This window comes from Lampetra fluviatilis, chromosome 51, assembly GCF_964198595.1.
Source record: "Lampetra fluviatilis chromosome 51, kcLamFluv1.1, whole genome shotgun sequence".
NCBI classification, from domain to species: Eukaryota; Metazoa; Chordata; class Hyperoartia; order Petromyzontiformes; family Petromyzontidae; genus Lampetra; species Lampetra fluviatilis.
The window spans coordinates 8321950-8445936 of record NC_136325.1 but is presented as its reverse complement, the minus strand read 5'-3'; the positions used below and the strand labels follow the sequence as shown (position 1 = coordinate 8445936).

Sequence of the window (123987 nt, the reverse complement as noted above, 5' to 3'; positions counted from 1 at the left end):
GGAGGCGAAACGTTAACCGAAAAACCGTTAACCAATGTCACTGTTAACCGAGAGGCGACTGTTCAGTCACTGGTGACCGGGCTGAGAACTCTATTTAATCATCGGTGGGGGGGGTGGGGGTCTGGATTACAACCCAGGGATGTCTGCGGTTCATGGGTGGCAAGGCGACGTTTAAAACAATTAGGTTTGATAAGGTTCAAATAAAAAAAACCTCTATCCCGAAGGCCCGGTTATGGTAAGGTTTTGAGGTTTATTATAAAAAGACGCCATTTTGTTTTTTGCAGGAAGTCTGACCCTACCAGTATGTGAAGTTTTGCCCGATTTTGACGCCCTCCTTGCCGAGTTTGCCAAGCTGCACGAAGTCGGTCATGCGAGCACTGAAGAGATCAACAACCTGATCAAGTTGGCAGCAAGTCGCTTTCAGTTCATGTACGGAAAGGCCCGTGGACCGGCGTGTCTGTTAGATCCTCGCGTCATTGGAGAGGCCTTGAGCCCGGCTAATCGAGAAGAGCTGGACAACATCTTACTGGAGGCACAGATCCGACGATGAGACGGCGGTTGATGACGAGAGTCGCTCTTTTATGCAGCTCGCCGAGTGCGTCATTTTGGCGAAGCAGTGGGGGAGGGTCTTGGCTCTGGGTGCTGTTTGCGTGAGCAGCTCCCCTTTTTGAGGGAAGGTCGCTGGGCAAGATGCCCGAGTGGCGCTTGAACAGCGTCGTCAGTGACCACCCATGACCACCGGCTTTCACGTGTAATACGTTCTACTCGAACCCCGTCAGGTGGTTAACAGCACCCTTGGTTGTGACCTCGAAAGGCCACGGGAGGCGTCACTCCCTGCTGCTCTGGGATGGCGGTGCGCGGTGCCACGCGGTGCGCTCCGGAGCCGTGGCCGCGTTGCGTCGACCTTGCAGGCTCCTGCCGAGCGCGCGGAATTCCTTGCCCCCTCTCCAATCCGCTTTCACGACGCGACATCTCAGGGTGGTGGGGGGCATAGCGCAAGGCAAGGGTCGTGACCTCATCTAAACTGCCTCCCCCCCCCCCGGTTACCGTGACCCCATTCGAAGCGTGCATCATCGAAGGTGTAAGAATAGACTTTAATCATCGGGATAAAGCAGAGTTTCGTTATACAATCCATTAATGAACTCTGCCCGGGTCCGTGTGTGAATTCGCCTGTGGACTTCCGTCTTAAACTTCCAGAGGGGAGCGGTGGCGCAGCGGTGAGCGCCCTGCGGCCACGAACCCGGCCACCCGAGTACGATTCCCTCTCATGGCCAACCGGCACCAGTGACGATTCTCTGAACCGGTTCTGGGCCCTCCCCTGAGTCGGCTCGGCCTCAATTGAGTACCTGGTACATTGTGTAAATATCGTCACCGGGGAGACAAAGGTGGCCGGGCGTGGTGCTGGCCACCCACCATCCTTGTGTGTCGTGTCGGCCTTCATAGGTGCTCGTTAACAGCACTTGCTCTAACAGTATGGTGAGGCTACACTGGGATCTTTGTCTTTGTTGACTCAAGTCGCCCTCTTCCCACCCGATTCAGTCCTTGTTATAACCCTTGAGCTACACCAATTTAAAACAATTTAAAACAGTCTGCCTCAGCAGCAGACCATGCTTTGCCACCTGATGATAGACGCTTGTGTTGCGCCCGAAACGTCGTGATTGATTTCATTTTCTACCTACGTGACTTTACCGAAAGAACCAAAGAGTATGGATTCCTGCAGTCACGAAAGCTTCAAATCAAGATTATTATTCTCTGTTAAAACTTTTAAATTTCGCAGCGAATATGTTCCCGGAGCTCTGCTGCTGGTGCTGTTCGACACGGCTGTGGGGTTGAACGCGCCAGCCTCGATTCTCACTGCCCCAATTCAAACGGAGTCATCGACGTCCCTCGCGTGCGAGGGCGGCCTCGTTGGTCATTGCATGGCAATAGATTACTGTGAGCAGCACAAAGCAGATGTACTCACCCCCGCCAAAGGAACGTGGAATTCCCCCCACTGGCTCAGGCTGTAAACGGGAGATGCAGCACTGCCTCAATGGTCGTTTGAGCAATGTTTGTATGTATGTGTAGTGACGGGCTAGAGAAGAGATGGAGTGATGTGGTACAGGAGGACGTGGAGCTGAGTGGACTTGCCGATGACTGGTACCAGCGGTGTCAAGATCGGCCTCTGTGGAGGAGGCTCGTGAAGGACGCTACTGGGCAGTTGGAGGCAGTCACCCTCCAGCAACAACGGAGGGCGGAGGAGCGACGCTCACAACAACGAGCGGAGCGCCGGGTGGCTAAAGCACAGCAAGTTGGTACAGTAGGGGGCACAGGTGGTGCATCAGCCAGTCATCTCGGTCAGTCGACCCGTGGCACCTGGGTCTGCCCCGTGACCTCCTGCCAGCGGGCGTTCGACATTTCGTGGCCTCAAGGTGCATTTGGCCTGGCACAAGCGTCGTGGTGACGTCACCGCCACTTGGTGGCGAATGGCGGTGCGCAGCGCTGGTTACTGGTAGAGAGCGGGATCGTGGGTGTAGTAGCCCGGTCTACCAGCAGAGCAGGTGAAGTGTGCCCTGAAGCGCGTAGCGTTGGTTGCTGGCAGTGAAGGGCATTTTAGGATACAGCAGCCGGTCTGCCAGGAGGCCACATGACAGGCACGGATGTAGGGTAATGGCGACAGAGGGGACACGTGGGGCGGAGCCCAGAACTTTCTGCTAGGTTCCATAAGGGGGCGTGGCCGAGGGCGGAGCCAGGCCAGGCTGGGGAGGATAAAAGGGAGGCCCCGACGCTGGGTCGGGGCTGTCAGCGGTTTTGGAATGGAACCCGTCGTCCTCACAAGTTTTCGTCTCTGTCCTCACCTCCTCGTCGGTGTTGGGTCAGGCAGCGTGCCGGCTGTCCTGACCCGTATACAGTTATCCCCTATACTGTGGAAAGTGTAGAATAAACGTGTATGCCTCCTACTATTAGCGTCTCTGAAGTGACTCGCTACATATGTATGTTGGACTTCTTTTGCACCGTACGTAGCCAACCGTGTTGATCAGAGGTGCAACCTTTACGGCACACGAAACACTAAACTATCTTTTATTTGACCAGGTAAGGCCCCCTGAGCTATGTAGCTCCTTTTCAGAAGCGACCTGGCCACAAATTATAACTATTCGCGTAGAAATGTATCGCCGTAGCCAAATACACGCATGACGTTGATTCTAAATGTGGGGGGTTGGGGGGGGCAAACCGGAGAACAATCCACGCTACCACGGGGAAAGAGTGGCACGCAAACTCCGAATATACGCCAAATGTTAGGGTCGGGATCGAACCCATGACCTTCCTCTATACCAGGCGAGGGAGAATAACATTTTGCCACCGTGGCGAGCCAGAACCAACCTCCCGTGGGCAACGGCTCGATGTCGCTGAAGTCTGCGTGTTGACGTTTGCCCATCGCACCGCAACGACAATTCCTCCCCGGTGGGTTGTTTTGTGGCTCCGTCGAGACATTCTGAACGCAAAGCGGAAGCGACTCACGAATGATGTTTAGGGCGCAATCTTCGCCTGTTAAGAGCCCTCCACCACCCAACGCAGCAGTCAGTGGGCGTATTAAGGCATCGTTCAACGGACTCGATGATAGTTACCGTTCCAAGCTCCGTCGCCGGTTCGGTGGAAGGGACAATTCTTTATGACCGAATTCGCCGGCGGGATATTTTTGTTTGGCAACATTTCTTACGTGGGCCCCCCAAGCCAAAAAAAAAAGAATGATGAACAATGCTGTCAAAGTTTAACACGTAGTCGGCTTTCGCGACCAATATCATCCATAATGCAGGGTTCTTTTGTTTGGGTTAGATCGCGTAAATATATGAATGTGTCGTTAAACCCGCTACCACTCGACACGACCAATTAGTAAGGTTTGCCACGTAAACAGAACGTGCCAATTCGTTGCTAGTACAGCACACCGGTGTGTTGGAGAGCAAATCCACAACATTTACAATCTAAGTACGACGTTTAGCCAGTAATTACAACCGGCATCATCAGGCGGCAGTCAGATTTGTGGAGAGACCCCTAGAGGGGTAGATGTGTAAGTTACAATGAGTGTCCATTACCGGTTGGGTTCTTTATATGGTAATACATCAATAAAACCCTGTACGTGTCAAGCAAGCGGAGATTGTCGGAGCAGGTCAGAGTGCAATAAAAACAACGGAGCCGTGGACAAACTTGGGAGTGGGAAAAAAGGCAAAGCACGCGCTGTTGAAATGCCACCTTTATAAAAAAAACAATGCACTTGGAAATATGGAAGCTCGTAAAAATGTGTGCTAAAAAAAATAACACACAGCGGGTTAGATCGAGTAAATTAAAACAAACACATCAGCGGCTCTCCCCCGTGTGTCCTTCTGGTCGTAGCGCTTGCGTTGCTCGCCCTAACTCGAAGTGTCCCCCCCGCCCCCCCGGCGTAACTCGAAGTGTCCCCCCCCCCCCGTACCCCCCTCCACCAATCGACGCCTCGTGGCTCCGACGGTCGGGCCAATCGCGCGCAGCTCAAACTGGATTCCTCTGGCTTTAAAGAAGTCTAGAGACGTCCGCCGACGTTTCGCGCCCGGGAGCTTCACTCCAGGAACCCGGATTTAAGTTCCTGAGGTGGGCTGCTCCCCGGCACGTGGAGGGGTGGGGTGGAAGGGGGGGGGGGGAAACGTCGGACATCGTGCCGGGCACGACAGACGCGTCGGAGAGCCGTTGCAGTGCAAACTGCAAAAAAATAAAAAAAACCTACAACGGTTAAAGTTAAACGAAATATCAGTCTAGAGTTATGAACTTAAGTCTCTGCAGTTTTGTTTTAAGGTAAATCTTACTTTTTGATTTAAATTAAATCATGACCGACTACGTTAACGCCAGAACTAATTAGAGCAAGAATAACAACATCGTCATCAGAATGTACTTGGTAAAAAAGAAAAAAGTTACGCATACATTTGATCTTTAGCGAAGTGGCCCAGCAGAGTCCCTTGTCGGGGAAAGACTTTCGTGTTGAAGATGTTCACGTGAAAAACACGGACACGGTCCAGCTGAACGTCATCGAGAGGTGACGACTCCCCCCACCCCACCATCACCATCTCATCAGCGTCCAAAACGACGTCTTCATCTTCTTCGCCGCCGTGGAAAAATTTGTACGCGCGCAAAAAAAAAGAGGCAATCGGACGCGATCGGAGTAACGTTCATGCTCAGAGGGGATGACTACAAAATAATAAACGGGGTTTGTTGAATGTTCGGAAGCCGCGCCAACATTAAACGCAACGGTCTCGGACCGTACAGCGCACGCGGTAAGGTTAGCGTCTAAATTACTCGACGATTTTTTAAATATCGTGACGACTCACAGCGAGCGGGGGGGGGGGGGGGTGTGCTGGGCTCCCCCCTCCCACGTGACGCGACGTGAGGGGGGGGGGTTAATTGCGGATGACGATCACCCAACACGGGAACCGATTGGCCACAGCGGGGAGCGTTAATTTCACTCCACGCGTCACGTCGCCACGGTCGGAAGCATTGTGACATCACGGCCGCCATTTACAGCGTTAGTGCCTTCGTTGGGGCCGCGGGTTCCGTATCGCCATTCTCGTTAGAGTTTGCGTGTCGCTTGAGCACGGACAAGAATTGAGGACAAAAAAAAATGCACGAAAGTTACAATTAGGATTGGTCCGTTGTTTGCATCCCCTTATTGGACGCTACGAGTAGCGGTGACATTTTTGGACTTTTAATAAATTCCAGCAAGGAACGTGGGCCTTTTGGCGCGAGGCCCGAACACGCGTGCTTTTTGCCCATGCTTTGTTTAATTTCTGGCCATGCTTTATCCGAGAACATGCCGAGGAGCGCCAATGCTCCTCCGCCGTGTAGCCTGAAAAGACTGTCAGTGCGAGTGCTGTTAATGAGCACCTACGAAGGCTGGAATGGCACACGAGGGGGGGGTGTGTGGGTGGCCAGCACCACGCCCGACCGCCTTTGTCTCCCTTAGTGACGATGTTTACACACCGCACCAGGTACTAGCGGAGGGCCCCAGGACCGGTTCAAATAATCGTCACTGGAGTTGGTAGCCACGAGCGAGACGCGAACCCGGGCCGCCGGGTTCGTAGCGCTACGGGCGCGCCAACCTGCTACGGCCCCGTGACGTGATTGTGGCATTGTGACGTCATCGCGTCAGTGGACCGGAGAGACGACGCCGCACCACTCCACGCCCGTAGGACTTTCCCACTCGTCCCGGCGTTGGCTGCGGTTTGCGTTGGGGTCTCTACGTGGACGGGCCCCCGTCAGGATCCGCTGCCTGCGGGGAGGCCACGGCACTAGTGGACGGGGAGGGCGGTGGGGGGGGGCGGGGGGGGGGCGGGGGGGGGGCGGGGGGGGGCGGGGGAGGCAGGGTTTGCTGCGGATAACAAAATGAAGGATTGCCAGTCAAGAGAGGCGGAATGTGTAGTTTGGTCGAGGAAGAAAGGCAGACTAACTGAACACGTGTCTCTCCGGCACTCATATTTGACCACAGGACGAGTTCTGCTGCTGCTGCTTAGTGGATAACGAGAAGGCACTAGACACTTGGGGAGGAATTTTGTTTGAGCACGGATCAGAAGTATGGAAGCGTGCCGCACCCCCCCCACCCCCCCCAGCCCCCCCCCCCCCCCGCGCTGCCTGTAGGCACATTTCATTTGGCTCCGACGTCTGACGTTTAGGCCGCAACATTCTCGGCGAATCGCAGCGATCTCGACCCGGCAGTTCGACTCTGGCCCCGACTTCCGGTCACCCGACGACGCTCCCCAAACCCCGCGGAGTGAAGCGCCCGGAACGTCGTATGCCGAAGGACGATGGCGGCGGTGGACGAACGCCGGGGGGGACGAACGTGAACACGGCGCTTACCGCCGACGCCGCCTGCGGGACTATCGGAGGCGCGACCGCCGAGAGCCTTAGGGGCCGTCCATAAATGACGTCACGCGATTTTGGACGATTTTTGACTCCCCCCCCCCCCCTCGTCACACAGCGTCACAAAAAGTCAGACCCCCCCTCAAATATGACGTCAAAAAGCTCTGCCCCCACCCCCCACCAAAACCATAAAACATGCTTCAAATCGCTTTAAACTATTGTCATTGGAGTGCGTATTTAATGTGGCGCTGCACTCTGATGTTGTAGGAGTGTTGTTATAACAATTAGTGTTGTTATAACAATTCTATATTTATTTAAAGTTGCGCATTTTTATATGACGTCTCATTTCTCAACCCCCCCCCCCTCGTCACACATCGTCACAAATGTCTGACCCCCCCCACCCCCCTAGGTCCGTGACGTCATTTATGGACGTCGCCTAACGCGAGCCGGGACCCGCCGAGGTCCGTGCCGACGGCGACGAGACATCCCCCGAGTCTCTGTTTGTTGGTTCAAGCGCCCGGGGGGCCCCGTCCTGGTTAATACCGCGATGCGGTGACTAACCGTGGATCCCCGCGCCCCGCGTCACAGTGGAACGTTGAAGATCACGTGACGTTGAGCCGAGGCGAGAGTCAAGCCACGCACGCTTCGGCCGTCGCGGCCCAAATGATCCCGTATTGCTCGCGAATTACTTTTATCAGAACAACGAACAGCAACGCCAATCACCTACTGGCGAGTCTAATGGACACTTTGTTCGTGTCACCTTGTGCCGCAATAGAGGCCAGCTAAACAACAAGATTAAACTACGGCTGGGCATTCATTCGAATGATTGAGTTGTGTGATGTGATGGCAAGCGCTGAGATTCTGCTTTAGGCATTCAAGTGTTGAATTTTTCTACCTTCCTGATAGCGATGGCTCACCATTACGTGGTCTGTAAAAACAAAGTGTTTAGCTACGGCAGCAAACCAAACGGTGCTCTTATGATTAGGAATAATATCTCCATGCCAAATTTTTCTTTTGTTTAACCGAGGAAAGCCTCGCAGAGCCTCAAGGGTCCTGCCAAGTTTTCCGCAGCAGGTGGGCGGGAAGGCGGAGTGGGGGGCTGGGGGGGGGGAGTTTTGCCATTGTGTGCGATTCCCCCAATCGAGGAATTATTTCCGCGCTGAAATGCTGCTTTGGCCAATGCCGGCGGGAAACCCATGCAGAACAGGGGTGGGGGTGGGGAAAGAGAACATGTCTGCCTGAGTCGGGAATCGAACGCAAGGGCTCTTCTTGCGAGCGTTACCCACTGCGTAAAGCCTGCCGCACCAAAACTAGAGCTACAGCAAATCACTCCTACCTCTCTGTTCCTTAAGATACCAGAAACCAAGCTGTGAGGAGCCATCCTCTCCCGGTTGCAGACGTCATCAACTCATCTCAACAGCTTTTGAAAGCAGGCATGGCCACCACTCGTCTCGCGATCCATTCGCTCTCACGGCGGCTCCAAATCAGGCGAAATCTGGCAAGCCATGATTGTGGTAATGATTACAAATGTCGTATGGAAAGACGGATGGCAAGTTTAAGTAAACACTGAAGTCGTAGTGAGATTGTAACTCTCGTAAGAGTTGTTGCTAGGAATGACATCATCCCTGCCACGATATCAGCCAATCACCTGCCAGGAAGACAACCCCCATGCAACATGGCCCCCATGTAGACTCCCATGCAACATGGCCGCCATGTAGACTCCCATGCAACATGGCCACCATGACATCATCCATCCGTACGTTTAGGCCAGTCTGTGGCTGAGGTAACGCATGTTGACGTTCTTAACGATGATGTTAGTGTTGTGATCGACTGCCATTATTACATGTCATTAACTGCGCTCAGTTACTGTCGGTTACGTTCAACATGCGAGTTGTCCTGACGATGACGACCCATACGATTTATCGTAACTTTAGGAATACAGCCAGGTATCGTAATTCTTATTTCGCTCATCGGCGAAATTAGAGTTACAGTTTTCATACATTCGAGCGAGCGTACAAAGCGGAACGCGCGGAAAGAATTTGTACGCATTGCGAGTGTACGTACACCACTGTGCTGCTAAAATGAAACATTGCTCGCGGTACATCAATAGGCAAGTGCGGATCAATGCATCCGACGTGTATAGGTCAATCTTCGAGTCCATGCTGCCTTAGTCAAGTGACAATACACAAATGTGTTTTAAGTGTAACTAATTGATCTAGAGCAGTGGTTCTCAACCTCTTTGGCAACTGAATTTTGTTTCCACCGAGTTTCTAGCCCCTCCCTCCGACCCCTTCCTTGTCCGACCCAACGTGGTTATCTGAGAAATATAAATGTAAGAAGAACGAACATCAACACTTTTTTTTACCAATTGTTCATTTAGTGAGCTATCCTAACTCGCTAAGTAAACTTGCAAGCGAAGACATTTTTTTTCTTCCAACGGATGCGCTTGCACGCTTGACGCGATTTGTTCGCGCTTGTAGGTCACTTATGGCCAACCACATCGTTTACGATCAATAAGTTTGCAAAGGTCTCGCATGTCGTTTCGAGGTTATTAAAATGTTATCGTCATTATTTTAGATTGGCATTTTCATGCGTGATTATTCACCAACGTCTCTCACGTACGGTGCGCCATTTCGCACATTTATAAATCAGCATCCCCGCCCTAGGACATTGCCACGTGGTACTCCTCCCCCCCAACTCGCCCCCGGTTGAGAACCACTCCTCTAGATGACTTAAGTCGGGGAGGGAGGGGGTGACAAGGGCAGAACTTGGTAAAAGTAGCTGGTGGTGGCGGTTCGGATCCATCCCAGCTCATTGCTGCGGGCAAAAGGAATCGCGACGGAGCAAACGTTTTTTTTCAACAAATTTGGAAAAATGCCACCAGGCCATTAACTCAACGGAGTGGCGGGTGAGGAAGGGTGGGGGGGGGCTTGCACGCACGTTGGACCATCGCCGATAAACCCACGGACTAAATTGTGTAACAAAAAAATGTAAACGATTGTTAAACGTAGGCTCGGTGTGCGAGCTCGGACGAGCCCTTCAACCAGTGGCTCGACAGCCGCGATTCAAACCCCGGGATGCGCGGCGTTTTTGCGTTTTTAGTATTCGCGAGAGGTCAGCCGCCCTTCCCGTCGCACGCACGTGACGGGAGGGGTGGGGTCTGTTCCCCAGAGGCACTTTCCTAGTATTGCATCCTACGGCGGCGCGCTCACAGCGAACAATGATAAGGTGCACGTTACGGTTACGTGTCAGCACGTGTTACGGAACGTAAAGAAAAACGGATAAAAAAATAAAAACGAGCGACAGGCGCATCCCAGTTCATCGCTGCGGGCGAAACGAACCGCGACGATCCTAACTTTTTTTTCTCTCCCAAAATTTGGAAAAATGCCACCGGTAAAATCCACGGTCGCCCGTCGCGCGGTTTGGAGGAACGCGCGTGGTCGGACTCGGTGCTCTCGGACTCGGCACGACAGGGCTCGGCACGCGGTCAAACTCGGCACACGAGCGACATCGTGCAGGGCTCATCGCGACCGCCACCGGGGCAGGCGCAGTCGTACGCTAAAGCCGCCCGCGGACGTTTCGGCAGGTGGCGCGAGTTGACCGGTGACGTGGTTTGGTGACGTTGGGCGCCCTCGTGGTGGGTGGAGAGGGGAGCGTGATGAGCGTCGAGTGTCCGAGCCTCGAGCGATGCCGAGAGATGGGCCCCAACCACCAAGGCTGCACCGCTACGGTCGTTGGTGCACATCGTTGCCCGTTATTATTTTCTTGTGGTTCGCTTTCATCATCCGTTCCCTCCTCCTCCCCATTTCTTCTTTTTCTTCAAGCTGCCCCTGCAGGACAGCTTGAGTACAGTACAGCGGCACGGACGATCGCGAGTCCCGGAGGCGGAGAGACAGATGGCCGTGTCTTCCAGTGGCCTCCGAGATGATTTGGCGGTGGCGGCGACCAAACTTCTCCGGAGAGCCTCGCCAAACTGCGGGGGACCAACTGCGCTCAGACCTCGCCACCGACAGCCCTGGAAGATTTCCCGTTGGTTTTACGGACGCGTCCGCTTACAGTTAGAAGCTTATAAAAAGGGTAAGGCCGCCGCCCGTATATCGGCCGCGTCGCTCCCGATGGAACGTCCGGAGCGCCGACTGGCGTGTGGGCGGTCGCCGCCGCACGCCCGCGTGGAAGACGGTGGTAGCAGCCGAGATGCTGGAAGCGTTGGGAAACCGAAGGAATAAAAATGTGAAAGTCTCAGAATTTCTGCCCACGTTTGTTTTTTCTTGTTGATAAGGGAGGGAGGGAAAACGGCCCGCTCATGTCCAGAGGTCAGTGGGCATCATTCCCTCCTTCGTGTTGAAGGCCGGGAGAAGGTTCTCCTCCTGCAGGAAGCCGAGGGGCATGGTGACGAGGAAGCCCTGCACCTTCTGCAGCTCCTCCCGGGCCTGCGCCGGGTCGGTCTGCATGAGCGGGTTCTGACCCCAGTTCTCCAGGTCCTTCAGGCTCAGCACGAAGTCCGACGGCAGGCACATGAACACCTTGCACGGGGAAGACGGTGGGGGCGGCGGCGGGGGGAGGGGAGGGTTGAGAGAGGGGGGGGGCGATGGCGTTACAGCGTTTACTTCGATCCTCTCCCTCAATGCGGGGGCCTCCCCCACACTCCGGTCCACGCGACGCCCCACCGCCACGCTCCGTCTTTCCGCATTTGACGATTTACTCCTCTCCATTGGAGTACAAAACAATCCCCTTCCACGCCGCGACGTGCCCGATTATTGTTTAACGCATCCCACTTCACACACGCACGCAACACGTGTACACTCACACACGCGTACAGGTGTATACGCGCGCACGGAACAGGTGTGCGCACACACGTACACTGGAATTGGCTGCGTTAATGCAGACTGCACGTGGGACGCATTTCACGGTCACCGGGCGTGCGTGGCGTTGAACCAGTGAATTTGAACGGGGAGTGGTACACATCCGTGGGTCCTACTCCGCGGGCCCTCCACTGCGGGCTCTCTTCCGCAGGCCCTCCGCTCACCTTCTCGTAGACGGTGGCGTTGATGGCGGCGGTGCTCATCCAAACCTCCTTGTAGAAGTGGTCGCTGATGGGGTCCGAGATGTCCACGTGGGGACTGTCCAAGAGGCCCAGCACCAACCTGCGGAGAGGGGCGCCCGTTTACAGAATAAGAATCTTTATTTATCCCGGAGAAATCCGATGAGCCATGAAGCTCTTTGCCAATGATGGCACCCCCTCCCCCCCCCCCCGCCGCGGAGGCTTCGTAGGTCGCGTGACGTGGACGGTATCAACGATAGATCGCGCGAAGTAAAACAAGTGTGTCGTGCACCCTCCTCCACCCGACATGGCCGATCACAAGAGTTGTCAAGTGACGAACAGACGCGACCACTTTGTTTCCGCTTTGGCGGCGGCAGCGGCAGCATCGGCGCGATGATCGAGAGGAGCTTTGCGCACATCGTTAGCGATTTGGAGTGCGGGCATTTCGCTGGCAGTTACAACGGGCAGCATCAGGCAGTTGCCAGAATTGTGAAAATGTCCTCCACACTTTGACCCTAAATAGGTGGCGTGATGTCATCGTTGTGGCCTGATGACATCACTGTGGCGTGATGTCATCATTGTGCACCCACAAGGAGTGGAAGTGATACCTAGAGTTGAATATAGTAACATAAATTATGTTAGTTTCTCGTACATTATTTGAGATATGTCAAAATAAGAGGTATCAAAAAAATTACAAACCAGAAACATGCTCCCAATCAATATAAAAATGCTCTAGGCCTGTGGGGGCGGGGATGGGGGTGGCGGCCACCGTCACGCGCACCGTTACGACGCTTGTCATTGGCTCTGTCCTCACGGAGTGCTGCCACCTTGACAAGGGGGCCGTGCGTGCCGTCCCCGCAGTCCCTTCACGGTCGGGGGGGGGGAGGCGATGCAGCGTCGCCCGTTACCGGAAGCAGCAGTTGCGCAGGTTGTAGGCGAAGCGGCCGGCTTGGTAGGGCTGCCCGTCCATGACCGACTCCTGGAATTCCGTGTCCTCCACCATCACTGCCATCTCACTGTCGCGCTTGCCCAGCATGCTGCGATCGTTGATGTTTGCCGATCCTTCAGGAGAGAACTTTTTAACACATGTGCACACGCATATACACGTGTGCTCGCGTGTGCACATGTGTGCTCGCGTAAACACGTACGCACGGAACATGTGTACACGCGTACACACATACAGAATAGGTGCACGCGCCCACATACTGTATCACACCGAGATCTCAATCTTAATTGGAATCGGCTGCACTAACGCAGACAGCACGTGGGACGCGTTTAACAGTCATCGGTCGAACGAGGCAATTCCTATTTGAATGGGGGGGGGGGGGGGGGGTTGTGGTGGTAGTTGGTGGTAGTGGTGGTGGTGGTTAGTTGATGGTAGTGGTAGTGGTGGTTGTGGGTCATTAAAGCAAGGACCACCCCCCACCGCAGATCTTTTAACAACAGAATGTTGGGGCAAGTGTGGTTAGTGAGGACTACTTGTGACCGAGTGAATGCATGGATAGGCAGATGAATGGTTGAACGACGGATGGATTTATGAATTGATAAATCTATTAATTAAATAAGCAATGATTTAATTAATTGATGGCTGGATTAAATAGTGAATTAATTAAACGATGAATGGATGAATTAACTAAATGTTGAATAGATGGATGGGTGTAATGATTGGAATAAAAGAGAGTGGATGAATTTACTAATAGGTTAATTAATCATTTTATGAACTGACTGATGCATTTATGGATTGATACATAAATGGACAGATGGATTTTATGAATGGAAAAACTATATATAGACAAATAGCTTAATGTATCAATAGGTGGAGGAGTTTCTGAATGAATGGATAGAGAGATGATTGGATGAATGATTGTATAAATGGAAAAAAGTAGGGCAAGATGAAAAACTTTATTTATGGTTGGAGGATTTTATGAATGGATAGTTGGATAAATGGATGTTATAAATGGGAAAAAGTATGGAGAGATGAATGACTTTATGAATGGATGGAGGAATTCATTAATGGATTGATACGTATACGGATTAATTCATAAACAGGGGGGGGGAGTAGGGAAAGACGAATTATTTATTTATGAATGGACAGCTGATGGTCTGTTATCTGGACGAAGGGGTGCAGCATTTACTACGGACAGACAGCTGAACGGACAGACGGATGGACTGAGCGTGCGGGACCTGGGGCGAGCGACGCGTGATGGCGATGGCGGGCGCTCACCGTGTGCGTGTGTGTGTTGAACTTCTTTTGCACCCTACATAGCCAACCGCGCAAAATCGTAGGCGCTCACCGATGATGACGGTGCGGTCGTCCACGATCATGAGCTTGCTGTGCACGTAGATGAGCTCCGTGACGAGCGTCCCGGCCAGCTCGGCGTGCGTGCGCAGGCCGCACACCGAGATGTAGTTCATCCACGAGTTGCCCACTGCGCGTAGCCGCCACACACGCACGCACACGCACGCACGCAGAGACGAAGCTTCTCCCACTGCCCCGTGGCGTAGTAACGACATTGGGGGGGGGGGGGCGATCGGTCAGGTGGGGCCCCCCCCTCCACCCCAATGTTTGATTCGTCCCTTCGCACGGTCGCACCCTAGGGGCGAAAATCCATCGCGGCTCCTTCTCTCGCCAGATCGCATCGTCGTCATGCTCGCCGTCTCGAACGTTTTGACGCCGTATGGGGGGGCGTAAAATACAGCCACTAAAGCAACCGTATTAGCAGTGAGAGTTACCTCTTTGCAATATGAAGTTACCGCTCTAATACTGGTAGGAACCTCCTGGTTACACCAGCCCACAGGGGATTATTGTGTCCGTCGTGCAGGGAGGGGCTGGGTGGGGAGGGAGGGGCTGGTGGGGCGGGGAGGGTGGGGAGGGGCTGGGTGGGGAGGGTGGGGCTGGGTGGGGGGTGGGAGGGGTGGGGCTGGGTGGGGAGGGGCTGGTCACCCCGTGGTGCCCTTATAAAACTCAACGTTTAACCTACTCACGCCGGCTTTTGCCTGCCCTCACCGTCGGCCATATTTGCGGAATACACCACGCCGCCGTTGACCCTGGCCATTGACCGAGCAACCCAACGTTCCTACCAGCTCCCTCCGCAGGAATGTGTAAACTAAAAATAAAAAGAGGGAACGTAAATGAAAACGTTTGACACCGTTTGTTGAAAACAAATCTCACGGTGATTATCAAGTGGGCCCCCCCCCAACTGGTAGCTTTGGCCATCGGGGTGGGGGGGGGGTCAATGCACCCCCTGCGGCCACGCTCGTTACGCTCACGGCTCTCCCCCCTACCACCCTCCCCTCCCCTGCCGCTCTCCCCACCCGTGCCGAGAGGGCGCGTGGGGTCACGGTTGGGTTTCCCCCGACCCCCCCCCCCAAACCGTGCGGCTCGGGGCCAAGCAGGGCCCGGGAGGGGGGGAGAGGGGGCATGGTCAGCTGGTACGCCGGTGGGGACGCGGGGCCACGCGGCGGCGTTGCCGCGTTGAGGTTTTGAAAGGTCACAAATCGCCCGAGAGCTGTGAGCGGTTAATGACCGGATGACGCCAACTCTTAGAGCTTTTGTGCTCTAAGAGTTCGCGTGAATACCAAAGCAGCTCTCTTTAGTCCATTATGCATTCACAAAAGGCAGTTAAACGGTTCAATGGGGTGAGTGGGCCTTGGGCAACACACATTGCAGGATCGTGAGAGAGGTGGCGGTGGTGGTGGTGGTGGCGGTGGTGGCGGTGGTGGCGGTGGTGGCGGCGGTGACGGTGGTGGTGGTGGCGGCTTGGGGAGGCCTTCATCCAGCAGTGGATCGACCATGGCCGACGATGGCGAGCGAGTGAGTTGTGGGTGCCACTTACTGTCCACCTTGAGCCGCTCGATGATGGAGTACTTTCCTCTGCACAGCGTCCTGAGAAGCAAGGAAATGCAGGAGGCCCGGTCAGCACCCTCTCTTCAGTCGCCAAATCAACGGGTTAGAGAAGCGCAGCCCCGCAATTCCCTGCTTCTGCCGCTGCTGGTGGAAGGGCCTCCGCGAGTGGGAGCTAGAGAGGAAGACCATCTTGGGAGGGTATTTTGACCTACTCTTCCACGCTGGTCGCAAGTCTCAGAAGACGGGGGAGTGACGATGCGTTCAGCGAGCGGATCGTCGTTTCCCATTCGTACGCCGTTGCACATCAAAAGGGGTTTCCCCACGTGACCCCGCAGCTGCTACGCTCACCAGGAGGAACCAGCCCGGCACTGCTCGGGTCTGGCACTGCGACAGTCGTGAAAACGCCCGCCGATAACAACACTTGCATTTCATATAGCGGCATGATTCATGCCAACCGCATCCCACAGCGGTGTAAATTGCTTATACAGAACTCTTCTTCTACTTACGAACATTCGACTTGCGAACTTTCATAGACATGAACAAACCTGGTCCGTTTGTCCAGCTGCCTGTTTGGACCGAGAGTCGTAAGTTCAACTGTAACACAATAGATGGCAGTGGTGGCATCTACATCTGCACAACGTGAAGAACCAGTGGCATCTACATCTGCAGAACGTGAAGAACCAGTGGCATCTACATCTGCAGAACGTGAAGAACCAGTGGCATCTACATCTACACAACATGAAGAACCAGTGGCATCAACAGAACGTGAAGAACCAGTGGCATCTACATCTACAGAACGTGAAGAACCAGTGGCATCTACATCTGCAAAACGTGAAGAACCAGTGACATCTACATCTGCAGAACGTGAAGAACCAGTGGCATCTACATCTGCAAAACGTGAAGAACCAGTGACATCTATATCTGCAGAACGTGAAGAACCAGTGGTATCTACATCTACAGAACGTGAAGAACCAGTGGCGTCTACATCTGCAGAACATGAAGAACCAGTGGCATCTACATCTGCAGAACGTGAAGAACCAGCGGCATCTACATCTACAGGAGTTTATACAACTTTTAGAGCGATTCCGCATGCTTAGTGTACACGCCGTTCAACGTGTTTGGAATCGACAGGAGTAAAGTTGGACTTACGAACAAATCGACTTACGAACAGTACCTCTGGAAACTAACTCGTTCGTAATTAGAGGAGTCCCCAAATACAAGGACCAAACCAATACACACGGTTGGCTTTGTATGGCGTGAAACAAGCCCCACACACACGCATGCACACACACGCGCACGCATATGCACACACACACACCAAACAAATGAAAACCCCTACTGCTACTACAACCGCTACTACCGAGAAAAATCAAAAGCAACGAATAAATAAATCAAGACAGGGCACCGAAACAAGGAGCACAAACAACGACAGCAAATTCTTCATATCCTTAGGTTTTTTCGGTGAAGTCACGTAGGTAAAAAATTAAAATTAATACAAGTAAAATAAAAATAAAATAAAAATCACGACGTTTCGGAGGCAACACAAGCTGTATCATGTGTGCTGTGACTTCCTTATGTTGCCTCCGAAACGTCGTGATTTTAATTTAATTTAAATTTTACTTTTAGTAATTTTAATTTTTTACCTACGTGACTTTACCGAAAAAACCTAAGAATATGAATACTTGCAGTCACGAAAGCTTCAAATCTAGAATTAACGACCGCAAAGTGATCGCAGCGATGGGACGAGCCTCAATCGTTCCGTTAGGTGGCGCTCGTGCCCTGCTTGGGAACCAAGAGGCAAGCCGTGCCCCTGCCGCACCAAGCACATTTATACTGGAGGAGGAATCCGGCGGTCCGCGAAGCTCTTCCATTCATTGTCTACCACATTCTGATAAGCCCCTCCCCCCCTCTCCTCCCCCCTTAATTTGTATTTAAGAACTTGCATCTTGGAATCCCTGCCTCACTTGATGCAGCAAATCTGGCTGTGACGGTCCCCACCTGATGACGGAGACTTGTGTTGCCTCCGAAACGTCGTGATTTTTTAGTTTTATTTTATTAATTTCAATTTAATTTTTTACCTACGTTACTTTACCGAAAGAACTAAGAGTATGACTCTCTGTCACCCATGTCCAGCCGGGGCCACGGGGGTTTCAGACCGTTACAGGAACGGCGCGGCACGGTTTCGGCTCCGGTCTTTATCGACGGTCGCCCCCCCCCCCGCCCCCCTTGCCCTCCCCCCACCTGACCTGTAGTTGAAGTGCAGCACGGCCTGGATGGCGCTGCCCCCTCCCGTCGAGATGTCGCCCTCGAAGCCGGGCAGCAACGGCACCACCACGTAGACGCGGAAGCGCCGGCCATCCCTGCGCACGCACGCACGCACGCACGCACACACGCACACACGCACACACGCACGCACGCACGGAGAGTCGGGTTGAGCGAGGAGGGATCGGTGGTGGTGGTGGCACTGGGACAATGCGGTGGTCACCATTCACTGGGGTCATCTTAAAAAAAAAATTAAACCGTAAAAACAACGTTTTTCACTATACATCCTTTATATGCGTGGCATCGGTTTGATTTTATTATTCATTTCTATTTTTCTTGAGTAAGAGTTTTATTTTTATCACATTGGTATTTTAAATTAAATATGAAATTTTTTTTTCCCTAAAAAGTGGAAAATTTTGAAAAAAAATTTTCACGCAAATAAATTGTCACGCACAACGAGTCTGTGTGCAAAATGTCAGCTCGATTGGATCACGGGAAGTGGGTTAAAAAACGACCGAAAGATTTGCACGGTCGTAAGCGCGCAAGCAAGCAAGTGAACTAAATATAAAGGATTTAAAATACAAAAACTACGAATTATTTTATTTTACCAGGTAAGGGTCCACTGAGCTACGACCCATCCATCGCAAATGACAGCGCCACCAAGTGACTCGACACGTGGAAATGTATAGTAGCATCCAAATACAATAAACGCACGACGTTGACTTTAAATGTGGAGGGGAAAAACCGGAGGACCCGGAGGAAAACCCACACGACCACGGGCAGAGCGCGACACGCAAACTCCAAATACACAGCAGGCGTCGGGGTCGAGATCGAACCCACAACCTCGTGTATACCAGGCGAGGTGGTTAACATCTCGTTACCGTGGCGCCCATCATCTACCATCAACGTCAACATCACCTCGACCATCCACATCGATATCATCACCCACCTCGAACATCCACATCACCAACATCACCAACATCACCATTTCTCACCGCCATCATCCGCATCAACATCACCATCACCTGCACCGTCCACAGTAACATCGCCACCACCTCCACCATCCACATCAACATCATCAACCTCCATCACCATCACCGAGAGAGGTCAGTCACCTGTGAGCCTCCAGGATTTTGTCGACGATGGCGTCTCCGATGCCGTTCCACACGATGCGGTTGTCCGTGCAGCTGATGAAGAACTGGTTCTGTGTTGCGGGGCCACGGAGGAGAATCAGAAAATCAGGCAAAAGCGCAGCCCTGCAACTGCTTGCCACGCCCCAACTGCTGGCGGCAGGGGCCGTCTAGAGGATATTTTGGCCTATTCACTTTAAGATGTTTTTTTGTTCATGTTTTTGTTTTCTGTTTGTTGCGGTTGCACCCGATTCAAGAGCCGAATGGCTCACAGGGCTACACCTAATACATGAACTTGAACTACTCTTCCGCGCCCCCAAGACACGTGGGGAGAGGTGGGCGCGTATCCCCGCACCTCACCCCAATGCAGAAAACCGCCCTCCCATCGGCTCCATTTCTCCCCGATCACAACTCCGCACGGGGAGTGGCGACTTCCACCTCTGCCGATCGGCCGACTGCGGCGAGTGCACCGATTTGCATGCCGCAGTTGCACCGCCTACACCTTGGGCGGGGGGGGGGGTGGGGGGGGTGGGTGTAGCGGGCGGGGGGTGGGGGGCAGAGAGCCGCACCTCGATGTAGATGTAGTGGCGGCTCCCGCGGATGGCCTCCACGTACGCCTTGTGAATGGACTCCTCGTGCTTCTTGATTCCCACCGACCAATCGGAGGCCGACCTCAGCACCTGTCGGCACGCGCAGCAGCGGCCGGTGAAGACTCGCGGTGCGCCCAGCCACAGAGACACCCCGTGGCTCGGAAGAGGCTCAATGGGGGACACGCGGAACCCCCTCGCCCCCCCCACCGCAGGCTCCACCGACGCAGTGGGACTGGGAGGGGCAGGGATGGATGGGGAGGGGAAGGGAGGGGTAGGGAGGGATGGGGGAGGGTTTGGGAGGAATGGGGGAGGGGCTGGGAGGGAAGGGGGAGGGGTAGGGAGGGATGGGGGAGGGGTAGGGAGGGATGGGGGAAGGTCCAGGGAGGGCTCAGGGAGGGGCAGGGAGGGGCAAGGAGGAGGGGGAGTGCCAGGGAAAGATGGAGAGGGATGGGGAGGGCCCAGGGAGGGATGGGGGAGAGTTTGGGAGGAATGGGGGAGGGGTTGGGAGGGGCAGGTAGGCGGGGGCCAGGGAGCGATGGAGAGGGAGGGCCCAGGGAGGGGCGAGGAGTGGAGGGGAGGGGCGGCCACACCTGCACGTTGGCGGCGACGCAGCCCGTGACGACGTAGGGAATGCGGTCGGCCATGGAGAGCGACTTGGGCAGTAGTAAGGGGAAGTGCTCGATGGACTTCTTCTTCTTGACCGTCTGCACGGGGGGCGAGAGACGGCGAGAGACGAGGTCCCACGTCGTCGCCAAACGACGCACGTGCCGCTCGCAAGCAAACGCAGAACTTGGCGATCGTCGTTGAGAGACCACCCCCCCTGCTCGTCGATCCACTGCTGGATGAAAGCTTCCCCGTAGGCCTTCGAACACCACCGCGTCGTTGACGGACGGAGAGAGAAGGAGAGAGGGAGGACTGCACGACGCCCGGGGGGGGGGCCCTCGACCTTTGCTCATTTCTTTGCGCCGAGTGAAACCCGCGGCTGTTGAGACCCCACCACGCTCTCTCTTTGTGTTGCGACGGGGGCCTTGTCGTCGTCACTCACCGGTTGGGTTCCACAGAGAGAGGGAGTGACGGCGGGACACCTGAAGTGCGCGGCAGCCACTTAAGCACGCAACCAGACGCGCGTAATAGTCGCTCACGACAAAAAGTGCTTGGCAGCGATGGCTAGACGGTGCTGGTGGCGGTGGCAGTCGTGGTGGTGACCGCGAATCATGAGTGCCACGAAACGTCGCGCGAGAGGAGGCGCCACGATAATGGACTCGCCCGTTTTTGGCGTTGCTTGTTTTTTGTTTCGCGAGCAAATCTATTGCTGACGAACTCACGCAGACGTCCAGTCACTATCACTACCACCGCCACCACCACGACCACCACCATCACCACCACCGCAGCCACCACCACCACCACTACCGCCACCACCAACCACCACTACCGCCACCGCCACCACCACCACCATCAACCACCACTACCGCCACCGCCACCACCACCACCATCACCACCATCATCAACCACCATTACCGCCACCACCATCAACCACCACCGCCACCACCACCACCGCCACCACCGCCGCCACTCACCATGGCGAAGTTCCACCGCTGGATGAAGTGTCTCGCAACGTCCCGGGCCGCGTGGCCGTGCACCACGGCGCCGATGTCGTGCCACGGCATGCGCGGCGTCGTGTAGCGGTCGATGAAGTCTGCGGCGGGCGGGGAACAGCGCCGACCGCGGTTTTAGTTTCGGCGAGAGCGGGCGAGGCCACGTCCCTTCCCCTCGCGGCTTGCGGCCGACTCCTCACATCTTGCCTCCCCTCCCCCCCTCCCGGGAAAATAATTCCGCAACCCCGAGCCTAAGAAGGCGGGCCGACAAAAATCCCCAACTACGTACGGTGAAAAGGAAGTTCAACATACATACCTACGGTTAACACGGTCGGCTACGTACGGTGAGAAAGAATTTCAACACACACACACACACATGCAGAACAACAAGAATGACAAGGCACATCCCTCGTCCTACAATGGAGGCTATGGCCCCTCAATAACAATTACTAATTCAGCTAGGAATACCGCATCGAGTCCGAAGACTCTTTTTCAGGAGGGTCCTGCAATGGGATGTTTGGCCAACACCAATTATATGTAGATTTTTTTTAAATTCAGCTACGGGAGGAAACCGGCAAAACCCAGAGGAGACCAGTGCAGTAAGGGGGGGGGGGGGGGGAGATGGAACACACAAACTCCACACTGAGAGGCGCCCCGGTCAGGAGTCGAACCCAGGGCCCTTCCTGCGTCACCGTCACGCGGGGCGGCCACGGTGGAGGAGGGGGGGGGGGGGGGCCTCACCATCGAAGGGCTTCTCCAGTTGCACCCAGTCCTTGAGCACGAAGTTGCAGTAGTCCTTGCCGTGCCAGAAGCGCGCCTCGCCAAACAGCTCCACGCTCGTCCTCTTCGTCGAGCCGTAGTCTACGCCGCACGCCGGGACACCACACACACACCGCATGGACACACACCGAGGACAAGCACATTGCACGGGCACACACCGAAGGGACAAGCACAGCATACACCGCACAGGCACACCAAACAGGGACACTGGGGACACGTTCACCATCGTCGTCGCCCGTTATCAGAAAACGCGTGGGCGACAACCCCCCCACCACCCCACGCACACTCAACCCCCACCACTCCCCTTCCCATCATGCCGACCAGAAGCTGAACACCAATTTCTTTTAGAACCGCTTGGTGTTGTGTCTTAGTGGTGTTGTGTCTTAGTGGTGTTGTGTCTTAGCGGTGTTGTGTCTTAGCGGTGTTGTGTCTTAGTGGTGTTGTGTCTTAGTGGTGTTGTGTCTTAGTGGTGTTGTGTCTTAGCGGTGTTGCGTCTTAGTGATGTTGTGTCTTAGTGGTGTTGTGTCTTAGTGGTGTTGTCCTTCCCCCGCACCTACAATGAGCCGCGGTTGGCTACGTACGGTGCGAAAGAGTTCAACGTGCGTACAACAGTGCGCACACAAGCGTGCGCGTTCCGCAGCGTTTGCCGGAGGGCCTCGTGGAAGGCCGACGCCGGCGTTGTGACCATCGCGACGCCGGCCATCGCCCGACAACCTCGGCGCCGTGCCGGGTGGGGGTGAGAAGGTGAAGCAGGAGAGGCGGGGGGGCGGCACTCACCCTCGCGGATGTGCATCTTGTGCATGCGCAGTGGATACTTGGGCTTGTCGAGCCACCGCTGCTTCAGCATGCTCCTCCAGCCTGCGTGGCGGACACAACAACAACGACGATGATGATGATGACGACGCAGTATGGAGTGCGCGCAATAAGGCGCGCTTAGAAACTAGGCGAGAGAGGTCGTGGGGCCTTCACAGAAGGTGACGGGGCCTCTAAGCGTCTCCGAGATGTCGGTGCGGATTGAATTCTGCGGTTGGAAGACGATGACGATGATGATGACGATGACGACGAAAACGACGATGGCTACGTTCCGGCAAGGGGGGGGGGGGGGGGCGATCTATGGGTGGAAGGTGGGGGGGATGAGGTTTTTTTTTTTTAAATCGCCAAATTCTGGGCACCAACCCTTTGGCCCAATTTGCCCAGTTTGCTTGACATCCTCGCCGGCTCATCTTGACGAGTGTTATGTACACTTGCTGTACATTTGAAGTGTGTCTGTCTCTCTCTCTCTCTCTCCACGTGATAGGGGTCCTCCGGGTTTTCCCCTCTACATGTAGCAACCGTGCGTCTCTATTATTCAGATTATGTGGCTCCTATAAATGTCCACGTGATGACAAGCCGCTTCCGTTGAGCTATCATTTGTGGCCAGGTCGCTTCGGAAAAATGAGCTAATAGCCCAGTGGTCCTTACCTGGTAAGATACAAAAAAAGTTTAGTTTTATTTTATTGGTATTACCTTTTGTACACTTTGCACTTTGTTGGCAACGGCCCCCAGCCACCACCCAAGAGTTAATGCCTCAGTGGGCTTAGTCTGGTAGGATGGAGATGGTTTAGTTAATGTGTTTGTGTTTGGGCGATTTGTTTACCTTTCTTGTACTGTGCACTCCTATCGTGTTTATGTTATCGTTTGTTTTTTCGATTTAAAGCCTTCGTGACTGCAGGGATTCATCTTCTTGGTTCTGCTTGCGTTGTGGCCGAAACGTCGTGAGAATTATTTCATTATGTTTTATTTTTATTATTTTATTACTTCCCTTCTACGTGACTTTACCGAAAGAACCAAGAAGATAATTGTTTGTTGTTGTAACGTTCTTACCCCGTACCCCTTACTGGACACCTGTCAACAAAGAGCTTAATAGCTCATCGGATTCCGGTGTGCGGCGCGACGTCTCTCACGGTGCACAATGCCGTCCATGACGTCGTTGCTGTTCTGCCGCGCCGTCCCCGCCGCATCCGCGTCCTCCTCGTCCACGCTGTCCGTGCGCCGCCGCGTCGCACGGTACCTCTGCTCCTCCCTCCCGCTCTCCGACGACGCCGTTTTCATCGCCTGCATCGCCCGCTTCCAGCCGGCCTTGCCGGGCCTCGCGGCCGCCTCCCCGGCCGCGTCCGCGTCCGCGTCCGCCTCTGCCGAGCCCGCCGGCCGCTCCGCGTCGGTGGAGGACTCGCGTAGGCCGGAGGCGCCGGCCTCCTGCGGGGCGGCCGCGGAGTCGACGACGTCCGGAGGAGCCTCCTCCTCCTGCTGCTGCTGCTGCTGCTCCACCGTCAGGCCCGGGTTGCTCTTCCCGTTGGCCTCCTCGGCCTGGCGGCGACACCGGCACCGGCATCAGTTTCATTGGCGTCAACCTCCGCGGTCGTCGTGTGTACGTGTGTGTGCGTGTGTGTACGTGTGTGTACGTGTGTTTGCGTGTGTGTATGTGTGTGTGCGTGTGTGTGCGTGTGCGTGCGTGAACGTTGAACTTGTTTCGCGCCGTACGTAACCAACCGTGCTGATTGGAGGTGCGGGGAAAGGACAACAAACTATAGGTCTCTGTGTGAGTCTATGAGTCTCTGTGTGAGTCTATGTGTGTGTGTAAGATGAACTTTTTTCGCACCGTACGTAGCCAACCGTGGTGATCGTATGTGCGGTAATGGACGGCGACCTGCGACCGCGTCGACCCCGCCGGTATTTGGCCTACTCATCCGCACCGGTCACAGCTCTTAGGAGTGGTGGGAATTGCCACGCTTTACCCCACACCACACACGACCTGCGGACTGGCTAACTTGCCGTGGGCCCAATCGTACTGCCAGACGGACAGAGGCGACAGGTTCAAGAAACCCACTCCCCCCCCCCCCCACCCCCCCATCGTTTCAACCGCCGCGCCGGAAGATGGAATTGAACTGTGAGCGGCCAATGAGACCGCTCGCGATTTATGTAACCGGATAAGAGCACAGGTCGCAACATCGCACCCCCCCACCCCCCCACCGCCCCATCCCCCCAGCCACTGCCGACAGACTAACGGCCACTCGATAGGCTGGCGTTGCCCTCGCCTTGAGCCGGACAAGGAGAGCTGCCAGCGGGGGGACCGCCTCCCCCCCCCACCCTGACACAAGCCCAGGGCGCATCGAGGCGCTCCGCATTGGGAGGCACGGAATGATGATGACGACGACGATGGAAATGACAACGACGACAACGAGGACTATGGTGGCGACGATGACAATGACGACAATGACGACGATGACAATGACGACAATGACAATGATGTCGACGATGACGATGATGACGACGATGACAATGACGACTACGATGACGACGATGACAATGACGACGATGACAATGACGACGATGACAATGACGACGATGACGATGATGACGACGACGGATCCGGCGCACCTTCGGCTGGCGCGAGGGGCTGTCCGTCCCGGGCACATTGGTGCGCTGCACGCTGCCGATGTCGGTGAGCCGGTGCTGGTAGTCGTCCCAGCGGCCGTACGCCAGGTCGATGCCGCCCAGGAAGGCCACGGTCTGGTCGATGACGACCAGCTTCTCGTGGTGCGCCCAGAAGAGCACCGTGGAGGACACGTGGTCGGGGTGGCGCAGCACCTGCACGCACGGAAGAGGGCGAGAGGGGGGGGGGGACGATGACGGGCAGCAGGGCGGACGTGGAGGTAGCGGTGGCGGCATTGATATTGGTGATCGTCATTCGTTGGCGCGACAATTGTCGTCGTCGTCGTCGTCACAGTTATCGCCATCGTAGACGTCGACACGGACATCATCATCGTCGTCATCACAGTTATCGCCATCGTAGACGTCGACACGGACATCATCATCGTCACTGTCGTCATCATCATCGTCGTCGTGATGAGTGAGCAACAAGCACCATCAGCGCCTCCACTGCCGCTTCCGTGGCGAGTGTCCACGGTGCACCAACTCCCGCCCCCCCCACGAAGGCCGGAGCGCAGAGAGGCCTTCATGACGGACGCCGCGGCACGATCGTCAGGGGCGGGCGAGCGACCGAGTGAGCGTGGCGGGGTGGGTGGAGGCCTTGCCTTAATGTTGGGGTGGAGTCCCATGAGCTTCTGTTTGCTGTAGTCGCTGTTTAGTCCAAGAGCCAAGCCTACCTCCTTGTAGAGCAGCACAAAGACCCTCACGCCGGCCTCCTGCACCACACGGACCGACGTTGACCATTCGTGAGGAGCGGGCCGCGCCGTTCGGACGTCAGACAGACGTCAGAAACCGTCGCCGCTCGAATCCGGGGTCACGCCGCACGGCCACCCCCGGCGATTGTGCCGGGCCGTCGAGTCGATGGGCTCATCGCGAGATTCAACACCGATCCGGGTGGAGACCGATCGACCCACGGATTTGCGTAGTGACGCGTGGGCGGAGGGGGGGGGGACCCAGAGACCCACGGGCTCACAACCCCAATTCTCGGAGAAGCAAAACGAGATTATTGTTCCGCAACTTCAACGGTGAGTTGAGCTCGAGCGGGAGTTAGCGGGCGCGTCGTCACAACGCTTGCGCGCCGCGTGGCAGCTCAATTTGGTTGGCCGCGTTGGGTGGTGGAGGGTTCTTACAACACACACATTTGGGCAGATCCTTCCACAGTGGCCTAACCCCCGCCCCCTCCCCCCCGAAGAGATACATCACGAATCGCGGGAACCGCGTAGGGACGGCGTCAATCAACGTTGCCGTCCGACGACACTCACGGCTTTCCTCTTCAGCACCGAGTCGAGCCTCCAGTAGTTTCCCTCCACTGGCGGCCTCTTCAGGAAGATCTCGGGACTCAGCCTGGAACGACGCACGGGGGGGGGGGGGGGGGCAGATCCAGGTGGCGCCACCGTTAGATGACACGCAACCCACCGCGTGGTCACCAATTGAGCGGTTTGATACACGTGTACGGGGCGGCCCACCAGTCTGGAATCGTAGGGGAAAATAACGAATTCATATTTTGTTTGTTTCTGTAAAGAAGAAGCAGTCCAGATAATTCTACTCGTAGGACATCGGAGTGGGAGGGAGGTCGCTGTTGAATTTCACAGACTGCATCCAGACCGCGAGCCAATAACACAGTTGTGTGTTTACTATGATTCCAGACTCATGGGAAACCCTGTATATTTATATTGCTTTAAAAAAAAATCTCCCGGCATTCATGCAAAACGAAGATCACAGTGCCGAGGTCGTGACGTTCATGTGTACGGGGCCGCTGGGGGGGGGGGGTAGGGGGAATGCAAGGAGGGCGGCGGCCAGAAGCGGCCACAACAATTGCCCAAGCTCCGTGGTCCTACGGGTTTGGCCACCTCCACGAATCGAGCGTTTAGACAATGTCAATTGTCAGTGTATATTGGGAGTGTAAATTGGCACGCCGCAAGTTCCGTCTAAGATCGGCGGGTCGTGCGTTGTGGGGTAAAGTGTGGGTAACTCCCACGTTTTGCAAGGTGCCTGACTGGCGTGGAAGAGTAGGCCAAATACATACACCGCCTGAGCAGGGCACTCGTGAGCTCGCACAGAGTGGAGGCCCTTCGTCATGCGGCAGTTGCTGGAGCGAGCAATTGCAGGGGCTGCGCCTTCGCCCTCCGCGCGATTGCGGCATTTGCCTCCACCCGTGTCCAGGTAGTGTGCCGGTCGGAGGGTCAGGTTGGGAAGGTTGGGTGGTGGGGCAGGGCGGTGGGGCAGGGCGGTGGGGCCGAGTGGTGGGGCAGGGTGATGGGGCCGGGTGGTGGGGCATGTGTGGTGGGGCATGGTGGTGGGGCTGGATGGTGGGGCTGGATGGTGGGGCATGTGTGGTGGGGCATGGTGGTGGGGCATGGTGGTGGGGCTGGATGGTGGGGCTGGATGGTGGGGCTGGATGGTGGGGCTGGATGGTGGGGCTGGATGGTGGGGCATGTGTGGTGGGGTATGGTGGTGGGGCTGGATGGTGGGGCAGATTGGTGGGGCATGTGTGGTGGGGCAGGATGGTGGGGCTGGATGGTGGGGTTGGATGGTGGGGTTGGGTGGTGGGGCTGGATGGTGGGGCTGGATGGTGAGGCATGTGTGGTGGGGTATGGTGGTGGGGCTGGATGGTGGGGTTGGGTGGTGGGGCATGGTGGTGGGGCTGGATGGTGGGGTTGGGTGGTGGGGCATGGTGGTGGGGCCGGGCTGTGAGCCGGGGGAGAATCGCGGAGGCACTCACCACCAGTCAGTGATGAAGATCTCCTCCTTGGCCTCCTCCAGGGCATAAGCCATCTCCGTGAAATACTGAGAAGAGTTCACGAACCTAAAAAAGGCAAAGATCACCGCCCGTACGGCCTTACCAGACTGTTGGGGACGAGAGCTTTTAGTGGAAGCCTATGAAGGCCGGCACGGCACACGAGGGGGTGGGTGGCCAGCTCCACACCCGGCCACCTTTGTCTCCCCAGTGCTGGCGATGTTTACACACCACATCAGGCACTTCATTTGAAGCCGAGTCGACCAAGGAGAAGAGGCCCAAGACCAGTTGAAATATTCGCCCCCTGTTATTGGTAGTGACCGGGAATCGAACTCGGGTCGCCGGGTTCGTAGCGCAGTGCGCCAACTGCTCGCACAACCAATATATACACACACACGGACTCGCATGCACACCATACACACAACCATGGCCACACACACAGAGCCGTGCACACATGCGCGCACTGGAAAAATACAGCACACACACAAGGCAGCAATGGTCGCCGTTCGCCCCTTCGTGACGGTGATGCCGCCGCGGCAGTTGCGCCAGGCTAGGTGCACTTATGAGGCCATCACGGAAAAGGTCGCAAGCTCGCTGGCAGGAGGTCGCAGGACACGGACTGGCGTCGTGGGTCGACCGCTCCCCACTTGCCGAGTGTTAGTGGTGCGGCGCTCCGCTCGTCGTTGCGAGTATCACTCCGCCCTTCCCCCTTAATAATAATAATAATATAATTATAATAATTAAAATGTATAATGCGCATTCCATCCTAGGATCCCAATGCGCAATGCATGAAAAGCAGTGAAATTAAAACGGAAGCAGGGGGCAACTGACCAAACTAGAGAGGCAAGGCCACTCGAGAGAGATGGGTTTTCAAAGGCAGACTTGAACATATCTACAAAATTTCGATTTAAAGCTGTCTTTCCGACAGACCTGTTCTTCACCTGAGGACGGCTGCTTGCGTTGTGGCCTAAACGTCGTGAGAATTGCATTTTATTATGTTTTATTTTTATTATTTTATCATTTCCCTTCCACGTGACTTTACCGAAAGAACCAAGAAGATACGTCCACAATCTCCGATTGCCCGATTTCAAGTGGCGCGAGGCGGCCCACGCCTTTGTGGTTTCCACGCTAACAAAAGCACCGAGCACCGCGAGATGCGGAGGAGTTGCTCGAAATCCGACCGCCCTCCAAGACGGTGCGGGTGGCGACGACGGCGAGGACGCCCCGCAAGCCGCTCCTCACCATCTGACGAGCGTCTTCTCCCTGACCGGAGCGAACGATTCAAATCGGTTGGGCTGCATGTAGTCCTTGCCGTGCGTCTCCGCAAACTGCTGCAGGGACTTCCCCCACCACATGGCGTGGCGGAACGTGGGGCACTTGATCGTCAGAGTCCTGCGGGGGGGGGGGGGGTGAGGAGGTGGTGGGGAGGTGGTGGGGGGGTGGGGGGTGAGGTCAGGGGGGCGGTTGGGGGGGTATCGTGGAGAGGGACGGGGAGGTTTTGAGGAACGCGGAGTGACACGAACATTGGCCAGGATTTATTTAATGTATCGAGCTTACTGAGAACAGCCCCCCCAACCCCCCCGAATCCTCCCCCCCAAGAACCCAAAAGGTCCACTCATGCCAAACGGCCAGCCACAAACAGAACTCGTGAATGTGTAATAGACAACATTTACCATTATTCTCCACATTATGAGATGCTCCGGAAAGTAAAACATAACCCAAACTTGTGCTCGGTGTAAAATGAGATCATATAAACCCGGTCAAAGATGAAGATCGCCAGCACAGCCTCAACAGACTGTAGGGGCAAGTGCTGTTAGCGAGTAGCAGCACCTATGAAGGCCGGCACGGCACACGAGGTGGTGGGTGGCCAGCACCACGCCCGGCCGCCTTTGTCTCCCGAGTCCCCAAATTTACAAACCGCACCAGGTACTCATTTGAGGCCGAGTCGACCTAGGGGAGGCCCAGGACCGGTTCAGATAATCACCAACGGTGTTGGTGGGTGGGTGGGTGAGTGGGTGTTGTGAGTGGGTGGGTGAGTGGGTGGGTGAGTGGGTGGGTGGGTGAGTGGGTGTTGTGAGTGGGTGGGTGAGTGGGTGGGTGAGTGGGTGGGTGAGTAGGTGGGTGGGTGGGTGGGTGAGTGGGTGAGTGGGTGGGTGAGTGGGTGAGTAGGTGAGTGGGTGATTGAGTGGGTGGGTGAGTGGGTGGGTGGGTGAGTGAGTGGGTGAGTGGGTGGGTGGGTGAGTGGGTGGGTGAGTGGGTGGGTGAGTGAGTGGGTGGGTGAGTGGGTGGGTGGGTGGGTGGGTGGGTGGGTGAGTGAGTGAGTGAGTGAGTGGGTGGGTGGGTGGGTGGGTGAGTGAGTGAGTGGGTGGGTGGGTGAGTGGGTGGTGTGAGTGGGTGGGTGAGTGGGTGGGTGAGTAGGTGGGTGGGTGAGTGGGTGAGTGGGTGGGTGAGTGGGTGAGTGGGTGGGTGAGTGGGTGAGTGGGTGGGTGGGTGAGTGGGTGAGTAGGTGAGTGGGTGATTGAGTGGGTGGGTGAGTGGGTGGGTGAGTGAGTGGGTGGGTGGGTGGGTGAGTGGGTGGGTGGGTGAGTGGGTGGGTGAGTGAGTGAGTGGGTGGGTGAGTGGGTGGGTGGGTGAGTGGGTGGGTCGGTGAGTGGGTCGGTGAGTGGGTGGGTGAGTGGGTGGGTGAGTGGGTGGGTGAGTGGGTGGGTGAGTGAGTGGGTGGGTGAGTGGGTGGGTGGGTGGGTGAGTGGGTGGGTGGGTGGGTGAGTGGGTGGGTGAGTGGGTGGGTGAGTGGGTGGGTGGGTGGGTGAGTGGGTGGGTGAGTGAGTGTTTGCTGTTGTGATCTGCAGTGTGCTGTTGTGAGCACAGTGTAGATGAGGCCACTCGACAGCATCTGGTAGAACCGAGTCCTCAACACGAATGAGTGCAGCTCACAGGAACAGTAACCAACGGTGGCCGTAGTAACCAGTCACCGTGACGAACAAGGATTCATCTGGACTTACCGAGGCCAGAACAGGACTTTCAAACAACCCATGCCAACCACACCGCACCAACAGACGGACAGGTGAGATGGGGTGAGGCAGGCGAGCGGGAGGGCGAGGGTCTCACCTGGTCAGGTTCTGGATGACGACGCCACTGCGCACCTCCGTGTGCTGTTGGCCGATCTTGACCACGAAATCCGAGTCGAAGAGCATCACCGATGAGATCTTCCCCTCGTCGAGCTTCATGTAGAGCACGAAGGAGTCTTTCACCGCCAGCCACCTACAGCACGCCGCACCACCACAACCACCGTCACCACCGGTCGGTCATCCATCTTCTATGCATGTCTGGTGAACTTCTTTCGCACCGTACGTAGCCAACCGCGCTAATCGGAGGTGCGGGGGAAGGACAACAAACTAAACGCAAAAAGTCGTTTTAAAGAAGTAACTTTTCAATCTCGCTCTTCCGTCAGAGGTGATCCGCTCATCGTCAGACGTCCCCGTCTGGCCAGGATGGTCCCGGTGAGTTCATAGTGTGGCCGTGGTCAGAATTGGAATTCTAGATTTGAAGCTTTCGTGGCTGCAAGGATTCATACTCGTAGTTTTTTCGGTAAAGTCACGTAGGTAAAAAAATTAATTAAAATTAATTAAAATAAAATAATTAAAATCACGACGTTTCGGAGGCAACACAAGTCTCCGTCATCAGGTGGGACCGTCACAGTCAGATTTGCTGTATCAAGTGAGGCAGGGATTCCAAGATGCAAGTTCCTAAATACAAGTTAAGGGGGGAGGAGAGGGGGGGAGCTTATCAGAATGTGGTAGCCAATGAATGGAACGTATTGGGAGGGGGGGGCGGGGCTAAAAGAGAGCATGAGGTGTACGTAGATGTGTTTGTGCGCAAGCCCCTGTTGGTGCACATGATAACGTATTGGGAGGGGGGGGCGGGGCTAAAAGAGAGCACGAGGTGTACGTACCGTTTTGACCACCGGAAGCAGACCTCGCGCTTCCCGCAGCAGTGCAAGCCGGGCATCTTGTAGCCGCCCGATCGCTTCTCAATGTAGCCCTCGCTGCAACAGATCAAATCATTACATCGGTGAGGATTTAACTCCGGCTCCCGCCCATAACAAGCCACCGTTCCAAGGCCATTTGCATAGAATCAGAATTAGTATATTTAATTATACTGAAGGAATCCGATGAGCTATTAAACTCTTTTTCACAGATGTCCGGCATAGTTCTGGCCAAGCCCCCCACCCACCGTCCCTTTTCTTCACTTGCCACCGGCACCACCAAAAGTTTTACCCAGCAGCCACAGCTGCAGGCGACGGTGACCAATTATTGTGCGGCTGCTTGGGGAGATCACGGGGTCACGAGAGGTGGTGTCGGCTTGGGGAGGAGGCCTTCATCCAGCAGTGGATTGACCACGCCGACAATCATGATGACGATGGTGATGAAGTAACGCACGTATAAATAAAGGAAATCTCCTGCATCGGTGTCGTAATTAACCCAAGTGACTGAGCAAACAAAGAATACTCCGAAACTTTGCACCGAGGTTCCTGCAAATTGGTTCTTAGGCGTCGTCACCGTGAGCGCCATCATTGGTAGGGGCTGCCACCTGCTCCACTGTAGACCAAACCCAGATCGACACCTCACGCGGCACTGGGTCTATCATCAGAGCCACGTGGCAGCCTCCTGCAACGAGGTTCAACGCAACACCCACCGCTCGCAGATCAAATCGCTTCCAGCAACCGCCCGAAACACAGACGCCAATTCAAACCCGGGGACAGGCGGTCTCTTGCCGGAGATGTCAGCGAGATAAAACTCACATGCCCTTGGGGCCCAGGTCCGCGATGAAGGACAGACCGCTGACCTCCAAGAACTCCAGCTGCACCACCCAGGGAGAAGAGACGAGAGAGAGAGAGAGACGCAGGTGAGAGAGTGGATTCACACGCCGCGTAGAAACACTCCTTCGTGTAGTTGGCAGGCAACATCCAAACGCAGGAACCACAAAAGAAAAAAAAAGACAAAGATCCCCCGTATAGCCTGAACAGACTGTTGGGGCAAGTTCTGTTAGTGAGCACGTTTAAAGGCTGGCACGGCACACGAAGGGGTGGGTGACGAACACCATACCCGGCCGCCTTTGTCTCTCCAGTGGCGATGTTTACACACCGCGCCAGGTACTCGTTTGAGGCCGAGTCGACCTAGGGGAGGCCCATGACCGTTCCAGATAATCGTCACCGGCGTTGGCCGTGAGTGGGAATCGAACTTGGGTCACCAGGTTCGAAGTGCAGCGCGCTAACCGCTCCCACACACACGGGCGTCGTACTCGCCCCCCCCCCCACCCCCCCTCTCCACGTGCGCTGTGTCAGCCGTCATAGGCACCACTCGCTAACAGCACTTGCCCAAACAGGCCGTATAACCTACACCAGGGGATCTTTTGTCTTTGGAGGAGCTGTAGCCGAGGGGGGAACACGCACCCCCCGCCCCCCCCCCCTTCTCCGCCACCCACACCCCCCTCCCTTTGTAGCTCTGCGCCCTGAGCCCCTCCCCCTAGGCCCCTGGGCGCTGGCGCCGCTTGCGCTCCGTAGCTCCGCGCCACCGTTTCACAGCCCGTCGCGCTAACAGCCCCGCTTGTGATTTCGGAGATGACATAAAGGGGTCCCCCTTATCTGTGGACATGTGTCTCCTCGCTCGAGTGTGAAAGGTTGGCCGCGTGATGCCAAGGTTGTTTGAGCCAAGTGTGTGTACGTGCGTGCGTGCGCGCGTGCGAGTAGATAGCATCGAGGTGTGGTTTAATCTGCTGGGTGGATGATTGGTGAATCCAAGACGCTTCCCATACGAAACGGAAAAATCCACCGAGACGTGGGTCAAGGTCAACAGATCGTCGTCGTCGTCGTCGTCATCTCAAATATTCCACAAACTCTTGAAGATATTCCACGGCGAGGCATTACTGCCCAGGGACACGGCCGCTTCCTGGGCTCAACGTTTCCCAGCAAACATTTGTGGGGCTGTCTTCACCCGCCCAGATGTTGCCTGCCAAATCGAATGCTGCTGGCAAGCCAGCGGCACCACAAAGGCAACCCCTCCCCACATTAGGCAGGGCAGATTCCTCCAGCCTGTCTAAATAAAGATTCTAAATTCTGACAGCAGACGTTCACGGCGGCCTTGGGCGTTGCTGAACGAAGGGGTCGGGCCGTCGAACCGAGAGGGCGAACTGGTGGATGAGAACCACTCGCTGTAGTCCCTTACCGTGGCCGGGTGGTTCCTGTAGACGGGGTACTGCAGCAGGCCGCTCAGGTAGTTCTCGATTTGTTTCTGGAGCACACGGAAGCGGACACGTCACGGGCACAGCCGCACGTGGCCACGTCTCGCCTAAAAACGTGCTTTCATTTTTTTTTGGATTTCATATCTCATCATAATAATTGATAATCATTTACACTTCAATAGCGCCTTTCACTCACCCGGAGGTCACAAGGCGCTGTATATATCTCATACAATACAGGGTGGTTAAAAAAAATGCTAACACTTATATGGGACTATCGTCGACTATCTGTAACATGATAACTAATGTATGGTAATAGTTTCTAAAAAGTCAAAGAGTCTCCACTTTTTCGCCATCATTCTGCTCTCCAGGCACATTTCTTGTGGCATCGTTGCAAATTCTCAGACACATTCACATTCTTGTGAAGCCCCCTGTATACCCCGTGCGTGTTTTCACGTACGAGATGAATCTGCAGAGGGATTCCCGCCGCCGAGCGTGGGTGGCGTGGGCCCTTGGTGCGAGGATTTAAATGCCGCCCCCACCCACCCACGTCACATGACGTCCTTCGACAAGGCGGGTCACGTGCGCTGGTTTCGCGGTCCGAATTTGCCAAATCCGACAATGACCGCGTGGCTGCACTCACGCAGTTGCCCCGACTGTGTGAAGTCGCACCGCAACATCGGCCCGGCGAGCTCCGGCCGGGAACCCACCCACCTTACGGCTGGACACGTAGTCCTCCCTCCTCGCGAACGGATCCTCTCGCCGCGTGCCCTCCAGGCGGTTCGGCAGCTCGGGGATCTTGGAGTCGGCGCCTTCCCGCTTCGGTTTCACCGTGCGGCGGCGCTCGAGGTGGCTGCGGGCGGAGAACGGCGGCGTCGGCGGCGCGAGCAAGAGAGACGCCGTGCGGGTGCGCCGACGAGAGGGGGAAGACGCTGAGCTACGAGAAGCTACGAGAAGCTACGAGAAGCTACGAGAAGCTACGAGAAGCTACGAGAAGCTACGTGAAGCTACGAGAAGCTACGAGAAGCTACGCGAAGCTACGAGAAGCTACGAGAAGCTACGAGAAGCTACGAGAAGCTACGAGAAGCTACGAGAAGCTACGTGAAGCTACGCGAAGCTACGAGAAGCTACGAGAAGCTACGAGAAGCTACGCGCGCTCGCACGGATTGTTGTAACGGCTCAACCCCCCCTCCTTGCCGTGACCGCCGCAGCGTTGGGTGGAGGGGCGCTCATCCAGCAGTGGATTGACGACTGGGCGAGGGGCGGTGCGCCGCTCGAGGTGACGTCGTTCAACTCAAGCGCAGCACGGGCGGCTCGTCGATTGGCCAGGCAGACCCGCTCGTCACAAAAACAACCCCAAAAAGATGCTCACCTGCTTTTTGTAAACATCATCACCTGCGTCGTTTTATGTAACCTCTATTTATGGATGATATTGGTCGCGAAAGCCTACGTGTTAAACTGATAATTTCTCTTCACTCCCACTGCTCCCCCACCCCCCCAATCCCCCCCCACCATCCCCCTCCCCCATGCAGGCTTCTGTGCCCCCACCAATTTATTAGAGCCACCGGCAGCCACCGCACTGCCTCTGAAGAGAGCGTGCGCGATTAAAAACTAAACAATCATCGTCACCGTCATCTACAGCGTCTCTCTCTGCCATGTGGCCTCGCGCGGGAGGTGGGGGAAGGGGGCATGTGAGGGGGGCATGTGGGGGGCATGTGGGGGGGTCACGTGGGGGGGACACGTGGGGGGGGCACGTGGGGGGGGCACGTGGGGGGGGCATGTGGGGGGGACACGTGGGGGGGGCATGTGGGGGGGACACGTGGGGGGGCATGTGGGGGTGGGTGGGGGGGGCATGTGGGGGGAACACGTGGGGGGGGGGCATGTGGGGGGGCATGTGGGGGGGCATGTGGGGGGGGCATGTGGGGGGGACACGTGGGGGGGGGCATGTGGGGGGGACACGTGGGGGGGGGCACGTGGGGGGGGCACGTGGGGGGGCATGTGGGCGGGGGTGGGGGGTGCATGTGGGTTGAACACGTGGGGGGGGGCATGTGGGGGGGCATGTGGGGGGGGCATGTGGGGGGGGCATGTGGGGGGGGGCATGTGGGGGGAACACGTGGGGGGGGGCATGTGGGGGGGGGGCATGTGGGGGGGTCACGTGGGGGGGCCACGTGGGGGGGGGGCACGTGGGGGGGGGGCATGAGTCGGACCTGCGTGCGGGCTCCAGGATGCGGTGCAGTGCGCGGTAGCGCTGCAGGTCGTGGTGGAGCTGCTGGAAGTCCTTGTACTTGCGCTTGATGTCCCAGGAGAAGTCGCCGTGGGAGAACCGCACCGTGTACATGTTGGCACGTTCCATCTGCAGCGCGACGGCACGGGGGGGGATGGGGGGGGACGTGGCACAGAGGTGCGGTGAGAACGTGGGGCACGCGCGATCGGCCGCATCGGGTTCCCGTTACCGCGCTCCCGTTACCGCGCGCTCATTACCCTGCAGTCACGAAAGCTTTAAGTCAAGACCACCTGAATGTGACATTGTAGTCTTTTTGTTTGCTCCGCATCTGCACATCAGCAGCAGCCGTACGAACAACGAGGAAGACGACGACGACCAGTGCGGTGACCAGCGTGGGTTGTTGTTTAACAGAGAAAGAGAATAAGAGGAGGAGGAGGGTGCCGAATCCGAGTCTGGCAAGGAGCCGACAGCATGGACGGCTGGCGAGGGGAGTGAGGTGAGAGGGGGGGCGGCGTGAGGTGAGGTGAGGGGGGGGGAGCCCCCGCACAGACCTTCTTGGAGTTCCCCGTCTTCTCCACCTCGGTGACGCGGACGCGGATGGGCGCCGAGTCCAGGAACACGTAGCCCTGGGCGCTCTTCACCTGACTCAGGTGGAAGACGGCGACGAAGGGGATCCTTCCTTCGACTGCGCGCCGCGCACAAAGACAAAGGCCCCCCCATCGCCGTGACCGCCGGGGACAAGTGCCGTTGGCGGAGTCTGAAGACTTCCGTTTGGGTTGCGCGCAATCTGAGGTTTCATGTTTTTTATGAGCAGTGGGAGTTAGACAAATTGGACGACGCGGAGGAAACCCACGCAGAGCAGGCGGGAGGAGAGAGAGAGAGCGAGAGAGAGAGAGCGAGAGAGAGCGAGAGAGAGAGTGTTACGACGCATCAGATATCGGAATATTTATTGATGACTGGAGGAGGAATGTGATGGGCTATGAAGCTCTTTTTAATATTCTTGGTTCTTTCGGTAAAGTCACGTAGAAGGAAAATAATAAAATAATTAAAATAAAACATAATATAATAAAAGTCTCACGACGTTTCGGCCACAACGCAAGCAGCCGTCCTCAGGTGAAGAACAGAGCTGTCAGAAAGACAGCGTCCCAATGAACACCGCTAAGATTGGCAGCGTATTTTTAAGCTGGGTGGGAGGAGCAGAGTGCCTTGACAAAGAAGTTTACATATGAAGCTCTTTGTTTCAGAGATGTCCAGTCAGGGGTCACCGGGGTCAGAACGTTAAAACGACAAACGAGAGAGAAAAAAACTCGATAGGAGTGCAATATAAGAAAGGTAAACAAACTACTTTCAAAATGCACAAACGAAACTACGTTATCTTTCATCTTACCAGGTAGGGCCCACCGAGGTGTTTACTTAGTTTTCAGAAGTGACCCGGCCACAAATGACAGCTCAACAAAGGTGGCTTAATCACGTTGAAATTTACAGCAGCAAAACAATCAAAATAATCTCAATGCACGAAAAAAAATCCACGGTGGAAAGAGAGAGAGGGAGGGTGGGAATAAGGGAGACGCAAACTCCCAAAAATACAGCAGCAGGGCATCGTCAGGGGTTGGGATCGAACCCACAACCTCCCTGCAAGGGGGGCACCACGACCCGCCGCTCACCCGTCCGCCGGTGCGAGTCGGTCTCCTCGGTCGCTCCGAGCTCCTCCAGCTCCTCCACGCTCATCACCAGGTGGGCCATGCTCAGCGAGAGGCCGGGGCTCGACGGTGGTGGGGGACCGGCGCCGTTGGCGCTGTCGCTCGCGCCGCTGGAGATGTCCCGCGCTGCGTCGAGGGTGGCGTCGGTGCCGTTGGTCTGACGGGGCATGTCGGGCCCGGCGGAGTCACGGTCCCCTCCGGGACAGCAGCAGGAGGGCCTGCGCGGGGACACGGGGCCACGGGGGACACGGAAGGAAGAAAGAGATCCCCCCGGGCGTAGAGTTTAGCGGACCGTCGGGAGAAGTGCTGACATCGGCGCTGTATCCCCAGCGCCGATGTTGTTTACACACCGCAACAACAGGCGCTCGCTTTTGAAGGCCGAGTCGACCTAGGGGAGGGCCCAGGGCCAGTTCAAATATTCGATATTATTATTGGTCGCGAGCGGGAACTGATCTCGGCTCGCCAGGTTCGTGGTGCAGCCCGCCAACCGCTACGCTTCCGCGTAGCACACGCACACACGTTGTACAGGTCACACACACGCATACACGTTGTACGCGTTACACAGGACACACACACACACACACGCACGTTATACGCGTTACACAGGTTACACACACACACGCACGCACGTTATACAGGTCACACACGCACACACGTTATACGCGTTACACAGGTCACACACACATACACACACACGCACACACGCACACACACACGTTATACGCGTTACACAGGTTACACACACACACACACGCACGCATTCCCATGAAGCCAGATTATAGGGGCGCTGCCGTGGTTTAGTCAAGCAGCTTGGGCAAATAAAACCCGTGCCAAGCAATGCCGATCGTCGACAGGACGGCGGTGTGGGCCACGTGGCCACAGAGCCGCTGCGTGCTCACTGTCACTCAGCCGCGTGCGCGAGCCATCCGTGGTCATCACGGCCAAGGCCGCTGCCAAACGCTGGCGTTCTATCAACGCGTAGAATTCAATGCGCCCCGCGGTGTGAGGTTGATCGACGGAGCCAACGAGTTGAACCCGGCCACTCGCTCGGCCATCACCGCTGCGGTTTGATCACCGCTGCTATCGTTGGTGGTTTCTCGACAACACCCCGTGTTGAGGACTCGTTTCTGTACCAGACCATCACACTACAGGTCACGGCAACACACAGACTCACCACACTGCAGATCATGACAACACAAAAAGGCAAAGACCTCCCGTATAGCCTCAACATACTGTAGGGGCAAGTGCTGTTAGCGAGCACCTATGGCAGACGAGGGGGTGGGTGGCCAGCACCACGCCACCTTCGTCTCCCCAGTAGCGATGTTTACTACGCACCCCACCACGTACTCATTTGAGGCCGAGTCGACCTAGGGAAGGCCCAGGACCGGTTCAGATAATAATCGTCACTGGTTTTTGCCCGCGAGTAGGAATAGAACCTCGCGTCGCCAGATTCGTAGCGCAGCGTAGCGCTGACCGACGACCCGAGTTTGCTTCCCGCTCGAGGCAGACATCAATACTTCTTCACCGACCATCACGGCGAAGCGTGTGGTCACGCACACGCCCCATGATCGACCTGGCACGGGGGCGTCGTTTTAATCCAGCAGAGAGTTAAAGAGGTTTTCGTCGTTATTAATTACTGTAGGCTTATCGGGTATTGGGGGCAAGCGCCTTGTTCGGGAGCACCTATGAAGGCCGATGCGACACGCATCCAACACCACCACGCTTCAGCTAACATCTCGCCACAGTGGTGAGATGTTAGCTACCTCGCCTGGTATGCAGGAGGTCGTGGGTTCGATTTAAAAAAGAATATTTAGAGTTTGTACATTCTCCCCGTGGTCGCGTGGATTTTTCTCCGGGTCCTCCGCTTTTTCCCCCTCAACATTTAGAATCAACAACATCACGCGTTGAGAGTATTTGGCTGGTGCTATAAATGCCCACGTGACAATCCACTTCATTGGGCTATCAGTTGTGGCCAGGTTCGTTCCTGAAAAAAACCCAGCTACGTAGCTCAGTGGGCCCTTACCTGGTTAAAAAATAAAAATAGTTAATAGTTCAGCTTGGGGAGTGTCAAACGCTTCGCTTTCCAAACCAGTTGACATCGCCACCGGCTCCGGCTGCCCATTGTCTATCCGCCTAAACGAGAGAGACTTACTGAGTACACGAGCCACACGGCTAATTGCCCGCGAGATACGGCGTGCCACGTTTAACCCCCCCCCCCGCGTCATTCGCCGCGTTTAACCCTCCACCCCCCCCCCCCCGCGTCAACCCTTTCCCCCTAACCCCCCCGTGTTTAACTCTTCCCCTCCACTCCATTCCTGCACCACTCCAGCCACGCCAGCCATGCCAAGCACGCTGGCCACGCCGCCCCACTGTGCTTGGGACCCACAGCCTTACAAGTAGACCCACAGGCTGGTATCGCACCCACAGCCTTACAAGTAGACCCACAGCCTTACACGTAGACCCACAGCCTTACACGTAGACCCACAGGCTGGTATCGTACCCACCGCCTTACACGTAGACCCACATCCTTACAAGTAGACTCACAGCCTTACAAGTAGACCCACAGTCTTACAAGTAGACCCACAGCCTTACAAGTAGACACACAGCCTTACAAGTAGACCCACAGCCTTACAAGTAGACCCACAGCCTTACAAGTAGACACACAGTCTTACAAGTAGACTCACAGCCTTACAAGTAGACCCACAGTCTTACAAGTAGACCCACAGTCTTACAAGTAGACCCACAGCCTTACAAGTAGACTCACAGCCTTACAAGTAGACCCACAGTCTTACAAGTAGACCCACAGTCTTACAAGTAGACCCACAGCCTTACAAGTAGACACACAGTCTTACAAGTAGACACACAGTCTTACAAGTAGACTCACAGCCTTACAAGTAGACTCACAGCCTTACAAGTAGACCCACATCCTTACAAGTAGACCCACAGCCTTACAAGTAGACCCACAGCCTTACAAGTAGACACACAGTCTTACAAGTAGACTCACAGCCTTACAAGTAGACCCACAGTCTTACAAGTAGACCCACAGTCTTACAAGTAGACCCACAGCCTTACAAGTAGACTCACAGCCTTACAAGTAGACCCACAGCCTTACAAGTAGACCCACAGTCTTACAAGTAGACCCACAGCCTTACAAGTAGACACACAGTCTTACAAGTAGACACACAGTCTTACAAGTAGACTCACAGCCTTACAAGTAGACTCACAGCCTTACAAGTAGACCCACATCCTTACAAGTAGACTCACAGCCTTACAAGTAGACCCACAGTCTTACAAGTAGACCCACAGCCTTACATGTAGACCCACAGCCTTACAAGTAGACCCACAGCCTTACATGTAGACACACAGTCTTACAAGTAGACCCACAGACTTACAAGTAGACCCACAGTCTTACAAGTAGACACACAGCCTTACACGTAGACCCACAGTCTTACAAGTAGACCCACAGTCTTACAAGTAGACCCACAGCCTTACACGTAGACACACAGCCTTACAAGTAGACACACAGCCTTACAAGTAGACACACAGCCTTACACGTAGACCCACAGTCTTACAAGTAGACACACAGCCTTACAAGTAGACACACAGCCTTACAAGTAGACACACAACCTTACAAGTAGACACACAGCCTTACACGTAGACCCACAGTCTTACAAGTAGACCCACAGCCTCACAAGTAGACACACAGTCTTACAAGTAGACCCAGAGCCTTACACGTAGACCCACAGTCTTACAAGTAGATCCACAGCCTCACAAGTAGACCCACAGTCTTACAAGTAGACCCAGAGCCTTACACGTAGACCCACAGTCTTACAAGTAGACCCACAGCCTTACAAGTAGACACACAGCCTTACAAGTAGACCCAGAGCCTTACACGTAGACCCACAGTCTTACAAGTAGACTCACAGCCTTACAAGTAGACCCACAGTCTTACAAGTAGACCCACAGCCTTACAAGTAGACCCACAGCCTTACAAGTAGACACACAGGCTTGCAAGTAGACACACAGCCTTACACGTAGACCCACAGTCTTACAAGTAGACCCACAGCCTCACAAGTAGACACACAGTCTTACAAGTAGACCCAGAGCCTTACACGTAGACCCACAGTCTTACAAGTAGACCCACAGCCTCACAAGTAGACACACAGCCTTACAAGTAGACCCAGAGCCTTACACGTAGACCCACAGTCTTACAAGTAGACCCACAGCCTTACAAGTAGACCCACAGTCGTACAAGTAGACCCACATCTTCTTGGTTCTTTCAGTAAAGTCACGTAGAAGGGAAGTAATAAAATAATAAAAATAAAACATAATAAAACAATTCTCACGACGTTTCGGCCACAACGCAAGCAGCCGTCCTCAGGCGAAGAATGAGACATTATCAAGCTAGGAGCTTATATAGGTGTAGCGAGGAGGAGCGCCTTAACAAAAGAATGTGCATATGAAGAGGAATTTTAGCATACCAATGGGCAATGCGTAGGAGGGGGGGCGGAGGGGTTTCAAAGTCCCATTATGCCCATGCATTATGCAGGATCAACAGCACCACGGGGGGGGGCGCAAGGAACAACGTTAATAAAGGAAAGGAATGTTAATGATATGTAGCTGCATTTACCAAACAACCACGTAGAAAACCAAAGTAAAAACTACATAAAAAAAAACTAAAATATAAACTGATACTTACTATACTCTACAATAAGCTGAGTTGCTAACAACAAATAATAAATTACAATTCTACGTCGTAAGAAGTATATAATATACTTCCATCTAAACTTTATTCTCTTAGCATATACAGTACTATATACTGCCATAGATAAACCCAACATTAAATTATATACTGTATTGCTGTAAACAACCCTATACTTTATACATTTTAATATAACACTATGTATTATTCAACTCACCCTAATGTGTATCGAAATGGTTTATTACGTCCTTCCAATGATTGCTAAGCCTGAATCCATCTTCTCGGTTAAAATTGTCTCTGTGTTTGTATATGTGGATCGCCTCATGAACGAATCTCTCATGATAGCCAGATGGCTTGCAGAGAACCTCCGTCTTGGAGAAGTCAATGTCATGTGAGCCCACTGAGTTGTAACAGTGGTCTGCCACGGCTGAGGTGTTTGTCCTACCGTGTTTTAGATCAGCTTTATGTTCACGAATGCGGTCTGAGACGTGTCGTTTGGTTTCCCCAATGTAACTGCTACCACAGAGGCAACTTAGTTTGTAGACGCCAGGGTACTGTATGTCTGGAATCACATCTTTTACAGACGGTACCAGATCACGGATTTTATGTACTGTGTTGAATCCGTGATCTGGTACCGTCTGTAAAAGATGTGATTCCAGACATACAGTACCCTGGCGTCTACAAACTAAGTTGCCTCTGTGGTAGCAGTTACATTGGGGAAACCAAACGACACGTCTCAGACCGCATTCGTGAACATAAAGCTGATCTAAAACACGGTAGGACAAACACCTCAGCCGTGGCAGACCACTGTTACAACTCAGTGGGCTCACATGACATTGACTTCTCCAAGACGGAGGTTCTCTGCAAGCCATCTGGCTATCATGAGAGATTCGTTCATGAGGCGATCCACATATACAAACACAGAGACAATTTTAACCGAGAAGATGGATTCAGGCTTAGCAATCATTGGAAGGACGTAATAAACCATTTCGATACACATTAGGGTGAGTTGAATAATACATAGTGTTATATTAAAATGTATAAAGTATAGGGTTGTTTACAGCAATACAGTATATAATTTAATGTTGGGTTTATCTATGGCAGTATATAGTACTGTATATGCTAAGAGAATAAAGTTTAGATGGAAGTATATTATATACTTCTTACGACGTAGAATTGTAATTTATTATTTGTTGTTAGCAACTCAGCTTATTGTAGAGTATAGTAAGTATCAGTTTATATTTTAGTTTTTTTTTATGTAGTTTTTACTTTGGTTTTCTACGTGGTTGTTTGGTAAATGCAGCTACATATCATTAACATTCCTTTCCTTTATTAACGTTGTTCCTTGCGCCCCCCCGTGGTGCTGTTGATCCTGCATAATGCATGGGCATAATGGGACTTTGAAACCCCTCCGCCCCCCCTCCTACGCATTGCCCATTGGTATGCTAAAATTCCTCTTCATATGCACATTTTTTTGTTAAGGCGCTCCTCCTCGCTACACCTATATAAGCTCCTAGCTTGATAATGTCTCATTCTTCGCCTGAGGACGGCTGCTTGCGTTGTGGCCGAAACGTCGTGAGAATTGTTTTATTATGTTTTATTTTTATTATTTTATTACTTCCCTTCTACGTGACTTTACTGAAAGAACCAAGAAGATGAATCCCTGCAGTCACGAAAGCTTTAAATCGAAAAAAGTAGACCCACAGTCTTACAAGTAGACCCACAGCCTTGCAAGTAGACACACAGCCTTACAAGTAGACCCACAACCTTACACGTAGACCCACAGCCTTACAAGTAGACCCACAGGCAGACATCGTACCCACAGGCTCACATCCCCGGTGAACATATGGAACGTTGGGCCAATGTTGGCCCAAAAGATCGTCCAACAGTTTACCAGTTTTAAACCGCATGCCAACACTGCACCTTTACGTGGGATACCACCCACAGACTAACACAGCACCCACAGACTAATACAGAACCCATAGACTAACACAGAACCCATAGACTAACACAGAACCCATAGACTAACACAGAACCCATAGACTAACACAACACCCATAGACTAACACAGCACCCACAGACTAACACAGAACCCACAGACTAACACAGAACCCACAGACTAACACAGAACCCATAGACTAACACAGCACCCATAGACTAACACAGAACCCACAGACTAACACAGCACCAACAGACTAACACAGAACCCACAGACTAACACAGAACCCATAGACTAACACAGAACCCACAGACTAACACAGCACCCACAGACTAACACAGAACCAACAGACTAACACAGAACCCACAGACTAACACAGAACCCACAGACTAACACAACACCCATAGACTAACACAGAGCCCATAGACTAACACAGAACCCATAGACGAATGCAAACCCCCAAGAGACCAGCACATGCCACCTGTGCTCTGCGCGTGAGAACTTCAAGTAGAGCAGGGTATTGATTATCGCTATAAAATACTGTTACGGTTCGGCTTATCCACACGCCGTGCTGACTGCATCGCACCCACCATTTACGGCCGGTAAATTCAACACTCGGGCTGACGCGCCGCGCGCGGTCAATAGCAGAGTGGGGCCGCCAGATCGATACCGGGGGGCACTCCTCACCCATCACCACCACCCACCACCACCCACCACCCACCACCACCCACCACCATCCACCCACCACTCACCCACCACTCACCCACCACCACCCACCCACCACCCACCACTCCCACCACCACCACCCACCACCATCACCCACCACCACCACCCACCACCATCACCCACCACCACTCCCACCACCACCACCCACCACCCACCACCCACCACCCATCACCACCCACCACCACCCACCACCCACCACCACCCACCACACCAGTCGTTTGCTCGGTCGAACATTCGCCCCGAACCCCCCCCCACCTATCCACCCCACCGCCACCCCCAGGAACACTCACGATCTTTGTTTTTTAATCACCACCCCCACGCCCCTTTCTCCCTCCACGAACTGGGTGGTCAGTAAATGCGCGCCGCATCAATAATGCACCGGCGGCAGCAGGCAGAGCGCAAGGCGGCGAGCGAGCGAGCGAGGGTCCATTACAGCCACCGCGATGAGACACCCGGTCGGATCATCGAGCGCCGCTCGGGCAACCACAGTTCAACATTTTTTTAGTTTCACGCCAAAAAGTCCGCCGGATTCTCGCCGGCATCTCGATCCGCGCTCAACACGACTCGATGCGATGATAATTAGAATGCACGCGCGTGTCTTTCTCTTGTCGTGCTCTACCGCCGCTGCTTAAAAGCCTCGTCGGCTCAGGTCTACTCACGTCACCATCTCACGTCGCACGGTTCGAAGGGCCACCCCCGTGGCAGCTGTCCCTGTGTGGACCAAGGCCACTGCTCAGCGGACACCCTGTAAGTGGGCATTAGTCTACCGTCAGCAGCGGCGGGCGGTGATTGCCGCTGTGTGTTCTAGCCTAGGGCACCCCCAAGTGGCAGCTGTACCTGTGCGGCACAGGGTGTCTGAGCACCTGGCCTGCCAGTGGGCATCGCTCTGCCTGCAGGGGGCAGTGCGATTGCTGCTTTGTGAGTGATTCCAATTGAGGAATGTGCTGTGCAACTTCTTCAAATGTGGCAACTTTGGACCGTGACGCTGGCACACGCAGTGGCCTACTCATCTATGGATCATGACGCTGGCACACGCAGTGGCCTACTCATCTATGGATCATGACGCTGGCACACGCAGTGGCCTACTCATCTATGGATCATGACGCTGGCACGCGCAGTGGCTCTACTCATCTATGGACCGTGACGCTGCCACACGCAGTGGCTCTACTCATCTATGGATCATGACGCTGCCACACGCAGTGGCCTACTCATCTATGGATCATGACGCTGGCACGCGCAGTGGCTCTACTCATCTATGGACCGTGATGCTGGCACGCGCAGTGGCCTACTCATCTATGGATCATGACGCTGCCACACGCAGTGGCCTACTCATCTATGGATCATGACGCTGGCACGCGCAGTGGCTCTACTCATCTATGGATCATGACGCTGGCACACGCAGTGGCTCTACTCATCTATGGATCATGACGCTGCCACACGCAGTGGCCTACTCATCTATGGATCATGACGCTGGCACACGCAGTGGCCTACTCATCTATGGATCATGACGCTGGCACGCGCAGTGGCTCTACTCATCTATGGACCGTGACGCTGCCACACGCAGTGGCTCTACTCATCTATGGATCATGACGCTGCCACACGCAGTGGCTCTACTCATCTATGGATCATGACGCTGGCACACGCAGTGGCTCTACTCATCTATGGATCATGACGCTGCCACACGCAGTGGCTCTACTCATCTATGGATCATGACGCTGCCACACGCAGTGGCTCTACTCATCTATGGATCATGACGCTGGCACACGCAGTGGCCTACTCATCTATGGATCATGACGCTGGCACACGCAGTGGCCTACTCATCTATGGATCATGACGCTGGCACACGCAGTGGCTCTACTCATCTATGGATCATGACGCTGCCACACGCAGTGGCCTACTCATCTATGGATCATGACGCTGGCACACGCAGTGGCCTACTCATCTATGGATCATGACGCTGGCACACGCAGTGGCCTACTCATCTATGGATCATGACGCTGGCACACGCAGTGGCCTACTCATCTATGGATCATGACGCTGGCACGCGCAGTGGCCTACTCATCTATGGATCATGACGCTGGCACACGCAGTGGCTCTACTCATCTATGGATCATGACGCTGGCACGCGCAGTGGCTCTACTCATCTATGGATCATGACGCTGGCACGCGCAGTGGCTCTACTCATCTATGGATCGTGACGCTGGCACGCGCAGTGGCCTACTCATCTATGGATCATGACGCTGGCACACGCAGTGGCTCTACTCATCTATGGATCATGACGCTGGCACACGCAGTGGCTCTACTCATCTATGGATCGTGACGCTGGCACGCGCAGTGGCTCTACTCATCTATGGATCATGACGCTGGCACACGCAGTGGCTCTACTCATCTATGGATCATGACGCTGGCACACGCAGTGGCCTACTCATCTATGGATCATGACGCTGGCACACGCAGTGGCCTACTCATCTATGGATCATGACGCTGGCACACGCAGTGGCTCTACTCATCTATGGATCGTGACGCTGGCACGCGCAGTGGCTCTACTCATCTATGGATCATGACGCTGGCACACGCAGTGGCCTACTCATCTATGGATCATGACGCTGGCACACGCAGTGGCCTACTCATCTATGGATCATGACGCTGGCACACGCAGTGGCTCTACTCATCTATGGATCATGACGCTGGCACACGCAGTGGCTCTACTCATCTATGGACCGTGATGCTGGCACACGCAGTGGCTCTACTCATCTATGGATCATGACGCTGGCACACGCAGTGGCTCTACTCATCTATGGATCATGACGCTGGCACACGCAGTGGCTCTACTCATCTATGGATCATGACGCTGGCACACGCAGTGGCTCTACTCATCTATGGATCATGACGCTGGCACGCGCAGTGGCTCTACTCATCTATGGATCGTGACGCTGGCACACGCAGTGGCTCTACTCATCTATGGATCATGACGCTGGCACGCGCAGTGGCTCTACTCATCTATGGATCATGACGCTGGCACACGCAGTGGCCTACTCATCTATGGATCATGACGCTGGCACGCGCAGTGGCTCTACTCATCTATGGATCGTGACGCTGGCACACGCAGTGGCTCTACTCATCTATGGATCATGACGCTGGCACACGCAGTGGCTCTACTCATCTATGGATCATGACGCTGGCACACGCAGTGGCTCTACTCATCTATGGATCATGACGCTGGCACACGCAGTGGCCTACTCATCTATGGATCATGACGCTGGCACACGCAGTGGCTCTACTCATCTATGGATCATGACGCTGGCACGCGCAGTGGCTCTACTCATCTATGGATCATGACGCTGGCACACGCAGTGGCTCTACTCATCTATGGATCATGACGCTGGCACGCGCAGTGGCTCTACTCATCTATGGATCATGACGCTGGCACGCGCAGTGGCTCTACTCATCTATGGATCGTGACGCTGGCACGCGCAGTGGCTCTACTCATCTATGGATCGTGACGCTGGCACGCGCAGTGGCTCTACTCATCTATGGATCATGACGCTGGCACACGCAGTGGCTCTACTCATCTATGGATCGTGACGCTGGCACGCGCAGTGGCTCTACTCATCTATGGATCGTGACGCTGGCACGCGCAGTGGCTCTACTCATCTATGGATCATGACGCTGGCACACGCAGTGGCTCTACTCATCTATGGATCATGACGCTGGCACGCGCAGTGGCTCTACTCATCTATGGATCATGACGCTGGCACACGCAGTGGCTCTACTCATCTATGGATCATGACGCTGGCACGCGCAGTGGCTCTACTCATCTATGGATCATGACGCTGGCACGCGCAGTGGCTCTACTCATCTATGGATCGTGACGCTGGCACGCGCAGTGGCTCTACTCATCTATGGATCATGACGCTGGCACACGCAGTGGCTCTACTCATCTATGGATCGTGACGCTGGCACGCGCAGTGGCTCTACTCATCTATGGATCATGACGCTGGCACGCGCAGTGGCTCTACTCATCTATGGATCATGACGCTGGCACGCGCAGTGGTTCTACTCATCTATGGATCATGACGCTGGCACGCGCAGTGGCTCTACTCATCTATGGATCATGACGCTGGCACGCGCAGTGGCTCTACTCATCTATGGATCATGACGCTGGCACACGCAGTGGCCTACTCATCTATGGATCGTGACGCTGGCACGCGCAGTGGCTCTACTCATCTATGGATCGTGACGCTGGCACACGCAGTGGCTCTACTCATCTATGGATCGTGACGCTGGCACGCGCAGTGGCTCTACTCATCTATGGATCATGACGCTGGCACACGCAGTGGCCTACTCATCTATGGATCGTGACGCTGGCACGCGCAGTGGCTCTACTCATCTATGGATCATGACGCTGGCACGCGCAGTGGCTCTACTCATCTATGGATCGTGACGCTGGCACGCGCAGTGGCTCTACTCATCTATGGATCATGACGCTGGCACGCGCAGTGGCTCTACTCATCTATGGATCATGACGCTGGCACGCGCAGTGGCTCTACTCATCTATGGATCGTGACGCTGGCACGCGCAGTGGCCTACTCATCTATGGATCATGACGCTGGCACGCGCAGTGGCTCTACTCATCTATGGATCATGACGCTGGCACGCGCAGTGGCTCTACTCATCTATGGATCATGACGCTGGCACGCGCAGTGGCTCTACTCATCTATGGATCGTGACGCTGGCACGCGCAGTGGCCTACTCATCTATGGATCGTGACGCTGGCACGCGCAGTGGCTCTACTCATCTATGGATCATGACGCTGGCACGCGCAGTGGCTCTACTCATCTATGGATCATGACGCTGGCACGCGCAGTGGCCTACTCATCTATGGATCATGACGCTGGCACACGCAGTGGCTCTACTCATATATGGATCATGACGCTGGCACGCGCAGTGGCTCTACTCATCTATGGATCATGACGCTGGCACACGCAGTGGCCTACCCATCGGGATTCTTGGCATCAACTGCGAATGAAGCGGACGGTGTGTGGTAGTAATTTATGGTTCCACGCACACCGCAGCATTCCGTGATCAGAATCAGCATATTTATTTATCCTGGAGGAATCCGACGAGTTATAAACCCTTTTTTCCATAGATGTCCAGTATGGGCATGGGGTAAGAACGTTACATCAACAAACAATAAAAAAAACACGCAACATGATAGTCGTGCAAAATACAAGAAAGGTAAAACAAATGACCCAAACACACAGAAAACAAAAACTAAACTATCCTTACGATACCAGGCAAAGCTCACCGAGGCATTCACTTATTTTTCAGAAGCCACCTGGCTGCCACAAGTTGACAGGTTAACAAAGTGGCCCATCATTTGGACATTTACAGCAGCGAAAATAAACCAAATAATGTCGGTTTCGAAATTGTGGAGGGAGGGGGGGGGAAAGAAAACCAGAGGACCTGGTTGAACTACGAGTGCCCTCCACACCACGCCAGAGGCCCGATGCTTTCGTGATAACGAAGCCATCGAGCGAGTTGCATAAGCGCACAAAGATCAAAGACAAAGATTCCCCCGTGTAGCCTGTAACAGACTGTTGGGGCAAGTGCTGTTAGCGAGTAGCACCTATGAAGGCCGGCACGGCGCACGAGGGGGTGAGTGGCCAGCACCACGCCCGGCCGCCTTTGTCTCCCCAGTGGTGATGTTTTACACACCACACCAGGTACTCATTAGAGGCTAGGACCGGATCAGATAATCGTCACCGGTGTTGGCCGTGAGCGGAAATCGAACTCGGGTCGCCGGGTTCGTAGCGCAGCGTAGCGCTACCGCTCCCCACAAATGGACACGCACACGGGGGGGAGGTTCAGGGTAGCAGTGTCCCCTATCGTCACGCTGCTCACGCATTGCCGCCTGCCACAGAAAAAAAAGGCACCCGGCATCTAGCGTCATTGGAGTTTGGCAGCTCATCTGTTAGCTCGGTGAGCAACGAAACGATGAAGCATGGCGACAGAGAGAGAGAGAGATGCACGCCAGGAATTGCAATGAGAAGAGATACATAAGAACGCACACGGATTGGAGGAGCCGCGGAGACGAGATTTTAACCACATCGCCTGTTGTTCTATCCCGAGCCTGATGCCTGTTGTCGATTTGGAGTTTGCATGTTCTCCCCGTGGTCGCGTGGAATTTTCCTCCGGGTCCTTCCTTTCACATTTAGAAACATGCATTTAGAGTATTTGGTTGCTTTACATTCCTACGTGATGAGCCACTTCTTGTTGAGCTATTGATGGCCTGGCCGCTTCAGTCGTGGGACCTGAACTGGTCAAATTAAACTAAAATAGTTTCTTCATGATAACGTTTTTGGGTGAGATCGCGTTATTTATAAATGTGTCATAACCCTCCACACACCCGACACGGCCAATCAGCAAAAAAGTGTCACGTTGACAAAGACAAATAGTTCACTACTTTAACCCACCGGTGTGTTGAAGAGTGAAACCACAACATTTAAAATTTTTGAGTAGTACTGTGACGTTTCGCTGGTAATTGCATCCAGCATCATCGGGAAATTCGCCAGAATGGTAAATTGCCCGTCGTACTTTATTATGAATAATATTGGTCGCGAAAGCCTGCTACGTGTTAAACTAAAATAGTTTCTAATAGTTTCAATATGCAGGTCAATCGCACCGTCTTGTGACAAGCCAAGCGGGCCTGTGCAGGCCGGGCCGCAGGTACGAGACCCGCGATGGAGCGGCAGCGGCCCAGGGAAGGGGGGCTCAGGGGGAAGGGGGGCTCAAAGGGAAGGGGGGCTCAGAGAGAAGGGGGGCTCAGAGAGAAGGGGGGCTCAGAGAGAAGGGGGGCTCAGAGGGAAGGGGGGCTCAGAGGGAAGGAGGGCTCAGAGGGAAGGGGGACTCAAAGGGAAGTGGAGCTCAGAGGGAAGGGGGGCTCAGAGGGAAGGGGGCTAAGAGAGAAGGGGGGCTCAGAGAGAAGGGGGGCTCAGAGAGAAGGGGGGCTCAGAGGGAAGGGGGGCTCAGAGGGAAGGGGGACTCAAAGGGAAGTGGGGCTCAGAGGGAAGGGGGGCTCAGAGGGAAGGGGGCTAAGAGAGAAGGGGGGCTCAGAGAGAAGGGGGGCTCAGAGGGAAGAAAGGCTCAGAGGGAAGGGGGGCTCAGAGGGAAGGGGGGCTCAGAGGGAAGGGGGGCTCAGAGGGAAGGGGGACTCAAAGGGAAGGGGGGCTCAGAGGGAAGGGGGGCTCAGAGGGAAGGGGGGCTCAGAGGGAAGGGGGGCTCAGAGGGAAGGGGGGCTCAGAGGGAAGGGGGGCTCAGAGAGAAGGGGGGCTCAGAGAGAAGGGGGGCTCAGAGGGAAGGGGGGCTCAGAGGGAAGGGGGACTCAAAGGGAAGTGGGGCTCAGAGGGAAGGGGGGCTCAGAGGGAAGGGGGCTAAGAGAGAAGGGGGGCTCAGAGAGAAGGGGGGCTCAGAGAGAAGGGGGGCTCAGAGGGAAGGGGGGCTCAGAGGGAAGGGGGGCTCAGAGAGAAGGGGGGCTCAGAGAGAAGGGGGGCTCAGAGAGAAGGGGGGCTCAGAGAGAAGGGGGGCTCAGAGGGAAGGGGGGCTCAGAGGGAAGGGGGACTCAAAGGGAAGTGGGGCTCAGAGGGAAGGGGGGCTCAGAGGGAAGGGGGCTAAGAGAGAAGGGGGGCTCAGAGAGAAGGGGGGCTCAGAGAGAAGGGGGGCTCAGAGGGAAGGGGGGCTCAGAGGGAAGGGGGGCTCAGAGAGAAGGGGGGCTCAGAGAGAAGGGGGGCTCAGAGGGAAGGGGGCTAAGAGAGAAGGGGGGCTCAGAGAGAAGGGGGGCTCAGAGAGAAGGGGGGCTCAGAGAGAAGGGGGCTAAGAGAGAAGGGGGGCTCAGAGGGAAGGGGGGCTCAGAGGTGAAGCGACGGGAGTCGGACCGCCTTGCGAGCGGCTGCCCGGAGGATCGATGGCGTCGAGCGACCATGAGGGAGGGACGGATGGCGGCGGCTTGCACGGGGGGGGGGGGGGGGGGGGGGGAGATCTCCATCCAGCAGTGGATTGACCATGGCGAGCTAATTAATTTTTGTGACGCGTCCTGGCCGGATTGGACGACGGACGGTGGTCTTGACTCATAAAGGAATGTGAGCTTGGGGGGTCTTGGGGGGGGGGGGGGCTGGCTTGAGGGGGATTGGGGCTGGCTTGAAGGGGGGGGGGGGTTAGCTTTAGGGGCGGGCGGGGGGAGCTTGGAGGGCGGGGGAAGGGCACGTCCCCACACAGCACTTGCAGCAGTAGCCACGAACGATCCCCCCCCCCCCCACCGCTGTTCCCATCGTCGGCTTTGCCCCGTTCGCTGAACGCCACTGCGTAGTTGTACCCCCGCCCCCTCCCCCGCTGTCACTAAACACGCCACGTGCGAGTCGCTCGCGGCTCCCTCGTGGACGCCAGGACCCCCCCCCCCCACCGCGTCCACGTGGGCGACACGACGGGACGAGTCGCGAGTTTTTGTTGCGTCACTGCGATCGGCACCACCCACCCCCCTACCCCCCCCGGAGGTTCCCGGCGTCGTTAATCCGGCACGGGCGTTCGTGACATCCCTTCGCTCGATGGAATCAAGGAGACGCCGCGCGCCGCGCGCCACTCCCCCCTCCCCTCCCCTCCCCCACGAATCGACTCCAGGCAGAAGCTTAGCAGACAAGCCCTCGGCCGAGTGTTTGCGTACTGCGCAGCGCACACACCACGGAGTTGCCTAAGCTGGGATTGAAGCCACATCCCAGCGTGGCTGTCACAGAGAGCTTCTCTCTTTCTCGCTACAAAGACTGAGATCAACCACCCCCCGCTCCCCTCTTCCACCTCCTGTCCCTCTAGAGTAGGGGTGGGGAACCTTTTTTTTTTGCCAAAGGCCATTTGGATATTTATAACACCATACAAAATTACAAACTTTAAAATTAGCCCGTTATATTTGGTCAAACATTTAATCAACTCGCCCCTAATGCGATGACTGGAACTGCTTCTCTTGGCGAGGCGTGTGATGTTAGCTGGTGTTGATGATGTTGCTACTCGCAGCTGCTTTTCCAGGTTTGCTCCTAGATTTATTGAATTTCGAGTCCTGCCTGCGGTTGCCTTGGCAGGGCCACACCAAATGATTTCGCGGGCCTTAGACGGCCCGTGAGCCGGACGTTCCCCACCCCTGTGCTCTCTAGCCTTGAAAGATTGTTGGGGCAGGTGCTGTTGGAGCGCGTAACACCTACCAAGGCACGGCGAGCAACCACCCCAGTGGCGATGTCTACACACCGCACCCGGTACTTTGAGGCTGAGTCGACCTAGGGGAGGCTCAGGACCGGCTCAGTTAATCGTCACCGGTGTTGGGCGTGGGCGGGAATCGAACTCGGGTCGCCGGGTTCGTAGCGCTAACCGCTGCGCCACTGCTCCCATTTTTCTCTTCACATACCGATAGACACACAACACAGCTGATCGAGAATGCATGCACCTCACGTATTATTATCAGGCGATCTGCCTGCACAGCCAAAGTCATCGACGTCATCTGGCAGCACGGTGGTCACGCTTGCAGCTCCCAGCAAGAGAAAAACAACATTTGCCTGGGTTAGATTCCCGACTCGACTTTCTATGTACGTACGGTGTGTGTACGTACGTGTGTGTACGTGTGTGTACGTGTACGTGTGTGTACGTGTGTGTGTACGTGTACGTGTGTACGTGCGTGTGTGTGCGTATGTGTGTGTGTGTACGTGTGTGTACGTGTGTGTGTGTCACAAAAAGTCAGACCCCCCCTCAAATGACGTCACAAAGCTCTGCCCCCCCCCTAGATATAACATCCTTAAAATCGCTTTAAACTATTGTCATTGTAGTGCGTATTTAATGTGGCGCTGCACTCTGATGTTGTAGGAGAAAACATTTATTAAAAAGTCTATTTAATTAAGTAGAACGTGTTGTCTATATTTATTTAAAGTTGCGCATTTTGATGTGACGTCACATTTCTAAACACCCCCCTCTTGTCACACATCGTCACAAATGTCTGACCCCCCCCCTCCTCCCAGGTGCGTGACGTCATTTATGGACGGCCCCGAAGAGTTACCCACACTCCACCCCACTACACGGTGTGTGTGGGGGGGGGGATTCGTTTCAATCAACAGGTTAGTGCACGGTGGGGTAAAGTGTGGGCACTGCCACCCCTTTTCAATAATAAATTAAATGTATAAAGCGCCCCTAAATAATTCTAGATTTGAAGTTTTCGTGACTGCAAGGGTCCATACTCTTTGGTTTCTTCGGTAAAGTCACGTAGGTAAAAAATAAAATAAAAATAACAGAAGTGAAGACGGAAGCTTGTGTTGCCTCCGAAACGTCGCGATTTAATTTAATTTATTTTTTTATTTTTTTACCTACGTGACTTCACCGAAAAAACCAAAGAGTACGCCCTTAAATATTCGTTCTCAGGGCGCTGTGCACGAATCGACGGAGGTAGTTTAACATCAACCATGGCAAGAGGAAGAGTTGAAGAGAGGGAAAGTAATTTTAAACGGAGACTTTTTGTTGTTGTCGAGATTTGAAAATCTGTAAAGTGTCTTGGAAATGCCCTGACACCGAAGGGGCAAGGGAGGCTTTCAGAGTTTGGTTGCCGCAATTGCAAAAGTGTCGTCACCACCCCCGAGTGTGGTGCCCAGAGAGAGGGCTGAACTATTTTGGGAAAATATAAAATTCTAATTTTTCTGACAGATATTACGATTTGCGATTACATTTTTTAAAGTCAAGCTTCAGTTCAATATTCACTGTGTAATAGATTTAAAACATGTGGTGGAGCATTACCACGTGATGCCATGAAAATATGAACTGCTCTATATATTCTAATGCAAGGATGAGAACTTAAAAGATATGAATTGCTTCCAACATGTATTTATTAAAATGTTTGAATTGAAATAGAACAATCAAACATAGAACAATTGTTAAGTTAAATAAATAAAGTTATAATAATACAAAATAAAACAATTCCAATAAGAAAGTAGCAGGACTTTTAAAATCGCAAAAAAATCGCAGCATTTGCAATTTGCTAATCGCATTGTTTCAAATTGCGATTTTGATTTGAAATCGATTCATCGTTCAGCCCGACCCAGAGACCGCGGTGACGGCGAGCAACGCGCAATCTGAGGATCTTAGCGATCTTGGTGGACTGAACATTCGTGGCCGAAGGAGGTCACGGGTGTAGGGGAGAAGCAAGTCCGTTTGAGGCCTTCAATACCAGCAAGAGAATATTTAAATCAATACGGGGTACGAGCAGGGAGCCAGCAAAGCGACAAGAGGACAGTTGTGTGATGTGGATTCCCAAAGGGTGTAGCGGTCAGCACCCTGGCGGCCCGCATTGTGAACGCACTGCAGCCTATTCAGGAGCTTGCTCAGGGCTACTAACAAGTAAACCCGTAAAAACAAAGTTTTTCACTATAAATCCTTTATATGCGTGGCATCGGGGTGGCTAGAGTCCTCTCGTCCTCTGGCTTGAGATGGCTGCCACCTATGGGTCAGATGATTGTCTGGCAGCATTAAACAATTGATAATTAAATATTTAAAAAAATTTCCCTAAACAGTGTCACGCACAACGAGTCTATGTGCAAAATGTCAGCTCGATTGGATCACGGGAAGTGGGTTAAAAAACGACCGAAAGATTTGCACGGTCCTAAGCAAGCAAGCGAACTTAATATAAAGGATTTAAAAATCACGGACATTACAGCAGTCAACGCGGGGGGAACACAAATGCGTGGATTTAAGGAAGCGTGGGAGAGAGTAGGATAAATACCCTCTGGAGCGGCGGGGAAGGGGGGGGGGTGATCCTCCCTTATAGGGGAGGCCCTTCTGCCAGCAGTGGCGTGAGTGAACAATTGCAGGGACTGCGCCTTTATCTTTAAAAGTTGCATGCACGGCTTTGCACGAAGGCCCAGCGCGGAGATTGGTAAACATTTGAATGACTGCACGCAAGGACATAGTGACGCGCGACCTTTCACGGATGCAGGGCAATGGGTGTCAATAGAGAGAGAGGGAGAGAGGAAAATAAGGAGCGTAAAACCAAACTAAACTACATCTTCTTGGCTCTTTCGGTAAAGTCACGTAGAAGGGAAATAAAAAAATTAAAAAATAATTAAATTATTCTCACGACGTTTCGGCCACAACGCAAGCAGCCGTCCTCAGGTGAAGAACAGGTCTGTCGGAAAGACAGCGTCTGAATGAGCACCACCAGACCTGTTCTTCACTTGAGGACGGCTGCTTGCGTTGTGGCAGAAACGTTGTGAGAATTATTTTATTATGTTTTATTTTTATTATTTTATTATTTCCCTTCTACGTGACTTTACCGAAAGAACCAAGAAGATGAATCCCTGCAGTCACGAAAGCTTTAAATCGAAATTGAAACTAAACTTGTCATTTTACCAGGTAAGGTCCACCTGAGCTATGCAGCTCTGTTTCAGAAGCGACCTGGATAACACAAATTGTAGCTCAACCCGGGTGGCTTATTGTCACGCGGAAATTTACAGCGGCAGCAGCAGCAACCAAATACTCGAGACGTGTAAATTCGGAGGGCAAAACCGGAGGACCCAGAGGAAGAATCCACGCGGCGACAGAGAGACGCAAACTCCAAATACACAGCAGCAGGCGTCAGTGTCAGGATCGAACTCACGACCTCCTGCATACCAGGCGAGGTAGCTAACATCCCCTAGCCACCGTGAAGATGATGAGAGAGAGACGCAAACTCCAAATATACAGCAGCAGGCGTCAGTGTCAGGATCGAACTCACGACCTCCTGCACACCAGGCGAGGTAGTTAACATCTCCTAGTCACCGCAGCGCCCCTGACATTTTAAGAATCTGACATTTTAAGTGAACTCACTGTAACACAACCCCAGCGTGACTCGGCCACGTTTGTACAGTGCACAGAAAACGTCCCTGCACTGTTTGCCTGCCAACTCATCTGACCCAGAGTACAGTTGAGGTTTTTTTTGTGTGTTCCACAGCAGGAATTGTTTTTAGGCTGCGTCATTCTGACCGCACGCCAAAGCGAATTCCTTCACAAAAGAGCCACACCGAGGCATCGCTGCTCCTATTCCACTTGCAATCCCTGAAGAGCCAGCGGTGGAAATTCCACATTACTATGGCAAGTGGGGGCGAGACTCTTCATCGGACAAGCACTGCAGACGCCCCCCCTCCCCCCCCCCACAAAGTTGGTACTCATTTTATCCACCCCGGAGAGAGGGTTGATGGGCCGAGTCGAACATCTCAACCGGGATGTAAACTCGCAAACCTTGCGATCGTGAGCCTCCCCTCCCCGCCCTGTGACTGAAACCACCGGACCGGATGGGACGGAGGCTACAACGCGCGCGAGCCCGTGCGCGCGCCCGTGCGCGTTTGTTTTCGCCCTCCACGTGCACTGCCCAGAACGCATCAAACGGGAAACACGATCGCGGGTGGAAGGGGCGAGCGATGAAATTGTTCGCGCGCGCGCGCACACCGCGGCTGGGCAGAATTCTCGCTCTCACCAGATTATCTCGGAAGAGATGCGGTGAGAAAGCTCGCGATGGGGGGAGTCGCAACACACACAGGGTGGATCTCAATCGGCGGTGGCGAGCGCTTAGCCCTGGCGCAAGGAATTCGGAATCAGGATATTTATACCGGAGGAATCTGATGAGCTATGAAGCTCTTTTACTTAAATGTCTCCCCCCAGCCACCCAGAGATCCTGCATGTATCACCCCCTCCCCCCCTCCTCGTGGGCCGGTGGGGAGCGAATCCCGCAATAAGCAACTGACAAAAGCCGGGGCATTGAACGTGGCCGGGAGCAAGTCTCGTGATTTTCCCTCCCTCCCTCCTCCTCCCTCTCTCTCATCCTCCTCAACAAGAGAGCGATCCTTGGCACTCTGACACCGGATGGCAACCGCGTCCGCCCGGCCAAACGCGAACCCCGCACGGCAACAGAAGCGGTGGGCGTTGGCACGGGTGACAATGAGACTCGAAATCAACAGCGCCATGGGAAGAAGAGGCATGGGCGGGTGGGGGGTTTGCCAGCCCGTGCCGGCATTGACCCGGAGCCTCTACAGGAATTGGCATCCATCCTCCACGGCGACTACTGATATGAAATCCTGGAGATTTTAAATAGCAGGATATTTTAAGATTATTTTTTTTGTAATAACAATGACGGTCACGGTGCCTGTGGGGCCACGGTTACGTAACGCGGCTTGTTGGGCAACAACTCTCCTGAAGCGGTGCTTATGGTGACAGCCAGAGACACGACAGAGAGAGATGACAGAGCGAGAGAGGCATGACAGAAAGAGAGGCATGGCAGAGAAATGGCGTCACGAGTTGCGTAAATGTCTCCCCCCGCCATCCAATGCCAGGTGGGGTGAGAACTGCTGACAACAACAAAGTCAAATATCTCATAGGTAGCCTACACCCCGTAGCTGTTGTTATCATCATCATCATCATCGTGATCGTACATGTTATATATCGTTTATTGTTCAATTTAAATCATTTCTTATGATTACTGTTGTTTTTATAGCATTATTTTGTTGATTTTAAAAACATGGGTAATCTAAATTGTGTTATGGTTGTTATTGTTTGACTTGCATCACACTGGGATCTTTGCACACAGCGTTTTTTAAAAAAGATTTGCTGGTTTATCCAGGATGTTTTTGTTGCGCGTCGTCGCTTTAAGATGTTATCTGTTCATATTTTTCGATTTAAAGCTTTCGTGACTGCAGGGATTCATCTTCTTGACTTTACCGAAAGAACCAAGCAGATGTTCATATTTTGTTTGCGGTTGCACCCGACTTAAGAGCCGCAGGGCTCACAGGGCTATACCAAATAAATGAAACTTGACAAAACTTCACAGGGAATTTAGCCGTGAAAACTGTCGAACCAAAGTGCATGGTGCACGAGGAGGGTGGTGTGCCGATGGTGACGATGATGGAGATGATGGAGATGACGCTCATTAGCGCCACGGTGGCTAAGAGATGTTAACGACCTCGCCTGGTCTACAGGAGGACGTGGGTTCGATCCCCACCCTGACGATGCCCTGCTGTATATATTTGGAGTTTGCGTGTCTCTCTCTCTCTCATTATTATCACGGTGGCTAGGAGATGTTAACGACCTCGCCTGGTCTACAGGAGGACGTGGTTCGATCCCCACCCTGACGATACCTGCTGTATATATTTGGAGTTGGCGTGTCTCTCTCTCATTATTATCACGGTGGCTAGGAGATGTTAACGACCTCGCCTGGTCTACAGGAGGTCGTGGGTTCGATCCCCACCCTGACGATGTCTGCTGTATATATTTGGAGTTTGCGTGTCTCTCTCTCTCCCCGTGGTCGCGTGGATTTTTACTCCGGGTCCTCCGGTTTTCCCTCTCCGCGTTTAGAAACACGCGTTTAGAGTATTTATTTGTCCGCTATACATGTCCACGTGATCAGCCGCTTCTTTGAGCAGCAGCTACCATTCGTGATAGCCAGGTCGCGTCTTGACAAGAGCGACTTCGCTCAGCGGGCACTTACCCGAAAAAAGAAAATGTTTAAAAATAAATAATTTAAAGCACTTAACTCCTGCCTCCTGAGAGATCCATTCCCGGTTGCATCACGAGACCACTCGCTCTGCCTCGCCTGACTGAGGCCGTTGAATGGATCGCTTAACCTCGACATCAAATCACGACTGCGTCCCCAGCCATACGAAGAAAAAATTAACCCGTAAAAACAAAGTTTTTCACTATAAATCCTTTATATGCGTGGCGGCTAGAGTCCTCTCGTCCTCTGGCTTGAGATTGCTGCCACCTATGGGTCAGATGATTGCCTGCCACCATTAAGCAATTGGTAATTAAATATTTTTTTTTCCCTAAACAGTGTAAAATTTTGGAAAAAAAATTCACGAAAATTAATTGTCACGCACAACGAGTCAGTGTGGAAAATGTCAGCTCGATTGTATCACGGGAAGTGGGTTAAAAAACGACCGAAAGATTTGCACGGTCGTAAGCAAGCAAGCAAGCAAGCGAACTTAATATAAAGGATTTAAAAAGAAGATGATGTCGCTTGAAAACCCCTCTTGAGCTGCGCGAGCGCGACTCAAGAGGGGTTTCACGTGTCGTCGTGACAGCCCTCGAGACGTCTCGCGTGATTCCACAACTCCTCTCGTCATACTCTTAGGTTTTTTTCGGTAAAGTCACGTAGGTAAAAAATAAATAATAAAATAAAAATAATAGAAATAATAATAGAAATAAAATTATAAATCACGACGTTTCAGAGGCAACACAAGTCTCCGTCATCAGGTGGGACCGTCACAGCTAGATTTACTGTCTTCTTAGTTCTTTCGGTAAAGTCACGTGGAAGGGAAATAATAAAATAATAATAATAAAATAATTCTCACGACGTTTCGGCCACAACGCAAGCAGCCGTCCTCAGGTGTCTTTCCGACAGACCTGTTCTTCACCTGAGGACGGCTGCTTGCGTTGTGGCCGAAACGTCGTGAGAATAATTTTATTATGTTTTATTTTTATTATTTTATTACTTCCCTTCTACGTGACTTTACCGAAAGAACCAAGAAGATGAATCCCTGCAGTCACGAAAGCTTTAAATCGAAATTTAGATTTACTGTATCAAGTGTGGCAAAAATTCCAAGATTCAAGTTCTTAAATCCAAGTTAAGGGGGGAGGTAGGGGGGGGAGGGGCTTATCTGAATGTGGTAGCCAATGAATGGAACGTATTGGGGGGGGGGGGGGGCGGGGCTAAAAGAGACCAACAGGTGCACATGCTAGAAGAGCTGACAGACGGCAAACACCTCTTTGCGGTGGCGTCTACGCTGCGCCGAGCGTCTGCCCGTGACGATGGCAGCACCGTGGAGGCAGCTGCGGCATCACGAGCGAGAGTTCGTGGATCGCACACGGATGGGCTGCGAAACTCCCGCCTCATATCACGAGGCGGTGAAATGCAGCCTTCATCATCTCCATCTGTCCCCCCCCCCCCTCTTCGCGTTGTTTCTCAGGGAAACTCTTTTACCATTTGCGTTATCACGCGTTATTTGCAATATATTTTTTCACCGAAATCCTCACTTTAGTTAAATATTTAAAGGGTTATTTCGAAATATGCTCTACATTAGTTGTTTGATTCTTCATTACTTATTTATCTTACATTTTTAATGTTTCTGGCGGCCTTAGCATTATCTTACCTGGGATTTTACGCAGCGCTGCGGTCAAAGCACTTTACAAGAATTATAAAGGGTACATTATAGCAATCGGCCGATGGGGAAAAGAGCCGATGGGCTTTGAGTGTTGGGAGGGGAAGGGATGGGCAAAGAAGGGCGATGACAGGGAAACGGGGGAGGGGGGGGGGCTGGCGAGGTTTATGATACGTTGTGTTTGCCAAGTAATCGACGATGCTTTTGTTGATGAAACCCTATTCATGAGCGTCTGAGCTCACAGGATACTTCAGCGTGAACTCATAACTGAACTGAACCCATCGCACTCGTGGAGTTTTCCTCGGGCACTCTCAGTTTCCTCCCGCGGGCACGAACATTCGTCGTCTTGGAAGTGTCTCAATATACCAAAGCACTTGCCCCTGCCACCCCAACCCACTCTCATTGACGCTCAGCCGATCGCCCCACTGACCCGACTCTATAATTCCGTGCACTCACTTCGTACCGTACCATCCACCCCCTTCCTACCAGAATCATCCACTATCACGCAGTACCCATTCCTCATTCACCCCCCACCCCCACCCCCCCCCACCACCCCCACCACCCCCCCCACCCCCCACCGCTGCACTATCGTCTCCTTCTCCTGCTGCCCACATCTCATTCATTTTCCAAACCCGGTCACGAACGGCCGTAGTAACCCACCCACCCCACCCCACCCACAACACCCACCCCACCCACAACACCCACTCCACCCACCCCACCAAACCCACCCACCCCACCACACCCCAACCACCCCACCACACCCCACCACACCCCATCCACCCACCCCACCACACAACACCCCACCAAACCCACCCCACCTACCCCACCTACCCCACCAAACCCACCCCACCCACCCCACCCACAACACCAACCCACCCCACCAAACCCACCCACCCCAACTACAACACCCACCCACCCACCCCACCAAACCCCACCCACCCACCCCACCCCCACCCACCCACCCACCCCACCACACAACACCCACCCACCCATCTACCCACCCCACCACACCCCACCCCACCCACCCTCCCCTTACTCACCCACCCTCCCCCTTACTTTGCCATTTATTTTGTGCCGCAGTCAGCAAAAGCATTTGTCCAGCGCCTTCGCGAAAGGCGCTTTACAAATCCAGCGGAGAGCAGAATAGAAGTGACCGCAAAGATTGTCCGTCCAACTGTTGGAGTTGGCGGAGTTGGCTCACGTGGCTGCTGCAATGCATCCCCCAGGCCCCAGGTTGCGCCGAAGCGGTAACTCCACTCCCCCAGGGCACCACCACCGACGCGTGTCTAAGGAAGCCGACCGCCCCCCCACGAGGTGACGCTTCGGGGCATTGCTCGCGGCGATGGGGCGAGGGAGGTTAACCGAGGCCAGGTCTTCTTCTCGGGCGACCTGAGTCTACCGCTGGTGTGATAAGCCAGACCTGTATTTCCACACGGTCGAAACATTTTTTTTTAAAACAAATTTCTACTGGGTCCGGAATAAAAAAATAAATCAACAGCAGCAACAAAAAAGCACCCACTTGCAAAGGAATGCTGCGGCACGAATAATACTGCATCGAGATGCACGTACGACGAGCAAAAAAAAACAAAGCAACGGTACCGGCCAGAGCACATTCCCTACCAAAAATAAAAACGACAGTGATTGAACCCATCCGAATCCACCGCGTCTCATGCCTCCCCCCGGCTGCTACCGAGTGTGTAAGGGGGCGCGCGATAGCACCAGACCCTGCGGGTGGCAAACGCCCAGGTGCCGGACGAGGAAGAAGGGGAGGGGACACACATCACGTGGGGAGTGCCGTGGTTATAACTGGGGGGGGGGGGGGCCTCCCTGGCACTGCCAAATTCATGCGCTGCAACGGTGGAAGGAAGTTGTGCTACCGGGGTCCTCACGAGTCTTGTATTCACCCACCCGTACTGACCAGAGTGGTGAACAAGTATAACCCGTAAAAACAAAGTTTTTCACTATAAATCCTTTATATGCGTGGCGGCTAGAGTCCTCTCGTCCTCTGGCTTGAGATGGCTGCCACCTATGGGTCAGGTGATTGCATGGCACCATTAAGCAATTGGTAATTAAATATAATATTTTTGTCCTAAAAAGGGTAAAAAATTTAAAACATTTTTTTCACGAACATTAATTGTCACGCACACCGAGTCTGTGTGGAAAATGTCAGCTCGATTGGATCACGGGAAGTGGGTTAAAAAACGACCGAAAGATTTGCACGGTCGTAAGCAAGCAAGCAAGCAAGTGAACTTAATATAAAGGATTTAAAAAGAGCTTCATAGCTCGTCGGATTCCACCAGTATCAACAAATATTCTGATTCTGAAGTACGGTCAAATACCCCCCCCCCCTCCCCCATGACTCACGGCACGGGAAGGAGGTCATCCAGTAGTGGATTGATAGGAAGATCAAATGGGATTAGACACGGGTGGCAGGGGCCCATGTCATTCCTTGCATCAGGGCCGCGGATCGTGTTGCCACAGACCTTGTTCTCAATCAGCGTAAACACTTTCCCCCTTCCAACCCAGCTTAAATAGACGCTCCATTCAGACGCTGTCTCCCCGACAGAACTGGTCTTCACCTGAGGACAGCTGCTTGCGTTGTGGCCGAAACGTTGAGAGAATTATTTTATTATGTTTTATTTTTATTATTTTATTACTTCCCTTCTACGTGACTTTACCGAAAGAACCAAGAAGATGAATCCCTGCAGTCACGAAAGCTTAAATCGAAATTCAGCGTAGGCCTGTCCATGCTGTCCAGCAGAATGCAACCAAGTTCAACGCAATGTCACAAGATCTCAGTCGCAATCAATTCCCAACACCTGGACACACACGCGCCAATTCTCAGGCACGTGGCAACCCTCGTGGGTAAGTGAACGTGGCGCTGAGTGGGCGGGTGGGTGAGCGAGTGAGTGTGAGTGGGCGGGTTTATTGCCAAGTGAATTAATGAGTTGGAAAACTACGAGGTGGGTTGCCACTTTATCCACTGGAGGCCAAACCAGGAAATATTCCTCAGAGGGCACTGGGTCGATAATTTTCAGAGCTGCGCTGAAGTTTACTGTTATAGTTCTCAACGCAAAACCGCCGTCGACAGAACTCGACACCAATCACTCCCTGCCACCCGAACACAGACGCCAATTCCCTGGGCTGTCCGCTCCAAACCCGGACGGGTCCGGGAAACGAGCATCTGCCCGGGGAACATCTGAGCGGGGGAAAAAACCGAGGTACAGCAGGAGGCAACACAAGTTCATGCCACTGGGTCAGTGTCGCCAAAACTTGCGTCGGTCCCTTCGGAAAGGCAAAACGACTGGTGCTGAAACGTCGGAATAGTGGAAGCAACGCGAACAAATATTTACGCGTCGTCAGCAAACGCCACACACACACCAGGCTGGCCATCGAAATGTCATCGCCAGTGTCCCCGGGCTTAACGTTGAGCCCAGACGAAGCTTCAGCTGATGCTGGAATGCTGTCACTGTGTGGTGCAACTCTAAAGCGTTACTGTACTGCCGCGAAGGACTCGTTTGTTCAATCCACTTGTGGATGAGGGGGAGGGGGGGTCTCCCTCCCCCCCCAAGCCCGGCTGGTTATTTCCCAACACTTCACCAAGCAGAGTAAAGTTGCTCTTTCAAGTTTTTTACGTCGATTCAACCAGGTGAGAACTTGGGAGAGGGCATTTGCAAAAGTAACGGGGGGGGGGGGGGGGGCGGAGGCTGCTTGACCGTGACCTTTCGTGAAGTGAACGGAAAGGGTCGAAGCGGGGTGGGCAGTGTGGTGGACAGCGGGAGCATAGAAGTGCAATACAACAGATTTTTTTCTGCACTGCCACCCTTCGTTTCCCCGCGATGTAGCCCCCCCCCCCACACCCCTGCATGAGCCTGCCGATCCAAACGCAAGCCAGGCCTCACCAAAAAAAGAGTGGGTACTCGTTTTATCGACCCGGGAGAGATGATGGGCCGAGTCAAGCAGGATAAGAAGAACTCGTAACCTTCAGAGTGTTGGCGGGCCGTCTCGCCGCTGGCGGATTATTATTATTCGAGATCGTGGCCCCTACCATCCGCGCGAGATTTACCGCCAGTTATGAAACACAACGTACAACACTGCACCTTGGCGTTGTCGTAAACGTGGCAGGAACCTTCTTGGATCGTCAGGAGACTCGCTAAGGCTTCACTGTGTAATCAAGCACAGCAGCAACAATAACACTGGTTAACACACTTTTTCTGGCATAAGGTATTCCAACGGTCTTAATGTAATTTTGGGGGTGCTGATTCCAAATCTGGCATCAGTTTTAGTCTATCACATCAGGTTTTTGAGATATCAAATATTGCATTTTCAATAAAAACTGCAGAAGAAAATGTTAAATAAATGTGGATATCTACACAAAATGATATTATAAACACACTATTCTAAAATACAGCACCATATTTTAACACTAAAGCAGTCACTGACTCGCAACAACTTGCAATCATAAGTGACAGAGTTAATTTCGGGTAAAATCAATGAAAATGGGGTATGCCGATAACATAAAAATGAGATGTGATAGAGCAAATCTGAGATCAGATTTGGAATCAGCACCCTGAAATTAGTCTAAAACAGCTGCAAAAGTCCAGACCAGGAAAAATGTTTTTATTTTGTTGACCAGTGTAATAACCTTTACCATCTGCAGCTCACACAAAGACAAAGATCCCCCGTGTAGCCTTAACACACTTTTGAGGCAAGTGCTGTTAGCGAGCACCTATGAAGGCCGGCACAGCACACGAGGTGGTGGGTCGCCAGCACCACGCCCGGACGCCTTTGTCTCCCCAGTGACGATGTTTACACACCGCACCAGGTACTCATTTGAAGCCGAGTCAACCTAGGGGAAGTCACTCACTGGTGTTGGCCGTGAGCGGCAATGGAACCCGCGTGGCCGGGTTCGTAGCGCAGCGCGCTACCAGCTACACTACCGCTGCCCGCACACGCAACCCGCACACACTCAAGCACACTCACACACACTCACGTACACTCACACACGCACGCACGCACACTCACTCACAATTACTCACACGCACGCACACTCACGCATCCTCACACTCACACTCTCACACACTCACGTACACTCACACACGCACGCACACTTACACTCACTCACAATTACTCACACGCACGCACACTCACGCATCCTCACACTCACACTCTCACACACTCACGTACACTCACACACGCACGCACACTTACACTCACTCACAATTACTCACACGCACGCACACTCACGCATCCTCACACTTACTCACACTCACGCACGCTCACTCACTCACGCACACACTCACGCACACACTCACTCACTCACCACACACACACTCATGCACGCTCACACACCCGCTGACACTCACACACACTCACACACACTCACACTCACTCACAATTACTCACACGCACGCACACTCACGCATCCTCACACTCACACTTACTCACACTCACGCACGCTCACTCACTCACTCACGCACACACTCACGCACACACTCACTCACTCACCACACACACACTCATGCACGCTCACACACACTCACGCTCACATTCACTCACGCACACTCACACTTACTCACGCACACTCACACACACTCACACACTCAGACACTCACGCACACTCTCACATGCTCATGCACGCTCACACTTACTCACACTTACTCACGCACACTCACACACACTCTGACACTCACGCACACGCTCACGCACACTCACGCACACTCTGACACTCACGCACACGCTCACACACACACACACTCACCACCCACTCACAGACCGAGTCTTCTGCGAGTCCGCAAGCGGTTCGGTGTCCGTGCGTACGTGGCACCGATGCGATGTCCCCACTGCGCTCACCCACCGACCCAGACACAGAGACCCAGCCTCGTTGGCAGCGTTCGCTCGTACCTCGCTATGAACGACGCGACGAGCAGAGGAGGTGGTGGGGGGAGGAGGAGGTGGGGCGGCTCCCCCCTCCTTTAGCGAGCGGCGTCGGCGGAGAGTTCGCGACTCATCTGGGTGTGCGAGTCTTGGGGGGGCCTCTCCGAGGAGAGTCGCGGGGGGGGGGGGGCACGCGTTGGGAGAGGGTGGAGAGCGGTGGGCGCCGTGGTGGTGTCTGCGAACCTGGCTGCCGAGTGACTTGGGTGGCGCTCAGGACCCGGGGAGGGGGAGGTGGCGTTCGCGGGGTCTACTAAAACCCGCTCGGCGAGTTCTTTGCAGCGATGTCTACACCACCACCACCACCCCCCTACCCTCCGTTTACATTGAGAAAATAAATAATACCGGTAGGAACCTCCTGGTTACACCAGCCCACAGGGGATTATTGTGTCCGTCCGTCCGTCGTGCATCCAAAAATGGGAGGGGTGGGGCTGGATGGAAAGGGGAGGGTGGGGAGAGGCTGGGTGGGGAGGGTGGGGAGGCGCTGGGTGGGGAGGCGCTGGGTGGGGAGGGTGGTTGAGGGGCTGGGTGGGGAGGGCAGGGGCTGGGTGGGGAGGGGCTGGGTGGGGAGGGGTGCATCTGGGTGGGGAGGGGTGGGGCTGGTCACCCCGTGGTGCCCTTATAAAACTCAACGTTTAACCTACTCACGCCGGCTTGTGCCCGCCCTCACAGTCGGCCATATTTGCAGAATACACCACGCCGCCGTTGACCCTGGCCATTGACCGAGCAACCCAACGTTCCTACCAGCTCCCTCCGCAGGAATGTGTTGAAGACGAAGATCACTCCCGTGTCGCCTCTAACAGACACTGTGGGCCAGTCGTAGCAGCACCTATGAAGGCCGGCACGGGGTGGGTGGGTGGCCAGCACCACGCCCGGCCGCCTTTGTCTCCATAACAAAACAGCAAGACGCATTTCCCCCACAGGAGTGGGAGAAATGCCTGGGACCACTCCTACTCCACAAAAACTCCACGTGAGGTCCCCCACCCACAAACCTTGCCTTGAAGATGCAAATGACTTGCTGGCTTTTTTTTCCTCTCAAAATATTTGTGGTCGCCCACGTGAGCACGTGGACTTTGCCCGCGTCGGAAATCCTGCCGAGTGAGTCTCTGTCATTCTCCCTCACCCCCCTCCACCCCCGTTACCACCTCGGCTGCGCGGAGGCAGTTCGGACGCCTTTGTCTCTCTCGATGTTTACACACCGCACCTCGCACGGACGCGCTATCTACAGACGAGGCTTCCTCGGGCACTGCAGGCAAAACTTAAAAACTTTTATTTTATTTTACTAGGTAAGGGGCCGTCCATAAATGACGTCACGCACCTAGGGGGGTGGGGGGGGGTTGAACCCACGACCTCCTGTATACCAGGCGAGGTAGTTAACATCTCCTAGCCACGCACACCATTTCGTTTTTCCTTTCCCGTCTCCGAGACATCCCGATGGAATAGTAACATCCGACTTCGCGACAGATGCGTGCCCTGCACATCGCGGCTGTTATTGTTATGATGCGTGTCAGATCGTGAGTGCTATCGGAGCGCGTGCGCCCAGTCTATTGAAGGCAAAGCAGACGTGGCATACTCTTAGGTTTTTTTCGGTAAAGTCACGTAGAATTTCGATTTAAAGCTTTCGTGACTGCAGGGATTAATCTTCTTGGTTCTTTCGGTAAAGTCACGTAGAAGGGAAATAATAAAATAATACAAATAAAACATTATAAAATAATTCTCACGACGTTTCGGCCACAACGCAAGCAGCCGTCCTCAGGTGAAGAACAGGTCTGTCGGAAAGACTGTCTTTCTGAGGACGGCTGCTTGCGGTTGTGGCCGAAACGTCGTGAGAAATATTTTATTATTTTTATTTGTATTATCTTATTATTTCCCTTCTACGTGACTTTACCGAAAGGACCAAGAAGATGAAAAGTCACGTAGGTAAAAAAATAATAATAAAAATAGAGATAATAATAGAAATAAAATAATAAATCACGACGTTTCGGAGGCAACACAAGTCTCCGTCATTAGGTGGGACCGTCACAGCCAGATTTACCGTATCAAGTGAGGATTTAGCTGTGACGGTCACACCTGATGACGACTTGTGTTGCCTCCGAAACGTCGTGATTTATTATTTTATTTCAATTATTATTTATATTATTTTTATTATTTATTTTTTACCTAACGTGACTTTACCGAAACAACCTAAGAGGATGAATCCTTGCAGTCACGAAAGCTTCAAATCTAGAATCAGACGTGGCATCTTTGTCTCAGGAGTGGTGAGCTCACGACCGACATCCGTGGCCGATATCTGAACCGGTTGCGTGCGCTCCCAAGCTCAAGAACCTTGCCTGGTTCGCGATGTCGCTCGCAAGGTGTCGCTCCGCGTCACGACAACGTGGCAGCCACCAAATATGTCTTCAGAACGATGGTCACAAGCTGCGGGAGGACACTTGAGATGACGAGCAGGTGCTAGGTGCCGAGCTGCACGTTATTCGAACTAAATATCTATCACGGCAGCTGAGGATCACGGTTCCAAAGGCCCAAAACATGAAGCCGTGAACACACATCGACCCGCGTTCCATTCAGGGCCACGCACGCCCTTGCCAAATAAGAGTTTTGAAAGGGGGAGATATAACATACGGAATGTTTAGTAAGGCGCGTGGTGTTCCATGTTGTTGTCCTGTGTTTGTAAGGTGCGTGGTGTTCCATGTTGTGCGCCATGTGTGTTTCGTCGTTCCCCGTGCACAATAAAAAAGTTACCGCTGCGCGGTTTCCACGCCGCAAGCCTGCGCCGCCTGAAAGATCCCACTCGTGAGGGTGGAGGGGGGGAGGAGGGGGGCGGGGGTTGAAACCCGCTGTGCTTCAACCACTCCCGCCCTCGGCCGGCCCTCACTGAAGGCCAAAGCGATGAAGTACTGTCAAGCGACTGCCAAGAGCCGCACGGCGCGTGGAGCGGCCACCCATCCAGCAGCCGATCGGACGAACGGGATGGCCGCGCGTGTACGCGGGCGCCGGCTAACCGGCGGAGGAGGAGGAGGAGGTGGACCACGTTCCGGTGTCGGTTCGTGGCGAGCGAGCGAGCGAGCGAGCTCTCACCTGCTGCTGGCCCGAGAGGGCGCCCCACGTGGCCATGGCCGATGACCTCCTGACCCCGGCAGACGGCGCGAGAGGACAGGGTCCTCTCCTCTTCTTCTTCTTCTCTTCCTCCTCCTCCTGCTGCTGCTGCTGCTGCTGCTGCACCACTGAACGAGACACAAATCAGGATTATTGGCATCGGCATCGGCAGGGCTCCACTGGATGCGGTGTGCTCCGTGCTCAAATATTTTCCGGGTTGCTGACCCAGACGCGACTGGAACTACGCCACTTTCTTCTTTCTTTCGTACGGCTGCCGCTGCTGCTGCTGCTGCTGCTGCCGCCGCTGCTGCTGCTGTTGTAGGTGCCGAGCAACAGCTACAATGTCACATCCAGGTGGCCATGGCAGGCGACAACCTGCCACTCGATGATATTTAATCTTAACCTCATGACGGGCACCAACTCGGGCTGTTACGACCCCACGGTTTATTCCCCCCGATTTGGATACGTACGTTGCAGCGGGCTCATTTGAATTCCCGCAGAAACGAGAGGCCACTGCGCCAAATATTAAAAAATAAATATTTTTAAAATTATTAATTATTGTGTTGATCCTGTATTGTGCCGAATTGATGTACTCACGCATTTTGAACTCATATTTTGTGATTTACTTTCCTATCGTGTTTTTGTACTGTTTGTTCGATGTAACTTTCTGACCCGCCCCTACTGGACATCTGTGGAAAAGAGCTTCATAGCTCATCGGATTTCCACAGGATAAATAAAGATTCTGATTCTGTTTTGGGGGAGGGGAGGGGTGAGGTGAAGTGGGTGGCTGGAATTTCCAGCTAACCCTTTATTCACTATATGCAAATAAACTGCAAACACGTGTATATCGCAATACAAATAATATTCGAACAATAACATTACGTTAATCTGTGAAACACACAAACAGGTGTGCAAGCGAGCACGAAAAGAAAACACACAGAGTTAAAAAACAAACCTGATAATGCGAACAAGATGGGCGGAAATAAACTCCCGTCTGAAACCGAAACCATCCCGAGATGGGAAGGGGGTGCGCGGTGGGATTCGGGAAGTCATCCGGACCCTGATCAAGGACCTCTCGGCCCGAGTTAAAGGATCTCTCAGTTCAAGGGATCTCTCAGCGAGCTGCCCAGGCACATTCGTCTTCATCACGGAGGCGGGCAACGAGAGAGAGAGAGCGTGATGCCAGCGAGCGAGTGAATGAGCGAGGAGCGAGCAGTCGAGCAGGCGATCTCCAATTCACCCCGACAGATCTGAAGATAGCTGCCGAGAAGTAAAATACTCGGTTGCAGTGGCGTAGCTGCATTAGCCAGGCTGCTACGTTTATAACCCGGTTGCCAGGCTTTATTTAACCAGGTAAGGCCCAGTAAGCTATGTAGTTATTTTTTTTATAAGCGACCTGGCTATCACAAATGATAGCTCAACGAAATGACTCGTCACGTGGAAACGTCAAGTGTCAGCCAAATTCTCTCAAGGCGTGATTGTTGATTGTAAATGTGGAGCGAAAAACAGGAGGACCCGGAGAAAAAGAATTAATCCACGTGTCTACTGGGAGAGAGAGAGACACGCGGACTCCGAATATACAGCAGGCGTCAGGGTCGGGATGGAACCCACGTCCTCCTGTAAATCAGACTAGAGGGAGATAACATCTCACCACCACGGCGCCCCAAGGAACATTCACCCAAGTCTCTCTTTTCAAGAGGCTCCTGCCAAGTGATTTTTTGGTGTCAGTAAGGGGCAATGTTGCTGCCTTTGTGTAAACCCAATTGAGATCATGCTTGCAGGCAATTTTTTTTTAGCATTGAGATGATCACGGCCAATGCCAGTTAACATTTGTTTTAGCCGCTGTGGTTGTGGGTGGCACGGGGGGGGGGTGAACAGGAGGTCATCCATGCAGACCAGGGGGGAGAACAAACACACTCCACACAGGGCACCTCAAACAGGAGTCGAACCCAGGTCCTTTCTTGCTGCGAGGCACGTGTCACCACTGCGCCGCCGTGCTCACCCCATACGTATTTATCGTATCATAAATTACCGTTTTACAATGAATCGACCCATTAATGCCAGACGTTTCGTTTGGCACCCCGCTCCGACCAATTACTCCGTGTGAATTGTCCCTTCGTTGAATCGGCGGCTTCTTTCTTTCTTTCTTTCCGTCGCGAAAACTGTTTCGTCTGCTCGATGAAACATCGATGGCACGTGCAGGCTTGGGGGTGGGGGTGCGGGGGTTGTGGAGGGAGGAAATACTGTCGTGACCTAGGATGACACGTGGGGGACCCACCACAGGGAGCCGCGCCGAGCTCCTCCTTCCAGACGGAGAGGTGAGTTGCGCATCTCGTTATTAATGCCCTAAGCCTTGGCGCTACGGCACCACCATTTGTCAGGATATTTATCAGTAACCCAAAGGCGGCTGTTTAATGTTATTGCTCGCTTTAAGGACCGGTCATAGATCTACCAACCTCCACCGCCCCACCAATCATCACGGCGACCTACTGTGTAATAAACCACAATAAACATTGCGCAGAGCCCGGCAGCTCACTGAACAGCGGCTGCGTGCGTGCGTGCAAGCCCGAGGTTCGACTGCAGTGCGTTGGATCTCTTTCGCACCGTAACACGTAGACAAAACCGTGCTCATCCGAGGTGCGTGGCGAAGTCAACGCCACAACCTCGTTCGAGAAGTGCGCGATTACACGACGTGATATTAAGTGGCCGTACACGTGAGGTTGTTAAAACCATTCTCTATCCACTGCTGGACAACCCATTTTTTTGCCCAAAATACGACGCCCCCCCCCCCCCCTGTTCCCGACGTCGCTATATTGCCAGCACTCATTACAACCACCTCCAACCTACTGGCACTGACCGGCGCGGTGAAGTATGGTCAATGTGACGACCACCCTCCCACCATCAGGCAACCGCACGCCGTGGGTCAGGTCCTCATTTGTGGGTCAGGCCCTCATCCCACAGTGGACTGTTGACGCAAGGGATGTATAAAGTATACGAGTTACTTGTAAGTAAACGCACTTACTTATACTGCAATTACACAACTTCTGTAACGCAGTTACTTATAAGTACTGCACACACACACACAGTTCCTGAGACTGTCAATGCCCATTAGCGGTGGCAGCCAAAGACGGCTCGATAAGATCGACGTGAAGAGTGTGAAACGTTGCCCACACACTGTTGTATTAAAATACAGCGGGGTGCGTCGAGAATACGGCAGAAGCCAACGTTGTTCGGAACATTTGGCTCCGAATGAGATCCATTCGGTAGCTCAGAGCTACGGCAAACTGGGCACACAAACGCAATAACAATACATCAGTGGAATACAACTCTCGCGGGAATGGAATGGTGGTGAGATGGATGTTCAAGGGATACACAGATCCCCCGTGTAGCCTCCAACAGACTGTCGGGGCAAGTGCTGTTAGCGAGTAGCAGCTCCCTATGAAGGCCGGCACAGCACACGAGGGGGCGGGTGGCCAGCACCACGCCCGGCCGCCTTTGTCTCCCTCGTGGCGATGTTTAGCTTACACACCGCAACCAGGTACTCATTTGAGGCCGAGTCGATCTAGAGGGACAGCTCCATGTGTACATCCCGTTTGTCAATCACACTGTTGGATGATGAGAGGGCCTCAATCATGCCGCGTGGGTTCGCGGGGGGTGGGAGGCGAGGGGGGGTGGGAGGCGAGGGGGGATCGGGGTAGTAGGTAGGGGGGGCGGGAGGCGGGGCGTGGCGTGGCGGGGGGTGGGAGGTGGTGGGGGGCTGCGGGGGCGGGGGTTGGGGGGGGCGTGGGGGGGTCATTCGACCGCACTCAGCCATATATTGGGGAGTGGCGACACGTTCCTACGGCGCATCCGTCTTCCGACCGCTCAAAGCCGTCAGCCGCTTGAAAAAAAAAACCCCGAATTCTTATTTGGGCCCCGTTTCGGATGCGGTGACGAGCAGCCGACAAAACAGCTGTGCCGGATGGATTATCGCTAAACGAAGCTCTCCCGCGCCCCTGGGAATGTGGGAATGAACGACGTGTCGAGACGGACGTCGAGCTCGCCGCAGACAAACGGTGGCCACCGCTTCTCGTTTCTAAGAACGGGCGAACTCAAAGGCCAAGGGGAGAGGGAACACGCGTGCCTCAGTCGCGGGAGAAGGGGTGACCACGTGTTCCATTCACCACAGCTCGTGCCAAGCGTGCAGCGACATCGAGCCGCAGAGCCGAGCGGCGTCTTGCCGTCGTGAGACGCTGGCATTGTGGCGGTCTTGCGAACAGTCGGCATCGCCACCGCACTTACAACACAGGCGGTGGCCGCTTCGATTCCATCTCCCCTCCCCCCGTCACTGTGTTAATTTGGGTGCCAGACGGTGAGTCGATAGGCAGGCTGGGTCACACGTGTGGGTCCTCCCACCTCTTCCAATACGTCTCGTGCCAGCAGTTGCAGGGCTGCACCTTCACCTTTCTGCCACGCTGACCGTCCTGGTGACCAAGCAGGATCGACTCGCTACTGTGGTGAACCCAATTGCAAAAGTGGGGGGAGGTGATTTAATACACTTTGGTTCTTTCGGTAAAGTCACGGAGGTGAAAATAAAATAAAAATAACTAAATTAAATAACGACGTTTCGGGCGCAACACAAGCGTCCGTCATCAGGTGGGGACAACCACAGCGAGAAACAGTTGATGAAGTATGTCAAATAGATGGCTTTGATTTAAGCAAATTGCACCATTGTCTCAACTTCCACGACGGGAGATAAATCCAGATTTGCGACCTCTGGATTGCAAATCCAGTGTGCTCACAATTACACCACTGCAGCGTCCTTGGTCAACGAAAAAATCATTTTTTTCTGGCCTGGACTTTTGCAGCTGTTCTAGACTAATTTCAGGGTGCTGATTCCAAATCTGATCTTAGATTTGCTCTATCACATCTCATGTTTATGCTATCGGCATACCCCATTTGCATTGATTTTACCCGAAATTAACTCTGTCACTTATGATTGCAAGTTGTTGCGAGTCAGTGACTGCTTTAGTGTTAAAATATGGTGCTGTATTTTTAGGATAGTGTGTTTATAATATAATTTTATGTAGATATTCACATTTATTTAATATTTTTCTTCTGCAGTTTTTATTGAAAATGCAATATTTGATATCTCAAAAACCTGATGTGATAGACAAAAACTGATGCCAGATTTGGAATCAGCACCCCAAAATTACCTTAAAACAGTTGGAATACCTTATGCCAAAAAAGTGTGTTGACCAGTGTTATCAGAACCCGTCCTAGGACTCCCCTAGGTCGACTCAGCCTCAAATGACTATCTGGTATAAACATCGCCACTGGGGAGACAAAGGCGGCCGGGCGTGGTGTTGGCCACCCACCCCCTCGGTTGCCATGCCGGCCTTCATAGGTGCTAATCGCGAACAGCACTTTCCCCAACATTCTGGACAGGCTATACGGGGGATCTTTGTCTTTGTTTCATGCGTGTATATACACACACACAAGACACGATTTTCATTCAGAATATTCAATTTCCCCGTGCCCGTGCCGTTTCCATCTCTGCTGCACAGATAGCCCAGGGGGTGCTCCGTGCACAAATGCAACGCCAGCTGATGTCAGACTGGATTTCATCCAAGAGTGCGACACGGAGGGGGGTAGGGGGTGGGGAGATAGGGGGCTTGATGGAGGGGGGGGGTTCTCAAGACTCCTTGCTGTACACACACACTGCAGACGCTGTACACATAATACAGACAAAAATATCCCCCCGTGTAGCCTTAACAGACTGTAGAGGCAAGTGCTGTCAGCGAGCACCTATGAAGGCCGGCACGGCACACAAGGTGGGGTTGACCAGCACCACACCCTGCCGCCTTTGTCTCCCCAGTGGCGATGTTTACACACCGCACCAGCTACTAAACTGAGACCCAGTCTATGCACACACACACGCGCACACACTCGCAATGGACAATGCCTTGATTTCGAGTCCGCGTGCTTCCGTGACCATGACTCAGCCACTCCTGCAAAGACGCGCCCTGAGACATTATGTTGAAGCCGGTTCATATCTGTTTGATTTGAACCAACACTGATGACACGATGCACTCCCGCGAAGGCCGTGGCGGCTGATGGGACGTGTAAATAAGTATGTGTATGTCAAATGTGAAGCTAAAGCAAACCTGACTCTGCTTATGAGCCAAGAGTTGTGCTCGCATTGAATCGATGCTGCTGATGAGATGCGCTCCCAGTAGAAGCGCCGTGCGACTGATAGGATGTGTCGTAACAGATATGCCGAGGAGGAGGAGGCTAATTGTCTGGGGAGATGGGGGGGGCAGCATCAATGTGAGTCTGTAGGTCTCTGTGTGCGTGTGGGTCTCTGTGTGATGAGTTTGTAGGTCTCTGTGCGAGTCTGTGGGTCTCTGTGCGAGTGTGTGGGTCTCTGTGCGAGTGTGTGGGTCTCTGTGCGAGTATCTGGGTCGTTGTGTGAGTCTGTGGGTGTCTGTGTGGGTTTGTAGGTTTCTGTGTGAGTGTGTGGGTCTGAGTGAGTTTATGGGTCTCTGCGTGAGTCTGTTGATCTCAGTGCGAGTCTGTGGGTCTCTGTGGGTCTCTGTGTGAATCTAGCAGCATCAGAATAGGATGGACTTGCCACGGAACGGAGGTTGTGATCGGAAGGACGTTTTGTTTGGCACCGAAACCTTTTTTTCCACTGCACAACCGAGCCGTGCCAGGGGGCCAGCGCTGGCTCGGGAGGTGCCAGGTTGTTCCCCGCCCCCCCACCACGTAACCCGAGCCGTGCCCGTGCCGTCACCACAAATGACACTGGTCTACACATTTCTTAGACGTCTGCTTCAGAGATGGAATGTGCCGTTCATTATGGATTTTCACGTGCCGAATTCAAATACGACAATTAAAACAACCGTTTGGCTACTCTTCCCAAGATATTAAAAAAAACATGTTTACATCATTAACCCAGCCACCCCCCCCAACCCGAGCCAGATTCAGAGATTAACGGTTCGATTCAGGCTTGGCTCGTCTCGGCAAGTATCCCGGTGTGTGTGTGTGTGTGGGGGGAACAACAATAAAACACCCAACGCACTTTAGCGAGGTTCCTTGCGGCTGAACGCTCAGCTCCGAAGGTTTGCCGGTGGCATCGCGGCTAATCGGTCCCGCACTGCCTCATTACGCACCGCAAGTCGTCTCGACGCAGCGCGGTGGCCAATTGCTCAGCCTCGCCCGGCTGTCGTCTCTGCCACTGAAGCGGATTTTCATCGCCGAAGCCACCCAGCCGCAACGAGATTGCCTCGACGGAGAGAGGCTTGCCGCACGGCGCTCCATCATGTTGCACGCGGCACTGCAACACTTGCGATTTCGCGATCGCGTCATTAACTTGGGATACCCATTATAACATTATTATTAAGACACGTAAGTGTGTGTGTGTGTAGGTTGCGGGGAGCGGTGGTGTAGCGATTGGCGCGCTGCGCTACGAACCCGGCGATCCGAGTTCGATTCCCGCTCACGGCAAACACCAGCGACGATTATCAGAACCGGTCCTGGGTGTGCCCTAGGTCGACTCGGCCTCAAATGAGTATCTGGAGCGATGTCTAAACATCGCCACTGGAGAGACAAAGACGGCCGGGCGTGGTGCTGGCCACCCACCCCCTCGTGTGCCGTGTCGGCCTTCATAGGTGCTCGCTAACAGCACTTGCCCCAACAGTTTGTTAAGGCGACACGGGGATCTATCTTTTTGGTGGGGATTTGATGTCGGCGAGGGGGGAGGGGAGAGGGGGGAGGGGAGAGGGGGGAGGGGAGAGGGGGGAGGGGAGAGGGGGGAGGTGGAGGGGGGCTCTGTCCGCTTTCTTTCGGCTTTGGTGTCACACTCCACCGAAGGCAATGCACTTGGTGCAATGATGAATGATGAGCAGGAGAGGACCGATTGCCGGGATGGGGGTTGTGGGGTCGTCCCCACGGGTCGGGCCAGGTGCTGGGATACTGGTAGAGCAGGTCTATGGGTCTCTGTGCGAGTCTATGGGTCTCTGTGCGAGTCTATGGGTCTCTGTGTGAGTCTATGGGTCTCTGTGTGTCTCTGTGTGAGTCTATGGGTCTCTGTGCGAGTCTATGGGTCTCTGTTGCGAGTCTATGGATCTCTGTGCGATTCTATGGGTCTCTGTGTGTCTCTGTGTGAGTCTATGGGTCTCTGTGCGAGTCTATGGGTCTCTGTGCGAGTCTATGGGTCTATGTGCGAATCTATGGGTCTTTGTGTGAGTCTATGGGTCTCTGTGCGAATCTGTGCGAATCTGTGATAATCTACGGGTCTGTGTCAGTCTGTTGGTCTCCGTGCGAGTCATGGCTCTCTATGTTAGACTATGTGTTTCTGTGTGAGTCTGTGGGTCTCTGTGTGAGTCTATGGGTCTCTGTGTGAGTCTATGGGTCTCTGTGTGAGTCTATGGGTCTCTGTGTGAGTCTATGGGTCTATGTTAGTCTATGGGTCTGTGTCAGTCTTTTGGTCTCCGTGTGTGTCTATGGGTCTCTGTGTAAGTCTGTCTATGTGCCTGGGAGTGTATACGTCTCTCCAAGTATCTGGGTTCATGATGTTTGGGTCAGAAGCACGTTGTTGTTTGAGAGGACGGCCGCGCGTAATTCAAATTGGGGATAATCCAACAGCATCGATTTTCGGCAGATCTCTAAGCCAAAAACTAACGATCGATGCACGCGTGATCAAATTTTCCTGCGCCCGTGCAGAAGACTCGGCCCACTAAGTGGATGATAGCAGAGCCACGCCAATCAACATCAATCAAGCTCCTCCCACTGTTGTAAAGATATGGCAACTACTGTACTGTAGAGGTGCTCACGTGGATTTCGGATCAAATTTTCCTGCGCCCGTACAGAAGACTCGGCCCACTAAGTGGATGATAGCAGAGCCACGCCAATCAACATCAATCAAGCTCCTCCCACTGTTGTAAAGATATGGCAACTACTGTACTGTAGAGGTGCTCACGTGGATTTCGGATTAAACCCTTAGCAGCATAATTGTTCGGTTCAAGCACGTGACTTCTAATAAACATTTCCAAGAATTACGATGTATAACTGTTTTATAGATGATTAATTTGGGCTTAAGGGAAAATCCACGAGTTATTAATTTCCGTCACATTTATGAGGTGCGCGGTTAATCCGCAAATCGTCAAACCACACGCGGATAATCGAGAGTTTACTGTGTCGTTAAGCGTGTGTGGCCCACTCTCCAACACGCCGGTCTGGCACGTTTGTTTGACAAGGCCAACTTTGTGTCCATCGGTTTGTGTCGGGTGGCGGGAGGCGGACGACACAACATGTCAACGATTGCGCTATTACCGACACCACATACGAAGCCCTCATACGTCGCTCAAACGAAAGAGAAGACATCGCCCTCGGGAACGGCATCCCCGTATACAGTGCCGGATTAATCTAGTGCGGAGCCCGTAGCATATGTTAGAAAGGGGCCCTAAATAAATCAATAAAACACTAAATATTAAAACACAAATGTTTATCTCGCATAGTAAAGTAATTGTATTTTTTCATTTGCTATACAGCCAGATAATACGACAAATCGCTAACCTTAAACACCGGGTCGTTCATAAAAGTTTAAGGCGGTATAGTACTATAGTAGTAGAGCAAGTGCAGAATCACTGAACCGGAATTGATAGCTTGACAGCATTTAGCGCGGGGCCCTTGAAAGTGTGGGGCCAGTAGCATATGTAGCTACTTTTGCTCCTAGGATGATTCGGCACTGCCCGTATACACAATGGCACAACGAATCCCCATTTTTAAATCCTTTATATTAAGTTCACTTGCTTGCTTGCTTGCGCGCTTACGACCGTGCAAATCTTTCGGTCGTTTTTTAACCCACTTCCCGCGATCCAATTGAGCTGACATTTTGCACACAGACTCGTTGTGCGTGACAATTTCTTTTCTTTTTTTTCAAAATTTTACACTTTTTAGGTATTTTTTTTAAATATTGAATTACCAATTGCTTAATGGTGGCAGGCAATCATCTGACCCATAGGTGGCAGCCATCTCAAGCCAGAGGACGAGAGGACTCTAGCCGCCCGTTTCAAAGACCAATGTGGGCTGGATTGTGGCCCATTGAACACGCATATAAAGGATTTATAGTGAAAACTTTGTTTTTACGGGTTAATTTTTTATTTTGCCAACGGTCTGATGAGCGCTCGCTTCTCTGGGAACGCATCGCGAGGGCGCTTGGGCCAGGTCCGAGTGAGGTTCTCTCATCCTCTGCTATTATTTACCAGAAGCAAAAAAAAAACTGTTGCTCAATTGACTTCACGCGAAGCAACATTGCCCCCCTACCGTGAAATCACTGCAAGATGGTCCGTGGAAACAGAAAGCAACGCCTTCTTTTGCGACGTAAGGAACGCCAGGTGCCAGTATAAAATGTATTAAATCATCATTATTTTGAATGTCATTGTGAGATATTATTCATTTGTTCCGGCGATATGTTTACGGTTTAGAATCAGAATATTGATTTTATACTGGAGGAATCCGATGAGCTATTAAACTCTTTTTCATAGATGTCCAGTAGTTTTTTGAGTTTCATTTATGAGGTATAACCCTGTGAGTCATGCGGCTCTAGAGGCATGGGGTAAGCGCATCACAACAAACAATACAAAAACATGATAGTAGATAGTAGTGCAAAGTAAAATAAAGGTGAACAAATCATCATAACACACACAAATTAAACTAAACCATCCCCATCCAACCAGGCAAAGCCCACTGAGTTACTAACTTATTTTTCAGAAGCGACCTGGCCACTAATGATAGCCCAACAAAGTGGCCCCATCATTTGGACATTTATAGCAGCAAAAGAATCTAAATAATCTCAATGTCCAGTAAGGGGGGGGGGGGGGGGGGTCAAAAAGTTGCAACAAACAATATATATATAAAAAAGACCCGAAAGGAGTGCACAGTCTAAGAAAGGTACGCAAATCACTAAAAACAAATAAAACTAAACTATCTTCTTGGTTCTTTCGGTAAAGTCACGTAGAAGGGAAGTAATAAAAGAATAAAAATATATTTTATTATTTATTATGTTTATTAATTTATTACTTCCCTTCTACGTGACTTTACCGAAAGAACCAAGAAGATGAATCCCTGCAGTCACGAAAGCTTTATATCGAAAATAAAAAAAAACTAAACTATCTTTTATTTCAACAGGTAAGGCCCACTGAGCGATGTGGCTCTTTGTCAGAAGCAACCTGGCTGTCACAACCAATAGGGCCACTTTGTTTGGACATTTATAGCAACGAAAAATTAATCCGTAAAAACAAAGTTTTTCACTATAAATCCTTTATATGCGTGGCGGCTAGAGTCTTCTCGTCCTCTGGCTTGAGATGGCTGCCACCTATGGGTCAGATGATTGCATTGCACCATTAAGCAATTGGTAATTAAATATAATATTTTCGTCCTAAAAAGTGTAACATTTTGTAAAAAAAATGTTCACGAACATTAATTGTCACGCATAACGAGTCTGTGTGAAAAATGTCAGCTCGATTGGATCACGGGAAGTGGGTTAAAAACGACCGAAAGATTTGCACGGTCGTAAGCAAGCAAGCAAGCACGCAAGCACGCAAGCAAGCAAGCAAGCGAACTTAATATAAAGGATTAAAAATACTCTCAATGCACGTACCACAGAGTTTGCCAAACCTCACCACGAAGCGCCGATAAAGAAAGATTTCGAAATACATCTTGAATCACGCCCCACCCCCACCACTCTTCAGAGAGAGAGCGAGCGAGCGAGCGTGACAGGGAAACGATTCACGTGCAGAATGAAAACGGGGGAGGCGGTGGAGCATTTGCAATGTCACTTTGCCTGGAGGCGCGCAGTCAAGAACCCAAAAAAAAAATCTTGGGGACCCTGTAGTGACATCAGCCCCAGCAGCAGTCAGAGAAACTGGACGAGCAAGCTTCTTGCTGCCCCTGCTGCTGCTGTATGTGCCAGCCATCGTAATGACATTTACAACAAGAAAGTGGGGGGTGGAAAACCTAATACGCAAACTGTAACTCTCACTCCCCCGGGGGGGGGGAGGGCTGCTGCGATGCAAATACAAAAAAAACCGCCATTATTTTTTACAATTATTTTGTAGCAAGAAAATTGTCTAAAAAAAGATGAAGAAAACCCCGCGATAGTGTTACAATATGTCCGCAATGTGTTCAGCTTGTTGTTGTTGTTGTTGAGCAATTGTCCGACGTTTCGCTTCACGTGCTGGGAGCCTTACGTTCCCGACAAACACACCACAGAGCGAGATGCACGGTTCAAACGACAGCAATCAGGCGAGGTCGTTAAGATCTCCTAGCCACCGTGATGATGATTAGAGAGAGAGAGACGCAAACTCTAAATATACAGCAGCAGGCATCAGGGTCGGGATCGAACCCACGACCTCCTGTATACCAGTTGAGGTAGTTAACATCTCCTAGCCACCGTGATGATGAGAGAGAGAGAGAGACACTCAAACTCCAAATATACAGCAGCAGGCGTCAGGGTCGGGATCGAACCCACGACCTCCTGCATACCAGGCGAGGTAGTTAACATCTCCTAGCCACCGTGGCGCCGAAACCTTCAACTAACTGCACGCCAAGAAAAAATTGCATCCTTTTATAAGTGATTGTTACGAACGGGGAATATTAAACAACAACAACAACAATAAGACAGGGCAGGGCAGGTGCGGCAGGTGCTGACCACGTGCCCCTTACTGGACACCTGTGGAAAGAGCTTCATAGCTCATCGGGTTCCTCCAGGGCGAATAAAGATTCTTAATTCCGATCTCGTTGCAACACGTGGAGGAGGGAGAGAAGCAGTCACCTCCTCCTCCTCCTGCTGCTTGGCATTCTCGTTGGGAAACGTCTGGAAGCGAGCCACAGTTGGCAGGGTATGGGGCTTGGGATTGTGGAGATTTATATAATAGAGGACGCCACTGGCGTTATGCCACTTTAAAATCGAAAACTCATTTCTTTAGAACTGAGTTGTGTGTGTGTGTGTTTCGTTTGTTCTCCTTACGGCCGCATCTCTGATTAGCATGGTTTGACTACATTCGGTGCCAAATAAGCAGTGGCGGCTCCTGCAAAATCTCTCAGGGGGGGCAAATGTCTGGATGATTGATAAGGATAAGGTCCACCCATGCAATGGATAAATTAACAGCTTAAGCATGTAAAGGCAACTTCACTTCTTTAATATTAATGAAAAATAAAGTGACTCTTACAATACATCTTGTTTGTTTCTATCTCACTATTATTACAATCCACTTAGTTTATTTTATTAAAGATTCCACTAGGTGGCGACAAATAACATTGTTGACTGAAACGTGCTTACGTATGATGACGTAAGCACGTAGTGCGAGCCCTCCCGGAAGCCATAGAGAATGCATTGCAGCGCCCGCCTTTCGAAAAAAAACATCTTTGAATGTAAGTCTATGGGACCACTCGGGGCGATTCTCAGCCGGAGTGAAATCGCCCAAAAACAGGCGGTACTCCGCAGAACGTGACATGACGCTGATTGGACTATATCCAGAGGCACAGTGACGGCTGAGATTGGTGGTGCGTCGCCCAATCGCCCTAATGAAGAAACCGCCCCTGCAAATAAGTAAAACATACACTACACTATACACTACTGTACACTACACTATACACTATACGACAATACAGTACACTATACACTACACTACTATACACTACACTATACACGACTGTACACTACACTATACACTACACTATACACTACACTATACACTACACACTACACGATGCCCCTATGATTAGCACGATTGGCTACGTGCGGCGCGAATGAAGTTCAACATACACACATATGTCAGCAGACACAAGATACGTAGATATGTGTATTCGACACTCACACGCGGGATGTACTCAACTCCATGTAACACGAAACGCCGATGCAATGGTCAGACTAGCAAGTAGCCATCCTCCTTGTAGAGTATTATTATTTTCTTGACGACTGTTCACCAAGGAAACCCAAGACTCTTTCTCGGCAGAGTCCTGTCTTGCGTTATCCCAGCCGAGTGATGTGGGGCGTGGTTGCTGTTAAGGCTACACGGGGGATCTTTGTCTTTGGCGTGGGAGTGGTGCTAGCCACTCACCCACCCACCCCTGCTCTCGTGCGCCGTGCCGGCCTTCATAGGTGCTGATCTCTGACAGCACTTGCCCCAGCAGTCTGTTAAGGCTACACGGGGGATCTTTGTCTGTGCTCTGCTATTCAGGTCATTGTCCAGCATTGAGATGTTTGGCCGATTAATCGACGACTAACTAATTGTGTGTAACTGGTCGAGTAAACTTTCGAATGCGCATGTTCAGCCAGGCATTTGCAGATGGAAATTAAAATAGCATAAAAATATATAGTTATGATGTTAATCGCATGGTTGTAACGTTTTATTGGAGAATACTACTGTAATTGATGTACAGGGTGCTTGGTTTAAGAGAGGCACCTTTAAAATAAAGTATACGTACTGGTATTGATTCGTTGAAACTGGAGCTCCCGGAAGAAAGGGATACAGAACACGCGGAGACCACACAAACTCCACACACTCACACACTACAGAACACACAAACTCCACACACACACACTCACTACAGAACACACAAACTCCACACACACTCCACACACACACTCACTACAGAACACACAAACTCCACACAAACTCCACACACTCACTCACTACAGAACACGTGGAGAGCACACAAACTCCGCACACTTACTCACTACAGAACACGTAAACTCCACACACTCACCCACTACAGAACACACAAACTCCACACACACATTCACTACAGAACACGTGGAGAACACACAAACTCCACACACTTACTCACTACAGAACACGTAAACTCCACACACTCACCCACTACAGAACACACAAACTCCACACACACATTCACTACAGAACACGTGGAGAACACACAAACTCCACACACTTACTCACTACAGAACACACAAACTCCACACACACACTCACTACAGAACACGTGGAGAACACACAAACTCCACACACTTACTCACTACAGAACACACAAACTCCACACACACACTCACTACAGAACACGTGGAGAACACACAAACTCCACACACTTACTCACTACAGAACACACAAACTCCACACACACATTCACTACAGAACACGTGGAGAACACACAAACTCCACACACACACTCACTACAGAACACACAAACTCCACACACTTACTCACTACAGAACACACAAACTCCACACACTCACTCACTACAGAACACGTGGAGAACACACAAACTCCACACACACACTCACTACAGAACACACAAACTCCACACAAACTCCACACACACACTCACTACAGAGCACACAAACTCCACACACACACTCACTACAGAACACACAAACTCCACACACACACTCACTACACAACACGTGGAGACCACACAAACTCCACACACACACTCACTACACAACACGTGTAAAACACACAAACTCCACACACTCACCCACACTCTCTTCACAACAGGGGGAGACACAAACGCCGCTCAGACCGTCGCGCCCCCGTGTCTGGGAATCGAACCCAGGTTGGGTGGTTGCTTCTCGCTGCGAGGCCTCACACCACCACAGCCTCATAAGCTCGGTCACGAAGGGCTCGGAGCGCCTTGCATCGAAAGCCTTTGGATCAGCAAGCGGCGTCAGCTTCTCGGAATCACACGGCCCCATTCCCCCGTTAACTTCATCAGAGGAAATGAATCATCGATTTGCCACTCGGCTCAGCCAATTGAATGCAAAGAGACATTGATTAGGCGGGCCGGGCGGGGGGTGGTGTTTGTCCGCCTCTACGGGCACACATAACAAATACAAAGGTCCCCCGTGTAGTCTCAACAGGATGTTGGGGCAAGTGCTGTTAGCGAGTAGCACCTATGAAGGCCGGCAAGGGGGGTGGGTGGCCAGCACCACGCCCGGCAGCCTTTGTCTATTGCGATGTTTATTTCAGGCTGAGTCGACATAGCGGAGGCCCATAATCGTCACTGGTGTTGGTCGTGAGCAGGAATCGAACTCGGATCCCCAGGGTCGTAACGCAGCGCGCTAACCGCTACACCACCGCTCACACAGACACACATACGCAATGACACACAGACACACACACGCGCTGACAGACACACACACAGACGCGCTGACACACACAGACACACACACAAACACACACACAGACACACACACAAACACACACACAAACACACACACAGACACACACACACACACAGACACGCTGGTACACACAGACACACACAGACACACACAGACAGACACACACACAGACGCGCTGACAGACACACACACACAGACGCGCTGACAGACACACACACACACATACGCGCTGGCACACACACACACAGACAGACGCGCTAACAGACGCGCTGACACACACACACAGACGCGCTGGCACACACAGACACACACACAGCCACACACACACACACAGACGCGCTGATAGACACACACACACATACGCGCTGGCACACACACACAGACAGACGCGCTGACACACACACAGACGCGCTGACACACACAGACACACACACAAACACACACACAGACACACACACAAACACACACACAGCCACACACACACACACAGACGCGCTGATAGACACACACACACATACGCGCTGGCACACACACACAGACAGACGCGCTGACACACACACACAGACGCTCTGGCACACACAGACGCGCTGGCACACACACACACACAGACACACACACACAGACACACACACACAGACGCGCTGGCACACACACAGACACACACACACAGACACACACACAGACGCGCTGGCACACACAGACACACACACAGACACACACACAGACACACAGACGCGCTGGCACACACACAGACGCTCTCGTGGCGTCTGCTGCGGTGTCTCCCAAACTCCCGTCCTCACGGACCGCAACCACGATCCGTCTTTCCGCGTCCACCAATTTACCTCCCCCCCATTCAAATACAAATTCACTCGTCCCACGCTGCACGCGCCCGATGATTGTTCAACACGTTCCACGCGACGAGGTCTCTCATCACGCGAAGCACCAACACACACACACACAGGTGTACACACACACACACAGGTGTACACACACACACACACAGGTGTACACACACACACACACAGGTGTACACACACACAGGTGTACACACACACACACACAGGTGTACACACACACACACACAGGTGTACACACACACACACACAGGTGTACACACACACACACAGGTGTACACACACACACAGGTGTACACACACACACAGGTGTACACACACACACACAGGTGTACACACACACAGACAGGCACACACACACACGTGTACACACACACAGGTACACACACACAGGTGTAAACACACACACACACAGGTGTACACACACACGCGGAATACGTGTACATACACACAAAGACAAAGATCCCCCGTACAGTCTGAACAGACTGTTGGGGCAAGCGTTGTTAGCGAGCACCTATGAGGGCATGCACGGCACACGACGAGGGGGTGGGTGACCAGCACCACGCCCGGCCGCCTTTGTCTCCCCAGTGGCGATGTTTACACACCGCACCAGGTACTCATTTGAGGCCGAGTCGACCTAGGGGAGGTCCAGGACCGGTTCAAATAATCGTCACCGGTGTTGGCCGTGAACGGGAATCGAACCCGGGTCGCCAGGTTCATCGCGCAGCGCGCTCACCGCTACACTATCACACACGTGTACACACACACACACACGTGTACACACACACACACACACGTGTACACACACACACACACACGTGTACACACACACACACACACGTGTACACACACACACACACACGTGTACACACACACACACACACGTGTACACACACACACACACACGTGTACACACACACACGTGTACACACACACACGTGTACACACACACACACGTGTACACACACACACGTGTACACGTGGAATACGTGCACGCGCACAGAGTATCAACATCTTAATCTGAATCGGCTCTATTAACGCAGACGGCGTTAGCCGCTCGTGGGACGTTTTTAACAATCATCGGGCGCGTGAAGCGTGGGACGAATTCATTCGGATGGCGGTGGTCTCGCAAAGAATGGAGTTGTCTGGGGAGAGACTCCCTGGTAGTGGTAGCAACCTCCTGGTTACACCAGCCCACAGGGGATTATTGTGTCCGTCCGTCCGTCGTGCAGGGAGGGGCTGGGTGGGGAGGGAGGGGCTGGGTGGGGTGGGGAGGGTGGGGAGGGGCTGGGTGAGGGGTGGGAGGGGTGGGGCTAGGTGGGGAGGGGCTGGTCACCCCGTGGTGCCCTTATAAAACTCAACGTTTAACCTACTCACGCCGGCTTGTGCCCGCCCTCACAGTCGGCCATATTTGCGGAATACACCACGCCGCCGTTGACCCTGATCATTGACCGAGCAACCCAACGTCCCTACCAGCTCCCTCCGCAGGAGGAATGTGTTGTATCTCGAGTCGTCGTCTCGAGGGAGGACCGCTTTCATTTGTTTTTAACCTTCATTTCCTCCTAAGGGTCCTTCTCTCCCCCCCCACTCCACCGCAGCGGGGTTTGCAATCTCAAAAAGGGAACACGGAAAGCCCCGAGCTTACGCGCGGGTATCTGCGGTGGCTCGGACACACATCAAGAACGTGGCGACGCGCGCGCGCCGCAAACAAAATGTTGGGCGCTCGTCTCAGGCTGAGTCGACTCCGTGGTGGGGAGAGGGGGAGGGAGGGGAGGGGGGATGAGGGGAGAGGGGGGGAGGAAGAGGGGGAAGGGGGGGAGGAGGGGGGGGGAGGAGGGGGGAGGAGGGGGGGGGGAAGAGGAGGGGGGAAGAGGAGGGGGAGAAGGAGGAGGGAGGTGAGGGGGGGTGAGGAGGAGGGGGGAGAGGAGGGGGGGTGAGGAGGAGGGGGGAGAGGAGGGGGGAGAGGAGGGGGGAGAGGAGGGGGAGAGAGGGGGAGAGAGGGGGGAGTGGAGGGGGAGGGGGAAAGAGGAGGGGGGGAGAGGAGGGGGGAGGGGGAAGAGGAGGGGGGGAGGGGTGGAGAGGAGGGGGGAGGGGAAGAGGAGGGGGGGAGAGGAGGGGGGAGGGGGAAAGAGGAGGGGGGAGGGGGGGAGAGGAGGAGGGGGGAGGGGGAGGAGGGGGGGAGGAGGATGAGGGGGGAGAGGGGATTTGAGGTCCTTTCTCAACCCAGATTGGAGTTACAGCGGTGCGCTTTGAACTCTGCCACCCCGAGTTTGATTCCCCACTCGCGGCCAACGTCCCTTACGAATATCTGGGCGTCCCCTAGGTCAACTCAACCTTAACCGAATACAGTACCTGGGTGCGGTGCGTAAATTGCAGCATTCGGGGAGACAAAGGCGGGCGTGGTGCTAGCCACCGGCCCCTCGTGTGCCGTGCCAGCCTTCAAAGGTGCTTGCCCCAACAGCCTCTACATGTTCAATGGAGGGAATCTTCAGTCTTTGTACCCTTCATAGCGTTTTTGTTTCACTGTTCTGTCTGCTCTGTCCGAGTTGATCAGCTCCCCTTCATCGAAATTCGCTTCCACGAGCCCGCATTGCACGGCTCTCGGTCATCAACCCACCGCTGTATGATGGATTCCCCCCCCCCGCCCCCCCCCCACACCGTGGCCTCAAGGCATGGGAGTTGTTTGACCATACTTCACCACGCTGGTCGGTGATGGGTGGGGGGGGCGAGAACCAGATTTTATCACTGAATCGACGCGTCGTTTTGCTGGGTGCATAGCGCGGCACCCACAGCCACTGCTCCACCCAAAACATGTTTTTTTTTACCCGTCTGTACATGACGATGACTAATAGAGTCTGGCAAGTGATGCTGTCGTTGTATGTACGTACTCATGCATGCCATTACATAACTGGCCGTGCCCCGATGTCATGCGTGGGCATGCGTGCGTGTGTGTTTGTGTGTGTGCGCGTGTGCGTGTCAGCGTGTGTGTGCGCGTGTGTGTGCATGTGTGTGTGTGCATGTGTGCGCGTGTGTGTATGTGTAGGGCTGTTACAGAGAGCCCGTTATGCATGGCAGCCTATGGTAAACAAGCACAGTGGGCGGGGCTACGTCAGTGCACGGGCAGGTGCCCTCTACGACGTCCGCGCTTCGGACGTTACGATCCCCCGGGGCCCCACCCCTCAGGGAGGGGGGTGTATAAAAGGGGAATGTATCGGGGGGCTCGAGGGTGATGTTTAGCTAAAGAAGAGGAGGCGGAAGACGTCTGAGATAGAGCCCTGGACTCCCCCTGGTACGCCGTCCTTATCAGGACCACGCAGGCTCGAGCCAGTGGCGTGGTACCAGAGCCAGAGCCAGTGCTGGTCTGGACTCTGGGTACCGGGCCCGACTGACCAGTGTCGGGCCAAGATAGCCTCCCCTAGCCCATTAGTGGAGGACTCAGAGGCAGGCTAAGGTTAGCCTAGAGGTGTGTCCTCAGATAGACGGGTGAGGGGGCCGATACCCCCTCAATTGTGTATGTCACAAAGTTGGTATTCAAATAAACAAGTGTGCCTCCAACTCCGGTGTCAACGAGTCATAAGCGTTACTACATATGTAAGTGTGCGCGTGTGTGCGTGGCCAGGGTCAACGGCGGCGTGGTGTATTCCGCAAATATGGCCGACTGTGAGGGCGGGCACAAGCCGGCGTGAATCGGTTAAACGTTGAGTTTTATAAGGGCACCACGGGGTGACCAGCCCCTCCCCACCCAGCCCCAGCCCTCCCACTCCCCACCCAGCCCCTCCCCACCCAGCCCCTCCCCATCCAGCCCCTCCCCATCCAGCCCCTCCCCTCCCCACCCTCCCCTCCCCACCCAGCCCCTCCCTCCCCACCCAGCCCCTCCCTCCCCACCCAGCCCCTCCCTCCCCACCCAGCCCCTCCCTCCCCACCCAGCCCCTCCCTGCACGACGGACGGACACAATAATCCCCTGTGGGCTGGTGTAACCAGGAGGTTCCTACCAGTAACATCTCTTAGCCGCCGTTTGTTTCCTGTGCCAACATCATCCACTGTGAATCCACGCAATGCCCGGCTCTGCTGATGGGACCCTCAATGTCGAAACCCAGCCCCGGAGTGCGCTTGCATGTGAACCGATGGTTCAAGCAAGCGTCACTGCCGATGAGAGCACTGAATATCGAAAACGGTCCGGAGGTTTGCTCGTATTGAATCGATGCTGCCGATAGGATGCCTGCCCAGAGGGGAGGGCGTGTGGCTCATGTGATGTGTCAACAATTTCTCTTCACGCGTGAAGGAGGATGAGTCCAAGTGTGTGGGGACCTCTCATATTACTTACATTCTCCACAACGACGGTCGATCGTCATCCGACTTCACATGGATAGAGCCCCTTTGCCCAAGGCGTTTATGGAGGGGATTGCTTAATGTACAGGGATAGTGCTGAGTCTGTGGTGCAGTGTTGAGTCTATGGTGCAGTGCTGAGTCTATTGTGCAGTGCTGAGTCTATGGGCAGTGCTGAGTCTGTGGTGCAGTGCTGAGACTGTGGTGTAGTGTTGAGTCTATGGTGCAGTGCTGAGTCTATGGTGCAGTGCTGAGTCTATGGTGCAGTGCTGAGTCTATGGTGCAGTGCTGAGTCTATGGTGCAGTGCTGAGTTTATGGTGCAGTGTTGAGGCTATGGTGCAGTCTTGAGTCTATGGTGCAGTGTTGAGTCTATGGTGCAGTGCTGAGTCTATGGTGCAGTGTTGAGTCTATGGTGCAGTGCTGAGTCTATGGTGCAGTGCTGAGTCTATGGTGCAGTGCTGAGTCTATGGTGCAGTGCTGAGTCTATGGTGCAGTGCTGAGTTTATGGTGCAGTGTTGAGGCTATGGTGCAGTCTTGAGTCTATGGTGCAGTGTTGAGTCTATGGTGCAGTGCTGAGTCTATGGGCAGTGCTGAGTCTATGGTGCAGTGTTGAGTCTATGGTGCAGTGCTGAGTCTATGGTGCAGTGCTGAGTCTATGGTGCAGTGTTGAGTCTATGGTGCAGTGCTGAGTCTATGGTGCAGTGCTGAGTCTATGGTGCAGTGCTGAGTCTATGGTGCAGTGCTGAGTCTATGGTGCAGTGCTGAGTCTATGGTGCAGTGCTGAGTCTATGGTGCAGTGCTGAGTCTATGGTGCAGTGTTGAGTCTATGGTGCAGTGTTGAGTCTATGGTGCAGTGTTGAGTCTATGGTGCAGTGCTGAGTCTGTGGTGCAGTGTTGAGTCTGTGGTGCAGTTTTGAGTCTGTGGTGCAGTGCTGAGTCTATGGTGCAGTGCTGAGTCTATGGTGCAGTGTTGAGTCTATGGTGCAGTGTTGAGTCTATGGTGCAGTGCTGAGTCTATGGGCAGTGCTGAGTCTATGGTGCAGTGTTGAGTCTATGGTGCAGTGTTGAGTCTATGGTGCAGTGTTGAGTCTATGGTGCAGTGCTGAGTCTGTGGTGCAGTGTTGAGTCTGTGGTGCAGTTTTGAGTCTGTGGTGCAGTGTTGAGTCTATGGTGCAGTGCTGAGTCTGTGGTGCAGTGTTGAGTCTGTGGTGCAGTGTTGAGTCTGTGGTGCAGTGTTGAGTCTATGGTGCAGTGCTGAGTCTGTGGTGCAGTGTTGAGTCTATCGTGCAGTGTTGAGTCTATGGGCAGTGTTGAGTCTATTGTGTAGTGGTGAGTCTATGATGCAGTGCTGAGTCTATGGTGCAGTGCTGAGTCTGTGGTGCAGTGATGAGTCTATGGTGCAGTGCTGAGTCTATGGTGCAGTGCTGAGTCTATGGTGCAGTGCTGAGTCTATCGTACAGTGCTGAGTGTATGGTGCAGTGTTGAGTCTATGGGCAGTGCTGAGTCTATGGTGCAGTGTTGAGTCTATGGGCAGTGTTGAGTCTATGGGCAGTGTTGAGTCTATGGGCAGTGTTGTGTCTATCAGCAGTGTTGAGTATATGGACAGTGTTGAGTATATGGGCAATGCTGCTCAATGTACCAGAGAAGTTGATTCAAGTGGAGGGAAAAGGACCCTACACGGGGATTGGCCACAGGGAGAAGGAGCTGACAAAGACAGAGAGAAGATTGGGAACGAAGAGGACGAGAGGAGGTGACGTGGCAGGAGACGAGAGAGGTGAGATGAGGTGGGTGGGGCCAGGGTCACGGAGAGATTTAAAGGCTCGCAAGCGTCAGAGGCATTCGAGTGGATAGCGGAGTCAGTGAACGGGAAGCCGTCAGCAAGTGTTCTATATCTCTGCGCTGGGCGGCAGGGTGACGGGACAAGAGGGGACTGGGTTGGATTCCCGACGCGGGCTCCGTTGTATGTGGAGTTTGTATCCTACCCCCCCCTCCATCCACCCCCCCCGTGTGTTCTAGGGGGGGGGGGGCTTTGTCAAAGTTCCCCATTTCCTCGCGTAATCTGAGCGCGCACAACCACACGGCTCTTGGCTAACGCATCCCGAATGCTCAAAAAATGCCCTTAAAAATAATTGACTCGACGGGGATCATCACGTAGCTGCAGCAGCAGCATCGCTCCCCCACCTCGAGCCCTTCTGTGAAAACTTGGCAGGACTTAAAAGGGTCTTGAGACTCAGTAAAGGGCTCGATGGTTATGAAAATGTAGAGCAATGTCCCACACAGCAGCGTTGCGAGTAGACGGTCGGGATTAACCGGAGACGCACCGCCGGTTTTGTTGCGTAACGCGCGCGAGTGCAAGGCGTGGGGGGGGGGCTGGGCCGTGGGGCTGTGTTGGAACCGTGTCCCAGGCCAATGCTGGGGAGTGGCAGCCGAGGGCGCGGACTGACCCCGAGAGGTCGCGCACGCTGCTGGAGCCAGGCGGATCTCGACATCTCACAAGGAGGGTGGCAGCTTGCAGAGGATTTCACCCAGCAGTGGATCGAACATTGCTGATGCTTTTGTTGCTGATGATGGTGCTTGCACGCGGCAAATTCTGGGCGCAGTTGCAACGCTAAGCGCGGCGCAACATTCCCCGTTTCTGGCAATGCTAAGCACGCTCCGATTGCCCCAAAGTGACGTCCACACTCGAATAATCGCACGCATCGCACACACTTCACGGTGACTTGCGGAATGGCCGCAGCGCCGACTCGCAAAACTCACGGCGAGGTCGCGGTGGTGCTGGCGGCTACGCTGCACTACTCACCCACTCACCCACCCACCCACTCACTCACTCACCCACTCACCCACTCACTCACCCACAAACTCACTTACCAACACACTCACTTACCCACACACCCTCTCATTCCCCCACTCACTCACCCACACACCCACTCACTCACTCACCGACACACCCACTCACTAACCCACACACCCACTCACTCACCCACACACCCACTCACTCACCCACACACCCACTCACTCACCCACACACCCACTCACTCACCCACACACCCACTCACTCACCCACACACCCACTCACTCACCCACACACCCACTCACTCACCCACACACCCACTCACTCACTCACCCACACACCCACTCACTCACTCACACACACACCCACGCACACACTCACCCACACACCCACGCACACACTCACCCACACACCCACGCACACACTCACCCACACACCCACGCACACACTCAGTCATCCACTCACTCACTCACTCACCCACACACTCACCCACACACTCACCCACACACTCACCCACACACTCACCCACACACTCACCCACACACTCACCCACACACTCACCCACACACTCACCCACACACTCACTCGTGCACGAACCGACCCACGCACCCGCCCACGTACCCAAATCGCTCTGCTATAGCTGTTACCATGGTTACCGTCCCGGTAAACTCCACTCGTTCATCCCGCCTCCTCCACGGGTGTCGAGGACTCGGTCTGCACCAGTCGCAGCCTGTTTCACCTCAACCACCACCACCACCACCACGCTGCAGGTCACAACACACCACACCCATGCACACAAAGACAAAGATGCCCCGTGTAGCCTGAACAGACTGTAGGGGCAAGTGCTGTTAGCGAGCACCTAAGAAGGCTGGCACGGCACACGAGGGGGTGGGTCGCCAACACCACGCCCGGCCGCCTTTGTCTCCCTAGTGGAAATGTTTATACACCGCACCAGGTACTCATTTAAGGCCGAGTCAATATAGGGGAGGCCCAGAGGCAATGTAGCTCAGGTCGCTGTATTTGTAGTGCAGCTCGCTGACAGCTACATTACTGCTCTCCACACCCACTCACTCACTCACCCACTCACTCACTCACCCACTCACTCACACACTCACTCACCCACTCACCCACGAACCCATCCACACTCACCCACTCTCACTCACTCACTCACCCACTCACCCACTCACCCATCCACACTCACCCACTCACTCACTCACTAGCCCATCCACACTCACCCACTCTCACTAACCCACACACTCACTCACCCACGAACCCATCCACACCCACTCACTCACTCACCCACTAGGCCATCCACACTCACCCACTCTCACTAACCCACTCACTCACCCACTAGGCCATCCACACTCACCCACTCTCACTAACCCACTCACTCACTCACTAGCCCATCCACACTCACCCACTCTCACTAACCCACACACTCACTCACTCACCCACGAACCCATCCACACTCACCCACTCTCACTAACCCACTCACTCACCCACGAGCCCATCCACACTCACCCACTCTCACTAACCCACTCACTCACTCACTCACCCACGAGCCCATCCAGACTCACCCACTCTCACTAACCCACTCACTCACTCACTAGCCCATCCACACTCACCCACTCTCACTAACCCACTCACTCACTCACTAGCCCATCCACACTCACCCACTCTCACTAACCCACTCACTCACTCACTAGCCCATCCACACTCACCCACTCTCACTAATCCACTCACTCACTCACCCACGAACCCATCCACACTCACCCACTCTCACTAACCCACTCACTCACCCACTAGGCCATCCACACTCACCCACTCTCACTAACCCACTCACTCACTCACTAGCCCATCCACACTCACCCACTCTCACTAACCCACTCACTCACTCACTAGCCCATCCACACTCACCCACTCTCACTAACCCACTCACTCACTCACTAGCCCATCCACACTCACCCACTCTCACTAACCCACTCACTCACTCACTAGCCCATCCACACTCACCCACTCTCACTAACCCACTCACTCACTCACTCACCCACGAACCCATCCACACTCACCCACTCTCACTAACCCACTCACTCACTCACTAGCCCATCCACACTCACCCACTCTCACTAATCCACCCACTCACTCACCCACTAGGCCATCCACACTCACCCACTCTCACTAACCCACCCACTCACTCACTCACCCACGAGCCCATGCACACTCACCCACTCTCACTAATCCACTCACTCACCCACGAGCCCATCCACACTCACCCACTCTCACTAACCCACACACTCACTCACTCACCCACGAACCCATCCACACTCACCCACTCTCACTAATCCACTCACTCACCCACGAGCCCATCCACACTCACCCACTCTCACTAACCCACACACTCACTCACTCACCCACGAACCCATCCACACTCATCCACTCTCACTAACCCACTCACTCACCCACTAGGCCATCCACACTCACCCACTCTCACTAATCCACCCACTCACTCACCCACTAGGCCATCCACACTCACCCACTCTCACTAACCCACCCACTCCCTCACCCACTAGGCCATCCACACTCACCTACTCTCACTAACCCACACACTCACTCACCCACCCGCCCACGAGCCCATGCACACTCACCCACTCTTACTAATCCACTCACTCACCCACGAGCCCATCCACACTCACCCACTCTCACTAACCCACACACTCACTCACCCACCCGCCCACGAGCCCATGCACACTCACCCACTCTCACTAATCCACTCACTCACCCACGAGCCCATCCACACTCACCCACTCTCACTAACCCACACACTCACTCACCCACCCGCCCACGAGCCCATGCACACTCACCCACTCTCACTAACCCACACACTCACTCACTCACCCACTAGGCCATCCACACTCACCTACTCTCACTAACCCACACACTCACTCACCCACCCGCCCACGAGCCCATGCACACTCACCCACTCTCACTAACCCACACACTCACTCACTCACCCACTAGGCCATCCACACTCACCTACTCTCACTAACCCACACACTCACTCACTCACCCACTAGGCCATCCACACTCACCTACTCTCACTAACCCACACACTCACTCACCCACTAGCCAATTCACACTCACCTACTCTCACTAACCCACCCACTCACTCGCCACACTGCAAGCCACCCCGCGTACCACTGACCTAGGGGACCGCCCAGTGTCAGCTGTCCGTGTGTGGCACAAGATAACTACTCAGCATCTCGCCTGCGAGCGGGCATCGGTCTACCAGCAGGGGTTCCAATCGAGTAATTTACCGTGCGATTGTTCTACAAAGAGCTTCACAGTTCGCTGGTATCCTCTCGGAATAAACATTCCGATAATGCCACCCCGTTCAGAAGCAGCGGGTCAAGGCACCCCGCAGGCCGGCGAACTCGAACTCCCCTCCCTCCCCAACGACAACAACAAAGACAACAACAACAACAACAAAGACAACAACAACGACGCGCCACCATTCACACGTGGGCCCTCAAATCCATTAGCGCCATTCCACAGCCTCCTCCCCCCGCTCCCCGCCCTTGTCGTCCCTGGAGCGGTCGCCGCTACGGTCGCGTTCCTCTCGCTACCCACCCCCCGCCGCCGTGTCCCAGGCTGACAGTAACACCACGTCGCCCCCCAAGGGGGGGGGGGGGGGTGGAGGGCGCAGACGACCCCAACCTCACGGTCGCAACATGCCACCCACTCAACACTCGACGCGGTTGCGCGAGGCTCGGGGGACAATTGGAATGACGAATGGAGAATTTATAGAAACCCCTCGACGAGGAGTGGGAGTGACCGTGGCCATCGGGAACGCAAGACGGTGCCACGTGCGTGTGTCCATCACGACGCGATGGGCCGATCCACAAATGCAAAGGAGACATCATCACGGCGGCGATGATGATGATGCACTTGCTCCGCTTGACCGCCTGCATGTGAAATTGCAGTCGTTTCCAACATTGGACATTTCTTTGCAGCATCGAAATATAAGAATAAGGTGTCATACCCTTTTTGGCAATGAAACAGTCGTGTTAAGATGTTAAAACGCCAAACAGAAACGCGTGGTTAATGCAGACACGATTCCTTGCCTAAAAGGTTTCTGTTCTAGGTTTTAACACCTTAACACCTCGTGGTTTATTGCCATGAAGGATATGAAACCCATTCTTGTTTTGTAGTCGTTACTCTGCGTCGACCACAGCCGTACGGAAGACGAAGAAGATTGGGATGGCATCCTTGTGACCTGGCTGGCTGGAGCTCCACGAGTTCACGAACCTCAACTGCGTCCGAGTGGAAGCCGGACAAAGCAGACTGCATTGTGCAGTTCAGAATCAGAATTATTTATTCATACTGGAGGAATCCGATGAGCTATAAAGCTCTTTTTCACAGATGTCCAGTCGATGCGGTTAATAACCTTACAACAACAAACAGTACACAAACGCGATAGTAGTGTAAAGTACAAGAAAGGTAAACAATTCATAATCAACGTTTTTGGGTTTAGATCGCGTTATTTATAAATGTGTCGTAACCCTCCACCACCCAATAATATTGGTCGCGAAAGCCTACGTGTTAAACCAAAGGTAAACAAATCGCCCAAACAAACACACAAATACAACACGAAACCATCCACATCCTACCAGGCAACGCCCCCTGAGATATTCAATTATTTTTCAGTAGCGACCTGGCCACAAATGATAGCTCAACAAAAGTGGTCCATCATTTGGACATTTATAGCACCAACATAATCCCAATAATCTCAATGCATGTTTCTAAAAGTGGAGAGAGAGAAAAAGAGACAAAAGGCCCATATCCACGCGACCACAGGGAGAGAGAGCACGCACACTCCAAAAATACAGCAGGTGTCACGGCCGGGATTGAACCCTTGACCTTCTGCTGACCAGGCGAGGTAGTTAACATCTCACCACTGCCTGCAACGCAGCGGGTTCACGCGATAGCGGCCCCGGCGCACGCTCTGTCTCCGAGCGCATCACGGCTCTGGTTTTGTTTTGTTTGTGGTCAAGGGCGTGGTCGTCACCACCACCAATGCCACAACCACCACCAATGCCACAACCACCACCATAACCGCCACCACCACCAATGCCACAACCACCACCAATGCCACAACCACCACCAATGCCACAACCACCACCAATGCCACAACCACCACCACCAATGCCACAACCACCACCACCAATGCCACAACCACCACCACCAATGCCACAACCACCACCACCACCAATGCCACAACCACCACCACCACCAATGCCACAACCACCACCACCAATGCCACAACCACCACCACCACCAATGCCACAACCACCACCACCACCAATGCCACAACCACCACCACCACCAATGCCACAACCACCACCACCACCAATGCCACAACCACCACCACCACCAATGCCACAACCACCACCACCAATGCCACAACCACCACCACCAATGCCACAACCACCACCACCAATGCCACAACCACCACCACCAATGCCACAACCACCACCACCAATGCCACAACCACCACCACCACCACCAATGCCACCACCACCAATGCCACCACCACCAATGCCACCACCACCAATGCCACCACCACCAATGCCACCACCAATGCCACCACCACCAATGCCATAACCACCACCAACAATGCCACAACCACCACCAATGCCACCACCAATGCCACCACCAATGCCACCACCAATGCCACCACCAATGCCACCACCAATGCCACCACCAATGCCACCACCAATGCCACCACCAATGCCACCACCAATGCCACAACCACCACCACCAATGCCATAACCACCACCACCAATGCCACAACCACCACCAATGCCACAACCACCACCACCAATGTCACAACCACCACCACCAATGCCACAACCACCACCACCACCAATGCCACAACCACTACCACCATTACCACCACCAATGCCACCACCACGCCCACTGTAAAACGCACAACTCGACAAGACAGTGGCCGCTTGGGGGTTGCCGAGTCAATATTTTTTCGGAGGGCGGTGGTGGTCGTGCCACAGCACCCACCCCCCCTCCCAGCCCCAAGGTTTCCGGCCAGGCCAAATCTCACAAAGTAAGCAAACCCTCCACCCCACAACGCTGACCGACCCTAAAACACGGACCCCACAGCGCACGTCAGTAGCCGTCGCTTCATAGGAACAGCCCCATCGCGGAAGGTCGAAACCGCAGCGTTGCTCACACACCACCACTCGCATCCTCGGAAGCGGTGGGGGTGGCCCAAATGTGAACCTCAATGCGCCATCGACTGTGGTTGCTGCCGCTGCTGCTGAGACAGAGAAACAGGCGAGGTCCTCATTCTAGATTTGAAGCTTTCGTGACTGCAAGGATTCATACTAAGTTCTTTTGGTAAAGTCACATAGGTAAAAAATGAAATTAAAATAAAAAAAATAAAAACTAAAACAATAAAATCACGACGTTTCGGAGGCAACACAAGCTTCCGTCTTCAGGTGAAACTACAGATTTTTTGCTGTGACAGTTTCACCTGAAGACGGAAGCTTGTGTTGCCTCCGAAACGTCGTGATTTTATTGTTTTAGTTTTTATTAATTTTAATTTCATTTTTTTACCTACGTGACTTTACCGAAAGAACTAAGCGTATGAGGTCCTCATTGCCAAGTCGAGCGCGGGTTGTTTCGATCTGGCAACTCCACCACCACGCCGCGCACCCCCAATTCTCTGGATTGCTTTACCGTAGTAACGTTCATACGAGTGTAACGTGGTCATGGATCCTCAAATGAGGGGGTGGGGGGGGGGTGCCCTGTTCGTTTTACCCCAACTCAGAGGTCGCAACCGGGTACCCGATACCCGTACCCTACCCGATACCCGGTTACCCGTACCCAGCCGGGTACCCGTTTGCGACCCTGGTGCGGCCGGGTACGGGTAAGGAATCAAAACCCGTTTGCGACCTCTGCCCCAACTCCTTACATAAGCGGTGTCGTGATGGTTGGACAGGATCCTGGTGAAATGAATTAAATGGTCCCCCCCCACCCCGATTATTTCCCTCTTCTGAGCACGGTGATATTTCTCCGCCTGCGCCCTCAGCAGCTACCACGTCCTGTCGAGACTACAACGCGCGTGGTCTCTGTGTGGTCGGCCCAATGCCAACCCGCTCGGTGAACATCAATGAAATGGAGCCCACTTCCTCTCTACACTCTATATCCCATGCTCCATTCCACGCTCCACTCCATTCCATGCTCCATTCGTTGTCAATTCCACGCTCCATTCTCCATTCCATTCTCAATTCCACGCTGCACTCCATTCCACGCTCCATGCTCCATTCCATGCTGAATTCCACGCTCTGCACTGCATTCCATGCAGTATTCAAACGCTCCATTCCACGCTCTATACTCCATTCCATGCTCCACTCCATGCTGAATTCCACGCTCCACACTCCATTCCACGCTCCACACTCCATTCCATGCTGCTTACTCCATTCCATGCTCCACTCCACACTCCATTCCATACCCAACTCCACGCTCCCACTCCACCGCACTCCTTTTTCCTCGTCTTCCCTCGCACCGCCCGCTACACTTTGGAATTATCCTCCCACCCTCTTGCTCATCCAGGGTACCTGTTAACGCCCAACAACAACAAAACACTAACTCCACACGTTCGCCATTACCCAAAGCGTCACCTATCACGTATTTGTTTCTCTTCGGGCCACATTGTGTTCTTGACAAAGACGTTAAGTATATAGGTTAAGTATGTTAAGTATTTCGATTTAAAGCTTTCGTGACTGCAGGGATTCATCTTCTTGGTTCTTTCGGTAAAGTGACGTAGAAGGGAAGTAATAAAATAATAAAAAATAAAACATAATATTTCATTTTATTATGTTTTATTTTTATTATTTTATTACTTCCCTTCTACGTGACTTTACCGAAAGAACCAAGAAGATAGGTTAAGTATGTTAGGTATTTCGATTTAAAGCTTTCGTGACTGCAGGGATTCATCTTCTTGGTTCTTTCAGTAAAGTGACGTAGAATGGAAATAATAAAATATTATTATATTTTGATGTTTTATTTTAATTATTTTATTATGTTAAGTATGTTATTATTATATGCGAACCACTGCCAAAACGCCAGCTTCCCCAAAATAATCTGTTAACAACTTAAGATCTTCAGTGCAGTATTCAAACTTTTCAGCGTGCTCTTTGTTGCTGTCCGCTCGGCCGTTTTGTTTGGGTACAGCATTTGGGCCCGGCGCGCTCCCTCCCAGTTGTGTAACTAACCGAGCGTCAGAATCCCGGAGAATCCTACAGCCCCCCCTCTCCATCTCTCCTCTCTCTCTACATAACAAAAAGGCTCAGTCCCTTTCACACGCACCTTTACAGCAGCCGCACCGAGTTTACACAACAAAGGCTCATTCCTAACAGCGTGCTTCAGCCGCACCGAACCTCACAAAAATAATATTCAGGGCCTACCTTGGCACCTCCCACCCTCAACCAGTATATATACAAGGACTGTTTTCTTTGAATTTCTCTCACTTGATACAGCAATCGTGCTGTGACGGTTCCACCTGAAGACGGAAGCTTGTGTTGCCTCCGAAACGTCGTGATTTTTTTTAATTTTACTTTTATTAATTTTAATTTTTTTGCCCACGTGACTTTACCGAAAAAACCTAATAATATTAATCCTTGCAGTCACGAAAGCTTCAAATCTAGAACTCATACCCTATACGGAGAGGAATTGCACCTATCTGTTAGAGTTTTTAACAGACAACGAGACAAGAAGTCACAGCTTCTCGAGAGATGCCGAGATAACAAGGTCATACCCATCGCTTTCAATATATACAAGGACTGTTTTCTTGGAATTTCTCTCACTTGATACAGCTATCGTGCTGTGACGGTTCCACCTGAAGACGGAAGCTTGTGTTGCCTCCGAAACGTCGTGATTTTTATCTTATTTTAATTTTACTTTTATTCATTTAAATGTTTTACCTACGTGACTTTACCGAAAAAACCGAAGAATATGAATATCTCCACTCTCTCTCTCTCTGCGAGCCCCTGGGTGAATGGTACAGAAGCTCGCGCTGTGATATGGACAACCCTGTGTTCGTATGGAGGCTGGATGATGGCAGCCGGAGGATGCATACGGGTATCTGAACGTCGCTCAAGCTCAGAAGATAAACGGCTTCTAACGGGAAGAACGCTTCTTGCCGTACCGATCAGCGTTGGCGGCTGGACGCCTGCAAGTTCAAGAGCTTTATCGCTTATCGGATTCCTCCAGTATAAATATTCTGATTCCGATCGGCGAAATCCGGACCGGCCTTTCGCCCAAACCATCGTTTGACCGGCGTGGCGAGGTGTTGGTCACTCGGCTCACGGGGAGAACTCGTGTCTCGTGAAGATCCGTGCCCTTGTTTAAATCGTCGGTGTTCAGTGTCCGCATGGGTGCCTTAAACAACATTTTTATACTAATAGGGTTTTCCCCCTTTTTTCTGGCAACAAAACTGACACCTTTTGCAAGGAATCATGTTTACATTAACCACAATACTTGCAGTCAAATGCAAACAAAAAACATTTTAACGTTTAATTTTACTAGGTAAGGCCCCACTGAGCTATAGATAGATCTTTTCAGAAGCGATCTGGCCACAAATAAAAAAAAAGTTGCTAATCATCACGTGGACAATGCATAGCAGCCAAATACTGGAAGCGCGTGATGTTGATTCTCAATGTCGAGGGGAAAAAACGGAAGACCCGGAAAAAAAATTCCACGTGACCACGGGGATTGAGAATAATGCAAACTTCAAATATACAGGGGTCAGAGTCGGGATCGAACCCACGACCTCCTGCATATCAGGCGAGGGAGTTAACATCTCCTAGCCACCGTGGCGCCTTAACAAAGTTGTGAATAACAACAGCGACAAAAAAAAAATGTAAGTTCGGTGGTGAACGCTCAAACACGAATGTCTTTGCATAATTTCATAATTAAATTCCTTTTTGGTCTCATGAGCGGCGAGTTGACAGTGTGTCACGGTAGATGTGTACATATTTGGCACCCCAACTGAGCGCGCCGTTCGTACGAAAATATTTCGAGGCTCAATCTTGTAAACGAGAAGCAGAGCACAAACAACAAGGTTCTGTGGTTAACCATTGCATGAGGGCACGTGGTTACACATTGCACTCGGGACGTGTCAACAAGTGGTCTGAATATGGGGCATGCGTCAGTGTAGGTATGCTGAACTTTTTTCGCACCGTACGTGGCCAACCGTGCTAATCAGTGACGCGTGACACAGGGGTCAGTTTCGAAGGACAAATAAACTGCCCATACCCTGACCCACCAACCCACGGTGATCAGCCTGAAGTATGGTCAATCTAGTTCTAAGGGGGAAACAACACGTCTTCACGGATGTGCATGCAGATTTTTTTAACAAAAATCAGAATTACAAAATGTATTTCTCCCAGAGGAATCCGATGAGCCACAAAGCTATTTTATCACAGATGTCCAGTAGGGGCACGGGGTCAGGCAAGGCGCGTGCCTCGTTAGCGAGTCGGCCAACATCGGTGGCATCCGAGCGCTATCCGAAGCGGTCGCAAGCTGGTGCCCATTCAGCCAACGTGGTGAAGTTATGGTAAGAACGCCTCATGGAAAAAAAACGAATTCGTCTTCATGAAGCCACCGTGTGTTACTGCTGTCTCTGATTATCGCGTAAACAGGGCCAAAGACCACTTCCACATATGGTTGCTGAATGTTCACGGCTCCCCCCCCCTCTGCCCCCCCCACCTGACCCCCTCTGACCTCTACCCCCACCCCGCCCCCCCGCGAAGGGACTATAATCGGCACTTCGGTGAAGCTCTGACCACCAGCGTCACGCGCCTGTCCCACGGTTCGTGCCGAGCTCCGGATCCCGTCGTCAGATCCTCGCAAGCCGAGCGGGGCGCGGGAGGACCCCTCGTGGGGCCGCGGGAGGACACCTCGTGGGGCCGCGGGAGGACACCTCGTGGGGCCGCGGCGAGTGACGGGAGGTTTCACGGCGGCTGTTGTTGTCGCAGAGGGCGAGCGGAGCGAAGGACACAGCCGGTCGCACTCTGTGCTGCGCTCCGATGGCTGTGGCTCCACAACGTTCACCAACGTGCGCTGACAAAACGTGGTGAAGTATGGTCAAAATGTCACTCAGCTCCCGAAAGGTGTGGGGGATGGGGGGCTGCTCATCCAGCAGTGGGTCGATACAACATTCTGTAATTGTGTTTCTACTACCATTCAGGGGGTTGCAGTAAGTATCACTACAGTATTTTGGTGGCAGGGTGGCAGGGTGGCAGGGTGGGAGGGTGGCAGTGGTTAACACGATTGCCTCCCAGCCAAAAGGACCTGGGTTTGATTGCCGACCAGGGCGCATTTCTGCGATGGAGTGTCGTACGTTCTCTCTCCCCCTGTCCTGCCAGGGGGTTGTCCCCAGGCTCCTCCGGTTACCTCCTCCCATAGCTGAAGAAAAGGCCACATGCAATGTATGTAATAGGTACGGTAGTGGACAGGCCATCCCGATGCTGAAAAAAATTAACCCGTAAAAACAAAGTTTTTCACTATAAATCCTTTATATGCGTGGCGGCTAGAGTCCTCTCGTCCTCTGGCTTGAGATGGCTGCCACCTATGGGTCAGATGATTGCCTGCCACCATTAAGCAATTGGTAATTAAATATAATTTATTTTTTCCTAAAAAGTGTTAAATTTTTGAAAAAAATTTTCACGAAAATAAATTGTCATGCACAACGAGTCTCTGTGCAAAATGTCAGCTCGTTTGGATCACGGGAAGTGGGTTAAAAAACGACCGAAACATTTGCACGGTCGTAAGCGCGCAAGCAAGCAAGTGAACTTAATATAAAGGATTTAAAAATACCAGAAAATTACTCTTAATGTGGTGTTTTCAGAGGGGCCCACTTTCGCCACCAAGACATCATCAGTGCGAGAGTCGCCACACATTTGAACCACGATGATGATGGTGGGGGGGACGACGACACGTCAGGGGCCGCAACTAAAGGCCACGAGGGGCCAGCCAGAGGCCCGCGGGCCTTGCAATGAGGAGCACCGCCCCGATTGTCATCGCACACGCAGTGGCTACATCGCCCCTCTCCTACTGCGTTATTTATAAATGTGTCGTAACCCTCCACCACCCGACATGGCAGCAGCCTCCTAAAAAAGCCCCCCCCGCCCCTCTCACCCTTGAGACTCGACAAGACTGTCCTGGCTTGAAGAGCGTAATGAAGGATACACATTAATTAATTTATAAGGGAATGTATGCAAGATGAATAATGCATGACTGTCTGAGACAAGGGGGGGGGGTGGGGTTTCGGATTTTGCGAGCATCTTTAGTCAATGGCCGTTGCTACGCACGGTGTTATCAGGTGCAGGAGTGCAACTGCGAGTGGGCCCATCTTCTTGGTTCTTTCGGTAAAGTCACGTAGAAGGGAAATAATAAAATAATAAAAATAAAACGTAATACAATTATTCTCACGACGTTTCGGCCACAACGCAAGCAGCCGTCCTCAGGTGAAGAACAGGTCTGTCGGAAAGACAGCGTCTGAATGAAACACCACCAGGCTTGGCAGCGTATATTTAAGCTGCTGGGTCGGAGGGGGAAGAGCGCCTTGACAAAAGAATGGCATTCCTCTTGATATGCAAAGAAGATGAATCCCTGCAGTCACGAAAGCTTTAAATCGAAATTTAATGCGAGTGGGCCGTTGAGTGGTTAAGGCGGTTGAGTGGTTAGGGCGGTGGAGTGGTCAGGGCAGTTGAGTGGTCAGGGTGGTTGAGTGGTCAGGGTGGACGTGTGTGACGGTCGGAGTTGTGGGGCAAGCAGTAAGTGGAACGGACGTCCATCTGTGCCAGGTATCACTGGCTTGCCCTGACCGTATCTCTGCGGCCACCAGGGATACGATCATGCCATGGGGACCTTTTTGCCAGCATCAGAGTGTGAAAAACAAGAACAGGGCTCAACATTTCTGGAAATAAGACAGGCGGTTGAGATGTTCAAACGCCAAATATACAAAACCTTATGCAAGGAATCAAGTCTGCACTTACCACACACGGGACTTGTGGTGAACGTGCAAACAAACATGCTGGGATAATATATGGATTGTCTTTGAAGGCCGTCTCTGGGTGTAAGCATATACAATTATAATCAGAGCATGCTTGTCTGCATGCTCACAACAAGTAGCGTGTATGGTTACTGAGGTACTTGATTCCTGCGAAAGGCTTCTATTTGGTGTTTGGACATCTTAACACCTCCTGTTTTATAGCCAGAAAGGGTACACACCTATTATTCAATTTCGATTTAAAGCTTTCGTGACTGCAGGGATTCATCTTCTTGGTTCTTTCGGTAAAGTCACGTAGAATGGAAATAATAATATAATAAAAATAAAACAATAAAATAATTCTCACGACGTTTCGGCCACAACGCATGCAGCCGTCCTCAGGTGAAGAACAGGTCTTTCAGACTCTGTCTTCTCGACAGACCTGTTCTTCACCTGAGGACGGCTGCTTGCGTTGTGGCCGAAACGTCGTGAGAATTATTTAGTTAAGTTTTATTATTATTACTGTATTATTTACACCTATTATTGTTATTGTTGTTACTGTGTCGGGGGATGGTCAAGTCAACTCGTCCTCCCCGATGCTACTGCAATTCTTGCCAAAATTACTTCCCAAAAGGGGGTCCTGTTACAGCGTGGACGTGGGGTGGAGGGGGGTGGGCCTACGATGTATTTGACGTATCTATTTCAACGTGACAAGCCGTAATATTTGCCGCTAACGAAGCCGTGACGGATTCAAATTTAAATGCCTCTTCGTCCGAACAAAGCCGTTTTGTGGATTGAGCATTCATCCCGACTGCTACTTTGTTGCTGCTGCTGCTGCTGCTGCGTAGTGGTGTTGGTTGTTGTTGTCGCTGCTGCTGCAGCTATTTCCCGTTATTCACGACCGACCGTTCGGGTAATTAAATGGGTCCTTAAAGCTTAATCAATGTTGCCGTGAATGATAACCCGTGACGCGGGAGAGAGAGAGGGGGGGGGCGATGGCGTGGCAGTGCAGCAGCCTGTGCAGCATTCACACTCCTCACTCGCAATCCCAGAGCGTGGAGGTTCAATTCCACCTCCCGGCCAGCGCGGCAGTTGAAATAATGAGATAGGGGGTGCAGGGGGGGGGCAAGAGGGGGCGGGGGGCAAGAGGGGGCGGGGGGCAAGAGGGGGGGGGGGCAAGAGGGGGGGGCAAGAGGGGTGGGCGGGGCGCAGGGGGGGGGTGAGGGGGCTAGAGGGGCGGGGGGCAGAGTTTCTTAAACTCACCCGCACCACCCATCCAGCGTCTCTGCCATGACCACCACATATACATACTTACACCACATATACATAAATACATACTTCACCTGGAATAAAACTTTCTACAAGCAAATTGAAGGCACCCCAATGGGCTCCCCCCTATCTCCGGTTGTAGCTAACATCTTCATGGAGAAATTTGAGACGGACGCCATCCAGACTGCCACTCTACGCCCGACCTTATGGAAGAGGTACGTAGACGACACTTTTGTCATCTGGCCACATGGCCGGCCTGCTCTAGACAAATTTCTTGACCACATCAATTCCATACACCCAGCCATCAGATTCACCATGGAAGTCGAAAAAGATGGCAAGCTACCCTTTTTGGATGTCCTAATCAAAAGGAGACCTGATGGTTCAATGAGCCACTCTGTCTACAGGAAATCCACCCATACGGACGCTTATCTAAAACCGGATTCCCACCACCATCCATCCCAGAAGAATTCCCTCATCAAGACTCTATATCATAGAGCCCAATGCATATCCGACCATGAACACATTTCCAGTGAACTCAAACACATACGCCAAGCTCTTAAGGCTAATGGTTACTCCGACTACACAATCCGCAAAGCCATCTCTCCAACCATCAAGAAGGATCCTGTTGAGGAGCCTTTCAAGACCATCACCTTACCTTACATTGCTGGGGTCACAAAAAAGATCTCCAAAATCCTGATTAAACACAAGATCCAGGTCCGATTCAACACAGTACATAAAATCCGTGATCTGGTACGGTCTGTAAAAGATGTGGTTCCAGACATACAGCACCCTGGTGTCTACAAACTAAGTTGCCTCTGTGGTAGCAGTTACATTGGACAAACCAAACGACACGTCTCAGACCGCATTCGTGAACATAAAGCTGACCTGAAACACGGTAGGACAAACACCTCAGCCGTGGCAGATCACTGTTACAACTCAGTGGGCTCACATGACATTGACTTCTCCAAGACAGAGGTTCTCTGCAAGCCACCTGGCTATCATGAGAGATTCGTTCATGAGGCGATCCACATATACAAACACAGAGACAATTTTAATCGAGAAGATGGATTCTGGCTTAGCAATCATTGGAAGGACGTAATAAACCATTTTGATACACATTAGGGTAGGTAGAATAATACATAGTGTTATGTTGAAATGTGGTTTATTGCAATACAGTATATAATTTAATGTTGGGTTTATCTATGGCAGTATATAGTACGGTATATGCTCGGTTGATGTAAGAGAATAAAGTTTAGATGGAAGCATATTATATAATTTTTACGACGTAGAATTGTAATGTATTACTTGCCGTTAGTAACTCAGCTTATTGTAGAGTATAGTAAGTATACTGATGGTGCTATGCAGTTTATATTTTAGTCTTTGTATGTAGTTTATACCTTAGTTTTCTACGGTGTTGTTTAGTAACTGCAGCTACATATCATTGGCATTCCTTTCCTTTGTTAATGCTAATCCCTGCACCCCCCTTGGTGCTCTTGATCCTGCATAGTGCGTGGGCATGGTATGACTTTGAAGCCCCCCCGCCCCCTGCGCATTTCCCATGTATATGCTAAACTCATCTTGATATGCACATTCTTTTTGTTAAGGCGCTCTTCTACCACCCCCAACCCAGCTTATATGTAAGTTCCTAGCTTGAAGTGTCTCATTCTTCACCTGAGGACGGCTGCTTGCGTTGTGGCCGAAACGTCGTGAGAATTGTTTCATTTTATTATGTTTTATTTTTATTATTTTATTACTTCCCTTCTACGTGACTTTACCGAAAAAACCAAGAAGATGACCACCACAGCAGTGTATAGTAGGGACCTTAACTGTATTAGATTTAAATTTCGATTTAAAGCTTTCGTGACTGCGGGGATTCATCTTCTTGGTTCTTTCGGTAAAGTCACGTAGAAGGGAAGTAATAAAATAATAAAAATAAAACATAATAAAATAATTCTCACGACGTTTCGGCCATAACGCAAGCAGCCGTCCCTCAGGTGAAAACCAGGTCTGTCGAGGCGACAGCGTCTGAATGAAACAGCACACGTGCTTGGAGCATATATATAAGCTGGGTTGGAAGTGGGGGAAAGGGCGCCTTGACAAAATAATTTGCATATCGTTGTGGCCGAAACGTCGTGAGAATTATTTTATTATGTTTCATTTTTATTATTTTATTACTTCCCTTCTACGTGACTTTACCGAAAGAACCAAGAAGATGAAACACCCGCAGTCACGAAAGCTTTAAATCGGAATTTATTTCTGTTCGTGTACCCCAAGTCCCAAAGGTAACGAGACCCCCATCACGATTGGAATCTTAAAGCCAGCCGGAGCGGAACGATTGTGGTCAATCCACTCTCTCGCGTGGCCAATGCTTGGTGGAGGTGATCGTTTCACCAGAGGTGCAGGGAAACCCAAACCCATAATTGAAGGTCGCAACAAAACGTGGCGTTCACATAGACCAGGGGTCGCGGAAACCAATCAGAATCGGAGTATGTATTTATTCGAGAGGAAATCCGATGAACTGTAAAGCTCTTTGTTGACCAGCGACGCTGCTAGACGTAGTTTCGCCGCAGACAACATAACAAGGGGGAGATATGATAATTGTTTTTTTTACCCTTTAATCTGCCAACAAAACTGACACATTTTTAACAAGGAGTCATGTTTGCATTGACCACAATACCTGCAGTCGGAATGCAAACAAAGAACACAACTCTGATAATGTATGCACTGCGCCTTTTGGCGTCATCTGGTCCAACACAATGTGAGACTAGGCTCTAAGAAAAGCTATCTCGGGTGTGCCCAACCAATTTCAAGGACAGTGCATACATTATCAGAGTTGTCTTTTGTGTTTGCATTCCGACCGCAGGTATTGTGGTCAATGCACACATGACTCCTTGTAAAAAAAAGGTGTCAGTTTTGTTGGCAGATAAAAGGGTAAAAAAACTATTATCATATTTTGCTACTGGCAAAGGAGGTTTCAAAGGGGAAGACAATTTTTTATTTGCGAATTCGGTGTCAGTAAAAAAAACACGCAACTCAATATTTAAAGAGCCGCAATGCACTGCCGGTGAACACGAGACGTTGATGGTCCATAATAAACAACTCTCACGTAGCAGCAGCAGCGGTCCTTTAAAGAGCCATCATCCGGCACGCGCCTCTGGACCCGCAGGCTGCCGACCCCTGACATACACCTCCGGCAGGCAACACAATAACGCACGCCAAGGCAACAACAAACAACATCAACAACAACAGCAGTAGCAGTAGGCGGGTGAGACCGGGCCATAAAATTCAGTCGCCCTGTGAGTGGACGATGGGGGCGGCTGTACGATCCTTGCCGGCGACGGATACAAAATAAGTAATATTTAAAAATACTTTTTTAAAAACACGCTTTAATGAAATGTAGCGTACGAGTAATGGCAGAACTCTGCGACTATAGGAAGTGGCCCCGAGGCTTGCCATAACGTAAGGGGCCGTGGTGATTTACAGCCAACGTGAGTTGAGCGTGGACAATTAGAGCCAAGGCAAAACATAAGATATAAAAAGATGGTTTAAAAATATGTATTAAATTTTTTATGATAGAATATAGTATTCTCATCAATATGACATAAGTATACCAAGTTTGCAGTCGATACCACATTGGGAAGTGGGTTAAAATTGAGTTACAAGATTTTATGGATATGACAACACATACAGTAAGTTAAATCAAATCGTGTAAAATGTTTAAAAATATGTTTTAGATGTTTTATGATAAAATATCCTGTTGTCATCAGTATGACATAGCTATACCAAGTTTGCAGTCGATATCACATTGGGAAGTGGGTTAAAATTGAGTTACAAGATTTGAGGATACGATAACGACAACAACAACAGACAGAGTGAGTTAAATAAAAGCGTGTAATAACAAAATAATATCGTTCGTGCTATGTTGCACGGGCCGGTGCGACATGAAGTCTCGCCAATGTGAAATTAAGTTTGCGGGTCGTCTGAAAATGATAAAAAGCCATTTGGTTGAGCCGTCATTTGTGACCAGGTCGCTTCTGAATAAGAAGCCAATAGATCAGTAGGGTTTAACTGCTAAGATACAATTTTTAAAAAAGTTTTATTCGTATTTATTTTAAAGCGAGTTTCTATACTCTGCATTCGTTTCGTGTGTTTTTTTGGTATTCTTTGTTGTTGCAACGTTCCGACCTGCCGCTGACTAGACATCTGTGAAAAATAGATTTTAGCTCATCGGATTCCTCCAGTTATAAATACTGACTCTGAACTAAGATGGTCGTTGAATCTTGACTTAAGCTTACGAGACTGCAGGAATTCATATTCTTTGGGTCTTTCGGTAAAATCACGTAGGATAGGTTCAAAGAAAATAACAAAAAAATATTTTAAAAAACTACGACGTTTCGATCGCAACACAAGCGTTCCTTCCTGACGACGAACGCTTGTGTTGCGATCGAAACGTTGTAGTTTTTTTATTATTATAATTTTTGTTATTTTCTTTGAACCTATCCACATGACTTTAGCGAAAGACCCAAAGAATGATATGGTCGTGTCTGGCAAATGCGGCTGTTGTGCCCTCCCCCGGCCCTCCCCCTCCCCCCGGCCCTCCCCCTCCCCCCGGCCCTCCCCCCGGCCCTCCCCCGCCCTCCCCCCCCCGGCCCTCCCCCGCCCTCCCCCCCCGGCCCTCCCCCGCCCTCCCCCGGCCCTCCCCCGGCCCTCCCACGGCCCTCCCTCGCCCCCCACCCCCTTGCCCCCCCCACGTGCCCCCCCCCCCCCACGTGCGTTACATAAATCCAATAGCGAAGCGAGCGCGTTTACTCCCATGGCTCATGATGAGTTGAAGTCACCAAGCGCCGTGGGGACCTTGGGCGAATGCCCAATTCAGATCGGTGCCACGGCATCTGGGATTGGGGGGTGGGTAGGGTCCTAGCGCGTCCCAGCGTGTTGTGTAACAAGTTGCGTGCGCGCGGTTATACAAGTGTAGTGGGAATAAATCGACGGAGAACTTTTTGTGAGGCTACACGATATTTATTTCGCTCTTATACAACGTCCCTAACACAAAGGGGTATAGCGGCCCCTTTAACCCGATACCTGGGGAGGTACGGTCTTCGAACTACACGGTCCCTACCACTGGGAACCCCGTTAACCTTCGTCCTCCGGCTGGGGCCGTAGGGGAGGCTATGCTGACCTGACCACTGGCCTCACTGAGCTCCGGCCCTTAGAAGGACATTGGAGCTTGGGGCCCAGGGTCCTATCTTCAGCCCCAGGTCTTCAGTCTTCGGCTTTGAGATGCTTGAGACAGACCCTTGAGAGGTCCGGCTTATGTACTGACTGGTTCGTGGCTTGCTCCGCCCCAGCCACAACTCCCTTCCAGAACTTTCTGGAAGGTGACATCATCCCCCGAACCACCCCCCCCCCCGGGTCCCGGGGAATGTGTCCCAGGATCCGTTCCACAGGGAATGTCGTTGACCCCTGTTGGGCCATGGTCATTAGTTCTAGATTTGAAGCTTTCGTGACTGCAAGGATTCATACTCTTAGGTTTTTTTTGGTAAAGTCACGTAGGTAAAAAATAATATTAAAATGAATAAAAGTAAAATAAAAATCACGACGTTTCGGAGGCAACACAAGCTTCTGTCAAGTACTTGATACAGCGAGCGTGCTGTGACGGTTCCACCTGAAGACGGAAGCTTGTGTTGCCTCCGAAACGTCGTGATTTTTATTTTACTTTCATTAATTTTAATAAAAAATGTTATTGTTTACCTACAGGACTTTACCGACAAAACCTAAGAGCATGGTCATTATCCCTGTTAACGAGAAGGAGGAGCTATCAGCCCACAGGGTGGGGAGTGCCGATTACCCCGACACAAGTACAGGCAGTCCCCGGATTACAGAAGGGTTAGGTTCCCGAGAAATATCAGTAACGCGGGGACTGCCTGTGCTCGAGTAGCCAGCAGAGGGGAGGGCTCATACCGAAAATAACCTGGGAAACATTATAATAGCAATATTTTTTATTCAGTATGTGTGTGTAGTTTGCCCCCCCCCTTACCACCAGCGGCAAGTAATGAATGTGCTCTGTGTGGATGTATAAACGGAGGCTGCGACTTCAAAGACTCCCTGTTGCATACATTTGACGCGATGTATCCGTGCGCGTGTGCGTGGAGCCGTAACGCTCATCGCGAAAAGCAAAACAAAAACGCCACAAGACATGAGCGTTGGAACTGTCTATGCTCACGCTCGCCGCATTAATGGACTTTAATTAGCTCCCAGCATTTGGAATTCTAGTGGCTAAGAGAACACCACCACACACACAGAAACCTCATTCACAGCGTTTTTCCTCCCCCTCTCTTCTCACGGATACGAATTGAACAAGGCCCTCCCCACCCCCCCTCCCCCTCTGCGCGCGCGCTCTGAATGCGCTCGGAAACGAAACGAGCACGCAACAGTCCCCATCGCAACTCGGCAATTCTCCAGGAGGCTGAGGCCCAATTCGTCCTTTTAAATCAGTGGGGTGTCGTTGGGTGGGTGGGTGGAGGTCACGCGGCGTGGATCATTGCGCCGCGCGTTCTCTCCCCGGGCACTCCGGCTCCCTCTGGCACGCGGCCACACAATCGTGGCCATCGCGGGCATTCACGAACCAAATTTACTACAAATTACGCCGGTATTTTAATCTCTTCGTGGCGTTCCCCCACCCTACCTCGCTCCCCCCTCCACCCCCCTCCTCCTCCTCACCGTCCCCCCCTCTCCTAGTCCACAATCCCCGTTTTTCGGCTTCTTTCCCCTACTTGCCACCCCCTCGCCCTGGAACAAACTTCGCCTCCACGTGAAGCGACGAGCACCCTCCCCCCCCGTCTCGTTTCCACTCCTCCGCCAAGACCTCCAACCACATCTTCTCCCTGGCCCCATCCTTTCCTCTCCATCCCTAGGCACCCCCTTAATTCCCGTACCCACTGACCGCCCGCCCTATACCCCCCCTCCCATCCCTTTTCACCGCATCACTTTTAGCTACCCTCATTGTACCATGCATAACCCTTGTAAAGCGCAATTAAAATATAAGTCAAAATAATCGCGTGCGCACTCCGCGAGGCTATTGCTCCGGAAACAACGCGTCAAAAAATAACCACATCATTTCGATTTAAAGCGTCCGTGACTGCAGGGATTCATCTTCTTGGTTCTTTCGGTAAAGTCACGTAGAAGGGAAATAATAAAATAATAGAAATAAAACATAATAAAATAATTCTCAGTGAGAAATAATAAAAATAAAACATAATAAAATAATTCTCAGTGAGAATTATTTTATTATGTTTTATTTCTATTATTTCATTATTTCCCTTCTACGTGACTTTACCGAAAGAACCAAGAAGAATAACCACATCGACCACTTCCCCTCGCCAGGTATGCGGAGGTACCTCCATCCAGCAGTGGAGTGACACACCCACACGCGCGCACGCACACCGAGGTGCCTATTACCATCACGTGGCCTGGCCATGCGCACCCTGGGGGCAGCGTCACACCCCCCCACCCCACGCCCGTGGGCGGCAGGGGCTGGCTGCGTCGGACAATTACCGCTGACCACATTAAGTTTTCATCGCTGAGCCACAGGGAGCCCTCCCCCCACCTCGTCCTCCTGCCCTCCCCCACCACCAGCAGCGTGTGGAGAGAGGGGGCGGGGGTTGCGAACGGGGCCGCGTGAACGAGGAGGCCCCGCGCAAGGGAGGAACTTGGGACTTCTTCTTCGCTCGGCTCGCTCGGCTCGCTTTCTCTGTTCACGGAACGTGGCGGTGGTGGTGGTGGGGGAGGACGGTCACACGGGGCCCGCTAGTCTTGACGATGCGGGCAGGGGGGTTGGTGAATGTGCCACCGACAGACGCAACCCAGTATCGGGGGAGGCGTACAGATACTCGAGGGAGGGAAGAGACACGGGCGTGATGCGGTCAATGTTAAACAACGTGAAAATAATGTTTAACCGCCCTAACCTTTAATTGCAGCCTTGCAAGCCATTTGGTTCCCTATCGTAAAAAAATGTTTTATAACGTTAATAAATACACAGGGGTTTGATGAAACAAAGTTGTTACTTACCGTGCCCGTGCTTAATGTGTGTTTTCGATTATTTACCTTCTAGAAACGTATATCTGGCCGTGTCTCGCACCCGCAGTGGGCCCAACAATGGAATTGGAGCTGCCCGCTGGTTTTGTGCAGCGTGCTGCTAACCGCTGCACCACCGCCCCCCCCCCTCCCCAGCTCGCACGCAAGCGAGACACGTGGAGTTTCCTTCCACGAAATAAAACAAATGAGGAACGCAAGTTTTGCTGGGACACATAAATTACTTTTCACGCGGCGTAAATATCTCGCAAATTGCAGCCACCTTTGCTGCCTGATTGAGCGAACTCACGCAGAGTTAGGAGCCCCGAATATCCCCCCCCACCTCCCCCAAAATCCCAGTGGATGAATGCGTCGCTTTGGCAAGTCCACGACAGCAGACTGGCCGTGACTGTAACCACACGAACGAGAGGCGTGGACTTGGGGGGGTTGCGTGGCTTCCGTTGGCAGTGGCGGTGCAAGGTAAGAAGGAGGGTGGTATTAGCAGACTCGGCAGAGCGTGCCGAGTCCCACGATGCTCAAAAGAAGGCCCTAGAACGATCTACAAGAGCCCATGAGTGATGCAACAAATTACGTCGTTGATTAAGATCCAATGAGCATTAAACAAATACAATTTGCTGAATAAGCTCATGAATAGTTATCATCTAACCTTAATTTGGAGCTTTCGTGACTGCAGGAATTACTCCTTGGTTATTTCGGTAAAGTCACGTATAAAGATAAAATAATAAATTAAATAATAGCATACGACGTTTACCTGATGATGATTGCTTGTGTTGCAATCGAAACGTCGTATGCCATTATTTAATTGATTATTTTATCTTTATACGTGACTTTACCGAAAGAAACAAAGAGTTATCATCTATATCTCGTCTGCATTTCTCTCTCTCTCCTCTCATCCCACCCAATCTCTGCCTCTTGCCTACATCTCTCATTTTACGACCTCCGTCGCATCTCCACCGCACTCTCTCCTATCATCCCACGGCGCCCGTCGCTTGTGCGTGTAAAAAAGAAACGAGCGAATTCCCGCGGCCCCAAGTACTGTAGCTCCTGATTGAAAGGGTGCCATCGAGTATCAGTTAAAATCGATAGGCTGATAAACATCACAAGATAATGAATAAAGGCCCCAGTTGTAAATTACACGAACCGCAGTCGACCACAAGCGATCAGCAAGATGCATGGCACGCATATGCGCCACTGTACCAAAGACAAAGATCCCCCGTATAGCCTTTAACAGACTGTTGGGGCAAGTGCTGTTAGCGAGCACCTATAAAGGCCGGCACGGCACACGAGGGAGTTGGGTGACCAGCACCACCCCCGGCCGCCTTTGTCTCCCTAGTGGCGATGTTTACACACCGCACCAAGTACACATCGCACCTGGTGGAGGTCCAGAACCGGTTAAGATAATCGTGACTGGTGTTGTCAGTGAGCGGATTCGAACTCTGGTAGCCCGGGTTCGTAGCGCAGCGCGCTCACCGCTAGACTACCACTCCCCACTAACAATGCGAGGCAAGGTGCTCTGTGAGGCCACGTGAAGTGTCGAAGGCTCGCTGGCAGCAGGTCACGGGGCAGACCCCGCAGGTGCCGTCGGTTGACTGACTGAGATGACTGGCAGACGCACACCATCGCTGAAGAAACGACGATGCCGCCCGACTCTTGCAGAGTGAGACCCTCCGCTGTCGAACCCGAACTGACCACGAGCACACTGTCCGGGTGTGGAAACATCTCCACAACTGCTCCATAGCTCGTCAAATAATCTGCAGTCACGAAAGCTCTAAGTCAAGATTTGCTCCATAACTTATTCTGCGTTACGGGGGTGGAGTATTTGATGACATAAAACACCCAGGCAGGTGCTCTGTGCTTGTGGGGCTGATGGTAAGTCCCCACCCCACCCTCTTAGCGGCACACAGCAAGTTCAGCAGTCAAGCCTCCAACTCATTCTCAGAGAGTGAGCAGCAATCGTCGCATTGTCAGCGTGCGAACTGTGGTGGACCAATCGGGAGCCGTCCCTCGACCGCACCCAGCCATCAATCGGGCCTCCCATTGTGTCTGCACCAGCTGGAAATTCTCGAAGTGGTGAACGATGACGTTACGTAAAGGGTAGGGGGGTCAGAAGGAAGGCCAAGGTGAACGGACGAACTGGCTATGACGTAGATAATAAAATAAAACAACCAGCCGTGCAGCTTTTTCCCGGGCCCGCCCATCGTGAAGGGCTTTTCACGGTTGTGAGCAGAGGGTTAGGGAACCCCGAAAGCATGACGAATAACCCACAGCCGTCGATGCCTACGTTCACAAAGACAAAGATCCCACGTAAAGATGGTTTTGTTTTTAGCAGACTGTTGGGGCAAATGTTGCTAGCGAGAATCTACGCAGGGCCGGAAACTTCACACGAACGGGATGGGTGGCCAGCACCGTGCCCGGCCGTCTTTGCTTCCCCGGCACCGATGTTGCGCACGCCGTACCAGGTACTCATTTGAGGCCGAGTCGACCTAGGGGAGGCCCGCGACCGGGTACAGATAACCGTGCCTGCTGTTGGCCGTGAGCAGGACTTGACCTGTGGAAGCCGGTCTTCGTAACGCCGCGTTGCGCTGACCGCTACAGCTTCCGTTCTCTCCCGCACGGTCACGCACACGCGCTGACCGCATCTGTTCGAATTCTCTCAATGTAAGTTATTAAAACGTGGGGTATGCGTGTGCATCGCTTCCTGTTTAACAGTGGGAGCTCAGAGTGGGAGCTCAGCGGTGGGTGGAATGTGCGGGCAGCCGGTCTCGTTCAAATACCAGCGAGAGATTCATATTTTGTATCAACATTTATATATATATTGTTTGCTACGAAACACGAAGACCAAAAAAAACACCGCATCAGATTTCTCACGACGACGACGATGTTGTTGTTGTTACGGCTCTTACCGGGTGTCGCTGCCGAGATGGTTGGCCACAGGCTCAGAGAAGAAGCGGAATGTGGAGGGTGGGACCCAGCGGTGGAGCAGATTCGGGTGATGGGCCCCAACTCTTCAACTCGAACTTCTGTGTGGAGTCGCGTCCGATGAACCGGCGACAAACGCACACAGCCGCTACCGCCGCCGCATCCCGCCTCTGCTGCTCCGAGCCACACACAACACGCACAGCGAGATGGAAACAGCCAACCCAGTGTGTGTGTGGGAGAGAGAGAGAGGGAGTGAGAGGCGGAGAGACGAGGGGGGGAGGGGGTGAAGGGTAGAAAGGCAGGGTACGAGTGAGCAGCCGTAGGGCGGAGTTTGGTTGGGAGAGAGGCAGGGATGGAGAGGGTTGGTTTGAATAGGGCTGGGTCTGGTTACAGAGACGAGGCAAAGAGAGTGGAGAGGTGTTGACTGGAGGCGTGCGTGCGTGCGGGTGCAAGTGAGAAATCGCTACCGCGCCCTCAATGTGTGCTGAACTTCTTTCGCACCGTACGTAGTCGGAGGTGCGGGGCGAATGACAACAACACTAAAACACAGGCAAAAAGCAGTTCTAAAGAAACGAGTTTGTCGATCTAGATGATGATTTAAAAGTGCATCATAGCTCCCAGAGGCGTCCGAACAGCGGAAGGAAGAACGTTCCAGACGGCCACAGAAGCGCGGCTGAAAGTGCCGCGCGATGCGGTGGTGGCCGTCTTGGTTCGACGGCCCAGCCAGAGGCCGCGTGTTTACGCCTCAATGTGAATGCGTGCGAGGGCTTTTTTTGGGTTACATCGCGTCAATATATAAATGTGTCGTTAAACCCGCCACCACCCGACACAGCCAATTAGCGAGGGGGTTGTACAGAACGTGGCAAAGTCATCACTAGTACAGCACACCCGGTGTGGTGGAGAGCAAATCCACAACATTTACAATCTGAGTACGACGTTTCGCCAGTAATTACAACTAGCTTCATCAGGCGACAGCCAGTTATAATTACTGGCGAGACGTCGAACTCAGTTTGTAAATGTCGCGGCTTTTTCTCTCCAACACACCGGTGTGCTGTACTAGTACATTATATACTACACTATACACTACACTACTACATTATACACTACACTACTACAGTATACACTACAGTATACACTACACTACTACAGTATACACTACTACAGTATACACTACTACAGTATACACTGCACTACTACAGTATACACTACTACATTATACACTACTACAGTATACACTACTACATTATACACTACTACATTATACACTACTACATTATACACTACTACATTATACACTACTACATTATACACTACTACAGTATACACTGCACTACTACAGTATACACTACACTACTACAGTATACACTACACTATCTACTACACTATACACTACAGTATACACTACACTTCTACAGTATATACTACACACTACACTATACACTACACTATACACTACACTATATACTACTACACTATACACTAATTCTGTACTAGTGACGAATTGGCCACGTTCTGTGTACGTGACAACCCTTAATAGTCGGCTGTGTCTGGTGGTGGCGGGTTTAATGACACAACATTTATATATTTACACGATCTAACCCCCCAACCCCCCCCCCCCTGCATTATGGATAATATTGCTCGCCAAAGCCTCCTATGCCACGTGTTACACTGCGTGAGGTGCGTTGCTCTGGTTGGTCGAAGGGGTCCCCGACGGATCGTGGTGTGGAGTGTTCTCGCCAAGAGCACAATCCGGCACATTCAGCAGAATGTAGCGAACCCCATCATTGGAACCTCATTTGCCAGTAAAAAATATGATAATTGATTTTTTACCCTTCTATCTGGTCTATGTAAACATGACTCCTTGTAAAAAAAAGGTGTCAGTTCTGTTGCCAGATAGAAGGGTAAAAAAACTATTATCGTAGCAAACCCCGTTAGTGTGTGGCCGTTCGCTTAAATAAATAATCGGGAAATACGCAACTCCGCACACTCACCCCTCCTTCACTTATCTGCCCCTGATCCAGACAACAACACGTTTGTGGGGTTTTGACACATCCCAGCACCACGCCCGAACGCCTTTGTCTCCCTTTGTGGCGATGTTCACACACCGCCGAGTCGATCTAGGGGAAACCCACGACCGGGTCAGATAATCGTCACCGGTGTTGGCCGTGAGCGGGAATCGAACTCGGGTCCGCCGGGTTCGTAGCGCAGCGTAGCGCTACCGCTCCCCACAGTTAACTCCCGTCGACCCCCGCCCTCTTTCATATACAATGTAACACATTGTAACACATTGTGTTACAATGTGTTACATTGTGTATGAGACACAATGTATTGTGTATGAGACACAATGTAACACATTGTGTTATTTGGCTCACACAGCAGCAGGAGCAGCAGCTTCGCCCCTCGAACTGCGAGAGCTTGGCAGGACCCTCTTGAAAACCAATCTTGAGACTCAGGGAATGGCTCTCATGGGCAAACT

At 52.7% G+C, this 123987-nt stretch overlaps 1 protein-coding gene across 1 annotated transcript; it reads right to left on the bottom strand.

Moving 5' to 3' along the window:
- Positions 1-7272: 7272 nt before the first annotated feature.
- Positions 7273-121730, bottom strand: LOC144948912 (phospholipase D1-like). The gene is made up of 28 exons (XM_078878628.1): positions 121496-121730; positions 72047-72178; positions 38434-38687; positions 37321-37454; positions 36753-36898; positions 35260-35398; positions 34533-34598; positions 33110-33168; positions 32261-32353; positions 31417-31569; positions 29551-29700; positions 28294-28377; positions 26834-26915; positions 26177-26287; positions 25521-25730; positions 24047-24449; positions 22881-22961; positions 22065-22184; positions 21306-21424; positions 20319-20432; positions 19708-19818; positions 19124-19212; positions 17993-18106; positions 15736-15785; positions 14194-14328; positions 12808-12961; positions 11885-12002; positions 7273-11381 (listed from the first exon to the last, which is right to left on the bottom strand). The coding sequence occupies exons 3-28, from the start codon at positions 38636-38638 to the stop codon at positions 11160-11162; spliced, it is 3462 nt and encodes a 1153-aa protein (XP_078734754.1). The 5' UTR covers positions 38639-38687; positions 72047-72178; positions 121496-121730; the 3' UTR covers positions 7273-11159.
- Between the last annotated feature and the right edge of the window lie 2257 nt (positions 121731-123987).

Bases quoted from the DNA above. Each gene is read 5' to 3' on its own strand.
- LOC144948912 (XM_078878628.1), bottom strand. From the start codon at position 38,638: ATGCCCCGTCAGACCAACGGCACCGACGCCACCCTCGACGCAGCGCGG. The intron at 31,570-32,260 runs GTACGTACACCT...GGCGTGCTGTAG, and splicing joins TGCTTCCGGTGGTCAAAACG to GTGGCTGGCGGTGAAAGACT. The intron at 18,107-19,123 runs GTGACTGACCTC...GTGCGTGCGCAG, and splicing joins AAAATCCTGGAGGCTCACAG to GGATGGCCGGCGCTTCCGCG.